Below are 120,359 nucleotides of genomic sequence, written 5' to 3' on the forward strand. Positions count from 1 at the left end.
TCCGAACTGTTCTGTCAATTTTAGTGTAGGATAACCAAAGCTTATTAGTCTACCAGAAGAATTTCTTTTATGCGTATTTGGACAAAATATTGTTATTTATTTGACTAACCAAAACTACATTTCCATGGGATAGACCCTAAATTAATGATTTGCTCCCCTAAATGAATTCACAGTCTCTTCCATTTCTTCAGTTCCAAATTAGTGCTTAATTTCTTCCTTTCAAATATTCTTCCATGGAAAATTATATCTATAGCGAATTCTGAAAAAAAGATCTGCGTATATCAGAAAGCATCGGAGGTTTCACTTCTTATGTTCCCACTTAAGGCTGCCTAAGAAGCATACAGTAATTCAGAAACTGAGATATGCCCAGTCTCCTTTAAGTGTTATCTTGTCTCTTAAAGGAACTAAGGGTTAAGTGATGACTAACTTTTTTTTGATCACCTGCTAATATTGCTGTCATCATCATACCAGTCCATTTCACATAGTTAGTAGGCCATGACAGCAACAGACAAGGGAAAAGTGAACTCTGGCACAGCAGCAGTAAAGGCACCAAAAACCAATTTTTCTGTGTTCTGTTGACAATGGGAACACATGACAATTTCGACATGCAACCCAGAAGCTTGCCATTACTGCTCTAAAGTCATATTCAAGGCACATAGTTGAATCATGTGGGGAAGATCGCAATTCTGCTGCCTGTGCTGTGTCTGTTCAAGGACACAGGAATCATTTCAAAACTCTGAGTCAGTACCTTTTAACAGCACTAAATTCATATTTTGAAAAACAAGATATAAAAAGGCAATTCAAATCTCTGATCATAATATACTAAATCAGATGCAGTACTCTGGGCAAATGATTTTTTTTTTCCTTCAGGCTGTAATTCTTTGTCACTAAGCTTTTGGTGACTCACACCACCATATTGTACCAACAATGCTCTCAAAATGCAAATTGCTAATGACTTCTTTTAGCCCAATAAAAATCTGGGAAATAAGTGCAATTTGATGCAGCATTTCCAGGAGTACCATAAGCATCTTTTCACATACGTCTAAAATAATGGCAATCAAAGTTTTATTTCATGCCTAAAGCTATTGTCATACTGAATAGATATGATGTAATATTTGGAAAACAGTAGCATTCTTGCATATGGTACACTGCTTCACAGAGTTAACATACTTTTATGTATTTGAATGGGTATCAACAGATAGAAAGCAAAAATGCTTTCCCTTTTTTGTAATATATTTTCTATTATTTTTATGACTATTGTTTTATAACTTTTGCCTTATTGTGAACAACAGCAAAAATCATATTTGAATCTTCAGGTTCAAGGTTTCAGGTATATTAAACCTATGCATGCTATTAAATCAAAATAACAGGATAACAATGAATTATACAATGTGTAAGAATTCCTGAGGTTCATAATCTCAATATATATTTCAGTGCAAGGTTTTGAAGTTTAAACTTCTCTGCTTAAAGCAAAGTTCAATTGTTTTACAGGCTATATTATGACAATAAACTATGTAATAAGATATTCTAAAGTAAGTGAGATTGTAACTTTTTTTCAATAACACTTTCAAAACCACCTCAGCAATACACAGAACAAAGACTCATTTACGGAAGAGATTCAGGCGCTTAGATCTCAATAGGGGAAGGAGAGTTATCAGCAGCTGTGTGAGAATCTGATGGGCCCCATTGATGAGCAAAAGACCTGTGCTGGTGTGAATGAAAGTGAACACAAAAGAGCTTAGGTAGGATCACCTCACGTATTTGTATGTAAGCAAGGATGTGCCTACAAGGCAACGCTATGGCAAAAACCTTCAAACCCCTTCTGAGAAATCAGCCTGTACACTAATGCCCACTGAATGGAGAATAAACATGAGGAATTAGAGATCTGTGTGCAGCTGCAGGGCTATGATTTTGTTATGATCATGCAGACATGGTACAATGGACCATATATCTGGAGTGTTGCAATGGAGGGAAACAGGCTCTTTAGGAACGACAAGCCAGGAAGATGAGGCGTGGAGTTGCCTGTTATGTGACAGAACAGCTGGAATGCATGGAGCTCCACCTAGGGGTTACTGATGAGCCAACTGAGAATTTATCAATAGCATTAAAGAGCAGATTAGTACGGGTGATATTATATTGGATGCCTGCTATAGGCTACCTGATGATGAAGAATGAGCAGATAAAGCCTTCTGCAGATGGGTAGAATTAGCCTCATTTTCACAGGCCGTCGTTCTTATGGGGAACTTGAACCATCCTGACATCCACTGGAGAAACACAGTAGGGCATATGTAGTCCAGGAGTTTCCTGAAAAGCACTGATGATAACCTCCTGACCCAAGTGAGAGAGAAACCAAAGAGGAGAGGTGCTTTGCTGGACTTCATACAAACATGGAAGAGCTTGTTGGGGATGTGAAGGTCAAAGGCAGCCTTGGCTTCAATGACTGTGAGATAGAACTCTCATTTCAGGATACTGAGAGGAGGGCAAATAGCAAGATCACAACCCTATAATTCCAGAAGGCAGACTTTGGCCTGTTCAGGGATTTGCTTGGAAGAGTTCCATGGGATAAGGCCATGGAGAGAAGGGACCCAAGCAAGCTGGTTAATATTCAAGCATCACCTCCTCCAAGCTCAGGAGCATCAATCCCAATGAGCAGGAAGTCAGGCAAAAATGCCAGGATGCCTGCATGGATGAACAAGGAGCTTCCGTCAAAACTCAAACATAAAAAGGAAATAATATAGAAGGTAGAAGCAGGGACAAGAAACCCAGAAGGAATAGAGACACTGTCTGAGCATGCTGAGATGAATTTTGGAAAGCCAAAGCCCACTTGGAACTGAATTTGGCAAGGGATGCCAAAGGCAACAAGAAGGGCTTCTGTAAGTACAGAAGTGGCAAAAAAAAGACTTGGGAAAACACAGGTCTGCCCCTGAATGGTGCAGAGGCCCTGGTGACACAGGACATGGAAAAGGCAGAGGTACTGAATGCCTTCTTTCCCTCAGTCTTTACTAGCAAAATAAGCCTTCCAGAATCCTGGGCCCTAGAGACCAGGGGCAAAGTCTGGAGCAAGAAAGATTTATCCTTCGTAGAAGAGGATCAGGTCAGGTAATATTTATGCAAGTGGGACATACATAAGTCCTTGGGCCCTCACAGGATGTACCCTAGTGCTGAGGGAGCTCGCTGACAGCATTTCAAGGCCACTCAATCTTTGAATCATGTGGCAGTTGGAAGAAGTGGTTGAGATTGTAGGAAATTAGATGTCTTTCCTGTCTTCAAAAAGGGCAGGAAGTAGGACACAGGGAGCAAAATGCTGGCCAACCTTACTTCTATCCATGGGAATGTGATGGAACAACTAATCCTGGAAACCATTTCCACACACATGAAGGACAAGTCATCAGGAATACTCAGCATGGATTCATGAAAGGGAAGGTGTGTTTGACCAACCTGATAACATTATATGATGAAATGACTGGCTTGGTAGATGAGGGGAGAGCAGCCGATATTGTCTACCTAGACTTCAGTAAGGCCTTCACCACTGTCTCCCATAAGATCCTCATAGAGAAGATGGTGAAATATGGATGGGATGAGCAGACAGTAAGTTGGATTGAAAACTGGATGAATGGCTGGGCCCAGAGGGTGGTGATCAGTGGTGCAAAGTCCAGTGAGAGGCTAGTAAACTAGCCATGCACCACAGGGTGTAAACCAGGTTCAGCACTAGGTGCAATCCTGTTCAGCATCTTCATTAATGATCTAGATGATGGGGCAGAGTATATCCTCAGCAAGTTTGTTCATGATACAAAACTGGGAGGAGTGACTGATAGACCAGAGAGTTGTGTTGCCATTCAAAGAGACGTCAACAGGCTGGAGCTGACCAGAACCTAATGCAGTTCAAGGAAGTGCAGTGCAAAGTCCTGCACCTGGGGAAGAACACACCCCATGATGAGGGTAGACTGTCTGAAAAGTAGCTTGGCAGCAAAGGACCTAGGGTTCGTGGTGGACACCAAGTTGAACACGAGCCAGCAACATGCCCTTACTGAAAAGAAAGCTAACAGTCTCCTGGGCTGCAGAATACTTAACTTACATGGAAGAAAAACAAAACAAAACACAAAAAAAAAGAGTCAGGAAAAATAGCTGTCCAGTGACACAGAATAAATCATTGGGACAGCTGTTTAAATTTCCACCTCATGCTCATTCTTCTAAGCGGTGTTGCATCAACTAGTATTCAGTTTCTACCTGAACAAGCACTTCCATGTGCATGGGAACTAATGAAGCTTAGCTTGCTTCAAACTTATGTCATTATTATGAGCTCCAGTTGAAGGTTTTCCTGTAGTTGGAACTCTCATCCACACTCATTCCCCAGAGCCTAAGAAAGTATGAACTGAGGCAGAAGCTTGTCTTTCATCTGGGAAACTTAATGGGCCTCTCTTCTTCATAGAATGGTTTGGGTTGGAAGGGACCTTTAAAGGTCATCTAGTCCAACCCCCCTGCAATGAGCAGGGACATCTTCAATAAGATCAGGTTGCTTAAAGCCCCATCCAACCTGACCTTGAAAGTTTCCAGGGATGGGGCATCTACCACCTCTCTGGGAAACCTGTTCAATTGTTTCACCACCCTCATTGTGAAAAAATTCTTCATTATATCTAGTCTAAATCTGCCCTCTTTCAGTTTAAAACCATTACCCCTTGTCCTATCGCTATAGGCCCTGCTAAAGAGTTTGTCTTCTGGCCACTTACTTTAATGAAACCAATAGGAAGTTACTTAACTGCAAGATCCCTACTTCTCCTCTACCCCCCAGACAAATTTCCTTGAAATTGGCAGAGATAGAAGCTGACAACACACTCTTACAAAAATCTATACACTCTGTGTGACTGCCTAAGTCTTATTTCCTCAAGTACTCAGGCTAAAAATCATCAGGTATTATGTCAGAAACTTCAACATTTGTTTTTAGGTTAGAAAACTTTGAATTTATTGTGGAACATCCATCTTGTGCTCAATCAACCCCAAGTTTGTTGGGGTTTGTTTGTTCATGTCACTACTATATACAATGATCTTAAGGGGAGACTAGGAAAGGATGTTCACAGGATCAGCTGTACTATTTCCCCTCAGTGAAAACTAAAAGATGTTCCATCAAAAACAGAAGGTATACAAGTTGCCTGCCCATTGGGCCATGGTATAGGAGGAGAATAGCATTTTGTGAATTTTGCCCCCTATTTGCAGATCAGACAAGATTAGGTAATACATTCAGCTTCTATTCAGATACAATGTTAAACTACAAGTACATTTCTCAGTGAATAATCTACAGGTGAATAAATTGCCTAGCTCTAGTGAGGCACATGTAAAATATGCAGTGTTATTACAAATTACAAGTTACAAATTACCTCCTATCAGTTTCTGGAGCCAGCCAGATATAAAACTAAGAACCGAATGAGATGGTGTATGTCAGAGAAGTACTTGTTCCCCAGCATTCTGCTAAAGAATAGGGTGTTTTTTCCAAATCAGTGTAGGGTTGTATTACAGTTGAATTAATCTAATGTAATGCTTTCATTTCAGGGTAAAATTAAATGCCAGTAACAAGAACTAATATTCACCATCATTGTAACTAAGTTCCCCTGATTACACATGAAATCATCAAACTGGAACTGGGTAAGAGCTGTTATGTTACTCGCAATCCTATTGTAGTATACTACCTGTCCCAGTTATGCACCAGCAGTTGATAAATGATGTTAAAAAACATTTTATGAACTTTGATGGCAATATAACAGTGTAATCATTGTAACACAGGGCAGTAACACAGAGCCAGTGCTGCAAAATGCAAGAGTTACCTGAGTTAAGTGTCTATAGTGTTGACATGCATAAGTTAGAAATGGGGTTAAGTGCTTTGTTGATATAAATTCACTTCTCTTTTTATTCTCTCAACAGGGTGAAGCAAATGTGATTATTTATCAAGTCACATCTGCAGCAGTTCTTTGTCACCCCTTCCATGAATAGTATTCCTGCTACCAGTAGTCTCTCACTTTCAGAAGCACTTAGCAGAAATATATTTCCGCAGAATAAATTATTAACAAAAAATATTTTTATGGCTATATATATATGTATTTTACATGAAAGGTCACACTTCAAGTATTCTAGTTAAAATGTGATAATTGTATACCTGTGAATGCTTCAGATAGGCCTTCTCTTGACTCTCTTATTAAGTGCTTAACTAACGCATTTCACTTCTGGAAGTGACAAATGAACCCCATGAATAAATTACACAAAATCTAGTTATCTTATTTACCTCATCAAAACCCCAAATCACCATACACATCAGGAAAGTGATGCTTAAAAGGGTGAAGTTATAGGACTTAGCTCAAAACTTGTCTTACTAGCCAACTACAGCTCCAGCTCCTCTTTTAAACCTACATCTGGATTACTACTCATTCCCTTATTATTTTAGAAGGCCAAATTCTCCATAGTGTTGCAAACTCAGAATATTTTCAAGGACTGGAAATACATTATGTAGTAAACACATGAATTAACAAAGAATAAATGCGTTCTATAATTTCCTAACTCTTTTTCTCAAAATTATCCTCCCAAATCCTTTTATCTTAATTTATCCTTATAAAATTATCTTAATGTTTGTAACCTCTGTTCCTTATGACTTATAAACAGATACAGTGTACATAGGCAACTTTAAAAAAAAAAGTTTTTCTCCTATATCTGAAATAATCTAACCCATATTTTGAGATTTTTGAAAGTGATTTTGAAATATTCTAGCTGGATGTCCCCATAATCCAGGAGGAAGCAGTTAATGAATTGCTACGCCACCTGGACACTCACAAGTCTATACAGCTGGATGGGATCCACCCAAGAATAGGGGGAGCTGGTGGAGGAGCTTGCCAAGCCACTCTCCATCATTTTTCAGCAGTCCTGGTTAACAGAGGAGGTCCCAGATGACTGGAGGCTTGCCAATGTGACACCCATCTACAAGAAGGGCCAGAAGGAGGATCCAAGGAACTACAGGCCTGTCAGCCTGACCTCGGTACCACGGAAGATTATGGAGTGGTTCATCTTGAGGGTGCTCACAGGGCACGTGCAGGACAACCAAGGGATCAGGCCCAGCCAGCACGGGCTCATGAATGCTTCCAGTGATGGTCCTGCTTGACCAACCTGGTCTCATTCTATGACCAGGTGACCCTCCTACCTAGGTGGGTACCTAGTTACCTTGTCTACCTAGACTTCAGTAAAGCCTTTGACACCATCTCCCCCAGCATTCCCCAGGAGAAGCTGGCAACTGATGGCTTAGACAGGTGTACTCTTTGCTGGGTAAAATCTGGCTGGATGGCTGAGCCTGGAGCATTGTGGTGAATAGAGTTAAATCCAGTTGGTGGCCAGTCACAAGCGGTGTTCCCCAGGGCTCACTTTTGAGGCCAGTCTTGTTTAATACCTTTATCAATGATCTGGATGAGGGTATTGAGTGCTCCCTCAGTAAGTTTGCAGATGACACCAAATTGGGCAGGAGTTTTGATCTCCTGGAGGGTAGGAGCGCTCTGCAGAGGGATCTGGGCAGGCTGGATTGATGGGTCGAGGTCAACTGTATGAGGTTTAATAAGGCCCAGTGCCGGGTGCTGCACTTCGGTCACAACAACCCCATGCAACACTACAGGCTTGGGGAGGAGTGGCTGGAGAGCTGCCCGGCAGAAAAGGACCTGGGGGTGCTGGTTGACAGCCGGCTGAACATGAGCCAGCAGTGTGCCCAGGTGGCCAAGAAAGCCAACAGCATCCAGGCCTGTATGAGAAATAGTGTGGCCAGCAGGAGCAGGGAAGTGACCATGCCCCTGTACTGGGGGGTGGGGGGGTTCACCTCAAATACTGTGGTATTCAAAGCTGGTGAGGGGTCTGGGGAACAAGTCTTATGAGGAGCAGCTGAGGGACCTGGGGTTGTTCAATGTGGAGAAGAGGAGGCTCAGGACAGACCTTATCGCTCTGTACAGCTACCTGAAAGGGGGGTGTAGTGAGGTGGGTGTTGGTCTCTTCTCCCAAGTAACAAAAGATAGCGTGAGAGGAAAAGGGCCTCAAGGCATGCCAGGGGAGGTTCAGACTGGGTATTAGGAAAAATTTCTTCACTGAGAGAGTGGTCATACAGTGGAATAGGCTGCCCAGGGAGGCGATGGAGTCACCATCACTGGAAGCATTCAAAAAAACATGTAGACGTGGCACTTCGGGACATGCTTTAGTGGGCATGGTGGTGTCAGGTTGGACTTGATGATTTTAAAGGTCTTTTCCAACCTTAATGATTCTATGAATGGCAAGTTACTAGAGCAGATACAGAAATCACTTAAGGAATTTTACAAGCTTTATTAACACATGAAAAAACCCTCCAGAAATGATCAAGAAACCTTAAAACTACAATGCTTCTTATGAACAGTGCAAGGATGTTGTACTGGAATGAGCATCCCAATTCTGTGTACAAATTATACAGAAACAGCAGAGCATGTTACACTAATAGAGGAATGATAACAGATATAAAGATTAAGATATAGAAGTTGATGAATGGTTCATAATATTTGAAAGCATACTTCACATGTTGTATGCCAGAAAAATATATGCAAAATCAAATAGAATACCCCTTGCATACCTACCTATGGCAGATGAACAACATTAAAAGTAGAGTTCTGCCTGTTACTGTTACAGCTTTAACATTTAGCTTCTATTCACTTCACTCCAAAGATTTTTGTTTATATAAAAGATCAAATACTGGGCTCCTCACCCTCAGATATGTGTGCATGAACCGAATCACTTATGCAAATACTTCTTTTGTTAACAGGATACATTTTTCAATGACGGAACGCATAGTCAGTCATGCTTAAACATGATTGTTAGGCAATTACTGTGCAGTTGCTTGTTCTTATTATAGCCTTTTGGATAGTTCACATGGAACTGCAAAGACTGAAGAGGGATGATCTCTCATTAGTTTTGTGACTATCAAGCACCATATGAAAAACTGTATGTAGCACACTTCCTGCTGACCCAAGCTTTATACAGCAAAACAGAGAAAAATATTTCTGCATGTACTTTATTTTAGGCATTACAGTTGATTTATTATTTACGGAATAAACCTCAGTCTTAATTTGAAAACTTAAAGGAACAGAAAGATCATAATTTACCATAGGTGTCTATAGAAACCTCTGATCAAACTGAGACTTACCTACCAGAAAAAGAACTCATATCTCACCTATTCCCAAAAGAAGAGCCATCTTCCATGAACTTCATGCATTTTCAACTCAATGTCAATTCAAAAAGTGCATTCCTTTCATAGGTTCTGCAAATAGAGTATCATTAAACAAGATACAGTTCCATTGATACTGAAGCTAATAAATATGTTTGATTTTAATTTACAGACTAACCATGCATATTATCATAGAATAGATTGGGTTAGAAGGGACCTTTAAAGGTCATCTAGTCTAACCCTTCCTGCAATGAGCAGGGAAATCTTCAACTAGATCAGGTTGCTCAGAGCCCCATCCAACCTGACCTGGAATGTTTCCAGGGATGGGGCATCTACCACCTCTCTGGGCAACCTGTACCAGTTTTTCACCACCCTCATTGTAACAAATTTCTTCCTTATATCTAGTCTAAATCTGCCCTCTTTTAGTTTCTTCTAATATATAATTATTTCTTCTAGATAAGAATATAAGTATTTCTTCTAATAATACCCCTTCTCCTATTGCAACAGGCCCTACCAAAAAGGCTGTCCCCATTTTCCTTACAAGCCCCATTTAATTACGGGAAGGCTGCAATAAGGTCTCCCCAGAGCCTTCTCTTCTCCAGGCTGAACAACCCCAACTCTCTCAGCCTGTCCGCATAGGAGAGGAGTTCCATCCTTCTGATCATTTTTGTGGCCCTCCTCTGGACCTGCTCCAACAGGTCCAGGTCTTTCCTATGCTGAGGGCTCCAGAGCTGGACACAGGACTCCAGGTGGGGTCTCACCAGAGCGGAGCAGAGGGGCAGAATCACCTCCCTCAACCTGCTGGCCATGCTGCTTTGGATGAAGCCCAGGATACAGTTGGCCTTCTGGACTGCGAGCACACATTGCCGGCTCATGTCCATCTTTTCATCCCCCAGTACCCCCAAGTCCTTCTCAGCAGGGCTGCTCTCAATCCCTTCATCCCCCAGCCTGTACTGATATGAGGGGTTGCCTTGACCCAGGAGCAAGAACCTGCACTTGGCCTTGTTGAACCTCATGAATTTCATACAGGCCCATTTCTCAAGTTTGTCCAGGTCCCTCTGGATGGCATTCCATCCCTCTGGCATGTCAACTGCACCACTCAGCTTGGTGTCATCTGCAAACTTGCTGAGGGTGCAATTTGATCATACTATGTCATTGATGAAGATATTAAACAGTACTGGTCCCAGTACTGACCCCTGAAGGACAGCACTCGTCACTGATCTCCATCTGGACATTGAGCTGTTGATCACTTTCTTCTGGATGGGACCATCCAACCAATTCCTTATACACCCAACAGTCCACCCGTCAAATCTATATGCCTCCAATTTAGACAGAAGGATGTTGTAGGGGACTGTGTTAAAGGTCTTATAGAAGTACAGATAGATGACAGCCGTAGCTCTTCCCTTGTCCACTGATGTGGTCACTCCATCACAGAAAGCCGCTAGGTTGGTCAACCAGGACTTGCCCTTGGTGAAGCCATACTGGCTGTATAGAATCACCTCCCTGCCCTCCATGTGCCTTAGCATAGCTTCTAGGAGGATCTGCTCCATGATCTTCCCAGGCACAGAGGTGAGGCTGATGGGTTGGTAGTTCCCAGGGGCCTCCTTGCTACCCTTTTTAAAAAGGGGCACAATGTTTCCCTTTTTCCAGTCTCCAGGGACTTCACCTGGCTGCCAGGACTTTTCAAATATGATGGAGAGCGTCTTGGCAACTACATCAGCCAATTCCCTCAGGACTCTGGGATGGATCTCATCAGGTCCCATAGACTTGTATATGTTCAGATTCCTCAGGTGGTCTTGAACCTGATCTTCTCTTACAATAGGAGGGACTTTGTTCCCTCAGTCCCCGTCTTGCGGTCCATCCCCTTGAGAGGTGTGGGAAGAGAGACTGCCAGTGAAGACTGAAGCAAAGGATTTGAGTACCTCAGCCCACTCCTCATCTGTTGTTACCAGCTGTTAGTCTTCCTCATTGGGGGGTACGCTTTCTTTGACCTTCCTTTTCTGGCTGACATATCTGTAGAAGCCCTTATTATTTTTTGCATCCCTTGCCAAGTTCAGCTCCAGCCATGCCTTGGCTCTCCTGACCCCACCCCTACATAACCGGGCAGCATCCCTGTACTCTTCCCAGGATACCTGCATCTTAGGAAAGAACACATAATTTAAAAAACAATGAAGATGATAATTTTTGTGAAGGTGAAGAAAAGAGGAGCCATGGTCCTGTTTTCAGCTGCAAAAATGATGTTAGACATGCAGGTAGATGGTACGATCGATATGTAGAGAGTGCTTCTGATTGTTCAGCATGCAGGGGTCACATCAAGAAAGGACTTAGAGCCACAAATAAACATAAAAATTTAGCAGTAATGAAAGGAACTTTCATTATTCATAATTTAATTCATAACTTAATGAAAGGAACATTTCAATGAAAGGAACTCTTACTCAAGCAACCAAAACAAATAAGCACTCTTCTCCAAATAGGACATAGCATATGATCAGCTTGAAAGGGAAAAAACTACATTTAGTTCACAACATAACATTTCCTTATCAGCAATACCTACAAACATCTCCAAATCACAAACCAGTCTTACACTCTGTTGACTTGATGCTTTCATCTTCACCAGTTGGCAATAGTGATCTTCTAGGCATTCCCTTTGGAAGCCTCCAAGGACATAGGTTTGTCTGCCCAGAGTAGCAAACATATCCCTTTTCTCTTTTGAAAACTAGGGTGTTAACAGTTAGAATTAATACTTATATACATATTTGACTCTTTTACTACTCTTTTATAAAAGTAGCCAGCTATCTCCAAGATCAGGTATTGCTAGACACTTAAAGGTCATGTAATATTATAAAAGTTGTTACAGACCTTTGACTGCATTACCTGCCTTTTGTCACCCTTTGCCAAGACTCACATGCCTAGCATTTGGGGATTCCAACAAGCTAATAACTAATACTAATAACTGCTGTTATTAGTATTATAAATAACTTGACAGAGAAACATTTACACTTCTCCACGTGAATTTTCCCCCCAAATACTTTGACTCAAGGCTGAGTTCTCTTCAGTCGTATGCCAACGTTTTTTTATAAAGCTTGTGACATTTTAACATGTAAGATCAGACATTTCATTGTTTGGCTAAGCTAGAAATGTCAAGGCAATGCAAAGCTCAATGAGATCAATTTCCCAGTCCCAGAATACTCAAAGGTAACTAACTTGACTATGTTTTTTTCTATGTATACATTTACACAGATACTTTTACTATAATGAAAAGCTATTGCTGGTCAATACCAGAAATGTTTTCCACTTATATTCATTCTGCTCTACCCATGAGCTCTTCTGGAATAATAGTAACTAAATATTCTGGCTGGCTTTGATCAAGGAATGCAAGAAAGTTGCATTCAGACTTTTTAATTCTTAAAACAATTGTTCTATAGCAGATGGTATATACAGAATGTATTCAATGACACTACTTTGATATGTCATGGATTTGACAATTGTAAGACCATAAGATCTCAACCTCCTACACATTAAATTTCTGTGTGATGGAGACCTACTATGTTTTCAAACTGTTGTAAATCTAGGTGCACACACACACAGAGTTAAGAAAACACTGCATTTTCATTTGCAGCCTTAGTTCAACGTGTATCATACTTTTCAAAATAAACAATGGAATACACCATCAACATACATTTATTATCTTTATATTTAAAACTATACTTAACAATTACTTTTGATATAAAAACAACCTTCTTTCTATTTCACCACATTTACACTATTCTAGTTCATTATCTGATGGACAAATTCTGCACTTATCCAAACCAGGTGTATGTCTAAGTCTAATTCTAAGTTTAACTTCAGTGATATCTTTTGGTTGATAAAATCCTTACTGATTTAACAAGCTTCATCTCTAAAAGATTACAATAAGTAACAAGTTACTGTTTACAATGGGAAGGAAATATTATATAAGTTTCTTCTGATAATTAAAAACATTTTTTCATTAGGCACTACAGCTCTCACAAAAAGATGTAAAGTTAATGACAATACCTAGCAAAATGTAGAGCTTGCCTATTTCTAATGAAAAAATATTTAAAGGACTGCAATTAAGTACGACATTGGAAGCACAATTTTGCACAATCATCATGTGGTAAATACTGCAGGGACAATCTTATTCAATATAAATGATGTCATATGTAACTGTTTAGCTTTTGTACCCATTTTAGTATGCTGATGATAAACAATTTCCTTACCATTCTAGAAATGTTTGCCTGTTTACGAAAGAAAATTCAACAACAGGAAAAAATACAGATGATCGCAACATAAAAACACTGGTGGTTTTTAAGATTATCTATGACTTCATCTACAAAAATATTCAAGACATTATGTAATCAGAAATGATGGTGTAAGGAGAATACCAAATAAGGACCAATATGTAAGTGCTCTTAAGCACCAATTTACTGCAAAAATATCCCAATAATGGTAAGAAACCTTTTTTTTCTCTTTCAACTTACATATGTGAGGAGGAATCAAATGAACCAGTTTGGCATCTACCCAGACATCTTCATATCTTACCACACAGTTCTTCACATATTATTCCCTGATTTCGATAACATGTATATTCAGTTTTGGGCAAACATTACATATTATGCATAAATCAGAAATTAAGGCAGATTCAGAAGTCAAGCAGGTCATATTCTTTGTACAAAACTGGCAAGAAGTGTAGAACTATACCACAGGAGTTGACTTATCTGTATTTCCTCCAACTTCTGTTTCTATTCATGCTTAACAACCATGTAATAAATACACACTTGTCACCCATTCATTAAATATGAGGAAAAAAATGGCTCTCCACCACTTTCCACCAATCAATATATGGCTATATACATGGCTTTCCATCATTTGCCACCAATAAATACAACGTTTCCATATTTAAAAGTCTTGGATTGCGTTTTCTTGAATGGTCTATGGCTTTATTAAACATATTAATGTAAAATATGTTAATGTAATCACATTTTTAAATTAAAAGTCATTATAAACGTGTACAAAGTCATCACAAATGCTGAGAAAAGTTGTTAATGATTCAATTTTTTTTTTCAAAAAGCAGTGATATTGCAAGATGTATTTTTGACTTGCAAGACAGAAGGAACAAGTTCATCACTTCAGGTTAAAAACACTTATCCTAAATGTTAAACTCAAGACATTTATTCATTAAGTAAATGAACAAGAATAATTTTCATTACAAAAGATCAGAAAGAAAACCAGTTCATTCTGATCACCTACATATTATGTTGTTATTGAACTTGTTTCCACTCACTTTTACAGACTGAAGAAAGAATTTTGTTGAATATTGCAGATTCTTTGGTAGATGAACTAATAAATCAGGCAATGTAGATTAAATGTACATCTGCTGAAGCAGGAGATATAAATTAAAAGAAAGTTAAGCTAATCATATACTAATATTTAGGAAACGTATCCACAATAATTTTGTGCACTAGGTACTTCTCTCAGAAATGCAGATTCTTACATCAAAACAGACTAATTCAAACTCTTTTTACAGAATACGAATTTAAGTGCAAAGGTGGGTATATAAAATACAATTTGTTTGATGAGGTACACTTGACTGAAGAGAAACCAAATAGTCTAAAAAGACATATACAAAGGCCAGGCATTCTGGCAGACATAGCAAAGACTTCTAAAGGCAGACTGAGGTTACTAAAACATAAAAAATTACATAAGGATTTCATCTATACTCTGAAGTCCAAAGCTATTCCTTGGGTTGTGATACCAATAAGCTTCTCTGCTTACAGATTTATCTTTAATCTTTACCTCTGTTATGTCCTGTGAACTGCTGATCAGAAGTTCTCTACATTAATAGCACAGGGAATCTACACTTTAACACTTGCTTGTTGGATTAGGGGTCGGAGGTGTTTGGAACTAAAACACTTATGTTAGGTAATTAAAACAGTCTATACAATGAGGTGCTAAGGTCACTGAAAGAACGAGTGTTCACCTTCAAGAGAAAGTTTCACGCTCTGGGTCCAAAATGAGCAAATATATAGGTAAATATAAGTGATACAACTAATACCAAGGAAGGGGTTGGGTTTTAAGATACATCTCCTAACCTCATTACTTCCTACTGACCAGCTGTAGCCAGCTTCTTGTCAAATATGCTTGCTAGATTCCATTTATATTCTTGTTTGAAGAAAAACAACTGGCTAGCCCAAAACCAGTATAGAAAATCCAGGATTCTTCTTCAAGGCTTAATACGGAACTGCCGCTCCTAGGCAAATAAATCCTTTCTGGAATTTTTTTACCTCCATTTGTATCAGTGCTAAACAAAATGCACAAATCAACAATTAATACCACCAGTCTATTATTTTTACTCTGTTCAAAATCACAAGAAAAAGGATGAGGAAAAAAAATATCAATGCCTGAGAAATTAAAACAGATTGAAGCTAAGTCTCTGACACAATGCACAATATATATTAACTCTATTGCCAAAATGGATCTCTTAATAAAATAAATGCCACAGATTTATTTTTTTCTAATACAAAAAAATCTAATATATTCAGTTATTTAGCAAGGTAAGAAAAAGCTTTGTTGTTACTCAAAACTACTCAAATGTTTTAAGTGCCCTGGATATACATGTCTCATGCACATAACTCCAAGCTTTTACATTCTCTAGGGATAAGACAGACAGTCTGCATTTCCTTCTGTGCTACTAGAGGATCACACAAATGAACAAGCACATTATGAAGTGTTTGGGTTTTGTTTTAAATCAGTCTTCCAAAGTCTCAGTATGTGTGGCTCTTGGTTCAAATGACAAACATCGTCTAACTATGCTCCAAAATAACTGAAATACAGCTGTTTATATAAAATTTACAAGATCCAAACTGAAAACAACAAACAAACAAGAAACCACTACCTTCTAAAATAAGGAGTAGTATGCTACTGGGCAAATTTACATTGACCAGGTTTTTCTGTGCTATTTTAAGATTCAATAAAATGATTTGTTAAGGTTGATTAAATACTCTGTCTTGCATTGCAAAGTGTTTCAATTCTGAAAATAGTAAAATAATAAATATTTGGCTTTATATACGATAATATCTGGTTTATTTATTGTTCAGTCAATACTAGGCATTAGGCTCAAACACTTGTACATGTAGTTACAAGACCAAATAAAACCATTACAATTGTTTCATAACCCATTCCTAGAAGGATTCAAAATGAGTATGAGACAAATTCCAGGCACATTATCACCTAGATTTTATTTACTCATATATACCACATCAGATTTCAAATGTTAAGAGTTCATATTTCATTGTAACAACACACAATGTGGAACGAAGAAGAGTTTCTCAAAATAATTGTTACTGCTCTCTAATCAGTATTAGGTTATTATTGGCTATAAAAATAAAAGGGCAATTTGATAAACAATGAAAAAACATAGAAGCTAGTATATTAAACCATTTTACATTTTTACTGAAAGTTTCAAGCTGAAAAGGAAAAAAATGCAGACATCAGAGTGTTAGGATTCCCAAAGGCAGTATGAAGAGATATACATACTGCATTGCAAACCTGCCAGTGTACAAATGTTATCTACTGCTCTAAACAGGCAGAAAAGTCAATGAATTTATAGACATATGCTATTGATTTCTTTGCAGTCTAATTAGGAGGTTCTAATTATCAGTAGAACCTCCTCAGGTCTTCAACAATCCTTAAAAATTAACAGCCATTTCAAGAAGCACTTAAGGATACTGTGGGGAGAGTACCATAACTTTGCTCTGATCTTATATTCTTCCACAGACATCAGTTTAAGAGACACAGTAGACAACTAAATACACACTATAGATGGGCTTTGCAATTGATCCAAGTAACTGTGATTTGTATTAAATGAAAGAGAAGCATTTGAAAGCAAGCCATGTGTAATATATGCTGCATACCTGTGGGTACTATAGCTTCAGATAAGCAGAAGCTCTTGCCACATACACAATTATGGGGTGAATAGCTTGTTCAAACATAGAGAGAGAACGGGTTTTCTGCCAATGGCAGGCCTCCTGTTCTGCTTAGGCTGAGCTAAGTGAGAAGCATACATTACAGAGCATACATGGCCCTTGCTTCATTAATTGAACAAAACTGTACAAATACTGAATGTGAGGGAAAAATACAAATTAGCAAAGGGAGGTTGGATGAGAAGAATAAAACCATATACAACTGACTTTCAAATTTGTCTCCTCTGTAGCCAGGCAATTAAAGTCAAAGAAAATAAACCACTTCAATTGCCCAGAGGCAAGTACAGGATTCTACAGCAAGGAAACAAAAAGAATGAGAAGCAACAATTCTTTTTGTCAGAGATGCTTTGCACAGAAAGGATTAAATGCACTTTCCTCATTTGGGGAAAAGTGGGTATACCTAAAATGTCTCTTAGTCAAAATCTGCTTAGTCCTGCAGGGCATATTTTCCCATGAAATGTCTTACCAAGAAGTTACTTTGGCAAGGCAGTCTGCTTTTCCAGGAAGTTTAGCAGTGAACAGTGATTAAAAATACCACAGTTCCAACAATGCTGGTCAGTTATTCTACATAACATCCCCAGTCTGTGGATTAGTGTTGTACCATTGCCTGTTTTCGTCAGGAATCATTATTATTCTTTCCGTACTTCCCTAAGAGTATGCAACATCTCTCAGCAGCACTCATATTTCCTCCTTGAACTTCCGGTAACAAGTATAAAGACAAAATGTATACTTGCTATCTGTGGCTACCACTGATGTGTGGCAGACTTGTCTAGACTATTAAATACCTATCTTACTTTCTTGTTCACATCCCATTAGTGGTAGGTACCAGTGAAGGACACTAGAAAAAGAGAACCACTGTTAGCAATCACTTTTGCTAATAAATTTTGTTCCTAGCGTATGACAGTACAGAGAAGCAGCAGGAAAAGCAAAATGGAGAATGAGGGAGGAGAACAGGGGGAACGGGTATTCTTTCTGCTTAGTCAGTTTCTTGGCCACTTTCCTAGTGATTTGCCTCCACTAGGAGGATGTTTGTTCCCTGCACTAACCTAAAGGTTAAAACAAACATGAATTTAACAGATGGGAACCAGCTAAGATGCACACAGCCACTGAACAGGTATTTTGTATCACAGCCATTAAGAGACTAGCTAAATTTGAGCTATCCCCATTTGCTTTCTAGATAAGGTAAGGAAAAATATGTTATGTAGAAACTCCTGCATTTCCTTCCACAGGGTAACAGGTAGACTTCAGTTTTTCATTTGAAAAGTCTTTGAAGCTTACTTTTCTTTCTAAATTCTTATCAAGTATATCTGACTATATTATATTTGTATCTGGGAAAGGTCCATTTTCAGAACAAAAATGCAGACAAATATAATTACTTAGTTATTAACAAAGATTTCTAGACATAAGCTCTGAATAATGTAACCTGACATAACGGACATCGAAATATTAATTAATGATTTCAGCTCTAACACAGTAGCAGTCTAAGTTATTGTCAAATGTCAAGCTTTTCAACTGTTTAGTGAATCAGTTTTGATAAAAAACTATGATAGATCACACAGTCCCTGCTTTCTTATGTAGATTAGTTTCTTTTCTTAGATTGCTTTAACTGGAGGTAAGGCTTTATAAACAACACAAATGGACATTAGTTTTTCTGTGAACTCCGTTATACTGATCCATCAAAAGGAACAAATATGTGCTGTTCTAAAAACATACAAAGAAATAAGTTATCCATGTTAAAGAAATGTTTAAGTAGTTCTAAACAGCAGATGGGATTAAATGGATTATACAAAAGGTTACTCCTTAATACGAGTCATTTTAAAATGAGTGAACTCATCAGCCATTGAAGTAGTTTCCATTCAATCTGTAAAGTATATAAAGTGGGCACAGATGGAGAACGTATTAATTTACAACTGAAAAAGCTTGCTCAAAATTTGACAACTGCTTAACTTCTATGCAAGTGTTAAGTAACTAAGAATGTGTATCTCATCATACATGTTAATTCTCTCTCTTTTTTCTCAAGGTTTGCTACTCTCAGTTTCAAAATCTCTGCAAAAGGTAGAAGATGACGATATGTTGCTAACCACATTAAAGATAGGAAAAACTCTTCGAAATGGAGATAGAACTGCAAACAGAGGAGCTATACCTTTGCTGAAGCATTATAAGACTGAGCACAGCAGTGTTTTGGATGAAGACGATGACAGAAACATGAAGTTTTTGGTGAGTTTTCAGTTTTACATTTTGGCTTAATTGTAAAATGGATATTCTCTTTACAGCCCTTTAGAAAACAAGTACAATAATTTAAAGCAATAACCTGGTGAATATACAAAAATATCAGTTTAGCATACCATAGTAAAGAATAAATTTTCAACTGTAACTATCTAATTCCAAGATTTTAAATCTGTAAGCTTGGACAGTTGAATAACAGAAATCCAATTTTTACAGAACTATATGTAGCTAAAACATGTGGGGGAAAAAAGCCTATATTGATGTTTGATTAAGCATGTCCTGCAGTAACAGGTTTTTAACCTCACCAAATATAAGACTAATTATCATGTTCTTTAGCATAAAACCATTTCAGCCAAAGATGTAATGCAGGTTATTACTTTTAAAATATCATCTTGAAAGATAAAATACTTGCACTGCTGAGCAAGTGAACACAACTAACTTTAAATAAAGATAAACTGCTATTCTTGTTTTCCCTTAAAACAGGACACAGGTTCCAGACATGATTTCTTAAATCATGTTATGCCAATCAACTTAGATAGAAAACAACTACTTTATCTTGCACTGAAAGGAGCAATGGCTTTTCCAGCTGGCACTGAAATTCGAAATATTGAATCAATAGAGGAAAGAGAGACTGCAGATGAAGAAAGTACAGCTAAGGTCCCTATAGGAAGACGGGATTTTGACAGTAAGTATATCTTCATTTTTACAGAAAAATTTCATTCTGGTAAAGTATAATGCAATGTGTATACAGGAATTTGATAAAGGTTCATTTAGAAACTCCATATCATGTTTGGGATTTTCCACATCATGTTTGGGATTTCCTAAGGCTGATGAAATCTTGCATTTCCAGTTTACATCTATTGTGATCTAGTGCACAGGGGAGGAAGTATTTGTTAAATTAATATTTCCAGAGGCCACAAAGAATTCTAGTTCTTTGATGATTTAAACTTTCAGATTTTTTTTTTCCTGTAGTGCTCAGGTGTATGCTTGGAAGAGTCTATCGACCTTGTTGGCAAGTCTGAAAACTAATGAACTACACCACTTTCTCTGAAGATTAAACATTTTATTATGTAATGTGATTTGAAGTAACTGTGTTATAGTGTGGCTATACATATGCATTGAAAAATACTTTCCCATCGCATTGTAAAGGGAAACATAATTCATTACCAAAAAGAACATAGCTGTAATTACTAACAATGTATTGTTATCAGAAAATAAAAGACTTCTGCATAATCCAGACTTGTATTTGTCTAATATTAGACACAAGCTACTTCCACGTATTTAAGTATGAAAGGAAGGAATTAATGAATTTAACCCTTTTCTTGACAAATTTTTACAACTTCTGAACCAGTCAATGTACCACATATGCCAAAACAAAAACTTACAGATGAAAAAAGTGAGTTAATTTTGCCTGGCCAGCAATCAACTTATTCTTGCTTGCAGTTTTGCCATGTTTTCTTTTTCCACCAGTTTTGCTGTCCAATTCCTTCTGAGGGTTGCTTAAAGTTTTAGGTCTTTTAGCATTCTTTTGCAAAGATAGTTCACTTTCCTTATCACAGACTACTTTGTCATTATTCAGATCCATCTGTTCATTCTTGGAGTTCTTATTTCTTGGCTGACAACTCAGCTTTCCCATTTCTGTGTAACTTCTAGTCTGGCGAACATTTTCAGAAATAGTTCCAAGCACTGGTACATCAAGACATGAATTCTTACCTTCTGTCATGTAAGAATATCAAAAAACATATGTGAAGAAACAAAAAGTTACCTGGGATTATTCATTCCTTTTCTATCAGAGGATGGTCATGTGATTTTTTTTTAATCAAAAGTAGTGCTTTATCAGTAAAACAAAACTATGCTGGTCATTGCCGTTACACTTGTTATGTATTCATAAGAGTACTGCCAATTTAAAATGACATTGCACAAACACATGGAATAAAGTTATAAATCCACTTCCTTAAGTTAGTTGTTAAGATATTGAAAAAGATGCTTAAAGGGACTAGAAATTATATATATGATATGGTTTATATTGGAGTAAAACAAATTTTTCCCTTTCTTGAATGGCAAAAAATGCAAGTTTCACTTAGCTTACCTTTGTAAAATAAGAAGATTACATAATATATGTAAAAAGTATTAACTTTTTAACCTCAAGATAGCATCAATACATACTTTTCAAACAGATTTATATTTCCAAAGCATTAACATTACAATTTTAATGCAAAAGACATTTAACTGATTATAGCGTACACAGAGGAATGAGACGTCTTTTTTTCTTGATAAGACATTTCTACTTGAGTTTTACTAAAGCCTTGTTTGATAATATCTGAAATATCAGCTATCACATTTATGCAATCCTACTACAGCTTACCTGTGAGATATCCAGCTTTTAAATGTTGCTTTGGTGCAGGATGTATGTAGGTTGGAATTTGGCTACTGCTGAGGAAATGTTGACCCTTTATTTCACTCAACTCATTTTTATATGTACATGCAAACTGAGATTTGATTGAAGATTGCTTTATCTGCAAATAGCAATCTGGTATTAGCTTTAATTATTTACAAAAGTTAAAGACAACACCTGCAAGACTAGTAAAATAATAAACGTCCCCATTATTCTGTCTTATAAGCTTTTAGATCACAAAATACCAGAAAAATGAGTATGCTCACATAAAAAAATATTCATGATGTAGTCATTTATGAAGTATAAAGGCTTTTACGAATACTAATAAATTATTCTATTAAAGTCCTAAAATAATTTTAAAATCTTTTTTCATCTCTTTCAGAAAGTTACACATTAACTTTTAAAACTTCAACCTAAGTTTTTCTGTAAAAGTTAGCCCCGTCCTTTGATAAACTGCAGACTCTACCGTTCTGGGTAGTATCATAGCTATTACAGTCAATTATCATACTTCTACAGGTCATCATGTCAGACACGTCAGTTCATAAATGCCAAGTATAGGACGAGTCTCACCACTGAATTTTATATATAGAGCAAAGCATAATAGCAACACTGAAAAGGAATGATAGATAATATAAACTAACCTTCAATATGCTTATACCTAAAACTGGACTATAAAGTATTATTTCAGATCTTTCTTTGGCATACCCATATAGTGTAAGTTGCCAGAAATATACAGTATTGAAGAACACTATTATATCTGGTTCTGCATGTTCATCTCCACCTCCTCGTCTTGGAAGCAGGGAACCTAGTCTCATAACACCGGTAAATAAAAATATTTGGTTCAACTACAAAAAAATTAAATAAAATTTTTCAATATATTAAATTTATACATATTTAATGGAATCAGTGGTGACAGGTCAAAGTTCCTCAGTTTACGCTTAAGTTACAGCTTCACATAAGCTTAGAATTTCAGGGTCAAACTTTGTACTTTCTGGCCAATTTATCACAGATGCTATAGACTCTGAATGACAAATTCTGCCCTTGCTTCAAAGTCTACTGGGTTATACAAAAGATGCTGAAAGGTATAGCACGGAAGAGATAAATACAATATATTAGGATTTTTAGCTAATAATTCTATTAGAACAGCACAGGTGAATTCAAATAAATATGAGCTGAACAGGTGCTACAGAACAAATATCAGGGAAAAGAAGAAGCAAGAAACATTGTCACAAAATAAATGTTGCTTTATAGAGAGATAACAGGAATGATTTGTTGAATAAGAGATTTACAGCCACTTTTCTGATTAAAAAGTTTGCATTATGCAAGTCTACCTCTCTTCCTAACACAAGCATGTTTAAATCTTATAGTTCAAGTTTGACCCTTATAAATACATTTTTCTTCCAACTCAAAATCTCAGATTTAGACAGAAAGAAAGAATACACTCCCAGAAGCCTCCTTTCACCTGGGCCTTCATCCACAAAATTCAGTCACAATTTATGCCACTGTCATCAGATACTGTTTTCATCCATATAAGCTAACAGACTCTAGCTTTTTATCACTGAGATGCAACTTAAGTTTATCTTTCACGATATTGCCGCTGGCCAGGTGAACGCACCTACAGTCCTTTTGGAAAAAAATATACTACTTCTTTAGAGAAACGTTTTTCTTTCTGACTTAGTATGTCTCTACATATATAGTTTTACTTTAAACTCAGTATTCCCTTCAAGAGTTAAAAAGACCCAATTTTTCCACTGACTCCATCACTCCCAACTGCAATTTCTCTCTATCAGATAACAGCCTGAAGAAAGAAAGGCAGATTTAACAGGGAGAACTAGCCAGCCCGACTCTCAACAATTCTAACTTTTTTTAAGTGTTAATCTACTCTGTACTTAAAACACTTACCATAAGGCAAAACTATATACACAGACTTTTACAAGGTTTTGTGTGGTTCAAGTTTATGTCTTAGCTCAGAGTCATTAAGTGTAAGTCATTAACTTTATACTCTTTTCAGAAAGTGTTCTGAAGGATAGAGAAGCTATACACAGACTAAGCTTAGGAATTTGAAATAGTTAAAAATGCAACTCCAATCTAGTTTAAACTTAATCAACATTCTATTGTACAATTACAGTATTTAGAATATAAGGGGCTTACATTTTCTTTAAGCTTCAGGCTACTGTAATATTAATTAAAAACATTTCCTGTATTTGCTATGTTTCTTAAACACTTCATCTTAATCCTTTAAAATTCCCTCAATTCTTAATTATTGCCCAGCAAATGATACACATCAAAAATTATGCAACAATAACTTGGACAGAGTTCTATCACATACTCATATTGCAAGAGGCAAATAAGATACAATTTGTACTGAGTTGATGAAGATACAATAAACACAGCATGAAGAACATCAAACTTGAGCAAGAAAGCCTGATAGTTACCATTCTATAACCAACAATAAATCCAGTTATTTTTTGGGACATCAGGGTTTCTTTTTACCACCCCCATCCAACACTTCACTAATTCAGTTTGCAGGGATTAGAATAGGTGGAGTCAAAGGACAGAATTCAAGCTCAAATATTGAAAAACTTGCAGCACAAAACCATCTGTCTGTTTCAGCTTCACTGAAGCTTGAAGTATGCCTCAAAACTTCACTCTGTATTGCATCACATACCATTTATTAATTTGCAAACAGTATACAAAGATCTACCAAATGTGACTGTTTCAGCTGATGATTTATATATACACCTTGATTACTACTAGCAAGAGTGCAAGACTAAATTTGTTGAAGAAAGTTCCCAACTAGTCTAGGAATGTATATTCACTAGTAAAAACAACTGTATTACATTGAGTGAGGTAGCAATAAGTAAATTTTAATAGCCTGAAGGCAGAACAAAAGAGCACAAGTCTAGCACTGAATTAAGAAGTAGAGCTTTACTGAAATGTTTTTAAAGAAAAAAAGAGCAACATAAAACTTGATTGAAGCGCATATAATGAAGCCTGTCAACATCTTGAAATGGCTCTTAGAAATTACAGTTTTTACATTAAATTCCCTCAAAGCCACTGCTTTGGAGGGCACGATCCCAATGACCCACAGCTCTGGGAGAGCAAAAAAATGTTGGGAGCTCAATTTCCTAATCAAGTAGTTGCACACGACATGTAATGAACTCAGACTTACTATCCTCTCATCTCTTCACAAGTAAAAGGGATGCTGCTGTCATCCCTATACAAAGAAGGAAAATCTGCTCCATTTGAGAAAAAAGGGTTTGCCGATTCCACTGTTCTGCTGGAAGAAAGTATGATAAAATTTAAGACAGTGTTTCAGCACATCTAGGTCAATTAGCAGTCCTATTGAGTAGATAAAGCACAACATTTTCCCCACCTTGATTTCTATATCTAGAGAAGTTTCAGTTGTTCAAGTTGCCAATATAAAACATTCACTTTTATATGAAATATTAATGGTGCATGCTCTATTTATTTCTAAAAGTTAGTTGATAATCTATTCCAGATCTCCTTCCAGCATCTGCATACAGACAGTACTGCCAACATCTAGTCAGTAAGAAAGTCGAGATTTGCTTTTTATACACTGGAATGGCATAATAGAATTTGAAAACCTACATCAGTAACAACAAACACATGTTTTTATTTTCTAGCCAAACAATTAGAGTACTATTTGGAAGAGGAAAAGAGATAAAAAGAAAATGTCTTTTCTCCATCCTTACCCTTTTCCTTTTAGGGGGAAAAAAAATATATTAAAGGTAAGTTGAAAGAGAAAGGGAGTGCAAAGGGAAAAGTAACAAAACAATAAATGGTAAGTATCATTGCCAAACCAAGGCATCATGTTATTCAAACATGGAAAATGTTCTGAGTATGTCAGGTAATAGCAAGCTTTTATTGTACTGAAACTATCAAATTTTTTTAGCATGACATTATACCAGCTTTTTGCTATCCCAAATCAACCCACTACTGTTTTGAGAACATTTAGCCTTAAATTACTTTATTATTGGGTTTTGAAAGTACTCAAAACTCACCGCTACAGATCCTAGAAAAGTAGTTTAGGAGTCTTGTTAAAAGAAAAATGGTATCTTCTACACAAGTGTGGTTTATCAACTGACACTAAAGTCTTTCTTCTGATTTTGTGCTGAACATAACCTTTTTCTCCCCTCCCCCCTCTTCTCTAGATGTTGATTTTTAGCATACTCCATACAGATTGAAACTACTAGTCAGCTTAATGCTCACCATAAATATATTCTACTTAGAAATAAATATTTCTTGCTAAAATAGATGAGACTACTACCGGAGGAATATTGTTTTCTCTATTACTATGAATTTTCTGCTCACAGTTATAGTGGACATACAGAAAACTCTTGATAACTTCCTGTTGATAGTTTTCCAGGTCAGTTTATTTGTACTGGAATCACAAATAGGCAAAACAGTTCTCACAAGTAACAGCATTTAGAGAACGAAGCAATGAAAAATAACAGCAGCACATGAAGCTAGATTTTTAGTCATTTCATACAGACAAGTCACATGAGAAAGGCAGACTGGGATTTTTTGCTTTGTGAAGCTTTTTCCTTGGATGGATTTCTATACACAGTAAAATTACAATGAACTTCAAGCATGCCAACATTTGTTAGAGTTCTTAAGCCACAAATTCTTTTTAAAACTAAAACTACAGTTATGTTCCCAATTGGAGGGAAATAGTGCCTCATATAGGAAAGGTTGTCTCCAGTTACATTCAGAAAAAAACATGCCAAACTACTGAAACTCCTTGCAGCTGTTTCAGGGTAAATGTGTTAACAATGCAGCAGGATTTCTAAAACAGTGTATCAAAAGGCCAAAACAATCTTAAGTTTACACAAAAAGATCTCTTACTCTCTCATATATTGCATGCTCACAGCCTAATAGCTTTGGTTCATTCCTTCTTAACTCCTGAAGTTCTCAGTTTCACCCAGTCCCACTAGTTCAGGCACAGTTTTTTCACCTACAGCTTGAAAGTCCAACTAATCTTTTCTGGTGCAGAAGAAAGATGAAAATCTTATTATGCCATATTTTTGTTGTCTTAAGTTGCTCTTTAACCTACACAAAGCAGGTGATTGTAACAGTCCTTCCATTCCCCACTCACCAATAAGCAAGGCTTGCATAACCCCATTGAAATCAACAAATTTAGTCAAACAATAGGGTATTGATCCATTTCAGACAAATGGAAGTATGATTCAAAGAAGCAGATGTAAGGTTGGATGAATCCTTTTTCGATAAAATACCTCTCTCCTGTCCAATTAAACTTTCTACATATTTTTATAAAGCAGAAAGGAGCGATAAGGACAACTGACAACAAGAGGCATAACTCAATAGATGTTCTATAGGCCTTTCTGAATTAAAGACTCCTTCCACAAAATACCATTCACCAGAAGACACTCTGCTTAAACAATAGCTAACAAACTTGAAACTCTTGTCTCTCAAAGGAAGATTGAGTTTCTTACTATTACTCTTAACTTCTTCCAGTAGAGGGAATGAAAAAATGCAACATGCTAGTTCCCTAGACTTCTTTCTCCTCAACAAATAAGAGTGACAGCTTTGCCTCCTAACAAACACCGTTATAGTTAGGTGATCTTTCCACATCTCTCCCAGTATTTAATGGGGATTGAAAGACAAAAATATTTCTTTGTCTTTCATTGTTGCCAGGAATTTGTTTCAGCACACTGCAGATGCCCACAGATTTATTTTATTTTTAAACACCAGTTCAAAGCTACCTGTTTACTTTATCCACTCTCCACATTTTTAGACACTAAACACATATGCGTGATGTTGTGCACTAAGCCTAAATATTATCAATCTGCACTCCTCCACATAATTCTGCAGAAGTTGAGAGATCAGTTCCTCTTAAGGAAGGAAAGGGCATGACACCCCCACCCACCCCACCCCCTTTTTTTTTTTTTTTTTTTAAAGAGACGTGTTTCTCCTTTCACTTACTAGATTTTTCTAAATTTCTTTATTCAACACATGCATCTTGATGGGACTCAGCAAACCACCAAATTAATCATCACTACTGTGTTTTGATTCCCCTCTCAAATATCATGGAAAAGGATACTTTTATGGGACAAGTTCAAATGAGAGATCACAAATTTGTACTGTAGACTAACTATCTAACAACTTATCAGAGGCAGCATGGTAACAAGACCCTTAGGACAATTTTATGGAATTAATGCTACCATCATACATGCTACATAAGAGGTTTCTCAGAAGAATCACTGACATTGAGGAGAAACATCATGTTGTTATTGTCTTATTCAAACAACATATGTATGGTATCTCTTCTGAGTCGATTGTTAAAATGAGTACATTATGCATAACAGTTTACAACTGTGAATTTTACAAGCAACCTGTACACATTTCAAGATGGTTGTATGAAGTAATAATGAAGACTGATATTTAGTGTAGGAAGGTGATAAATATTACTACAGCACTTGAAATCTATGGTCATGGACAAGGAATTCATTGTGCTATGTGCTGCACAGTAAAGACAGAATAAAATTTATTTCTATCAAGAGACATTACAATCCAAGACAAGAAATGTATGGATTCATAAAGAAAGGAACTGAAATTAGTCATTGTAATGGGCATCCACCTCAACACAAAACACTGCTAAGGTTTGGGGAGAGGTTGATTTAAAGGTACTGAACAAGGTTTTAAAGGAGGATGAGTTCTGCAGATACCTATAGGAAATCTCTTCAGCCATAAGAAACTGTATAAAACAGACAGCTGAAGGAGCTAGTCTGAAAAGTAACAAACGAACAATGAAGATTGGTATTGCAGGCTGAATGTAAGCAAGGATAGATATCTCAAAGCAGCAAATCAGAAATAATCAATGGGTTGGGATAGGTTAAAACAAGTAGCTTGTATCTACAACTTAAAGGAACAGACTGAGATGCAAACAGAAGAATGGCATCCAGCATATAATCACTCCAATAACTTTTTGTACAGCAATCTCAGTGAAGAAAGACAGGCCAAAGCTGCAACTATCAAGTCCAAATAAAATACACAGCAGCACATCAAAAAGCAAAATGAACCTATAATAAATTATAGTTGAGTGGACATATGGATAGAGAAGAATATAATCCACAGGTGTTATGGAGTGGAAAAAGTAATAGGTAGGGGACAGTTCTCAATGTTAAATATACAGGAAAGACAGACATACTATCTTAAGATCAACAGCTGTGTATTCACAGGATTGAATAGAAGTAATAAAAGATGTCAGTTTTGACAGAAGGAACATTTAGGTCAGATGTATATCTGAACTGTAAATATAAAGATGATAGCTGAACTTCTGTTTGTAGATGTATTCATCCACAAAGAAGGTACAGAAAGAGAAGGAAGGGAAAGACAGGGCCCTATAACATCTTCACAGAAAAAGGAAGAAAAGGAAGGAGTAGAAACATGTGAAAAACTCTTTAGAAGTTGTTAGAAAGGTAGAATGAAAACCAGAAAAAGACAAATTGAAAGATTAACATTTCAAGAAAGCAGGATTTTATGCTAGAGGATGGAGATCAAAGATGATTGCAGAGAACTGAGTTTTAGTGAGAAAAGTCATTAGCTTTTGGCAACAGCAATTTTAGTTGACTAGGAGGTGAAGCAAGACTGAAGTGAACATAGGAATACCAGAAGAGGTATAGCAGAAGAGTAATGCCAGACTTCACAAGCATATTGTGTAGTTTAGTTCACAGAACCACAGAATCATTAAGGTTGGAAAAGACCTTTATGATCAAGTCCAACCATTAACCCAACACCACCAAGCCCAGTAAACCATGTCCTGAAGTGCCACATCTATACGTTTTTTGAACGCTTCCAGTGGTGGTGACTCCACCACCTCCCTGGGCAGCCTGTTCCAATGCTTGACCACTCTCTCTGTATAGAAAATTTTCCTAAATTCTAGTCTAGTTGGCACTGTTTGGCTGATACACAGAAGAGAATTGCAAACAATGTGAAACACTCAGACATCTTATCTTGAGTAAGAGGACTCTATGCGGATACATAACTGAGGAACATTTATAATCTGAGCTGCATGATTTTTATTTTCACTTTTTTAAAGGGAAAAAACATCTTGAGATATATGGCCTCAGTTCCATGCTGTACTTTGTCTCTCGGGCACCATAGGATACTCTGGAAGAAAGCTGTAAAGAAAACTGATTCTGATTACTAGAGGCAGTTTAGCAGCCTCAATGTTGCTTTAAGATATGAGTCGTATAGCTCCAAGCAGCCATTAAGTTTATCATATTAATCACACGTTACCATCCACATCGCTAATGTAGGGGAAGAGAGTCCACCACCACAGATATAATCTACAAAAGATAACACTACAAGCAAGCTTTACAGTCTTCCAAGATGCCAAAGAAAGTTTAGAGGTGTGAACCACAGACTTCAGAACTGTTGCTTGTTCTCTTTGAATTTTGGTTTTCATAAGACAAAAGGTGATTTGTATTTCAATATAGTCATTTTGAATTATATTAGGCACCTGTTGAGCATCAAATTCAGCTCTAGAAGTTGATTGAAAAGATCTCAAAAATGATTGGCTAAAAACATTAGGTGTTTCATTCCATTTTGCTACAGGTACATTCTATTTCATCAGTCATGGTGAAGCAAGGCTAGGACAAGAGTCCTACAGAAAAAGTCAGATTCTTGTATTGTATTAACAAGAATCATAAGAGTTCACAGAATCCTTATTAGTGTCATGCACTACAAAAGCAGCACAGGACAGTGTCATGATGAACCTTTGCATACCATTCCTGCTCCTGAAAGTAAAGCTCATTCAATTATTCAGAGACCTCTAAAAGAACTACTATCTGCACAGAAATTATGGTAGCCAATCTGGTATTTTTGAATAGCAAAGAAGTATTTTTTGAAAAGTAAAAATAGTTTCATAACGTGAATCAGCCTCAAGACTAATTTCTAATAGTTTGTGTCAAAAACTTTGTAGGTTTCCAGAAAAGGTCTCAAATGTGACAGGTAGTTACTTTCAGATGATAATTTTTGTACTTTGATACTGAATATAACTGTTCATGAATCCAATTACAAAACCTCCATTTATATAAGAAAACGATCTATTTCAATGTATTATGCAAACAGCATATCACATTTTTGCTATTTAATGAGTAAAGCTGCAATTGAAATATGCTGTTTATCATAAAATTAATATAATGAAGACCTTTATCATCTTCAATATTTCATAATTTGCCTATGAGTTTTAAGCTAAATTTCATCATAATTAGTGCATGTATCCAAAAAGCCCCTCATCCACCCCACCCCAATTCCAAAAAAAAGACTCAGAATGAAGTTGGAGTATATTTAAAACACATGCTGGAAATATTGACAGTGCTTTTCATTTTACTTCCTTTAATGACTTTCTACTTCTCAGACATGTAATACGAATATGTTAATATTCCCCTCATGTCTAGTGCCAGAAAGATACTTTCCATTGTGCTATTCTAGAACTAATTCTGATGGCTTAAAATACCTCTGTTTCCTTCCTCATATACTAATTACATTTGTATTTTTACCTGTTGTCAGGACAGGAAAAATATTAAGTCACTATTTTCATTTATCACTGTTGAAATCCTATGGAAGATACAAGCTCTGTCTCTTTCCATAGTCCCAATATTTAAGTTTGACAAAGTTGAGGAAAAAAGACTATGTAAAATGCAGTACACTGGAAGACTGCAATTTTCCAAAACGTTGAAGTTGTTCCCTGAATAGCATACTCACAACACCAACATACTCGTTATGTTCCATTTCATCTACAAAATAGCAAACATTAGCATCTTAATTTTATTGTTCACAAAGCAACGTCCTCAGAATGTTACAAATAAAAAGCGTCCCAAAAATCACAGTGAAAGTGTCCTTACTACACTTTTAGAATGCCTGTATTATAAGAACTGAAATCAGGTGCCTGTGTTCAGCTTTTATCTCTGTTTTCACATAGCTTCAGTTTTATTTCTATAGTCCTGAAATATGCAGATGGTTAAATGAAGAGATACAGATTAACTCAGTATATCTCCATTAAAAAGTACTTCCTAATGAAGATCTCTAAGTTTAAAGCCTTTCTCTTCTGGAGTTTTAGATATTTCCATTCATATTGCAACACTGTTTGAGTTGCGCCAATTACCACAAGATAATACAATTACATTTCTTTAGCTATAGAATACATTTCAGCCAAGTATTTGAGAATTTTAACACTGTTATTTTCATTTTAGCATTATTATTTCAGTGCATCTGTAGTCATACAACAATTCCTACACAGTACCTTAATTTTTTTTTCATCCATAGATCTCTGAATACGTTGTCTAAGAGGTTTTGGAGAAGATCCATTGGATTGTGCTGGAGATCTATATTAAAGAGAGATAAGTATTTAGAACACGTAAGAGCAATTAGTTAAGAAAAATAGGAACTTGATATGGTAACTCAGAAACAGGAAGGCAGGTATCTTCACTCTTCAAACCTTACTTTGTTCTCTCCCTTCTTAACTAACCACATGTACTGTGACAACTTAAGACAGCCTAATGAAAACAAACCTACAGTTCCAATTTATGGTATTATTTCGCAGTTTGTTTACAATATTGTAAACAATATTGTAGCCACAGTACACAGCCACAGTATTATTATTTGTAAATCTGGTGATGAATTACCAAGTCACCATTCTACTTACACCCCCTTGAATAGCATCTGGTTGGCATCCAGAATAATTTTCCTCATATTAACACACTTTTCAATAGAAGTACTCACATTTAACTCTAAAACAAAATGCTTCCACCCTCCTATATTTCAGTATATGACTAGTTACATAAATTGATGAAAAAAATTTTATGCATATAATGCAAAAAAATTATTGATGCATATGAGAAAGAATTTTTTGGTCTTGAAATAAGAACTAATCTGCATCTGTAAATAATTACTTCTGTTTATACTTATGGCATGCCAGTGTGCATATGAGGACAGTTTTTTCAAAAATAACTCATTATTTTATTTGTTTAGCTCACTATTCAATTATTCCATAAATAAAATTTATTTTATTTAACTCATTATTTATTTCTATTTGTCTGTGGTGCAAAATTTCTGCAGGACTTTGCAATGGTTTTGCTATTTAAATTGCAGAAATATGTAGCTTCAGCATGCTCCCATCTACACTGTTTTTCTGGTTCATGAGTCTTCTTTGTAACCCATAACGACAAAATCATCAGCATCCCACTTTTCCAACAACTGATGATTCCTCAAGGATAAGCGACTGATTAAATCATCACTGCTTCTCCAGTCCATGGATAGGTTAGTTTCCTTTTCAGCACCCACAGAAATGGGTTTTCAAGAGATTCTTTGTTTTGTACACCAGTTCTACATGGGTACTCCCTAAACAGAAGGAAACTTTAAAAATCAAGAAAAGAAATGAGTAAGAAGCAACGATTGGCTTCAACATTCATAAGATAGGAAGATGACAAACAAGCAGCAAACAAAAAGTTGCCCCAAACCCTGAATATCTGTCGAACCTGCAAAAGCAAAAAAAAACCCCGTTTATTGCAGAAAGTTATGAAAATACTTGCTCTATGATGATGCAAAATTTAACTCTAAAACATAAATAATATCAATAAATAAATAGATATACATTTGTATATCAATATGTATTTATATGCCATAAATAAAACCCATCTTAAGTTAAAGAGTTACTTAAAAAAAAGAAGATTTCTAGCTCTGAATAATAGCAGGGTTTATTTCTGAATAATTCAGGTGGGCCTTGATTCTGTTCACATAGAGCATTAACTTAAATCTGATTAAGCTTCTTTTCATTCTGATAAAAATACAACCATGGTGGCATTTATTACTTTTTAAATTGTTTCATTAATTTACTGTGGATCAATTTTCCTGAATCTGAAGTAGTGGAGAAATAAAAGACAGAAATCAGGGTTTTTTAAGCTTGTATATAATGAAATATAAATGTATAGCTACAGCTATCCACAAATATTTGGGAGGTGAAAGAAATATTCCACAATATGTTGTTACAAGATGCCTTTTATATTAAAGATTATTCCAGGTTTATTTAGAATTCTTACTAGTGAAACTAATTTTTTAAAGTTTCATTAGAATATACTCATTCCTTTGGTTTCATAAAAGGTCAAATGATAAATCTAATGGAACCCTTAAATTCTTTGACTTTTAGGATACCCCATCTTCCAATTTAGGACCTATCACTGTTTTTCTTTCCTTGCTGTTATCCTCACAGCCTTGTACCTGCACACTCTAACAGTGTTGTTATGGTGGACTCTCACAGGAAACAATTGCCACCAGCATAAGAAACACCCCCTTCTTCCCCGCTTTTCCTACCCTTTTCATTGTAGCTTTTATTTTAGGGAACCCAAAAACATGCATGAACAGAGCTTAATAAGCAACTGTCCACGCAGCCTCTGCTCTGAAGAACAGAAGCTCCAGTCACCACTAAAGGCATCAAAAGCAGGGACAACCAGTAAGGGGTTTGAGCATGTCCTTATGAAGACAATAGTTACCCTAGGAAAAGCACAATTGGGAACCAACCACTGTACTACAGAGGATGCTTGCCTGGGAACCCCGGCTGCTTTACTTCCCAGCTGGCCACCAGGCAGTTTTCTCTTCCCTCTCCTCTCCCTCTTTTAATTTTATTCTTCCCCAAAAGCAACTTTCAAAATTAGAGTCAATCTACGCCATCAGCTACAGAACCTACTAATAAATCTTCAAGCATGTGAATTTGTTTCAATATACTTTGTGCAATACTATCTTGATTGGTAGATCACGTGGTACTTCAGGATATGGTTTAGTGGGCATGGTGGTGTTAGGTTGGTGGTTGGACTTGATGATCTTAAAGGTCTTTTCCAACCTTAATGATTCTGTGATTCTATTTAAACTATTTAAAACTGTCTCCACAAAATAATTAGTATGTAGGAAGAAAACAGGATATAATCCACAAATCTCTTGTGTCATAGCTAGACAAAGGAGGCATCTTCAAATTGAATAGTAATCTAATTAGCTACTGAACAGGCAGTATTTGAACCCAGGAGTTCAAACTTAAGAGGTGAGTATATGGGTGATTTGTGGCAAAGGATATTCCTTCATGGGTTTTCTGCATCCCAGAAAAGTACTACCTCAAAAAGTCCATATTACAAAAGTATCTTGAAGATACAGAAAATGCAAATGATGAGGTAGAATACTTTTGAGAACTTGAGGCTGTTTTAAGAATGCTTTGCCTTTACACCTAACCTCACAACAGACTGTACTTTGGTCATGTGCTTTGTATTAGTAATATCAATGCTTTGTTAGCCACTCAGTATATGACCTTTAAAAGTAAACACACACAACACAAACACAAAAACCCTTCTAGTACTCACCTGAAGAGTGTCAAAACAGAGGTGACTCCAAACAAGTTTAAGCTTTCATCATCATATAATAGTTCCGCTTTGTTCTGGGTAGGAGGATTGACAGCTTCCTCATCCAGAAGAGCTAGTAAGACCTTTATAGTATCTCTGCCACAATACGCAGTGCCATGATTTATGGAATGCAATTTCGGCTGAGAGTAAATAAAATTAAAAGGAACATACAATAAGAAAGGTCAGCAAGCCAGACCAATAGCTCACCTCCAAAAGCACCCATATCAGCATAAGGTGTGAGAATCCCCTCCTTCCCTTTCACAGTAAGCATTTATGGGGAACCTGCCCATGGGAAAGTTTCTTCCTCATTCCAAGATCACTGCCAGCTGGAGGTATACATTGATGAGCAAGTCACACAGATAAATATTAAATTCTGTGATGAAACCACACAGCAGAAATTAACATATTATTTTCTCACAACCAATTTGAGTGCTATGGGGTACACAAATATATTCTGGTGAATTCCAACTCCTCTGACTAACTGAATCTGCTAAAGCAGTTGGTTAAAAGTGAGATTTCCATCAAGATTTGACAACAGAGGTACTTGGCACAATCTCCTGTTGTTTGGAGCAGGATTAATTCCTCATGATTTTCCACAAGAATAAAGAATTCTTTAAAGAAAATAATAATCCACATCTGGAAGTGCTTAATGCTACAGTCAGCAGTACAGATGTAGAATTCCATAGCCACTATGGGACTGCAAGAATTGCAAGTTTGTTACATTTTTCTTTAAAAGTAGTAGGAGTTCCACAGAGAAATTTAGTGCTTAATACACAGTAGCATATTTTAAAGACTATAGGCTTTCTTATTTACCAATACACAGAAACACTGAATAGCTTGACTTTGTTCAGAAGGACCTGAATCAGGTCCTAAATCCTAAATCTGCATTTATCTAATCAGTTAACTGCTTTTAAACACAGTCTTGAAAAGATCAAATTCTATTTCTCTCTCTATTTGATTACATCAATTAGTGTATGTAGCTTTCAAGAAACCATAGCAACACGTCAGTCGGTTACTATAAGTTATAATCAATAGCTAGAAATAGCAATTACAGAAATGGTTATTACTTGGCTTTACAGAATTGGCCTATTTCTGTACCATTTAATTTCCTCAGAATTTATTCTGAACCTCTTCAGTCATTACATCACTGCATCACAGATTTTTATAAAGTGTCATGTGTGTCACAGTAAATTTGTCTCAATGATGAAAGTACAAATTTGGCATCATCTTGACTGATTATACACAAAGGAAAAAAAATAATCTTTAGAATATAACATAATCTCCTAACTGCCAAAAGACGACCTTCAGAAATCTTATGTACTACAACAACAGTGACTTGGTGTACTAACTATGGACTAAAAATCCTATTGTCCAAGGCACAGTAAGAACTGAAAGCAAGACAACAATCCTTGCCTTAAAAGTCTTGTTTATTAGTAAGCTTAAAATCAATGATTCAAATTATTTTTTTCAAGAAAATAGTTGATCAGTCTTTCAAGGGTAGTGACCATTAGCTACTCCAGACTATGCTGGTTAGTTCCAGAAATACCAGCCAGACTTCATTTACAGTAGTAATTTTTTCAGGAAGAAATTAATCATAATTCCTCTTAGTCACTCATGCAGGCTTCAACACAATGTAGTGCTTCCTGCTGCAGAAAGTAATAACTTTTCCTGGAGCTCTAGATTCTTATAAAACAGGTATTTGCAGGAAAACTGAGCAATGATGGAAGAAAACTGCCACAGCCAGGAGAAAAGCAAATATTTTTTTAAGAAAGTAACTCTTTTCAGGTACATTTTATGAGGAAGCAGCCTTCCCAGGAGCTAGTGGACACATCATTTTCAGCTCTATAATCAAGATCATGTTTTAAATTTGCACTCAAAGAAATTATTCAATACATATGGAAAAAAACACAACTTCCTAACAAAACTAGATTTTATTCTGAATATAGAACAATTTTTCTGAAAAACTATAGCATCAGGGTTTGGGGGTTTCTCCATAAAGTAAAAAAAAGAACACACATGCTATGCGTGAAAGTCAGCACAGGGCATTAATCTTTGCTGTCCTGAGATCTTAATGGAACAATACAGATGCTCTTTTATATATATAGCTCAAATTCACTTGGCAGACATATAGGGTTTCTTGGTTTGTTTGTTTTTTAATTAGTAATGGTAATGTACCCCTCTACATGCTTCATAAAATGTTCTTCCACACCAAGCTCCACTAAAATAAGCAATTTGATATCAGCCTCTTAACATTTGTCTAATCTCCCTTTTCCACTCCTTGACTCTGTGAATCACATATTTAAGAATTATCATTAAAAATATAGTATTCATCTCTCAATCTTCACAAACTTCATTTACATCAACAAAAAGAACTCCCCACACCAAAATCAAAATAGCATCACCACAACACCAAAGGCAGACAATTTACACACACTCCACTCCTTATTCCTTCACGACAGTTACAGAAACAAAAATTCCCCATACTTATTCCACTCTAGCAATGTTCAGTCCACATTTTCCCTGTTACCTGTCCCAATTACTGTCCTTATCTCTAATTCCTCAGGCCCCATATTGGGCACCACAAAAGACTGTGGTGGGTTGATCTTGGCTAGCCAGCAGGTGCCCACCAAGCTGCTCTATCACTCCCCCTCCCCAACAGGACAGGGAGAGAAAATATGATTAAAAGCCTGTGGGGTTGAGATGAGGACAGGGAGTTCACTCGCCAATTACCATCACGGGCAAAACGGAGTTGACTTTAAGGAAATTAATGTAATTCATTGCCAATTAATCAGAATAGGACCTCTCCCTTCTTCCCACACTCAGCTTTACTCCCACCTCTTCTACTTCCTTCCCCCAAGTGGCACAGGGGGATGGGGAATGTGGGTTGTGGTCAGTTCTTAATGCTTTGTCTCTGCTTCTCCTTCCTCATGCTCTTCCTCTGCTCCTGTGCGAGGTGCCTCCGATGGGATAGTATCATTCACAAGCTTTTCTAGTGCAGGTCCTTCCTACAGGCTGTAGTTCAAGAACCACTCCAGCATGGGTCCCCCATGAGGTCACAAGTCCCGCCCAGAAAACCTGCTTCTGCATGGGCTCCTCTCCATGGGCTACAGTTTTGCCTGGAACCTGCTACAGTGTGGACTCTCCATGGCGTCACAGCTTCCTTCAGGGCATATCCACCTGCTCCAGCATGGATATCTGCTCCACTGCAGAGCTCCATGGGCTGCAGAGGGACAGCCTGCAGCACCATGGTCTTCATCATGGGCTGCAAGGGAATCCCTGCTCTGGTGCCCAGTGAACCTCATCCCCTCCTTCACTAACCTTGATGTCTGCAGAGTTGTTAACTCTCATGTACTCACACTCCTCTCTCCCAACTGCTGTTGCGCAGCATTTTTTACCCTTTCTTAAATGTTAGCACAGAGGCACTACAACCATCACTGATTGGCTCAGCTTTGGCCAGCAGTGGGTCCGTCTTGGAGCTGGCTAGAACTGGCTCTGTCTGACATGGGTGCAGCTTCTAGTGTCTTTCCACTGCAGCCCTCCCCACTACGAAAACCTTGCCACATAAACCCAAATCAGCCCTTGATTTGTCAAGATAAGCAGCACATCAGTCAGTCACCTCTGATGGCTCTCAGTTACATCCATACTGTGGTGAGTATCGTGAAAAGGATTAGGTTAAAGACCATCATCCTCTGCTATGTACTCAAGTTTCCTCACGGAGAAAAATTATAGTAGAATCTGCCCATCCACAAGTAGATGGGATGTTCCAGCAATCAATTAAGTTAAACTCAAGAATTGGCAAAAACTTCAACATAGAACCACAGGCCCACAGTAATATAATTAAGTTCTTAAGCTGCCTCAGGTGCCCATTTTGAGAAAAATATTAACTTCACAGTGCTCTCAATGGGATTAAGTATTTAACCACATTTTCCAACAACATCAGGATACAACCATCTTTGCTATCTTCTGCCTCAACAAGGATACTAGTGAACACTTCTACAGAGCCATTGGATTATGAATTTGATCTATGGAGATCAGTAAGAAACACAAACCATTTTGGAAAAGCAAAGTTTTTGTGAATTTCTCTGAAGAATGGAGTTTCATAAAAATAGTTTTACATAGCTTATAATGATCTAAATTTTTACAAATTTTATTGGTAACACAAGTAGGTAAAGACAGAACTGATAACAGTGATCAATTCTTCAGATGAGGAAGAGAAAGAAACATAAGTATATGAAAGGGAAACAGGGAAATACAGTGATGAAAGATTCAGAAGAAACAGGAAAATGAGGATCAAATATGCCAACTGCTCAGTGGAAACACACATTTAAACCTGTTCAACTAGCCACTAGGGTCTGGCTGGTTTTAGGTCTCATAGAAAAGAGAAAGCATATTGAAGTCTGATTAAAATTTCTTAAACATCTTGTGTTACCATGGTATAATTCCAGTGATTTCATAAAACAAAGCATTCTAACAAATGTACACACATTCAAAGTGCCTCTAAGCTTTAAAAGTTTCCTAGACAAAGATACATGACACTAGATATTTTATATATCAACAATGTAAAATAAAATAATTAAAGCTGGTTGATGTTTTCATCACAAAAAAGATCATAATATGAACCTGAGTAGATTCAAAGTACAGAAACCACAAAAACAAAGCCTGTATTCTGGTCTCCACACCTGACTTAAAGAACTTTACATATCCTATTCCTTCCACGAAATTAAAATCTTTAGTAGTTTCATTAGTGTCTTGAAATGCTGAAAGAGAAAGACTTACACGTTGATTGTTTAGGGTTTTATTGTTATTCCCCTCCCACCCCTTATTTCCCCATGTTTTGGACTTTCATATTTAACCGTATTTTGAATGTCTTACCCTTAGAAATACTTGACCCTGAGCTAATTAAAATCTGTGTATTTTAATCAAAATTACCAATCCATAGTCCCAAATCTGAATTCCCCTCCATGATTTTTTTTGTTTGGAAATTTGTTATAGTTCTACTGCCTTGAAATTAGGGGCAAACCTGACAGTTTTAAGTATCTTCGTCTGTAACAACTGCACAAAAAAAATTAAGTTTTGAAGAGTATTTTATTACCTTATTTGAGGTAAGAAGTTTAGTTTAAGTAAATCAGCTTTTTGAAATGCACACTGTAATCCTCAAGTATAAGTCTTTCAACAAGTTTAAAAGCATAGCGTAAAAGAAATGACACTATTCTGTACTGTTAGGAAAAGATAATACTCCATATGAAGTCCTTTAAAAATAGAAATAAACAGAACAGGCAAAAGACATTTGCTTTCTTGTAAAGCTAAATACTAAAAAGAACAAAAGAAGTCCCATTACCCGTGCTGGACTGACTCCAGTAGTGCTGGCAGTCAAGACTTCATGTTGTGAATCGATAATATTTTTAATCTTCAAATCCAAATCTTGTACAACTTCCTCTACTGCCCGACAGAAAGGATCCCCATTGCTTCGGCCTTTTATCAAATGCATCTTCACTGTTGACAGAATTCGCCCCCCTGCAATTCTGAAAATAGGCACAGGGTCATCTCCACATTAATCTTGGCAGCACTTTAGTATACCTATTAGTGTTGAACATAGCTGGTCTTCACAGTTAATCAAAAATCTTCAGAGAACAGCTTTGATCTTTTAAATCCAACAGCAGTGTAGAAGTATTGTCCAACATAATAGTTTGCTAAAAAAAAGATTATAAGGAAAGGTAATGAATTCAGCATTTACTAATACTCCGAGATGCAACACAAAATTAACGTCTCCATAAAAGTTCAAAGAACAGTATTTTCTTTAAACCTACAGTTATTGTTTTGCTTATAAGCTGTTAAGTGTAAACAAAATGTTCCACTGGAACATGCATTCCAATTCAACAGCCTATTAGATTTTTGAGTCTTTTGTGCTTCATGAAAGCATTTCAAAATATCAATCTGCTTTCAATTTTATTTAAATAAATAGTAATTAGACTAGATGAACATCACTGTTTGCCATAAAGGAACACACTATTAATCTCTTCTTTCATCAACTAGAAAAAATGCCTACAGAAAAGAACTTAGTAGTTTTATTATGAAATGTCCCTGCAGTTTGACATAAAAAAATACAAATAATTGAATCTGATATAGGGGCTTTATTTCAACCCTTCTTATCGAAGGATAAGAAGGCATTTGTGAGTGCACCTAAAGTATGTTTAGAGTGTTAATTTCATTTCATGGTCCTGTACCTTGAACCATCCACGCTCCATGTATGATAGACTACTTTTGGGATCACTTTTGGATTAGAACTACCAGGTCTCTCCCCAGTGAAACTCTTGAGTGATAAGCAGTTACAGTTCTATAGATGATGCTCCAATAGGCAGTATTGAGAAAACTACACCATGTCTTGCTCCCTCAGACTTGCAAGACGCACATGTTCTATAAAAATGGAAATATAATAGGTTGCCAGGTAGACCACATTAACCTGAGGACGTAAAAAAAAAAAAAAAAATCCTTGAAGTATCACAAGAAAGCCCAAAGATCTTGTGTCCAAAAAATGGCTAGAGACTGAGGCTCTTGTGACAGTGCTGATGATTTACCCAGACCTGGTGAAATGAGAAGCAGTTACAATTCTAAGAATTCCACTGGCCATTCATAAGTGCATCTTTCCACTCAGGGGTTGAAAGTGCTGCCCTGAACAATGCTGCTCATAATTAATAAAATACCTTGAAGCTTATAATGAGAGTGAGCATAATGCCATCACAACAATGGAAAATCCAAGTGTTAGGAGTGAATTGCTCATTTTACAAGTGTAATGTGTGGTGAGTAGGTGCAAAGGCCATATGGAGGCATGAAGGTAGGAATCACTAGTCATGAGGCACTACTATGAACTATAACTATGAACCAGGTTAAGTAAATTAGCTAGGGGATCACAGATCTTATCTCAGAGATGATCAATAACTATATTGAGACAGCAAATGTGTCTTGACTACTTTAATGATTTTGTGAAAGACAATAAACCCCTTGAGTTAAAAGCTTAATAATTTTATTCAATACCTACGCAAAACATTAAGTAAAAACCTTACAAGAACTCATCTCTGCTACCTCATAATGCATCTCTTCCCAAAAGCTTTTTGAAGTTACATGCTGTTTGGAAACTTTATCATTAATTCTCCAGTCTTCTCAGAACATGAACCCATCATCTAGACTGACAAATTTGATTATAATCAAGATTTGCTTCACCCCACCAAGCAATTATTTATCTTCTGTTTAATATCATGTTATATAATGACTTCATTATTTCCCCATGACATTTTGTCTTCAATTTCATTCTCGTTGTTTATTTTCTTCAACCTTTTCAGAATGTGGTAGTCTATATTTTAATTTTAGCTCTAGTTTATAAGGGGTTTTATTTGATTTCCTCCCCTTTTACTTTTCATGTACAGAGTTATTTTCACCTTTGAATACCAGATAACATGTGTAAGAATAAAGGAAGAAATAAAATACTAACAAGAGGCACAAAGGACCCATTTTTTAAAAAAAACTGATGCTCAGGAAAAATGGGTAGAACCCTGTGTTCAGAAAATATCCTGAACTGAAGTTAGAGATTGAGACGGATCTCAAGAAGTATTATAAACATTTTCTCTGCTCTTAAAAGGCGTGTATTTATTGCCAGTGTTGGAGACAAGATCCAGTGCTTGTAGACCCTTATTTTTAAGTTGTACAATCACATTTCATATTCTTAAAATAACATAGATTCTCTGCAGTGACAGTAGTGTCTCAAAAAAATTAAATGAAAACAAGAAAAAACCCCTAGCCTTCGAGTCACCATGTTTTTGACAAAAAATTTCCAATGAAGTTAGATATGCTTGCGATGCTAAGTTCAGTTATGAGATTGATTTTCTGTCTTCATTTTTAATAGAGCTTAAGTATAACGCCAGGCAAAAGGAACAAAAGAAATTCTGTTCATTCTGAGCAACCTGGTCTAGTGGAAGGTGTCCCTGCCCACAGCAGAGGAGTTGGAACTAGATGATCTTTAAGGTCTATTCCAACCCAAACCATTCTATGAACTCCTGCTCTAAGAATTTTTTCCTTTACAATCAATCTGCTTCACCATCTATTGTAACAATCCATCTTTCCTTTCCAATTAACCTGGAGTTTCTTTTTTCCAGACTAAAAGAAACACTAGCCACTTTTCTGAAACATCTAATAATTGGATAGGATGGCCAACATCAGAAAAGGGTAGCCTTGTTAAGTCTTGCCTTTAACAGCAGAATTACTGCAGTTTTAACTCCCCCCCCCCCAATAGTCAGGTTTATAGTCCAAATCAAAGCAGAAATGCAGCATGTTGAGTGTAACCTAACATCAGTCTATCTAGCTCAGACACCAATAGTTTTGATTTGTCTATAGTATGCACTGCACAAAACGACTCCATGTTTATTCACACACCCTGAACTCTTGAGCTGCTATTGGCATCTACAGTAGAATTTTTAGACACATCTATGATGTTGTAAATCACAGCTCTGCCAAAAAAAAAAATCCAAAGCAATAGCAATGGCTTTATTACTCCAGGTGACATAGCCAAGAGTGAGATGATGACTAAATTTTCCACTTCTTCCATGCTCCTGACAACTTACCCTAAAATGGTATCTTGCAAATTGAAAGAAAGGTATATTTTGTATACATTAAATTCTAAAGATTAATTTTAGAATTTTAGTTGGGAGAACCTCCATCAAATGAAACTCTGGGTATCTACATTCATGTAAAATATAAAATAAGCGGGCAGAGCTAGGTAAGAATAGGAATTGAGTCAGAGGAAAACTAGTTTGCTTATATTGTTTACTGTTAAAATACATGGAAGGAACTGGGCCAGAGGCCTTGCTGTTTTGGCTTATTCTGGCTGAACAAGACTCCTGTAAATAACTTCAGGTTTTCTAAGTTAACTTGAAACAGCGTTGGGGGGGGGGGGGGGGGGGTGTTTGGCTTTTTTCCGGGTCAAAACCAAATGTTTCCACACAATTCTCAGCTTTAACTTTTAGAGATTAAAGATTATTCAATTCACATTAGATTTGCAGGCTTGGTTAAACAGAAAAACTTGTACTCTGCAGAAATTTAAGCACAGTGTATACACTTAGCCAAAAGAAAAGTCACCATATGAAGTATCTCTGCACACAGGTCAAGATCATGCAGATCTTAGAAGAGATAGTCTAAAAAAACAAACAAAAAAAGATGCTGGTGTACCTCTGCTTAAAAAAAAAAAGCAAACACAAAACAAAAAAAACCCCACACAATTCAGTCTAGCCACGAGAGAATGAAAATTCAAGGAGAAAAAAAAATCATCCAGTGCACGTTGTCAAGAGGTAAGAAGAAAGCACTGCTGAAGAAAAGTTCTGTTTCAGAGATGCATATAGGAACTGTAGCCAAGTCTCCTGATGCTTCTTGCCAGACTGCTTTATTTCCCTCAGCCCTAAACAGACACGTTCCAAAATAATACCCTCAAATGAAAAAAGCATTGCATTAAATGAGTAGTATCTGTTCCTTAAATACTGCGCTGAATCTAGAACTCCAAGACAAACAAGCAGGTGAAGGGACTGACTGAAGTTGCCTTTGAAGTCCCTTCTGTCTACAGATATCTTGAACTTATCTACATCATTATAATTTCCACATATTTTACATACATATACATATATGTCTGCTGGAAGAAAAGGTATTATTATACATATAGCACTGGGCATCAGTTAATGAAGATAATCATGCCCTTAATTTAAGTGCCATACTCTGTGACTGTATTACCTTGTAGCTTTTCACTGAGAAAAAACCAACAACTGTAATAAAAACATTTTCTATGTTTATTTTTTTGCCTCTACTACCCAACGCCAACTAATGATATTTGCTATAAGAAGTAAAATTCATTTAATCTCTTTTTCTGCCCATATTCCTCCTTCTATTCCAAGGAAGAGTTCCAGCTCCCCCTCAGATATACATAGGACTAACAGGAACAAAGAACAGGAAAAGTTTATTCATACTTAAACTAGAATTTATATTAACAGGCCACGACATAAAATGCTGTTCTAATGTGCATGGATTAATACTGAAACACTGTAACATAGCTTATGCCATTTTACACCAAGATATGATATAACAAAATAAGTTATGTTGTGAGGTTTGTTTTTAAAAATATATTCAAGACTATTAAGTGTTGAATCCACCTCATTTGTGCTATTTCATGAATATTTCAAAGGTTACTACAAAAAGCCCAAACTAAGCATGTCTAGCAGTTTCAAAAAGTATGGTCAATTCAGTCTCAGCAGGAGAGACATTCTTTTAATCTCTTTATATATGCTGTCTAGAGCACAAATGGAAATGGCTAGGGCTCTGCCCACATTTATGAAGTCCCCTCTGTGGTAAAAAGAGTATCATCCTTTTCCCAGAAAAGACAATTCACTGGATCAAAAATCAACTTAAGAAATGACCATCTTGAAGATGACACTATAAATTAATTCAACAATAAACATAATAGTTCTATTTAAAGCTATCAAATAAGCTACCTGAAGAACTTCAGATCCATGACTTCAGTGTTAGTGAGGTTCAAAAAGATTAACTAAAAGCATGGCAATAAAAGGAAAATGTGGTAAAAATGTAACTTGGGTTTTTGGGGGATTGTGGTTTGGCTTTTTTTGTTTGGTTGGGGTTTTTTATTTTGGTTTTGGTTGGGGTTTGGGCGGGGGGGCGGTGTTTGGTTTTTTTACCTATGCCAGATTGCTCTGATATTACTCTTACAGCTTTATATTATGTAGAAAAACCAGTTGAACTTAAATGAACTTCAAGATATCTGGCATTGTACTAGAAAAAATTTATATGAACAGAATAAGGTTGAAAACTATTATCTTCTTTGCAGTTCTTAACAGCTAGAAGGGCAGCAAAGGTTTGTTCTGAATATGGAATTACATGGGCAAAGTTATCTGTCTTCAGATAATTTTTACATCAGCCAAAGTTAATTTTAGTTTTTAATTCTGAAAGAGGAGCAAGAAACCTAATTGAATTTCAAGAATGAGCTTGATACATTAAACAAAGCAATGCCATTTGTCTAAGGAGAACTGGAAAGACCTTGTCCTTTTCCAGTCAGGGTGCCTGCTAACAAGCTTTCTCTGATGTTTGATTCAGATCATAGGCTGTTGACATGTAATATTCTAGGATAAAGTGCTTCAGTCTCACATCCATAGTCTTTTAAATCATATTGAGGACTCTTATCAAACCTAGTTAGCAGTAAACATCTGTCTTACAACTATGACAGATGTTGTAAAATAGCAAAATTTTTTAAGTGTTAATAATATGCTCTTCTGTTCAGAGCCATGTGCACCTATTCCCTTGTTCAAAAGCTATGAACTGAAAGAAACCTTAACTAGAAACCCCACCACTATCTTTATCTACGATTGAAATAACCAAAGAAATTCCATCAGAGTAATTATAAATGCTAAAAGAACCCTTTGGAAACTACCTTCCACTGTCCAGCAGGGAAGGTTCAGACACAAAAGCCTGGACCCAACAGTACAGTAGTGATCCTCCACTGAGTGATTGGACTCAAAGTCAAAATGTGACCATCAGCGTGCCTGTCCAGTACTTCATACTAAGTCCGTAGCAGAAGAGACATAGAACCAAGCATGCTTTCCCTTCTTTGAGGACCTGCACTATTCTTCATTTGCTTCAGCAGCTGGAAAGGGCCCAAACATTACAATCTTCCATTACACAGTCTCATTTTACACTCTTATTTCATATACACAATAGCCAGGACTGCCGGGTGGGTCAGTGAGGGGAAGTATGTGATTGCACAATTAAAGACTATGTTAATGCATGCATTTCAGGCAACTGAACTAAGACTTCACTGGCAGCCTCTAAGTGTTCAGTTTTACAGACAATGACCAGTTAATTTTTTTTTTTTAGTTAAGAAGTTCCCAAGCATTTTAAATCAACTGACAGAAAGAATGGTTTACTATCTTCAGCATGAACCAGCACTAAAAGAAGAGCAGACAGTTTCAGGTGGGATTGATTTCACCTGTCTGGTAGCCAGAAGGAAAAAAACAAATGAAGATTTTCTTCTGTATCATCTTTACATGAAGATAAAATGAATCACATGCTAAAAATGCCTTATTTGCATTGGTGCTTCTAAAGGGATTTTAAAACAAAAAAAACAGTACAACGTAAAACTCTACCAGTTAACTAGACATTGTATACATCATATCTTCTGTCACTGGTTGCTTCTAATAAAAATTTTCTCAGATTTTGTGCCCTCTTGAACCCTTTTGCCTTACATCATCTGTGTCCCTGTCCTATCTATCTCATTTTCCTTATCAAACCATCTTTTCTTATGTTGAGGTAACTAATTTATAAAAAGCTAAGGGCAGGCCTTGTCTATTTTGTTCCTACTGAAATGATCACATAAACAAGGTCCCTCTGCTTACCTAAAATCTAAACTACATCGTCAAGAGCTCTTCTTACAGAACTGGGGCCTTCGTGTGCAAAGTTAATATGATGCAGAAGCACTTTCATTTATTTTCTGGAAATACATCTTTTGTGGAAAAGACTAAAGTAGCATACAGAAGAAAAAAAAAAAAGTTGAGAATATGGACAACTTTCAAAACCTGATAAAAAGCAGAACAGACTCCTAAAGCCTATTCCAAGAACAGAAAAGGATATATCAAAATTCTGTTATAACAAGGTCAACATTTTTATTCACTCATTTCAACTTCTCCAACAGAGGTGAAACAGATAACTATATATTTGTCACCCAACATACACAGATGGGAACAAATGTCTTAAAACAGATTACAAACACCTAGTGACCATAGGGTGGGTGGGGATCATAGCCTTTTTCTTTGTTACAGATTTAGGAAGCTGTTTTAGAACTTGATAAGAACTGAACAGTTATCCAATTTTTTAATTTAGAACTATATGAAGAAAGTAGCAATCTAATTCTATTCTCAAACACAAAGCAGCAGGATGCCAACTAGGATGTCAATCTACTTGGGTAGAAGAGCAGGACAAAATTTATCTAAAACAATACAAAATACAAATGCTCTTAACAGAACAGTAACTATGCCTTTAAAGCAAACCAAATGTTTTTTCTAATTATTTTATATGCATGAATTTAAAAAATTAGTAGTTCCTATTAATTTAGATTTCAAAATTTCAACAATAAAATTGTATCAGTGAACTTACCTAGATTTTAAATATATCTGTAAAAGAAAAAAGTAACTGTATTGAAACACCCAGAGCACTCAAATTCTACCTCAAACAATGGATGTACACATTATTATTCTGATTTTTTTAACCATACAGGACTAAATATTAGGTGAACACCCTACGTTAGGCCCTTTGGAGTTTTGCAGTTATTAGACCCACAATAAAAGCACAGCAAAAAAGAATCCTGTTGCTAAGTATTTTTCCATGTTACTGCTGCGGCTTTTGCTGTATTGCCAAAAATTTCTATCTTTTAGCTTAGTCGAAGAAACCAGAGTGACTATTCCTCAAGAAGTGCCACCATCTAAAAGATCTGATACTTTCCCAAGAACTTACTGTAAAAAACAAAGTTGGTGTTCGGTGTCTGCTCTCACCAAGATTAATTCTGGATAGTCTCCATACCAAGCAATGCTCCTCAAGTCTGGTGACAAAGCTACTATAAAACTACACCAGTATTCTTCTCAGAATAACATTCCTAATAAGCAGCCACACATGTTAACATGGTCAAATGCTAAAATAGTCTTAATTTGGGTCATTCTACACAATTCTACACAATCAGTAACTTCCACTGTAAATATTTAAACACCAAACTATTCTTCATTTCAATAATGCTGTGAGTTGAGAAACTAAGCTTAAAGTGTTTAAATTATCAGTATTTTATCAAGAAACAGCACCTTGCAAATACTTTACAACACTGTAAAGAGATTTATCCACTAAAACACAATAAAACCAGTTAGGAATATAAGCTCCTCATGGTTACAGAACTACAGTTTCATTGGAATAACCAAAATATGGTGGGACTGCCTGACAGCCACTGCAAAGGATAAATACAACTAGCTTTTCAGGAAAGAGGTGGGGAAGTGCCCTCTATATGCAGGAGAAGCTCAGAGGTATGGACAGACAAGAGGCTTGTTGAGAGCTTATGAATCAGGGTCAGAGTTTGTTATAGACAACCCAACACACATGAGGGAACAGGCAAAGTATTCTTAAAGCAATTCTCAGCAGGCTCTCTATCACTGACCCTCGTTCTTACAGGGCACTTTACCACCACCAGCACATCTGCTGGAAGAGCATTGCAATGGGAAGCAAGCACAGTCAAGATTTCTAGGGGGTGACAGGGATACTGGATGGGTGACATATGGGGTTACACACAGCTGGGTCTGCTACTCACTAACAGGAAGAATTTGTCAGGGATGTGGAGAAAAAAATAAATAAAATCAATGGCAGCCTTGTCTGTACCAATCACGAAGTAGTGGAGTTCAAGATCCTAGGGGAGTGAGGAAAGCAAGTAGCAGAGTATAGACTGACTCTAGGAGAGCAGATTTCAGCTTACTCGGTGTACTGGTACCTGGACTCCCATGTGAGAAAGCTCTAAAATGCAAAGGAGCTCAGGAAAGCTGACATGTTATTGATGACAGCATATTACAAGCACAAGAACAGTCCATCACAATACTCAGGAAAATGTGTAGAAATATCAGTAGACCAGCTTGGCTAAACAGTGAACTGATGACAGAGCTTCAATGCAAAAAGGCTTACACACAATGGTGAAGGGACAGGTTACAAAGAAATAATCTAGAAACATTGCCCAGGCATTTAGGGATGTTGTCAGGAAAACCAAAGCTCAGCTGGAGTCGAGACTTGCAAGGAATGTTAAAGTGCCTTCAACTTGCTGCTTTTGTATTAAAAGGCTGATCAAAGAAAACGAAGTACCTTTGCTGAAAGGCAGGAGATTTTGCAACAGTGGACACAGATAAAACTGAGGTACTCAATGCCACCTTCCCCTCAGTCTTCACCAACATGGCCTCCCAGGCTTCTGATTAGAGAAAGTTTTCCAAGGAGAACTGTCAACAGTGGATAAGGATCAAGCCAGGGTATACTTGACAGGACTGAGCCCGCATAAGTCCGTAGAGCCAAATGGGCTGCATCCAAGAGCACTAATAGAACTGGCTGATGTCCTTGGAAGGCCACTCTATACCATCTTTGAAAAGTCATAGTGATAAGGGGAGGTTCCTGACAAGTGGAGAAAAGCAAATGTTTGCAAAAAAGACCAAAAGGGCAGTTTGGGCAACAATAGGTTCATCAGCCTCACTTTACATTATTTTCTCGGGGAACAAAAAGTCCTATGAGAAAACATTTCTGGGCATAGGAAGATTTACGTGGTGGCTAGTAACTATAAGCATGGATTTATCAAGTGTAAACTACGTCTGACCAATCTGTTTGCCTCCTATAATAAAATGACTGTCTTTGCAGAGTAGGGGAGAATGGTGGCTGCCATTTGCCTTGATTTTAGCAAGGCTTTCAACCCTGTCAGAAAATACTCTGAACATACAAGGTTGGATGTTACAGTCTGGATGTATGGACAGCTAAACTCTTTGGATGGTCAGGCTCAGAAGGTAGTAAACATATTCTACTGTATCTGGAGGCCAGTAACAAATGGACTACCATAGGCACCTATTCTGGAACCTGTTTCGGTTTTTTGTTTGGGGTTTTTTTTGTTGTTGTTTTGGTTTTGGGTTGGGTTTTTTTTTCTTTTCAATATCTTTGGCAGTGACTCACCAATAAAAATACAAGCTCATCAAGTTCGCAGATGACACACAATTGGATGGAACTGTCAATATGCTTAAGGGCAGAGCTACCTAAACAGACAGAAGGCTGTCAGGAACCATATGAAATTCAACAGGAGATGCAAAGTCTTGGAAAGGGATAACCCCTTGCAATGATACAGGCTGGGGAGCAGCTCTATGTAAAAGAACCTGGGAGGCTTGGTGCACGTTCAGCAAGCTAACCGTGAGCCAGGAGTGTGCCTTGGCAGCAAAGAAGGCCAACAGTATCCTTGGCTGCATCAACAGTAGCACAGCCAGTAGTCTGAGGAATGTGATTATCCCTCTCTAATCAGCATTTGTTGGACCAAATTTAGAATACTGTGTCCAGTTTTGGGCCCCCCAGTCCAGGAAAGACACTGATAAACTGGAGCAAGTTCAGCAGAGGGCTGCCAAGATGGTCAGGGAAACATGCCCTGTGAGAAGCAGCTAAGGGAACGGCTTGTTCAGGCTGGAAAAGAGAAGGCTTCAGGGGGATCTACTAAGAAGGTAATGAAGAAGATAGAGCCAAGCTTCTCATGTTGGCAGTTACTGGAAGGAAATGAGACAACAGGCATAAAATGAAACAAGAGAAGTTGCAACTCGATATAAGAAGGAAAAAAATCCACAAAACATTTCACTGTGAGGACAGTCAAGCAGTAGAACAAGTTGCCAAGAGGGAGACTCGAAACCTCCAAGGATGGAGACTGCACAAAGCTTGTCTGGATAAAGCCCTGATTAACCTAGGCTGACCTCATAATTGACCCTCCTTTGAACAAGATGTTGGAGCAAAAACTTCCTGATGTTCCTTCCAACATGAATTATTTTATGATCCCAAGTTTAAGGAGTCCTATAGACAATGTTTTGCACTCACTTGCACAACTTTCCAGCAACTTTAGAACACAAAACTCCAGAACTGTGTGAACACTATCCAATTAACTCAAACATTCAGCACAAGACCAGGTAAAGTCTCATATGCTTTCTCTCCCAAAATACTACTGCATGTTCAGATGCAATCACAGCTTCACAAATGCAACACATAAGAAATAGCACTTTCCATGTCAAGGGAAAGCTCAATGCACTAATCCACGTGCATGATCAAGTCAATCTGTCCAACTTCTACAATTGACTGTAGAAGACTGCTCACAGACCCGAAATGAAGACCCACTCCAAAGCATCACACTGGCTCAGACGTGTTGAATGAAACACCACAGCTAACTTTAAACAGCTACTAATGTGAGCTGTGCAATAGTGTCACCTAGCGGTCAGTGCTTACAGCGAAGTCAGGGCCCAATTCGAGAAGTGTAGTGTGGTGCCCATCTACCAACTTTGCTACTCTACAAAGTCAGTGGGGACTTCTGAAGCATGTACATGTATATATAAACACACATCTCAATATGAACCCACTAGCGCAGTTAGCAATAAGACAAATGCCTTTCCATCATTCAGTTTTAAGTCACACACATCATTTACGAACCAGAAAAAAATCATACCAGAAATAAAATAAGTTCTTTCCAGATGCAAGGAGCATTGTCTGGCCTGAAAGAGAAGGATTTGCAGAATGATGGATTAGTACTGCACTTTTTCATTTATACCAACAGAAGAAGAGTTTCCAGATCCTCAGGTGTATAACAATCATCTACTTTCACTGACAAATTGATATGTTGAAAAAAGAACATTGAGACATTTCTTATCAAGAAATGGGCACAAAAAGTAGAACATCCAAGCTCTCTATTTACTGCATAAACATTGTCCAAGTCTTATATGTACATGATCTGTAAATAATTTTAGGGTTACAAGTTTTGCAGCATCCCCAAACTTTAAGGAATGTTCATGTTACTGATTCTTGAAATATTTCTTCTTCTAACCTTAGACATCTGGACAATGAGAGGCAAACTTGAACTACTTCAAAATTGCAGAGATTTTTAAGAATGTTCGTTCTGCTCAGTGAATACACCTTGAACTACCAAGGTTCATTTTAACTTTCCATTTTTCCTGTTATCAGATCTGCTTACACTTTGTGCCGTATTTGAATCAAATCATCATAGTTTCATTAAATTTCCACTCTGACAGCTTTCCCTTCCCTCATCTCAGCTACTGTTCACTTTCTTAGCCGAATGACTTGGGGATGAGAAACTTGTTTTTGTTATTCTCCATAGGTTAGTAGATACTTGGTTGCACCATGTCTCCTACTATGTTCAAAATATTCTTAAGCACATCCCATCACTGTCCAACATCTTCAATTTGGTTTCCAAAGCACAGGAACTTGACTCAGGCAGATGAAGGCCTGTTTTTCAACACATGTTCCACAATGACCCAGCATTTGACTACTTTGTATTTTATGGAAATTCAAGTTTCACGGGATCTCCACTGTAATAAGATGAAACTGAAATAACAAACTTCTAATCATTAAGTAAATAACCAAAAATACTGCATTTTTCTTGTGGCATAGCAAATACTGAGACCTGGCTTTCACAGCTTGGCTAATCTCTACATCAGAGAAACAGCAATAGTGCAGATAGGTTGTCCAGTTTGCTCTTAGATTTCTCAGCAGGCTTCTAAAGACTAAGCAACTGAAAATTTTGCTGCATTGTTGCTTTTTTTCCTCTGCTCTTTAGGTTGCAGTATGAACAGAACTAGAGAAATTTCTTGGGTAAAACCACATCTTCTGGAATTCATAACTGCCACATCACAGGCAGGGCATACAGACAGTCCTTGCTCATATGGCTTACCAAATACTTAAGAGAGATATCTATCTTTTTGTTTACCAATGTTGTGACCCTTACAGTTTATAAGCTGTATAGTAGTCCCATAATATTCGAGAACTTCAGCATACTAATGAAGATTCTTTCAAAGACAGCCAACTGATTGATATATTCCTATAAGCACTGAGCTACTATATAGATACATATATAAAAACAATAGTAATGTTTTACACCATGAGGTTATAAGGCCCACATAGAGCATAAGAGATACTAGAAATACCACAGTACAGGTAGCTTCCATCCTTGGTCTGTGATAACAACCAATGGCACCTACATGTACACATGGAACCTAATGAACATGCCAGAATCTGACGCTAACAAGATTTATATCCCAGAATAAATGGGACAGCAGGTACAGCAGAGAACACAACAGAATAAATAGCTGAATGCTGAAAAGAACTTCCAAGCTCTAGACAAGTTTCCCAATCTGAAACTGGTAATTCCCAGCAACTATCCCACTCTTTTCTCACATGCCTCAAGCAGAAGGGTAATTAACAAGATGTAGCATTTTATGCTATACTTTGCTGAACTGCATAACTGAAAAAGTGGTCTTTCCACCCTAAAAAGTAATTTCATGTACATAAACATTTTCCCATTTCTCATTTTTATCCATATACAGTGCCAGATACAATTTAAATAAAGAAAAAAGCATACATTAGATGTTGAGTCAAAAGTTTTCTTTAATCACCAGCACAAACAGCAAGTCTCTGGCATCCAGGGTGTTGAAATGAAAGAGCAAAGAAGCAGAATTAAGAAGTAAAACAAAAACTGCAAAACAACTTCAGAAATACTTCCCACTTCCAGCTTCAGTGCAATCTGAACAGTAATTTAAATAATGCTTACAGTTTTCTTCTAACATTTTGTTTTCAACTGTGTGGATTAGACTAAAAAAAAAAAATTCTTTAGTATCAAGGACTAATACTGATTTAGCTGATTTGTTAAAGTTTTGTATAGAAAAATTACCAATTAGAAATGAAAAAGATTTACTAACTTCTATAATGCTTTAGAAAATTGCTCTTCTCTCTATACTAATGCCAGCACTTACCAAGTCAAATTCTTACACTTACACTCCTCGTTAATTAATCTCACATTTGTAAGCCTGCACAGAAGACTAACTTCAGGTTTTCAAAAAACATTCAAAAATCAATGAATTCACCAGAGTCTTTCTGAGGAATAATTCTTATGTTTTGTTTATGTAGTTAAAAAAAAGAAGAGAAAGGAAAGGCTAAATAACCAATGTTGTCATTTGTCAGCAGCAAGAAAGACTCCTTTATATAAGGGTATATACAATGAAATGACAAAAAGGAAGTAATTAACAAGCAAGAAGTAAAGCACATATCAATTTATGTACTAACCAGACCCAAAAGAATTAAATATTTGGAAGTTCATTTACAACTAGCCAAATAGCCATATATATATTGATTTGATAAAAGTTTAATACAAAAAATAACCTCAAAAATCTATAAGCTTACCCCAACTGTTTTTCAAATATTTATATTTTCTAATAAGGTTTAAGTTGTAAACATTTACTCTGAATTATTTAACAAGTAAATGATTATATTTTCTTTTTTCTTAGACATATGCACAAGAAAAAAAAAGGTGCTCAACAAGACAAAAATATAACAGAAATTCAATTACCTTGGATTTAAGATTTCACCAACAATTTCTTGCAGCTTGTCAATAAAATTAACAAAGTTTGAAAGACCCTTTACATGGGCTCTTAAAGGATCAAACAATGAGGATGCACAGCCTCTTCCTCCAAGTTCTACGGTTCGGATAAAAGATGTTGCCATCTATTAGGAGAAATATTCAGAAATATGAAACTGCAGTCATACGTAAAATGTACGCATGTTGAAGTGAGCCTGTCCTACAGATTTCCAAACAGTGTATAACAGCTGGTTGATAGCAGAAATAACTTAACTGAAATCAATGTAATATCTCTTAATGGTAAGCTTTGTAAATCTCACCATAAATATTTGCAATATCAATACTTAAATAGTGCATCAGTATAAAAAACCCACAAGCCAAAGCAAAAATGACCCAGCTAATTTGGTATCTACATTGGCCTTTTGACAGCTTAGAAAAAACTTCATTACCACAGGGTAGAGAATTTTATTGTTGTTGCTGCTGTTTAAATGCTCATGCTGACCTTAGAAAGACTATTCCATTATTCAGAGGGCTGCCTAGGACCCAAGAACAATTTTAACATAAGCATGTAAAAGTTAACTTCAGTAATATATTTATTTTTATTGCACCTATGAAAATAATGTATACTTAAAGCTTCTGAAAAATTATGACAGTTAAGGCTTCTATCATCACAGGTACACAATTCCAAAAGTTACAGCATATAAAAATATATGTAAAAGACACTGAAAATAACATGTCCCAAAAGCAGTACGTCTTAGAGAACCCCTCAAATTTTAAGGCAACAGTCAGAATAAAATGCTTAGCAGTTCTCCAGAAAAGGGAAAGTAAAGGTAACAATCCAAGACGCTTGACACAAATAGGGTAATATTAATTCTACATATAAATTTTAATTACAGACTATACAGCTAAATCATAAAGCTCTTAGGACTGGGGAGAGTACAACTGGAATTACTCTAGCAAAGAAAGTAAACCTGCCCGTATTCCTGCCTTTGTGCTAAAGATTTCCTGTGGATCAAGTACAGTTCATAGGACCTTGCCTTCCCAATGGAAAATATTCTGGCTTTACAAGATTTCTACAAGACACAGATGCCAGAAAGTAAGACTTCTTTACACGGTAGAGAAATTTCCCCTTCTGGCAGCTGTGAGGAAGAGGTAATAAATTCAGTCCAAACACATACTTTTTTCTGTATACAATGTTAACAGAGTATTAGGAGCTAAAATAATTAATCCTGGAAGTGAAATTTCACATATTTTCCATATTTATTCAACCATAAAAATCTGAGAATGCAGCTGCTTCAGTGACTGTTACATATCCATACTGTTTTTTCTTGGTCTGCTGTTGTCTGCACTGAGGCCCCTGTGCATGCAAACTGATTATTTTGAATATGAGGGACTACAGTGGTTCTCTGGAGAAAGAATTCTTACTCATCTTATTCCAATTATTTTTGAGATGGCTCTGTGCTGACTGTAACTACTGTAAGCATAAATGCACCTTGCATACCAAACTAGATTCTTTAGCCAACAAGCCTCTGTGAGCCCTAAATATTGACACTGTAGCTTTTTATATTCCCATACAAGGGCATTGGGGAAAGAGTATACCACTGTCTCAAGGTCTTTTTTCCAGCTCCTGTGCCCTTGAGAATAAAATGAGCAGGAATGTACCATACAATCACATCTTGAAGAGTATTTCAAGAGTCATCAAATTGCAAATGACTGGAAAGCATTACCCTCCCCAAATTCTGAGTCAAAGCTGAAAAAACTGCAATACTGCCCTTTCAAATTTTGGACTCTGTTCTAGTGCACATGTCAAAGGCAGGGTTTTGTCACCAGGTTGCTCTAAGAAAAGCAATTTGTACACAGAAATAATTTAGGTTCCAGGAGTCTCAAGTTTTAACAAATGCACTGAAAAATGCTGGTTTACTATTTAACCAAAATACATACTTACAGCACTTTAAAACTGAAGTGCATTGAATGCATTGTTAGTGGCTTGGCTTTGTTAACGTTAATACCACTTTATATTTGTTTAACCCAACCTCATTGCTTTTAGAGGTATTTGGTAGGCAGCAACATCGAGTCTAATGCCATCTTTTCTTCCCTTGTCTTTTTTCTTTGATATGCATACTCATGACCTCACTTCACACTACTTACAAAGATTTCAAAATTTTCAAAGCAATAATAAAAAGCATATCATATATTCATGTTTAAACTTCTTCAGGATTTCAGTCACTGCTTGGGATGAACAGTCTCAATTCCTGTTTTTATGATACCACATTTTAGAGCTCTAGAGGTACACATGCACACAATTATTTTTCTGTACATCTTTAGATCTCATGACCAAGCAAGCACCCATTTCTTCACATAGAATCTATCGTACCTTTTTAACCTGGAAACTATGTTTACGGTGGTATTTGACTTGGCTTGCAAATGTCAGTCTTGCATATAAGATTAAATCAACATTTTATGTTTATAGAACTATTTCATTGCCTCTGATCTACAGCAAGTTTCATTTGATACACATACCAGGAAAACGGACATTTTTCTCTCCTGTGAGACATGTTTTAGGTTAGTGAAGGCTTCTCTACCAAGTTCTCTGTCAGGAACATTTAGAATATGAGCCAATGCCAGATCATCCTTAGAGTTCACCAACAAGCTTAAATATGAACACACACACTTCTTTGCCAGGGTTGTCACCTGTATAAGAAAGCATCACACAAATTGGTCATCCCATTGCTAAGTTACTTTTTTTTTTTTTTAAAGCTAATCAGAGATGTACTGATATGATTTGTGGAAGAGTAAGAATTTCACATTGCCTAATTTCAAAATGCTACTTTATGCGTGGGGATCTGGAACTATTGACAAAAACAAGCATGACTGATATGTTGAAATTACATATACTGTATTTGAATATTCACAACATATTTGAGGGTTGGATCTCTAGCTATTAAAATTGGCTATCAATTTCTACTTGGAAACGTCTTCAAGATACTCCTTTTCTATCCCAAGGCAAAATACTAGCACTATGAAACCACATAAGGATTTGTCCTTAACTTCCAATAGGCTAAGATTTCAAACAACTCTCCAGCTCTGTGCCAGATTCAGTAATTTTTCCCTTGGCTCCCAGGGGATTTCAGTCACAGAAACTCCACTGATTGAGTTTGGACATAAATTGTGACCCAGCTCCACCCACATACCCAAAACATAACATTGTGATTGCTTGTATTTCCAGCACTGTTCTGGACCCTGAAAGAACTGAAGAATTTACAGTGTTGTCACAAGCAAAGAAAACAAAGACCAAAAAGAGGCCATTAACAAAAGGAAAGATAATGAGAAAACCTGTATGTGCTATAGAATTTCTTCTTATTTAATGGGACGCATACAACAAAAACGTAGGCAGTAAAAAAACCAAACATGTATGTGTGACAGTGTCTTGGTTTAGCCCACCTCCAGGCTGAACTCTGGCAATTGCTCTATCCCCCGAAAACTGGCTCTCAGACGAGAAAGGGAAATCGGGGAAAGAAAGGAAACTCATGGATTGAAATAGGTTGAAAGAGAAACAGATTTAATAAAACAATAAAACTAATATTATCACTAAAGTAATATAAAGTTCACAGAGCTATAGTCAGCCCAGACAGCGGTTGGGAGCTGGACACTCCCAGCAGCAAACGCTGGTTGGCAAACCCTGCGAGCAGCACAGCTCCGGCGCAGGGAGAGCCGGCCTCAGGAGCCGAGCCTTGGGCAAGGCCCTCCAGGGATGGAAGCCATGGAGAGGGTGAGCTGTTCCCAGCAGACTCCACAGCTTAGGGTGAGTGTGGTGTTTATGGTATGGAATACTTCCGGCCAGCCTGGGTCAGTTGTCTTGGCTTCCATTCCTCCTAGCTTTAGCACCTGGCTGTCTTGAGACTGACAGAGGCCTTGATCCCTACAGAAACCTGCATACCATGGCTGGCCATGAACAAAGTGTCTCAGCAACTCTGTTCTCACAGTAAGGGGTGCTACAGTCTTCCCAGAAATGCAGCTTTCCTGAACAGAAAACTGATTTTATGATTCTGTCCCAGCAAAACCAGGACAGACAGTCTGAAAAGATAGATTTGAGAGAAGGAAAAAGAGAGCAAGGCATATTTTTACTACACAAGTCAGAGCAGAAAAAAAGCCATTATGTTAGTGGTAGAAGTGCCATCTAGGGGGGAACCTTAGCTGAGAAAACATTTTCTTGTTCTGAAATAGTTTGAGTTGTACCCAAATATTAAATTGAAATTGCCACTTATCACAAGAAAAGCAAGTTTGGAAATGACTGAAATTCCAGCATTTCAAGCATTCCTATATAGTATTCTGAGATTCTTATTTCAGGGGTTGAAAGGGTAAAAGGAAAGAATCCGGTATTCCCAGAAAGTCCTTAAGTCTCTACTGGGACAGACAAACCTGGTTTGCTTTGCTACAGCTATCACTGCAGTGGCTATTCAGATTTCTTCTGTAGGTAAGGGAATACGAGCTAATAAAATGAAATAAAGTTTACTTCACCTTCCACTTCACTTTGCAGCTTTGGCAAATCATTTAACTCCTAGTCAAGAAAATATCTGAGTGATGGTATACTTGTAGAAAAATTTAATATACCTTGAAACACCAGGGATTAAGTCTACATCAAGTGCCTGCCATAAGAGGACTGTCTTCCAGAATATAAATTTCTGCACTTAGCTCCATACACACACCTACAATATACTCAACTGATATGGAGTGTGACTACAAATGTTCTGTTCTTTTAAACCAGCAACATTTTAATACCAAAAATGGAAAAGAAAACTATGTTATATTTCATCTTCTCAATATATACAGAACATTACAAAAAAAGAGATAATTTTTACCTTCACAGTCTCCTGGCACTGTTTGTTGACTGGTGTAGAAGGAGTAGAAAGAACAGAACCGTTATTTTCTTGACCGTTCATTATGCCAGAAATAAATTCCAACAGTTGAACCTTTAATAAAAAGGTTAGAATAAATTTAAATATGAAGTTGACTATAAAGCAAAAGTAGTATTAAAACCTGATGAAACTATGTCTCTGTCAGTTTACTAGTGTTTTGAGGTTAGTGTAGCCCTTACATTCCACTTTTGGTTTTAGTCTTTAAATGTACAACTGTCTTAGTAAATAATGAGGTGTAAGATTCAAATTAACTTAGAAAAGATATCTCAAACAGTTCTGTAATACACTTGCAGTAAAAGCAGCTGCTTATGTTTTGGAGAACATTTAGTATGTTATACCATGTTTAAGAAGAGCTCATTAACCCACCCAAGTTCTCCATCTTCCCCATGAAAACAGGAAGGGGAAAAAAAAGGTAAATAAAAAAAAAATCAGTTTGCATGCCCTTCCTGACCTTCAGTTCCCCTTACAATCTCTTTTGTGCCTTATAATCACAGGAGTGTTTGAATGTAGGTTCTCTGAACCTTTAAGGAGGTATGCAAGCTGGTTACAAGCATACTTGTCACAGAATCATACAATAATTTTGGTTAAAAAGGGACCTATAGAGATCATCTAGTACAAACCCATGCTTGAAGCAAGACCAGTTTGACTAGGTTGGTCAGTCACATGCTGAGCCAAGCTTTCCACATCCTCTTTGGGCAACCTGCTCCAGTATTTGACCACTTTTTCATGGAGAAAGCTTTTCATTCTTACTAGGGCTGGAAGATAAACAGTTTTAATCGTGCTGTAACTAGTAATTCATGGTATGTTCATAATCTGCCTCAGTTCAATTAACATTCAGTTACTGATATAGCTTCCCTCATATTAAAATGACCATTTAATTAAGCATACATCAAATTCAGAAGATGAAATAAACAGTAATTTGTTTAAGTCCACAATGCTGAGAGTGGGCAGTAAAAGCAGACAATTAACTCCTTTCTAATTTTCACTACAAGCTAAAGTATGTGCATCTAAATCCAACTTCATTAATTTTTTCAGTATCAATATCCTTTGTCTTTTGAACTTTCCATGCTCTAGAGAGCATAGAATCAAATAAAATCATGTGGAATGCTTGTTTCAAACTTATCTTAATTGCTACATATATTTTTATCCAATAACACAGAGATCAAATTCATTTTTCTTAGACTTTCATAGTTTAAGAGTAGAATACTCACTAGAACTTCTCTAGCTTAGAGTGTAGCCTCACATGCAGTGTGATAACAACATCTGAACTGCAATAAACTGCAACAGAGCTACTGACTGAGTGGCTGAAGTGGATTTCTGGAAAAATCTAACATGGAACTACATGTAGTATAGGGAAGTTTTTGCTTTGGAGAGTGGCATTTTCAAAATAACTGTTAAAAATATTTTTACTGCGTATGAACATACAGCGAAAACTCCATGACACGTGTTAATCAAGTCTTATCAAATCTCTACAGTTAATTTTTCAGCTCCATTTCTGGCAACGAGGAATATACTCACAGATGAGCTATGGGACCCACTCATCCAGCAGGACAGAAGGAAATAATTTTTGATTGAATTTAAGATCTCTAACAGATTTATTTTAATTAAAACTCACCTGCTCCCCCAATAGAAGAACAAATTAACTTGTGAATAATTCAGAGCTTCTGTGTATATTTATAAGTGTCATAAAACCATAACTGGAAACAAAAAAATATGTCAAAACAGTATCAGAGATCAAATGAACAAAATACTTACAGGGGCTATGCCTTCATCTTCAGATAAAAGTCCAAGACCATAGCACTTCTGACATACATCTATCAGATCTAACATATTGCTTCTTGCTAAGAAGGCATGATAGGCTTTTTTTAGATCAGCATAATTTTCAGGGTCTTTCATGTTTTCATATGATAATCCCAGTTTGTCATGTAACAAGTATTTCCAAGCTTCCAACACATCACTAAGTGATACTGTGAAATCTCCATGGTGCTAATAGAATAGTAAAAAAGCAAAAATACTAAGTTTTGTATTCAGCATAGCTTTAAAATAATTTCAAACCAAGCTGCATATATATATTTAAAACTATTATTATACAGTTATTTAAGTTTATAATTAAAAAATCTTAAAGTTCTTCCAGTGCTTTGCCTTTGTAGTTGAGTTATGTGCAGTATTTGTTCCTGATCTTTAAAATACCAGGTATGTATATTGGACTTTACTCACAAGAAAAGACATATTGACTTTTGCAGGACTACTGCTTACATAACATTATTTACTTGCAGAAATAGTTTTCAGCATGGCAGGCATTTACATCTCAAAGGCAGTAAATACAGCTTTATTATCTTGCTTCAAGCAGTAATCTGGGAAAATATATGCCATGTCCAAAAAGAAAAGCTTTTTTCCTGTGTTAGTACACTAATACTTTAGCATAAACATTGATAGTGTTGCTACATAGATCTAACAAGTACACTAAAGCAACGCACACCTATCCATTACTAGTACCATAACTATCATTAACTATAAACTATAGACTACAATCTTATACCCAGCTTTTGGCCCACTCTCCTTGTCAAAATTATTAGATCACATTGCATGTGCCCTTCTGCCTTCTCCCCAACCTCCAAAAAGGAAAAAAGAATTTCATCTTATCAAAAGATTAGCAGAACTAATAGAGATTAACAGAGTTAATTTAAAAGACAAGATAAAGTGGGTAAATGACAACAAATCCATGGGTAGCAAAAACTAACAGCATTTTATTAGCAAGTGAAGAACCTTTTCATATTCTAGGCAAAACAGAAAATTCAAATTTATCACAAAGTAACTTAAGAGGTTTGTATCACAGTTAGAAGTCCCTTTCTTCATTCCAGCTGTTGACCTTTGGTGGACAGAAGCAGAAAACATACCAATACAAATGACTAAAATCATACTTATTTTACATATTAGTTTATCATATTTTTTCCAAAGCATTTACAACAAAGTGGGGACATCTGCTATTACTACATTTATATGTAGGGGTGTATTAAGTGATCATGCCTAAGAACTTCTTAGAAGAGCAAACACTTAATTGTAAAGCAATAAGCTTGCAGTACTTCAGCAATATCATGTTCTCTCCTGCTTCACCCAAAAAGATGGTCACTAACTATTTTTGGAATATGTGTGTTCAAGACTGCTGTGCTTAACCACCACCCGGGTGTTGCCTCCTCTTCTACTATTTTCAGTAGACTGCTTCAGTAGACAGTAGTGTAAGAACAAAGTAAAAAATTGTACTCATGCAAGCAACAAACTATTACTTTCTAAAGTCAACACTGTGAACTACCATGATAATAAAAACAAGATAGAAAATTTAGCACTGCAGTATTGTTGTCTGGCATTGCCCTCAAGTTGTGCAATTCTGCAGTCTTGTCACCTCTGTTCCTACTGAGTCTTTGCTGCTTGTGTATGCTCTCAAACAAGAGAGAAGCTTCCAAATTGTGGCACATAAAGCATACTAAAGTAATATAAAGCAGCATTTTGAATACGTTTCCCATTCCAGTGAATGCTGATAGTGCCATGCACAAAATTAGAACCTGGTTCATATAAACACAAGCATACAGACATAAGCATCTGATAGTTGTTATATTGCAATCTACCAGAAGCAAAGCCAGTGAAGTTACAGGCCGATATCCCAAGCTTAGAGAAATGCCACTATACCTTGCATAGGTAATTGTTTGGGACCGAACACCTTGGGTTTGGGCATTTTGTTTTGGTTTGGGATTGGGGTTTTTCGTTTGTTTTCGTTTTGTGGGGTTTTTTTTTTTCTTTTTTTCTTTTTTTTTTTTTTCTTGGGGGGTGGGTGTTGATGTCAAGGGGAAAAACTACCAGGGTCAAAGAGAGTAGAGGTATGCTCTGTTCAACGAGGACTGGAGAGCTACAGTATGTATGGGTCAGTAGCACAGTTGTTAGTTGCAACAACAGGACATGAAACAGACAAAGTAAAAATTGTACTCATCCAAGCAACAAACTATTACTTTCTGAAGTCAACACTGTCAACTATACTGCTAATAAAAACAAGATAGAAAATTTAGCACACTCTTGGTTAAAAAAACAAAACCCAACCCATCCCCCCACACACATTCTTGCTTCCCCTTCTACCCCTCAAAACAGAAACCTGCAATATTATAGAAAATAGGGGGTGGGAGGCAGAAGAGAAAGTCCTATTGATAAGCTAGGGAGGATGCCTCAAGATTTAAGTAGCAAGAGTTTTAAACACAGTTAAAACAACTCCAGCTGTTAAGCAACACAAAAAATACAAAAAACAGTAACTTAACTACTTATGATTTGGTTACACAGGGTATGGGAAAGAGTATATAATTTGCTTTTAAAAAATCCAATGAAATATTCATTACTTCAACTCTTTTTTTCTACAAAACTTCAACTCTTTTTTTCCAAAAAGCAGCCTGTCCCTTGTAGAGGAGATTACTCAGCACTTGTGAGACCACATCTGCGTACTGCGTCCAGTTCTGGGCTCCTCAGTATGAGGGAGAACCACCAACATACTGGAGAGAGTCCAACGAAGTCCAGTGAATCATCCACAAAGATGATTAAGGGACAGGAGCATCTCACATATGAGGAAAGGCTAGGAAAGCTGGGCTGTTTAGGCTGGAGAACAGAATGCTCAGGGAGGATCTCACCATGAATATCTGAAGGGAGAGTGCAAAGAGGATGGAGGCAGGCTCTTTTTTTAAGGTGCCCAGTAGCAGGACCAGAGGCAATGGGCACAAACAAAAAGAAACACAGGAGGTTCCCTCTGAACATCAAGAAACACTTATTTACTGTGAGGGTGATTGACCACTGGCACAGGTTGCACAGGAAGGTTATGGAGTCTCCATCCTTGAAGACATTGGCATGCCATCTATCTGGACATGGCCCCAGGCAACTGGCACTGGGTGGCCCTGTTTGAGGAAGGGGGGGACAGGACAATGTGACTTCCAGAGATCCCTTCCAACCTCAACCATCCTGTGAAAAATTAATCATACTGAAGAACAGACAAGACCATGTCTCTTAGTAGCATCACTACAATATGTTACAAGCAACATATCATAAGATTGCTACAAAACTGGTAGGAGTCTCATTACCAAAAGGGAGACAGACACAACAGTTTAAGGGAGTAATGGTGTTAAATAACTTAGCATTTTTATTTATTTGCCAGCATGGAAACAAGATTATTTGGGAAAACATTTCAAGAAATATAGGATACTGAACAGAACATAATATTCTTCAGACAGTGTAAAAAATACACTCATGGAAGCAGAGGGTAGAATTAAATCACACACCAAAACTGATTTCATCCAGAATCAGAAAGAGACAAACACAAATTCTACAGGGAAAATATATTTCTAAAATCAACAATGAAGCACTTTTTCTTTCAGTCCTAGTGCTAGAATAGAGATTTACAAAATGTTTAGAACAAGTCTGAGACTCAGGAAAAACAATTTTTTTATATGATGTCTCAGTTTCCCCCACTACTAGCTAAAACAGCCATGGTCCAAAAATTACAAGTGATTATTTGTCCTAATAACCTACTTCTACCTCTCCTGATCCACAAGTGCAAATATAGTCAACTTAAAACAACTACCCTCAGCTGAACTTCAGCTCGAAAATTGTTATTTCCATGTCAAAACTTAAGGTTCTTCTTGAAAGTTTTCCTAGATTTTAGATCTATACTAATCAGCCTAGGTAAGAGGTATTGACTTTCACCACAGACCATATGCCACTTGTCTTTATACCATACGGCTACAACACAAAGTATTTTCAGAGGAACTCAAAAGTGTCTGTTTGTTTCTTTCATCCCTGCTATTTAATCAACGTTTATCGCACTGTTTGCTACCCTTATTCCTGGTGAAATTTAAGACTAATAAATTATGAAGCTTTTAAACTCTCCTGGAGTGCTCCAAAGAGCTTTGTTATTTTTCATTTCTCCTGCCAATACAGATAACAGTTAAAACACCAAATCCATTGAAATTGTCCAGGCTCCTAAAGAGAGAGAATAGGTTTTTTTATTTTTGTGGTAGTTTTTTTCAATCCAGCCAGTCAATAGCCTGTTTGTACGGTTATTTTTCTTGCAGCAATTGACTTTATCATAATAAACTTCTATTCTACAGGTGTTAGGCTAACAATACAAAATTCTTGTACTTAAATCAGAGACCTAACAAGGGACATGCCTACAACTGTAATAATCTGCATCTTAGTTCGAAGATTCAGTGCTAAACAAAAGATGTATTTTACTCTAACACTATAAACACCAAAATGGAGATCCCGCTGAAGAAATTGAACTTGAGGCAGTATATACAAATGCTAAAATACTTTTAATCTATATATGCAAGACAAGGTTTACACATACTGCTAATTTCTCTTATTAGACTAACTAGTATAACCATGACAAACAAACTGAAAAGTTTGAAAACTTGGTCTTTCTTCACATTTAAGTAAAAGCAATATATTTAAAAATTAAATTGGTTTAAAATAATTGCTTTCATTTTTGTTAGATCCTCTCTGAAAGACAAGATACTTTTAGCGGGGAGGAATCTTTGCTGGAGAAGAAAAAAGCAGAAAGTGGAATAAACTAGTTACCTCTAGGGGAAGGAAAAAACTTATTGTAAGCTGTTAGGAAAGACATAGCAATGAACCATAAAAATACCATCTTTATCATGTCCGTAATTTTTGGCATCCAGCAGAGTAACACATTTTAGTTCCCAAAGTTGGCTTTGGAAAAATGTTTTTAGTTCTCCCTTGAGAATCACCACAAACATGACAAACAGTGATTGTCTCCGCAGGTAGTTTTGCATTATTGCCCTCTATCAGTTCTCTGAGAGTTCATTTTGATGCACAATAATTTTCTAGTTTTACCTACAAGGTTATTGTGAGGACACTGGGATTCTGGTTGGAATACCTTACAGTCTATGAAGTACAAATGTAGAATCTTAAGATTCTAATATTTCTGCTGTAATGTTTATTACAGTGGGGATTAACTGATCAGTCTTACATTTAATGTTTAGACAAGAGATACACCTATTCTGCACATTTTAGACTACAAAGCTTTTTCTGGTGATGAATTCAGGTAGGTTAAAGAGTGATTCTGGAAATATTTCTTCCAAGATATAAGCTTCTTCCAGTACAAGTGGTAATTATTTTACTAATATGTTGCAACTAGGAATGCACAAACTGAAGCAGGTTTTCCATTGGTTTGGTTTTGGTGTGGTTTTGTTGTTTGCAGTATGTTCAGTGTTGGTTGGTTTGTGGTTGTGGGGTTTTTTAACCTACAGATTTGTACTATGTGTTTAATTTATATGCAACATTTGGGTAAGTCTTCCAATAATGGTAATTTGTTTCCACCAATAATTAAGCTTATTGACCTAGAAATTATTAGATTATCGAAGTGACTACTGCAATTGTTCTCATTAGATGAGACATGTGCAAAGGCCTGACTGTATGCTGCAACAGTTTTTGACACGTTTCAGATGATTGCTAATGCCCAACCTTCCAGCTGTGACAAGCCACAGTGCTTCTTATGGAGGCACTTAAGGGTTATATCTCCTATTCATCATTTGACAGGCACTTCTTGTACACATGCAAAGGCGGACATATATATTTCCTATTGGTACAGAGTGCACACTCACAACTTACATGTATATGTCTTCAGCTGATGAGCCTCAGGAAAAACAACAGCCAAGAACAGACTGCTGCCAGCACAACTCATGCAGCCTATACCAAATCCATTTTTATATTCGTATTCTTTTCATGTCATTCCAAAGCATTTTTGGAGCACTCAGAAAAAAGATGCATCTCAAATGCCATAGTTCCCCTACCCTGATCTACAGCACAGAAGAAACATTTGATGGAAATAAACAGAAGTTACATGATCAGGAAAAATACACTAGTATTTAGTATTGAAGTTCAAAACTCAGATATATGCTTAAAACACTTCCATCCTTCCATCTGTTCTTTTTCTAAGCCCTGATTCAACAGTATTCTTAATCATATTAACTTTAGTGCCTCGCTGCATCTGACCCTCAGTTAAAACAATGAAGTGACCAAAACAGCTATTTTAAGTAGGTGCCTAAGCAAAAAGTCCAGTAAATGAACCAAATTTGAGATGTACTAAATGCCAAGAACAAACTGACAGAACGCTAACCTGTTTATTGACTTCAGCCATTGACAGTTGTAACACCATTAGCATGCAGTCTGCTCCACATACAGTAGTCCTTTCAGAGTTTGAACATAAAGGCCATTGTCTTCTGAAACACTTGATCAAGTTTAAAATTTTTTGTTGGAAAGCAATCATTGTCTAGAGTAGGAGATAGACGTAGTTAAGAGAAATAAAAATTAATATAACTATGTAAGAGGTCTACGTGCATTTTCAGCTTCCAATAAGCTGTGCAAATCCTGTTGCACCTTCTGGCAGATCAAGTTCCTAGAATAAACACTTCCCGTTAAACCAAAAGTCTAGCAAGACTTGCCTCACAATAACAGAGAAACTATGAAGATAAGGGGTTAAAAGCGCTTATATATGACGTATTCATGAAGACCCCTTACATGTACATTATGCCAACACAAAAGAACAAACGTTATCACAAATGTGACAGTCTTTTGTCTCTGAAAGCAGCCAGTCTGAATGCCCCAGAGAGTGTCTTCTGTAATTTCTGCATTCACTATCCATTCAGACCAGTGTCTATCAGAATGCTTTAAACCAGGAAACAGATTTAATATTTCTAAGATATATGAACAAAGACATCTCTAAATGCTTTTGTTACCTATATAGGCTTTTTTTTTCCCCCATCCCATAAGTCATTATCTCCCCTATTTCCTTTGGCAACGAGTATCAGTGTTGAATTTGACTACTTCATGCTTTGGTCTTTTTCACCTTCTTGCATTTGTCAAGACACAAATACATGAGACTCTTCAAAAAATCTCCCTCATTTAAACTTGTTCTGTCCTGAAACACAGTTCCCTAACACCAGAGTGACAGTACAGGTGCAATACCCATACCGTTTACTTTCAGAACATAAAACCAACCTTACCCCTTACTCCATCTAGCTAAGGCACAGCCTACAGCAGGGCGGGGTTTTTTTGGTGTTTGGTACAATAAGTAAAAATGATGAAGCATGGGAGAGGGGCAGGGAAAACAGGAGACAACAGGTAACAAGACTGTAACAGCAACTGCAGTTAACTCTCCAAAACGTCTGAAGGGGATAACCTACTTTAGTATTTTACGTTGACATGAACGAAACATGCGGGCCACAGAGGATGAAACAGGAAGGCAAGTGCAAGTCAGTGTGGGGCAGACAAAAACCTCTCCGGAAGCGTTTCTCCCTCCCCCACCCGAGAGGTTTCCAAGGCACAGGACCTGTCACTCGGAGCGAGCGCCCAGCGAAACAGCCCGAACAAGCCCCAGATCCTAAACCCTAAGAGCCGACGTTACCATTACCGCCACCGCAGCCCCCGTCCCACTCCCCTAGCTGAAAAATCCCGGCTATGGCCGCCTCAGGGTCCCCCCCCTCACCACGGTCCAGCCTTTCGCAGCTCCCCCGCCTCTGGTGCAAGGCGAAGCCGCGGCACCCCCACGTTTGCCGAGGAGGACCACGGCCTTTGCAGGCTGGCTGAGGCACTCCTGCTTTTCTAGCGGCGCTACCGGTATGACCGGGAGGCTAGAGCCACTCGCGCGGCCTGCGTGTGACACGGTGTGAATATCTAACTGCCCTCACCGGCGGTTTAAATTTAAACCCTGCGCAGCGACCCAATTAGAGAGCCGGAGACGTTGACCCGGAAGCACAGGGTGGCTGGTCCTGGGGTGGGAGGTGCTGCTAGCTGTTGGCGGGAGAGTCGGTGCCGGTGGATGATTTGGGGCCGCAAGAGGTTCGTGTGAGGCGGGGGTAGGGGGGGTGTCTCATCCCGGGGTGAGGGGGAACTCGGAGCTTCTCCCGGTCAAACCCGGGAGCCGGGCCGGCCTAGCCGCTGTGCGGACGAGCCCGGGTCCTTGCCCTTGCCTGAGGACCGGGTAGCGCTGTGGGGCCGACACAGTCTCTGGCAGCTTCGTTCAGGAGTTGCAGCTGGGCCCTGAAGGGAGAGGGGGGCGTGGGGGTTAACAGGCACCCACACGGCTTAGTTGCCCGGGTTGTATTTCCTAAAGGAATGAAGCTAACAGCATTCCTGGTATTTTACCTTAAAGCTGGTCTGGTGGCCTGTGTTTGTGGAAGGCTTTAAAGGCGGAGAACTCTGGGTAGGGTTAAAATTGGCGTTTGGCCTTAGGAACATAGCTGTACAAGTTATATGGCTAAAGTATTTATGTTAATGTGGTGGTTTGTCGCATTAATTAGTGAATAAACATTGCAACCATGGAGACCTGCTTTGCATCTCAGTGATTCTCGTGTCAAACCTGGGTGGCTCCCAAGCAAAACATTCAGTCTTGGATGCTGAGACCTTCAAATCGTTAACACAGCAAAATCTGTCAAAGGTTTGAGATTTAAAGCTGTTTTTCCACGTGGTGTGTAATTAAAGGTCTGATTTCCCCAAAAGGCTTAAACTACTGCCAACTCTGTACTGGGACTAAAAGGAGTGATTCTGAAGTCACTTGTGCATCTCAGCCTCTTGTATTCTAGCACAGGAACCTGCTTTTCTTGGAAAATTGGTTGAATACAGTAAAGTATAAGTTCTCTGGCACACAGAGGTGTAGGTGCTCCATCTGCAGTTGGGGTGGCTTAAGTCATGAAACCTTGTTTAAATTATCATGCATGATAGTGTTCTCATTTACAGTTTTGCAGCCTTGATTAACTCTGCTTTTAGTTAGACACATATAGTCTTCAAAGACATACACAAGTAAAGCAAATTTGAAGGTAGTAATGTATCATTTTTTGTCACTAGGTTGAAAATTTAAAAGTTCTGTATGTGACTTTTATCATGTGTACACTTGTGCAGTGCACAAAATCTATACTTAATGCTGGTCTGTAGAGACAGCTTTGCTTGTATGTTTGTTACATTAGTTAATCTTTTGATTGATGAGACTAAATGCTACATCTAAAAAGAATGAGCTTAAGTGCAGCTTTTGTGTTCTTAAATATGATGTTACAGGAAGTTTTGATTTGTTGTGCCACAAATACCTTTTACATTATTTATGCAAATGAGTAATGCGTGCTTTTTAATACTTTCTGTGTAGGAATGTAGATTTTCATCCTGGAGAAGACATCACTTTCACGATACCTTAACTTAGTTCACTGAAAATGAAGCAAGATTCTACTAGAAACACTGCTTACACTGTGAATTGTGAAGACTATGTGCACGTGGTAAAATTCAGTCCATTTGATAGTGGAGATGCATGTTCCCTCATTGCATATGGTGGCAATAATTATGTAGTTGTTGGGACATGCAGATTTCAGGTTAGTTTGTGTTATTGTTGATTTTATTAGTTGTTTCTTGAAACTTACTTGGCCAACACCTCTACTACACAAAGACCCTAGCTGCTTTCCTGTTTCCTCCCCTCCTTCTGTAATCAGGGGAGGATTTTACTTGTTTATTACATTAACAAGTCTGGGATATTTGTTTTTAAAGAAAATATAAAAGTATATAAGTAAAATACACATTGCTATAAATTACCATCCTGCTGGCATAAAGTTCCTTTTGAATAGAATCATAGAATGGTTTGGGTTTGAAGGGACCTTAAAGATCATCTAGTCTGACCCCCCTGCCATGGGCAAGGGACACCTTCCACTAGACAAGGTTGCCCAAAGCTGCATCCAACCTGGCCTTGAACACTTCCAGGGAGGGGACATCCACAACTTCTCTGGGCAACCTGTTCCAGTGCCTCACCACCCTCACAGTAAAGAATTTCTTCCTAATATCTATTCTAAACCTCCTCTCTTTCAGTTTAAAACCGTTACCTCTCGTCCTGTCACTGCACTCCCTGCAAAGAAAACAGGAGTGCTCTAGTGGAAGAGTGATCCCATTTTAGTATCTCTTGCTAATGTTGGTGACAGCTGAGAACTTAAGTGTGCAACTTTGGAAATACGTGACTGAATATTTTCTGTACATTTTTCTTTATCATCACCGGGTAATTGGCTCTTTTTTTGCAGTTACATTTGTTCTATGTACATTTGCTATTTAGAATAAATTATCTTCTAAGGCTTTCAGCTAGCCTGCAAAGCACCAAAGGTTACAGGTACTTTCAACTTTACAACTAAAATTTCTATGTTAATTTTATAGATATTTCTTTTAAGGAAAGATGGTAGAAATAATTACCTAATATTTTTTTTTTCTTTTCTCAATTGTTTTTGTTAGAGATCACTCTCAGACTGTTAGAAACAGTAAAATATGTTTTCTTATTTTGAAATTTTTTAGAGTTGTCATATTATGAAAGTTTTTAAAATGTAAACCATTGTGTACTGCATATTTTTATACTGTATAAGACTTTTTTAATTAGGGTTTTGTTTTTTTTTTTTTTGCCTAGATGCTTGAAAATCAATAGGAGACAACTGGAATTATTTTTGGAGTCTGTTTTTAAGCTTTTTTTCTTCAACTCACCTCTATTTTACAGTGTTAATTTTGTACTTTATCTAATATGAATAACAGCGTAACTGATCTTTTTATTATTATTATTCCCGTAAGTCTTATTGTTGGAAATTTTCTGAAAAGCACCTAGTGCTAACTGAAACTATTGTCATCTGTATTACCCTCTTATCTTGTGTCTGGTGTAGGTCTTAATAATGTACTAATTAAAATTTTGACAACCAGTGGTACAAGGTAGTTTTTCTATAATTTTCATATCCTCCCTTCCCTTCCACTGAGTATCTCAATGACTCCAGTAGGAGAAGTAGGGGGAAGTAAAGTAAAGAAAGTAGGGGAAGAAAATGGTGTTCTTGCTCCTTGCTTCAAGAAGCATTGAAAAACTCTGGATAATTTCATGCTTCCTCAGCTAGGTTCTTCCTAGCCTCTACATTATGCAGAGGGCATACAGAGAGGTTCCTTACCTCAAAGCAGAATCACGACATAGAGAAAATTTTGTAGAAATAACCTTTGAGGTGCACTATTAGATGTTTTGAAAACTTTTAAAGAGGTCAAGTGATTGACTAAATCCACAACCCCAACTCTTGTTTCATCTTTCCCATCATCCAGTGTGCTTACCAGTGGGAAGAATAGACAAATTAGTAATTTATGTCATGCTAGATGAGGGTACCTTTCTAGCTCCTGCTGTTTGAAGAATATTGTTCTGGAAGTGCTAGTATTTTTCCATAGTATGAAAACAGCTTCAAAAGAGGATAGCTTTAATGATGTGCTTGCTTTTGTTCTCGTTTCTTCGCACTGCAGTGTGTTCTTACTTACCATGCTGTTATAAGTGTCTTTAGTTGTATCTGTGAGGATATTGCTTATACAAAGAACGGGCTCAGCATCTTTGTATGTAAAAATCTGATTTTTGCGCTCTGCATTGGCCTCTGCCTTGAGACAGCAATAATTTTATTTATTTTTAAGTACTTACATATTTCAGGTTAATACTTTATGTTCCAGGTTTTTACTTTGAGCATGTTACAAGCTAAAAAGATCCCAGGAACATGTAATTTTGAAAGCCTTTGAAATTCGTATCAGTCTGAATTGTTAGAGTCATTAAGACATTGTTCTGAATTAGCTAACTACAATATTTCTATAGGAGGAGGATGCGGAAGTGGAAGGCATGCAATATAAGACACTAAGAACCTTTCATCATGGAATCAGAGTTGATGCCATAGCATGGAGTCCAGAAACTAGACTTGATGCTTTACCTCCCCAGATAAGGTACTTCTAATAAATGAGTACAATGAATCCCTGTCTCTTATCTGTTTTTCCTAATGCCCTAATATTGGACTAAATTTAAAGCTTATGGGTGAAATGTAACCCTTTAGAAGTCACCGACGAAGTCTCTGAACACTTCAGTAGAACATTTTCATTCTTAGAGTCATTCTTTTGTTGGTTTTTTTGGTTCTGTTTCTTGTGCCTCTTGCCCCTCCCCCCAGTGAACTAGCAGTAAATAATTGTTTTCCTTATTCATTATTTTAATGGACCTAAAATGTAGTTAGTTCTTTCTTTCTACATCAGTGAAGAAGGAATTCCTTTAAGAACTTTACTAAGGATGAGACTATTGTAATGGCCTGCTTTATAAAGCTATTTGTAATGGTCTGCATTGTATAGGCTGTGTTTAGGAGCAAGTCAGAGGCTATTTGTGAGACCTGTTGAGGTATAAATCTAGAAAGGTAGTTAACTATTAAATATGCACTTAAGAATCAAAATGTTCTCAAAAGAAGCTTGTAAGCCTCTTCAAAATTATGATGGTTGCTTACTGCTGCATTTTTATACAGTCTTTTGTTTAAAATATGCTACAAATTGGTTTATGTGTTTATGTTTTGGTATTTTAAAATGCTGATAATGGGGTTCTTTTTTGTGTGCTGTGGCTTAACTGCCACTGAAACTTCCCTTGGAAGAAGTTATGAGAGGTATTTCAGATGATTCAGATTTAGTTTTGTAAAATGTTTTGTGTTTCTTTCCATGAAAAAGTATTCTTGGCACTTGACACATGCTATTTTGTAGATAAGTTTCAACTGTAACTCTGCTTGTTGCAAAAGCAGAAAAATTAAGATAGAAGCTTATGTGGGTTTTTTTTTTTTAATCTGAATTTTCCTTTGCATGTCACTTTGCAGGTTTAAACTGAAGGGAAACTGATAAAAAGTCAACTATTGCAGTGTTAATTGACTGAAGGGCTTTTCTTTGTCTGTTGAGTGTAGGTTTTGTACTGCGGCTTCTGATAGGAAGTTAAGGCTATTTACTTCAGACTTGCAGGACAAGAATGAATTTAAGGTAAGGGCAACTAAGCTTATTTTTAAAAAATTATTTAGTCTTTAGTGAAGCCTAATCTTTAACTGCCCCTCTGGCCTATTTTGCTTAATGTACTGTATGAGAGAGAGCACTGAACTGTGCCAGATCCTATATCCATCATCTCTAGGGAAAATCGTTGTATTGTATATACCTTTCTGTCTCTAATGTGGGAATAACTGTAACTATCAGCTACGTGATCTTTTGATTTAAAAGTATTTATGTAGCAATTTAACCAAATTGAAGAAAAGCAAGTAGAAGTGTATGGATCATCTAAAATATACTCAGAGTGTTCTACAGGTGAATTTCAACTTGGATACAGTTCCTTTATGTAGAAACCTGTAACATTTTATGTGGTGTTGGTTATTGGACTCCTCTATGAGAAAAACAAATTTAGTAATTTATCTTTCATGGGGAACTGGAGGTAGCAACTCTTTCAAACAGTAGAAAATTTAAAGAAAGAATACTGAATTTAGTACATAACTGCAGGCAGGTACACTAAACATGCCCGTAGGCTGTCACTGGCTTATTTCTAAGACAGAAACAAAGGAACTGTCTACTTCAAATACAATTTCATTTCCCTTTCTTTCAGTATAGATGGTAGTGTTCTTAAACAAGCAATATAAAAAAAGCCAGGTCTAAATACTGTATTCTCTTTATAAGCTGAAGATTGGTTTTCTGGAGATCTCTTTTTTTTGCAAGACATGTCAACTCTTATGTCACTTGGATGTGTATGTATTCTTCAAAATTTTGCCTTTGAAACAATGTCCCAGTCCAGGTACTCATATTAATTAGATGTTTGTGCTAACCAGTTTGAATTTGTTTTGTTGAGGTCTCAGCCAAGAATAAACAAGGCTAATTAATACTAAAAAATAGGGGGAGAGTGTTCCTTCTTTTTTATATAATGCCTCTTTTGGTGAGAGTTGTGTTTTTAGTATAAAGGAGAAAAGGAGTGAAAAGGAAACGAAGTGAATTGTAGATGTCACTTACGTGGCCATACTGATAATGGAATGAAAAAAGGCATGGTATAAGAAGTAAAGTTGGATGTTACTAAAACACAAAACATCTTTTATTTAAAGAAAATACTTTTTATGTTACTTCACACATGCTCATACCCTTAATTTCCTTCTTTCACGTTTGGCCATCTTACATGGCTTTGTCACCCAGGCAGTGGGATAACTGACATAGTTACAATCAGCTTGGGTGGCCCTTCTAACAAAACATTTCTAAAAGTTCTTAATGCTGTTTATTTGTGAGTTAATGTCTGTCATTCCTTATTAAAGTTATATATTTATATGATATGTTCCAGTATTGTGATATTGCAGACAACAGGCTTTAATTTTAAGTTGTGAATTAAATCTTTTAACTTCTTAGCAGAGTGTAAAGTTACTTATTAATTATGTATGTCTATTGCAATGTTAGAAATTTATAGAACTGTTTGTAAGCACACAGAAGAGAGAAAGGATGAAATCACTAATAACTGTGCAGATGATGGATGGTTAGTAAGTGGAAATAATAAAATGTGGGGATGAATCTGGTACTACAGGCTCTATTCAGCTCAGTTCAGCATCTAAATTCTAATGGTTTTATTTATTTTGGATTAATAAAGGACCTGATGGACTGTCTGCTAAAATCAATGAGAAGTCTCTTGACTTCAATGGACACTGATTCAAGCCATGGATGAGCGTGTTTTTTCCACATGTTTAGTAAATATGAAAGCTGTTAATTATTTTCATTGCGGGTTAATTAATGATGAACAGTTCTATGTGTTTTTGCCAAAAACTGAATGTGACAGCTGTGATAGTTCATAACTTTCATACCACTTCCTGTCCCTATGTCATCTGGTCCTCAGCAAAAGGTATTCTGCTATACCTTCCAGAGTAGACTTCATGTCTACACCAGCTTTCAGACTCTACACATTGATGTGGGATACAGCCCAGATTTGACAGTAGGAATTACCAATGGGATCTGCCATTTTGTTCATTAGGAACTAATTGCTTCCAGAGGAATAATCAGTATTATAACTTCACACAGACACATCTTTGACAAGTCATTAGCTTAAACTTTTAACATACAAGTTCAAATAAGCACGTTTATTCTAATGAAGAATTCTAGTAAGCTGTTTATTACTGAATCAGAATGAGATTACAAACAACACACTTCTAAAATAACAGTAATTTTGAATATACCCAATGAGATGATTCTTTTCTAGCTTATTATCAATGCATTATCTGTATTACAACCAGAGAAGCACAGGGGGCAACTCAGTAGCACAGTCTGCTGAGTGCTATTTTTACAGAATAGAATTCTCTTCATGGGTTATTGTTTTCCCAGTTCTGACAAGATTTTTTTCTGGTATCTGACCAATACAAATGACACTTTAAAACATGCACTTCTAATTTAGGGGAATTTATTACATAGCAGTTTTGACTGGATGCCTAGAAATAAATTTGAAATGCCACATTTACATTTCCATTAAGATAGCAATTATTTTTCATACAAAAAGTTTGTTGGAGAACTAATTCATCTACCCTTAGGACTTCTTTCTACACAAAATGCTCTTGACTAGCAGTTATAAACTTCTACTGCAAAAGTATGTTCATTGAATAACACATCAGAATAATTTTTATGAGAGATAGTGAGTATAGAGATCAGAGAGCATTAATACAACAGGTCCTGGACATTACAATGTGGTATTTAGGCTGAACAGCCACACCTGTAAGTACTGGAGGTATAGAAGTTATTTTGCCCAAGAAGGAAACAAGCAGTTACAATATCTTGATTATTTGATTCCAGTTGATATGAATAAGCTCCTCCAGTGTCTAATGTAGACAGAAGGACCATAGAATTTAATTTTTGTCAGCTGAAGATGCCATGGATGCTGCTTCATTTTTGACACTACAGAAGCCTAAACATCGTTTGATGCTTATGCAATACAAATTAGAATTGTTGGTTTGAATTTAACAGTAAAGCCATTACCTCTGTTTATGCCAGCTCCATCACTGGAATTAACAGTCTAAGTAAACTTCATTAAGGATGTACTGAGACTGAGGAAAAAGTAAAAATCTATATTGTTACTGGGTCAGACTTGGTCTAACGTTGAAAATAATCAGAAAACAGCTAAAAATACACATTTTTACCTGAGAGTGAGGAACTAATTAGTGAAAAGGAAGAATGACGACTAGTGTGTTTATATTGGTGGTAATGTTGTCTTTGACACTATCTTCTGGGGTTTTTTTGGACAAAAAGTGTGGAAAATACTTTCTGTGGGTAACCATCTTAATTCCTTATATAGGAATACCTTATACCTACATACTTCTTATCAAGAAAAAAGTAACACCTAATTCTATTCACAAAATCTCTGATGTTCACAAATACTTAGTGACCTGTGCTGAACTGGCTTTCAATAAAGTTTGATACAGTGGTTTCTTAGTAATAGTCAATTGATACCTCAGAAAGGCTATTTCATAAACTTGAGGTTGAGCTCACGATGAACACATGGAAGTCTTTGATCCATTGTACGGTACACACTTTACACATGGGATTTTCAGGAGAGGTACAAAATGTGCAAACAAAGCTGAAGGAAGTATGTGATTACAGTCAAAATGTAATCTCTGAACATTTTGTCTTTTGTAGTAAACAGTTAGTATGTGTTGCTTCAGGAGGGATAGACAGAGTAATCTTACTCTGTTTTCCCAGTGGAAAAACTGTCTTGATGTAATTATCAACAAGAAACTTGAAGCATACTGAGTTTTCCATTACTTTGTCAACACAACTAATCCGATATTTATGGGTTGGATCAAGCCCAGAACAACAAACAAAAGGTAAAATATGACTGATGGATCTTCGTGAAATCTTTTTCTTCTTTTGAGGTTTTCACTTGGAAATGAATTGTGGCTTCCTTCTCCTGCTTCAAATTCTGTTTAATAAAAAGCATATTTCATCAGAACAGTAGAAGTAAAATGAGGCAGGATGTTTGAATTCAGAATGCTGAAAATTTTCAAAAGACTTGGCATTTCTGTCTAAATAGTTTAGCATCATCTTAGGATGTATTAGTTCTAGTATAATCCACTAGGTTTTAATAAAATTATGAGCTATTAGAAAAAATTAAGTTGGCTGCTGAAAATGTTTCTGTATTGAATTGATGAAGCATTCATAAATTTTTTTAGAGAGGGGTATTTAGTTATTGTGCATACTTGAGAGATATTTTTTTTAATCAGTTCTGCATTTGTTCCTCAGAATAGCTACATTTAGAGAACAGATAGTGTGTTTTCCTTTCAGAAAACTGCGGAACTGGTTGTTTTCATTTGACCATGTTTTCCTCTGCAATCTCTCCATGACATGCTATTATCCAGAGGATATTTTTGTCTCCTTTTCATGACACCTTGCTGGGCAAAACAAGAGCAGCTATGCCATGAGACTTAATCAGTGGGACTGAAGAGGATGGAACAGTAACAGACACATCTACACAAGGATGTGTGCCTGGCATAAAAGTTTAAGTGAGATTTCTGTCAAACAGACCATAGATGTAGTTAATGAGAGAAAATATGGTGTAAATCCTCAGATGGAGCAAACCAGTATCTTAACTGGCTACTGATTTTCTAATGAGACCAGAGATGATTTATTCATACCTAGCCCCCATGTGAATGAATTTGAATGTACTTTAAACTTTGACTGGACTCTGAATTAGATGAGTTTTACATGCTTGCTTAATGCTAAATGTGTATAAGTTTTTTCACTTAAGTGTTTGAGGATACCATAAACCTCAATAGATTACTTATGTCTGTAGATATGTACAAAACACTTAATAGAATTGAGTAAAAAAGGTGTTTTGGTATTATTGCCAAGATAGCTGAAAAAGCCTTAAAAATACGTAAAAATAATCTAACTTTTAATTTTTACTAAAACCGGGTTTTTGCTTTTATTCAGAAAAGCTATGCTGCTACATTGGTTTTTGTTATAGATTAAGTTATTGTCAGTAGTTTGAAATAAAAATGTCATGATTAAGAAGCTTCAGGCAAGAACAATTACACAGTAATGAGGTTCCCTTTGAAATTACTTTGTGCTGACTGATAAAACTGTAAATGTTTCCTTTTGAGTGACGGTTCACATGTACATTCACACCATGAGTGCTCCTATCCTGTTATTTGAGAATGGATCATCTATTTATTCACAGTACAAGAAGAGTGTGCACTATACCCCATTTTTTCCTCTTCAGCACAACAACATATAAAGCAGGGAGCACAAAGCACTGTGTTCTTCTCAAATGTTTAATAGAAATTGTGCTTAATTGCTAAGGTGTTGTATGGCTTGCTTGGTTTTGCTTGTACTGTTGTTCCTCATTTTTGGTTTTCTTAAAGTCTTCAGTGTGCATTGTCTTCTGTTTCATCTTCTTTCACTGAGAGTTTTTTCACTGTTTGTTTTTCTAAAGGTAGCCTTTTGGCCTGCCATCTTTAGTGGACATATCCTCTTCGGCAATTTGTGCTGACTGCTTAGAAAAGGGCATATACTAGACAAGTGGCTGGTTTATTGCTCTTTCAGGAAAAACCTCTCTTGCTGCTTGCAGGAACCTCTAGTAAAAACTACTGTTCAAAGCTAGGAGTTACTTACCCGTAATGAGAGTTCTTTAAGATATGTAGATCATGCATACATTCACTTCCTGCTCATTCTTCTCTTTCTTTCTGGATTTATTATCTTCTACCTTCAAAATTCAGTGGTTGAAAGGAGGATAAAAAGTTCTGGTGCGATTCACTGATCTCTGTTAAACAAGAGCATCAAGCTGACCTCTGTGGTAACTGCAAGAAATAGTGGGGGGTCCTTTCACTTAACAGTATGAATCTACACATGAATTAGATATTTTAAAGAACTCCAGTTACTGATAAGTACTTTTTTTACCTTCCATGTAAAATGATAGCTTTATCTTAACACTGGTACATCTTTCCTGTAGTGGATCTATTAAATACATTGTAGACTGATGGAACAGTCAGCTCTAAGGTAAAAGTATTTCTTTTTTCTGGTTGGCAGACATTTGATGGCCACTCAGATTACATTAATGATCTGGTGTTTGCTCCCAAAGAAGGTCAAGAAGTTGCAAGTGTAAGTGATGATCACACCTGCAGGTATGCATTTTGTTAAATCCATTAATGAAACAGTAGTATTTGGCTTTTTCTCAGTGTGTATGCTTTATGCGCTTGCTTAAATAAATAAGCATTTATTTCTTTATATATTTTTAATGGGCTTTCATAGCCCACTAACAAGACTAGTCCACTAACAAAACAGCAAGTGGACTAGTCTTGTTAACCAAGTTGTGGACTGGCTTTTTGTTGTGTCTTGCAGGTTGTCTTTTTTCAAAGCAACATTTTGAACTAACTAGATACAATGTGAAGAAAACTGTTCTGTCTTGGCATTATGTACACTGTAATTCTTCCTGCTGAGGCAGGAATAAAAGGCATGAGAATAGGAGAAAGAAGACCTGCGTAGCTCAGCATTGAACTGTACAGACCCTCTCTATCCATTCTGTCATGACATGAGTCAAGTTTAAAACCAATATATGTATGTGAACCTGTCCACTTACCCAAATATATAAGCCTTACTAGGAGGTAGCATTACATAGCTGAAGGACAGTACCATACTAACAACACTGGTACTGGCAGCTTATAGTACCATTATTATAGCTGCTTCAAACCAATGTATTTAGTTATTTGTAACTGGAAGCAAAAGGGAAACATGGTTAAATACTTCGAAAAACACTGGTTAAGGTTTTGTAGTACAGGAGTTTTTCCTTATCAAAAGGTCCGCCATCCCCCTCTTCTAGTAGTGGACACAAACTTTAAAGCTGCTCTTCTTATCCCTCCAATGCAGCTCACAGTCGGAGAGATCAGTAGGGCAGCTATGCAGGCTTTGCAAGTCATTGCAGTAGCAGCAAGAGACTTGAGGAAGCATAATCTTTGACTTTTCTTTGTAATGGCTGTGATAATTCAAAACTTGTCTCGGTTAAGGAACTGTTTTAGTTTTTTCTCTAATTATATGAATTATATATTTGCTCTTTGAAGTTACCACCATATCAATTCCTATATAAATGACCAGGTAGTACTCAAGTGAAAAATTGCTTTTACCCCCAAGCCGTCTTCTACCTGCAAAGAAAATAATAGCTCTTAAAATGATTACTCTGTGTTTGAGATTTTGTAGAGAGTAGATCATCAACGGGTATAAATCACAGCTTTAACTGAGCTATTCTGTTGTACATAAATTGAAAATCTAAAAGGTCTGTGATTTTAACACCCCTGAGGAACTCAGAAATACTACTTTGACCTGTAGTCAGATTTTCCATAGACTATCTGTCCATATTCCCAACAAAATCATTAGGAATGAATAGTAGAAATGTATGACTTATTCATAGCTTGTTCCGATTTATTTCCTATCCTTGATTTCTTCATTAAATCTAAACTAGTACTGGGCTTATTCAGCAAAGAGCTGTTGGAACGTGTGGCCTTTTTTTGTTTATTTTATGAAATGCTCAGTGTTCCTGAGATGAAAGAGAAGTCTTTTAAAACCAGTAGTCTAATTAATACTAAATTAAAAGGAAATTAAAATGATATCATTAATGTATACTATCAAGATTTCAACTTAGTAACTCTGAAAGACATTTTATGCAGTAAAGCATAAAGTCTTTGGTTAAAAGCCATGGGAAGTAAGTAGGATTTTTTTTGGCTACTTGAGTTCTTATTTTTTTCCATTCATGCATGTTGAGCATGAAGACTTTTTATTGAATTTAAAGGTTACGCTTTCAAAACTAATGGAAAATGCATTCCCTGGGACTTACCAAAATCATTCCTTACTTACTGTGTAATTTGCTTCAACAGTAATGTAAGAAGAGGAATAATTCTTCTCTCTCTACTGAATTTCTATCCTGAAATTGTTCTCGGGATACACCATCTGTTAATACCTTTGGAATAAAGTTCTAGAACAATTAGTACACAAACATGAAGTTTTGAGCATTTGACTATTGTTCTGTTAGAGTCCCACTTTTTATCTTAATAATGTCTTAATACAATCTTAATAATGTCTTAATACAATGTGTCCGTATGTAAAAATTTATACAAACATGTAAGGAATGATTTTGGTAAGTCCCAGGGAATGCATTTTCCATTAGTTTTGAAAGCGTAACCTTTAAATTCAATTTTAGAAGTCTTCATGCTCCACATGCATGAATGGAAAAAGTAAGAACATGTCAGATACTGGTTGAAGAGGCTGTGGTGATGTATTCAATGTTCTTACCTTTAAATTTCGCTATGTCATTCAGGAATTCTTGGTTTTTGCACATAGTCTTTGTTGGCCTTGTTCATCTCACAACACAAGACTATTTCCCAGCTGTGAGGTACAACTGAATTAAAAATACTGTTGCATAAAAATAATTGCAGTAGCCATCTACGTTAAGTAGTTGTGAATAAAAGTGTTGTGTGCATTCATAGGCAAGTGAAGAGGTATTGGTATGTAAATATGCTGTATGCTTATGTATGCTTTGCACTGAGAATCTCAAAACTAACATAACCTTAAAAAGAATTGCTTTTCTGAAAGAAGAGACCTTTGGAAGACGCTTAAAACCCACCGTGTTAGAGTTACTCACAACTGTATTTCTATTAAAGATAAAAATCTCTGTAGCTAAAATTACATCTGCAAAGTTGATTCAAAAATTCAAATCCTGGGTCCTAAATACAGTATATTACTTCCTTCATTTTGTCCCAAGGATGGCTATGTTACAAGACAGATAAAGCTGTTCACAAGCTTATAGTTAATTTCTATCTTTGGCAGGATATTGTAATTTTCAAATTTTGCTTATTTTATACAATATATATAGTAAACTAATATTGATGAACTCGCAGGATAGTTTCTTGTGTTTCACTTTTTTACTCATTTCATAATTGCTTTACTCTTTCTTAAAAAATAGAAAATAAAATTATTTTTAAAGTTTGATTGTGAAATTTAAAGAAAATGGTAGAAGATTGGCAGAGGAAATAGCTAAAATAACTACTGTTATATTAAACTAAAATTTGAATCAGTTTTATTGATGTCATACATGTTAATACTGAGTACAACTGAAGTAAAAATAAATAAAAGTAAATATCTTGTGTATACATTAAAAAACCCCAACAACTTAGGGTATTTGTACATTCTGCTGAAAGCCAAACTTGGTCATGATAGGAAAAAAAAAAGTAAATTACCTCTTGGATTTAATCTAATTGTTTCTTTTCAAATCTAGGGTTTTTTCTTCATGATCTACCTTTCATATGTCAGTTTCAAAACTATATAATATTTATGTGTAATTAAAGTAATTTGCTTGTCCATTTCTTGGTATCATAAGAGCATGTTTAATGAATAAGAAAAAATCTTTTAGGATAGCTTTAAAGAATATTTAATTTCATTCCGTAAAATTATAAAGCATTATACACTTTGAACATTTGCATTATGTGTAGGAACATGCGCATCCGACTTCGCTAATGAGAACTGTGTGCAACTCCCTGTGCACTACTCATAAGGAATAAAAATATTGCTGGCTTTTTTGTTATGATTTTGAAAGACAATATAGGAGGCTGCAGGGATTCAGATCTACAAATGATTTTGTTCTGATACATAACGAAGCCTCTGCAAAAAGAATATAGGAAATGTTTGGAAAACAGCACAAGCATAACAGACACCCCTCCACTGTTGGTAGTTTTTGACACCATCTGATGTTTCTTGAAGTATTTCATGCAAAATACCATCCTGGTAAAACCCACTAGTCTCATATGCATGCTAAAAAATAACCTCTGACTGTTAAAAGGTTAATTCAGTCTGACTGATAACCACCTCGTACTGCATCCTCATATTGAATTGAAAGATTACTGACAGTATCAGGCCCTTAATAATAGCAGCATGGCAATTTCTTATGATCATCAAATGCTGGATTGGCTTGTATTTTAAAAAGCTGAAAAGGACTTGCCCATGCCTCTTTCTCGCTCCCTTTCTTTTTTTCTTTTTTTCATTAGTCCTTAAGCTACATCATCTTCCTCTCTTTTTGTGTGTGTAATAGAAAAGAATATGCAGTTGACTTATCTCCCACTTTATCTGTGAACGTACTTGCCCTTTGATTCCTTGCTGAGTTCTCTTCAGTGACTTATGCCATGGCTCAATGTTGCTTCATAGAGAAAGACTGTGAATTTATTTATCAGTCACTGCCTCCTCTGTTGCACATAGCGCAAATGCCGCTCCATCAGGCAGCCAGTTTTGGTCCCTGGACGGGGATTTGGGAGAAAGGTTTGATATCACTGGAAACTAGCTTAACTAAAGTCTCAAAATTTATTGTAGCATTTCACGTGTTTTTAAGGTTTTTTAATCTGTAATGTATTTGTTTACGTGGTACTCATGTCTCAATTATTTTTGTGTAGGTCTTTCTCTAGACAATATGAAGGAAAGCCAATGGTAACTTGTTTGCTTTTCTTTGTCTCTTTAATGTGTTGCCAGCACTTGTTGCACTTGAGCCTTACCTTGTTAATTCAATTTCAGGTTTTGGCTATATTGAAAAGTTGTCATTCTCACAAATAAAATATAATTTTGGAGGCAGGAATAAGTATCTTCCCATTCCTAGTGCACTAAATTATGGGGTTTTGCCAAAATTTTTTTAAAAGGTATCTTATTTCATGTTGTTCTGTCTTTATCTGTTTGTTGTGATAGAATTTCCCAGTGTCTAGTCTTTGACATTCCACATTTTTTGAATGCATCTCTGTTTGTCCTCCAAATGTAGTTTTACGCAATTTCTGTTATACTTTACAGCTATGATGCAAGTATTAACCAACAGCTTCTGTTGTCCTTCACAGTCACTATGCAAGTATTAACTGGTCTCCTGTTACAGGATCCAGTCAGCTTAAAAAAAAAAAAAAAAAAAAATCACTTTCCAAATCAAATATTTGGAATGTTATTTCAGTCTGGTCTTAAGTATGGATGAATAAGACATTAGTTGGGGAGTCTTCAAAATATGCAGATGAAATGGTAGCTATTTCCCATGTGACGCATTATGACTTACGTTAAGGGTCACACAGTCCTAGCATTTAGTCTAGCCTATAAATTGTTCTAAATAGAAGTTGTTGCATTAGATTTGTGTAGCAGTTACCTTGTATTTTAGAAATTCATTGGCAGAATTGTAATTGAGTTTCTCAGTAACAGTCAGCCCACAGAAGCATATAGTTTTATGTCTTCATGGGAAACAATAAGCTGATAACGCTTAACAGCTAATTTTTCTTTGGTTGAAAGGATACAGCTGAAGCTTCACATTTTTGCAAATACACTGCTTAGTCTCTGGCTTTGCTTTAGATAACTTCAGGGGGTTTTCAGTAGTAAGTAGCACTGTGTATTTCTTAGACCTCTTTCTGAGTGTGCATGTTCTGAAATGCTTATTAGAAAAGTACAGTCAGCTGAGATGCTTCCATAGTAGTGAACATACATGTGCAGTTCCCCTGCTTCTCCTACTTCTACCACCGTTGCAGGGGATAATCAGAATTACATCCCACAGTTACCAGTGAAAAATAAATCAATGCTTGCGTATCCAAGTAGATATTAGAAGAAGCTAGAGGGTAACATGGATTTTAAGCCAAAATCTAAAAGACACTAATTACTAATTCTTTAGTAATAGTTAGTAACATTGACATTTCCTTTGACCACCAAAACAAAATGGTGAATATGGGTCAGCTTTCTGAAAGAGTATTTACACATTACTCTATGAAAAGGCTTTTATTTCATGGATCAAAAATAAGTGAAGGAAATGCTCTACAGGCACAGATTTAGGAAACTCTATGCTGAGTCAGGAGATAGTTCAAGTGCTAGGCACCCCAGATGAATTTCCCCTTTCTCTCACTGCAACCACTTTTGTGGCTTGTTTCACAGTGTGCTGATTAGGGAGTTCTGCTACCTAGTTCTGCAGCGGTGAACTGTTAGTTGGGCAGTACATTATATTACCTGATTTATAAAAACTTAAATTCTTTATTTTGTCAGCAAAACAAAATCAATTACTAGAAATTATCCTTAATATTACACCTTTCTCTTCTTCTGAATAGCTACAGGGGATTTCGGTAATCCACTTCAGCCTTCTGTTCTTTCATGTCCTACGTAGTATTCTCTTCGGATCTTTGATAACCACCTCCATATGGAGTTGGCAGAAGACCTGAGACAAGGCCAGTGTTGGTTGTATTCTCCACAGTGTTAATTGATCTGTTGTCCTGGTTTCAGCCAGGATAGAGCTGGTTTTCTTCACAGAAGCTAGTGTGAGACTGTGTTTTGGATTTGGGATGAGAAACTGTTGATAATGTGCTGATGTTTTGGGTTGTTGCTGAGCAGTCAAGGACAGTCCAGCTTCTTGTGCTGGCCTGCTAGCAAGGAGGCTGGGGATGCACGGGGAGCTGGGAGGGGACACAGCTGGGACAGCTGACCCAGCCTGGCCAAACTGATATTCCATACCATATGACGTCATGCCCAGTACATAAACTGGAGTTGGCTGGGGAGCGGAAATCACTGCTCGGGGATGGGCTATCGATCACTGGGTGGTGAGCAATCGCTGTATTGGGCATCACTTGTTCTTGTACATTCCTTTGTTGGTATTATTATTGTTGTTTCCTTCTTTCTTTCTGTCCTATTAAACTGTGTTTATCTCAACCCATGAGGTTTTTTTCCTAATTCTCTCCCCCGTCCCTGTGTGGGAGGCGGAGTGAGTGAGCGGCTGCGTGGTGCTTAGTTGCCGGCTGGGGCTAAACCACGACATCTGTGCACTTCCATTTTCTTTTTCTGAGATCTTCCTCTCCTCACTTGTTGTGGTCAGTGAGGAACAACTTTGTTGTGTGATCTCTGTAACAGGAATCTCTTCCTTCTCCATAGTCCTCTAAGCTTTTCCAGGGTGATAGTATTTTCCTCACACGTGGAAGATGTCAGATGGAGATATAAAGAAACATCAGTGAGGTGTATTAAAGTTAGATATTATTAAAAAAAACCAAAAACATGCTGGACATTTTTAAGAGTAGGTCAGACAGTAATCTGTGAGTAATGGTTCAGGTATAGCTGATCATGCTTTGTGGTTGGGAATGGTATCAGATGTCAAGGTTTGTTCTAGCCCCCACCCCACTCACTAAAATTGTTGGAAATCCTATGTTAAAAGAATACTTTTTTTTACTTTCATCTTCTGGGGATTTGAAAAACACCTGAAGGTTGCAATAGAGTTTTTTTCTTTTACTATTGTAAATGATGGGCTTTGTTCAGTTAGGATTTGGTTTTGCTCTCTAGTTAGAATTATTCAGAATTCAGAAGGTTAGAATATAAAATAAGGATCATCTCCACTGCCATAAGACAGGTTTTCAGATGTTCTAATGAATGCTTTGCCAACTTTAATAAAAGTCCATTATGTGATAAAATTACTGCACATATGCAGCATGTCATCATCCATATTTGTGCATATGACATACAATATAGTTGTTCCCACACAGTCTGAGTATCTTTGCACTTTGAGATAACTGCCGTTGTCATCTGTTTGTTTAATCACAGGATGTGAGTGACAAGAGAAATGTACTAATATCTGAAGAATTTTCTTTAACAGTATTTGCAACTATCTGTATTTTGTGTTAGTTTAAATTTTGTGAGCACTGCAGCATATTATTTCTCAGTTCTTAGTTACTTTAAAAATAATAAATTTCTGAGCAGATTACATATTATTTTTGAGGCTTTATATTATTCAAACTTTGGCCCTTATTTCAACTGTGGTTATTCAAACCTGTCTCCTTTAAATTTATTGTGTAAGCTTTTTTAAATATCAAAAAAATACCACAAGCCCAATAACAAGTCTATACAACAGTGGTTGATTGGGGGGAAGGAGGGAGAAGAGGGTGACACATAGCAGGGTTACAAAAAATAAGGATGTTTGGAGAAAAGTAGACACTAGTTTGCTTTGGTATAAAATCATGGTAATATTAGAAAAGTTTCAAGGACTTTGAACGGGAGGCAAAATGCTCAGTCTTTTTGGATTGATTTACATGATAGGAATGTGGACAAAACTAGAGGGGTTGTTTTAGCATCTGTAGCTGATTTGGTTACAATTACTGAGTAACTGAAATTCAGTTTGGCTAATTTTTGGTCTTTGCACATTTTTTACTTGGGTTAGTCACAAAGAAATATTGAAAAGAGTTAATTGAACACATATGTAATTGTAAACTTCCATACCAGCATGGACTTGATGCAGTCCGACAAGGATCTATTTTGATAGTCTTGCCTGGTTTGTTGTTGGGGTTGTTTTTTCAAAACTAAATGATACCATCTTTGTTATCAATAAAGAAAGAAGAAAGAGGGGCATTTATCCTTTTTTCTTTCCTCCTATACTGTTTGTTACTAACAATCTTACCATTCTTACAAAGTAACAGATACAGTTTTGTCATTTTATAAATAACAAAGTTAGGGAGGTAGAAAGCATAAATTTCTGTCTCAACACCTAATAACCTCACTCACTTCAGGGAAGGAAACATGATGGCATGCTCCTTTGGCCAAAATGATTCACCGTCTTCTGTTATATCATAATTTTCTCCCTGCACAGTAAATACACATGGAAAGTGTTGATTTGACTTGGACAAATCTACAAGGCAAAATTTTTGGCAGTAGAAGAAAGTATTGTATGTTTCTAAATTACCTAATCAAGTAGATATTTCATTTTTTAAACTGTTGTCAGGTTTTTGTTTTGACTTTTTTTAATAAGGACACTGATCCTTCAAGATTAGAGACGCTGCGTTTTCTACAGGGAAAACAAATATTTGATCTGTTGTGGTTTGGCATAAGAAAACAACATTGTTCATTAAATATATTTACTTTATTCCCATATATTTTGTCTAGACTTATGATGTATTATTTAAGAGTTTTTTGAAATCTCTTAAATATAAGGCTCTAAGCACCCTGGTGAGATATAAACTAAAAACAGTCTGGAGGAAGTCAGCAAAAATCCTCTAGAATAAACAATAATAGTACATAGCCACTCTAACTCAAAAGACTGGGCAGAACACTGCTTAAAAAATTGGCTGTTTCTATGGTTTTATGTGTCAGGGAGGAAGGATATATGTGTGTTTGGGTGTGAAAATGCATATAAATAGTATGCAGCCTTGTGGTTCAGACTGATGTTCAAAACTGTGATGTCTTTGTCCTACAACTGAGCTACTGATTTTGTAGGAAAAGAGGCAGTTGAGCAGTGGCTGTGAGGTAAAATAGTCTCGTTTGGTTTTGTTGCATCTTATAAATTAAGTAGCTTCATGGCTTATTAACACTCCTATCGAGTGCATCCAAAGAAAACTCGCTCATCACCTAACCTAGTTTTGGTGTTCAGTATACACTTCCCTATCAATCCATATTGCCCAAATATTGTCAATTTTTAAATTTTTTTTTAAACTGCTTGATATGTACTGTAAGTGCTTCTAAAGGAAAAGATTAAACTAGCACATGTGATTTGTTTGTTGAAAGCTTGCCACGATCCTTTGTGGGCTAGTGTTACCTCTGCCATAGACCCTTTTGTTTGCCTTAGCTTCATTTTATTTTCTTTTATTTCCATTATGCAATCTTGTCTTACCAGGGAAAAAATGGAAATGCATTTGTTAGACAAGCAAAATACTTTAGTGCATGGTCTTATCCTTTACATGGTAATGTGGATGATTTTAAGTTGCTTGGTACTTCACGCTAGGTTGCTTGTATTAGACCAACACTGACCTTCCTGCTTTGTATTGTCTCTGTTATTTATGGTATAGTACAAAGGCTGTAGTGTTGACTTATGAATAAAGTGGGAACGAATCACCTACATACCATGTCTAGACAGATAAACTTGTCAAATTATTTGGATATTGCCCTTTTAAATGGGGGCTCAGCCTAGTTTATCAATGTTAAAATACATTATCTTCAGCACTGATTCTTACTGACTATTTGAAGTGATAAAGCACAAACACTATTTCATGTGGTCACTTCCTTTGTGAATGTATAGAGGCACTGAAAGTTAATGTATATAAATGGCAATAAATAGTTTAATACATTGGGTTTTTTTTTTCTGTTGCTTTAGGGTCTGGGATTTGGAAGGAAATGAGAAGGCCCATTTTGTTTTACGTTCTCCTGGAATGAGTGTTTGCTGGCATCCTGAGGAGGCTTTTAAGGTTGTGTGTTCCAGCTCTTCACCCTCATCACCTTTAAAATAACAGGAGGGTGGACTTACCTGAACTATGAATCTTTGATGCTGTAGTAGGATTGACGTTTGGGGAGATACTGTACATTGTTAACTGGGTATTCGTTGGATCTGCTAACGTGAAGTCACTGTAAATGAATTCTCATTCTTATCGTTTTACCCTCAGTCCCTCACTCCTCCCATCAGAAATATTCCTTCTTGATTATATACATCATTACAATGTTGGTAACTATTCTGCTGATGGCATATTAACTTATATTACCAGAGAAAAATTCATGTTTTTCTCAGTCATGGTAACATGGTTCACCAATAACAGAGACTCTTATAAAGTATGCCAAATTTTGAAAAGAATCTCTTTGAAGTTAGCAAGGGATTTTTTTTGTTGTTGTTGTTCTTGCATGGACTATTATGAAATATGTGCTGAAGAATCAAAACAAATCAATAAACTGTGATTTTATACTTATCTGTTTATTGTACTGGGGAGGATTAATCAGCTGATATATACCAAAATGTTCAGCTTCATTAATGTTCTAGTCCTTGCAATCTTGGATTTATTATTCCTGTTGTGCCAATCAATAACTGCCTTAAGCAGCTCCAAATAGTTGTTCAGATTGCCACAAAAACACACACTTTAAACAGAGAAAAGCAGTCAAATAAGGTATCAAAATATTTACATAGCAATAGGGAAGAAGGATCTCTATTCTCACCATACTTTCCACCAATATCAATATCCGGTCCTTCCTAAGAAAACTAGGAAAACTGTTGATTCAGGTGGTATCACAACTGAATGTGTTTGCTACTCTTTGCTACTGGGCAACTTTGTAAGCAAACAAAATTACTAGATTAGCCCAAAAGCATTGCAATGCGACACCAATCTTACATCATATTATCTTGTCTTTTCTTTGACCCTTATCAAAGAGTAGGCACAGGATTTTATTTTTTTTTAAAGAAAACCCCCTTCAAAAAGCTAGTAAAACTTCAGAGGCCAATGGTTATTAAAAAGCTTATTGTAGGTCAAAGTGCTTATTGCGCCTTTAGTTTGCAGTAGAGCATGTTTTAGTGACAGCTTTCTTTTTCCAAACAAACTTTTTTTTGGAAGGCAAAGTTTTTGCCTTCCTTAATTATTTTTCATTACTATCTGAGAACCATTGTCTCCTCATGGAGAAAAGCTCTTTCATCGTTTAATCAGAAAGCTTTTTGTACAGTACTTAATAAACAACTACTTGAAGATATTACTTTAATCAAAAAAGTTCAGATAAAATCTGTTGCAAACTGTTACAGGATGAAGCAAGAGATAGCATATAAATTCAGTAAGTGTGAATCCAGATTCTACAATTACACTGATCAATATTGTTATTTCCTTGTACAGCACTATGTCTGTCAGTCAGTTTTTTGTAGTCAGAACAGGAACTTGAAATTTCATTCTAGAAGAGTAACTTTTTGATTTACAATTCTAAAAGCACAGTGCATCTGTGGTTAAGAACTGGTGCTTCTAAGCACCAAAATTATATACATAGATATCTAAAGAAAAATAATGTAATCACTATGTATAACAATGTGACAGTAGTATAGATTAAAGTGCTTTTTATTTATTGGTGGAAGAGTGTTCAGGAGAATGTTTTAGGGTACAAAATGAAAAATTGTACCTATTTTAATATTATTAAGATTTCTTGAAAGTATGCTAGGTTTGCTATAGAGTAGAATCATAGAATGGTTTGGGTTGGAAGGGACCTTTAAAGGTCATCTAGTCCAAACCCCCTGCAGTGAGCCCCATTTAAGTACTGGAAGGCTTCAATAAGGTCTCCCCAGAGCCTTCTCTTCCCCAGGCTGAACAACCCCAACTCCCTCACTCTGTTCTCACAGGAGAGGTGTTCCATCCCTCTGATCATTTTTGTGGCCCCCCTCTGAACCTGCTCCAACAGGTCCATGTCTTTCCTGTGCTGAGGGCTCTACAGCTGGACGCGGTACTCCAGGTGAGGTCTCACCAGAGCGGAGTAGAGGGGCAGAATCACCTCCCTCGACCTGCTGGCCACGCTGCTTTGGATGCAGCCCAGGATACAATTGGCCTTCTGGGCTGCAAGAGCACATTGCCGGCTCATATCCAGCTTTTTGTCTGCCAGTACCCCCAAGTCCTTCTCAGCAGGGCTGCTCTCAATCCCTTCACCGCCCAGCCTGTATTGATACCAGGGGTTGCCCCAACCCAGCTGTAGCACCCTGCATTTGGCAGTGTTGAACCTCATGAGGTTTACACGAGCCTATTTCTCAGGCTTGTCCAGGTCCCTCTGGATGGCATCCCATCCCTCAGGCATGTCAACCGCACCACTCAGCTTGGTGACTTCTACAGACTCGCTGAGGGTGCACTCGACCCCACTGTGTATGACATTGATGAAGATATTAAACAGTACTGACAAAATTATTAAGACTCATTACGTGCTAAGTTTACAATGTTTATTAATTTCTCTTTAACAGCTGATGGTAGCAGAGAAGAATGGAACAATACGATTCTATGATCTAATTACACAGCAAGCCATTCTGTCGCTAGAGTGTGAACAAACACCCCTGATGTCAGCAGACTGGTGTTTAAAAAATACTCTTAAAATTGGAGCAGTTGCTGGAAGTGATTGGCTAATCTGGGATATCACTTGCTCCAGGTATTTTTATACACATGACATAGGTTTTGTTATTCTCTTAAACAGTACATGATGAGATGTGGCTGCTTTGCTTGAATGCACTGTGTATTATATCACCTATTCAGTAAATGAAATTGAAAGTGAAATTTCAGGAATTATGAAATCAATACAGAACATCCCCTGGCATTCTTTTTTTTTTATCTGATAAAGAGAACATTGTCTTTTTGTCCATTTGATACAGCACCTCACTACTGTTTACCTCTCACTGTAAATTCTACATGTTTGTTAAAATTTCATTCTAAGTCATAGATACCTAATTATTGAACCATAATAAACTGGATAACTATTTCAGTTTTCCTACTCCAAATTGAGACATAAGCTGCAGGAGTGCTCTGTTTTGCCTCAGCTTCTTCACAGAGAGTAGACAATGTGTCCCCTTCACTGTTAAATGGTACATGCTTTTGATACTTATTGCATGAGCTGTAGTTGTTTGCAGAACAGTTCTTTACCCTGAATGTCTGTTTTAGTTATCCACAGGATAAGAGACCTGTCCATGTTGATCGAGCCAGATTATTCAGGTATAACTGTTGTCTCTATTCTGTGGTTTTAGTCTATATAAATCGGTGTACATGCAAAGAGTAGTTTGTTTAAGGACCTGGCTGTGTCTCACTTAAATAATTTTTAGGGTGATCTGGTCTATAAACTTTAAAATTTGTGAATTACCTACATTTAGTATATATGTGTAACATTCCCATGATTTTTTTCTGTTTTATAATAACATGCATATAGGGTTGTGGGTGGTGAATAATTTACAAGCCAATTCTCTGAATTTATTGTTCTGGTGTTAGTGGAATATTTGACAGCATCACACAGTCACAAGGGAGAGAACTCCACTTTGTGTGCACTTCTGATAGTCTGCTAAGGGTTATTTGAAAAGTATGTTCATTTTATTCATAGGTGGTCCCAAGTGAGTGAAAATCTGTTTGCAACCACTGGATATCCAGGAAAGACAACTACTCAACTGCTTGTTCATCATTTAGGACATCCTCAGGTAAACTTTTGAGTTCAGCTTTTGACTGGAATTACATCTGTTCTCTTCAAATTAGCCTTATAAATAGTTAAAAGCCACAGTTAAAAACTAGCCCAAACCCTCCAGAAATGCTGCTTGGTCTACCTATTTTGTTTTGTTTCATCATGCTAAGGGAAAAAAAAAAAATCACACCAGACTTAACCTGCTATTTTAAAAGCTGCATCATCTGTATGTTTTATTTTGCTTTGCCTTATCAGTGCTAAGGGGAATAAAAACACATTTAACCTGTTACTTAATAAATTTTTCAGTATTTCTAGTTCTAAAGAGGCTAAAAACAGCTTTTTTTGTAATTTACAGATTTAAACTAATTCTATTTTAAATAATGAATAAAAATGTATCTAGAGACAATGAACACAAAGCATAGGAAATATTTTGGTTTTGTTGGAGTTAGTATACATTTGTAATGCTTACAGTAAAAATACTACCTCCAAACATAGTAGTTGTGAGTATGCTTAAATTACAGGAACTAATTTCATTAGAAAAGGTTTCTAAGTTTGAAAGCATGCCTTTAAAATAGTAATAGTGAAAATAGCTGAAACAATTTGTTATCATGGAATATTGTGCTGTATCTTACTTAAATGTAGTAAGTAGATACTGGAACTAATCAGATTTTTCATTTGGATTTCTGTTGTATTTAAACTGTATTTGACTATACAACTTGGTATATGTGGTATAGAAATCACTTATATGGTACGTTGTATTGATATTTCTTTCTCTCCCTTTTTTTTTTTTGAAAGCCCATTCTTACTGGCACTGCAGCTGTAGGATCTGGTTTGACATGGCATAGAACTCTTCCATTATGTGCAGTTGGAGGAGACCATAAAATTTTCTTCTGGGTAACTGAAATGTAAAATAACCATTTGCCTTCAACATGAAACTTTACAGCATAATGTCTCTTTTCTAGTAAAACGAAGGAATGTACTCTCTGTACTGGTATTTATTCACTTGGCGAACATAAGAAAAGAATAAGTAAAATACGAAACATTTGTGTTTTATTTTCAGCTTGCAAATACAAGAGCTTTTGTAAAATCAGTTATCATACGTCTGATACTTGGTTACTTCCCTTAAATAAAATGTACACTTTTTTAACATGGTATTTGGTGTGAAATGAATTTTTTTAAGGTTGTTTTTTTTTTTTAAGAGATCTTGTATGCAGTAATCTCAGTCTGGCAGTCTTGCTTAGGTAACACAGCTCAAATACTTTGAAATTGTCCAGAATACCTACAGAAAGAATATCTGTCTCTGTATTCGCTTTCCTGATCATCACTATCTTATAAGAAAGAAATGCAATAATGCACTGTCATAAAATGTTGTCTGTGAATGTATTTGCTGAATAAACTAGTTACCAATAACACTGAAGAAGCTAATGGTATAATCGAAATGATAATTTTAAGAAGTATTATTTCTCTTAAGATGACAGAGGGATTTACTTCAAGTATGCCAAACAGCATGTGGGTTTTTTCTGTTTACAGCCTTTTACAGGAAAATCAAAGACATCCTGCTTTCTAGAAGCGTATTTTTCTTGTCCCTCCCATACAAGACCCAGAAATGAAATAAAAGAGGAAAGAGTAAAAGACAGAGGCAGCTCCTGTCTTCAGTATCCTTTTTGCATGCTTTTGCAAGTGAAGTGAGATCAAAAAATTCAGCTAGTGTAACAGCTGTTTACAGCATAGTAGCCATCCTTATTAGCAGTAGATAGATTTTTAAATGCTCTTTTGTTGTCCCTATTTATGCTGGACACATACAACCAATTCAGAATTAAGACAGCAAAAAGTGAGATTAGAGTCACCCCTGTTTTTTATTTCTTACAATTTCTTTTCCTTCAGAGATTTTGCTTTCCAACTGCCACCAAAATCTGCCTAAAGGTGAATGTAAAGTTCCTCATAGATAAACCTATATTCAGTATTGTCTATTGAATCTCATTCTTTGTATGAGAAAGGACTTAATTTCCTAAAGGTTTTAAAGTTCTGTTTATTTTACTCACAAAGGTGTTCTACTGACTGCCCACTTTAAAAAGTCAAATGTGTAAAGCAGTCCTCTAAGGCTTGTTTTGGAAAAGTTACTTTCCTTTTTTTCTGTTAAGTACTATTATACTTCTAAAGCATGTTCATCTAATGGCGATACCTGTTAAGGTTTGTAAGTAACCATGGGTTGTTGACTATTTAAAAAAAAAAACATCATTCTAATGCAAAAAAATGTTAATATCTGCAGGTAAGTGAATGAAGATGAACTCTTACTGTGTGCATTTGTAGATTTACGTAAGTTACCAACAAACGAAAGCTGCTTACCATCTGTTTCAAGATACTATAATCATTGGATTGTATTTATCAATGTAAAAGACTTTTAATTGAATTACTAGAGAATTTTTCTAATACTGTTATAACCCTGGAAGGTCTTTTTAACGTCTTAGGACTGTCATATGTACTTTAAATTGAATTTGTTTGCCCTTTTCTCAACAAGAAAGACTTTTCATGTGTAATCACCATTTTCTTCCATGTTAACATTCTCACTACTCTTCTTTAATATGCCACAAAACAAACAAACAAACAAAACAGCAATAATTAGCATAGATGATGTGTTTTCTTTTGTGTAGCTGATAATATCCCTGTCTTCATGAAGTGTAATATAATTGGACAATTTCAAACTATTTGTAAGACCTTTTTTACTTTGTCCATTGGGGTTAGTTACCATCTGCTGCAGCTTGATCTCCAGTTATCCTTACTAAGGAAACAAAACCTGAAATTATCACAGAATTTATTTGTGCTAATTTTGGAGGAAAGTAATGCCAAATCTCAAATTAAAACAAGTTCTATAGATAAAAATTAGAGGAGTCCAAAATACTGAAATCTTAAAGACCGCTCACTTTCCTAGGCTTTCAGTGAAAGAGGTAATTATTAAAGCGATATTTGAGATGCTTGTACAGAAAGCAAGGAAATTATTAAATCCAACAGCTGGATGCCACAAAGACAGGGTAAGTAGAGTTGGTGTAAGGGTATCCAACAGACTTAAATGAAGATAAATATTTTGGTATTACAGTAGTGTCCAGTCAAATCAATTGCATGCAACCTTTTGACCTTTTTTTCCAAATCTCATTCACCCACCCACATACAGTGCAACCAAAACAGATTAAATAATAAAAAGGAGATAACCTTATAAAACCCTTCTGGGTATCCCAGCTGGCTGTAAGAAAACATCAAAAGTGCAGAACAAGCAAAGTAAAGTAGCACAGAAAAGTTGATAAAAGTGCAAATGGGTCTCACAAGTTAGTAACTATTTATCATGCAACCACGTTCCAGTGTCTTTGCTGTAGTGGTTTCTGTGGACAGTGTTTGGTCATACAGGATTGGACTGAATGGTTTGCATTTGACTATGCCACTTCACTGAGCATCTCATTGCTTGTCTTAATGTTGGAGTTTTCCAGTGCCTGTTGGCTTTATCCTGTAATAGTTTGTGGGGGGCTGTACTTACAGGCAGTGGTCCTGCAGCAAGAGCTAGGAGCTGTATCTTCCCAAATAGCATCATCATGCCTTTGGTATCATCTTCTCGATTCATTTTTGATCATGTTCCAACATACCCTTTTTTCTCTGTCCAGTTAGTCACTAATTTTGAGACAAAATACCACACTGCATTGCATCTGAGCTTTTCCCTTACCTGTGTATGTCTTTTCCCTGAGACTCATTGGCAGATGTCTTCCTCCCTCAGAACTGGAAGGACTTCTGAAGTAAAAGAAACAACATGTTATTTTTCTGATCATGGAATGAAACATAAAAATAGGCCTCCTTTGATTTTCATGACAAAGCTGCATGTGAATACTATAAAAATTGTTTTATTTAATCTTTATGGGTCTCTCTCAGATGTTTCTGATGATTTTCTTGGCCAAAACTGATGCAAAGATTGCATCCTGAAACCATCTCAAAATACTACACTGTAAAGTGGAAGTGGTGGTAATCCCAGTAAAACTCTTATTTTGATATTTTTAAATTACTTTAAGACAGAATGCCCTGGTCTGATATCTGCTGAAAATTTCAGACTGCTTCTTCCTATGATACTGATGGAATTTGTACTATGTTCAGCTTTCAGTAACAGATATAAATTAACCAGGCCATACCTTCCTCTAGCTGCTGTGCGGTAGCTTGTGCAACAGAAAATTCCTTGCATGGGAGGCCTCCAGCTGCTCGTTGCTGTTTGAATTTGCTCTATGTTCTGTGGAAACCTCTATATTCATTACAGGTGAGTGCAATGAATACAGACAGATTATTTCTAGGTGAAATGTATTATTTGTGCTTTAAATAATTATTACTCTCCAGAAGGCTGGCTATTTGATGCAGAACACACATAAGCGATGCACTAGCATACAGGTGAAATTTTCGGAGTGCGGATAAGCACCCAGATAAACAGGAGGTTTAATTGGCTTGTAGACACAGCTAAAAGTCTTTGTGGTTCTGAGAGGAAGGATGGGACTGGGGCACTGCTGTCCTTCTGGATGCGTAGTGAAACTGATTTTTTTTTCCTGTCCATTCTCAGAGCAAAGCTTTACATAGCACCTAGCTATGCAGGATATCATATGCTATACTCAGTACCTATACTGACGAAGGTAATTTGCATTAGGTATGTGCAGGTGCATTTTGACTATGACTTTTTTTATTTAGAATTGCTCAAAACCCAAGGGGGCAGAGGGCGAAAATTCTTTCATTCTGTAGTTAGTTCAGATGCCAGGATGCTTGATTTTAATACTCTGTTTTTAAGGACTACTTAAAACTCTTTACCAAGGATTGGAATGATCTTGCCAAGTTCAAGGCTCTTTGTATCACTTCTTTCCAGAATAAAATGGGTATTGGGGGGGGGGGGGGGAAGAAAGAGCAGCTAATGTTTTTAGCATGTTCCCCATATTCTTCCATACAGAAAAAAATGATGAGTTAATCCTCTGATGTTGCCTTAGCACAGTACCTGGAAAATTTAAACTCAGAGCCATTTTCAGAGAACTGCACACCATTTATCATTAATTTTGGTTTTATTTTTTTAAAAAAGAACCTACATAACACCTGACATTTGTATTTCTCAGTCTATTTAACTGTCAAGGGTTGATAATTCCCTGAACCTTCTGTTTGCTAAATTTGTACATATTCAGACATACCTAAATTATTGAGATAGACCTTTTTTTAATTCGGTTGAGGGAAAAAATCATTGAGGCAATATCAGTTTCATATAGAAAGCTTTGCCAGAATACCCTCTGCAAGCATGGATTTAGAAGACCCCCAAGGGAAATAAAAAAAATGTTAATCCACACTCTGACCTTTTCAGCTGTTCATTGGACCACCTTAGTAAAAATAACTATTGCCCCTATGGAGGATCAGGTGACACCATGTCTGGAAATTTTTTTGGATCAGCTTTTTGTTGCTGTTTAACTTGCCTCTCAATTGTATAGCTATTTGAGTTCTGTGCTGATTCTAACAGAATATTGTGTCTTGGGACCTGTAACAGTATATAAGCACACAAAATGCATACGAACATTGGAAGTTACAGTAGCACTTGCCAGTTTTTTACAGCTTGTGCTGTTTTGTTTTGCAATTGACAAGAGGCTCTGTTTTTGCACAATATAAAAATATATGTAGCAGATCAGTTTCAGTGCTTTGAAACCCATGCTGTTGCCTTTACTTTTTAGTCTACGTTAATCACAAGACAAAAGATTTTTTACTAATGATTAAGACAAGGCTTTGATGAGTTTTCTGTACGCACAGCTTTTGCACTCCAAGTTAGCCTCAGCATCTCTGAGGTTAACATCTTCAAAATACTAATGTGCAGCTGAACTGCATTTCAGTAACTCTTAAACAGTCTTTAATCTTTCCTTCACTGAAAGGTGGAGCTACATGACTGTGTCTTTATATGCCTGCATATATATGTACATATAGGGTATAAACTGCCAGCAGTTATGTACTGTACAGTATTTGTTCCTTAATTTGACATTTATCATCCAGTATGGGTGCTGGTACAAAATACATTTTCAAAGAGTACACACTGCAAATCTGGATATTATCACTCAATTATTTTTTCTAAGTCCTCCCATTGGGCGTTCAGTCATTAATAGTTCCAGTTTAACAAACTAGTTCAATTAAAACATTTTTAAGTGGTTTTGGAAAAATTTGTATCATTTTCACTTACTCTTGTTTTTCATGTTTCATACACTGCATTTCCTAATTCCAGCTGGGAGAAAAAGTGCTGTGCTGCACTTTTGTATTCAGTATTTTTGGCCAAATTAAAAGCAGGAAGTACCAGAAAGTTCACAGAAGAGCATATTCTTGTGAGATTTCTTGTCGAGCTTTACAGACCAAGAGATTCAGATCAGATTTGACTAAACATTTACATTATTAAATTTCTGTGGCATTGCTTGGAAAATTTTTATTATGGACATTTTATGGTAAACAAGATTAATTCTTCTTCAATACAACTTAGGGAGGTTTTTTGAGGTAATTAAGGTGGCAAGATAATTCACTTAAATAATTTAAACAGCTCCGTTGCCCATCAGAAATTTGCACAATTCCTATAAACTAGATTAAACCTACTGAACTTTTTAGGCTCACTCCCTGCCATTCCTTTGGGAGATGTGAGAAATTGCCAGGTACCTGTCATTGCTCCAAAACATAGTATGAAATACAGGTTGTCCAATAATTCAAACAGCATGGGCAAATAGACTTTGCTATAATGTTTTAGTAAGAGTAATAAGGACATGTGTGTGACAGCAGCTTAGTATGTAAACTTGAGTAACAGAGCTAAGTGCTCTGTGTACAGCTACTATGGATTCCATATGTGTATTTGTAAAATGCTTAGCAAACTGAAATAATTTGGAAGTAAATTGAGAATTTTGTTAACTTTTAAACCAAAATTAGCATAGCACATTTGGCTTCTAATCTTCAAGGTATTAAAGTAATTAGTGTGGTTTTGTTCATCTCATCACATGAGAAGCTTCCTACTGATGGCCTCAGACTATGGTAGATTCTACATTTAGATAGTTTTTTTATTAAAGGTAGCAGTATTTATATGTAGCCATGAAGAATTTTCACCAAATATTTTCTCTACACTCTGTTTGCATTCACTGCTGTAAACAAGGACCCCAAATCACCCTCACTTGTCTTGCCTTTCAGTAGTACGCAACCTTTGCATTTAAATTAAGTAAAGTTTTACTTAACAGGTTGAGCTGTTGGTAATCTTTTGTTCCAGTGCTATAACAACCATAACACATCATCATTCTAGGATTTTTCATTGTTTAGCCTAGATTCTCCAAAACTTAGCCCAGACATCAGGACTGGGAATTCAGTGTTGTTTGACATCCCATCCTTTTTCCAAAGGATAGATTCTTTTCTGAATTGATTATTCCTGGCTAACACCAGAATAAATTCTGAGAGTCAACGATAGTTTTCATGGAATAACCCAATAGATGCAATTTCCATATACTGTTCGAGTTCGGGTTTAGTTACAAATGCAAGTGTGCATAATGGTCTGTCTGGAGCCATGTCTTTGGGGATTTAACAGTCACTTGTCATCTTTCATTTATAGTTAATGAACCTGGGGGTTAGATGCATGATCTATACACAGCTGCCATTCCTGACTCTCCATAAGGGCAACATGTCCTCAAATGTTTAATATGGCTTTGATCCCAATCAGTTGTCTGGCCAATCAGTCCCAGAGAATAGAAGTCTTACCTCAAGACCTGCTGAAGATGCAGAAACCAGATTATTTAATATTATTCAAGATGGGGCCAAACATACTTTCTATTTGGCTCACAATCTCCTGTACATAACTATATGTAACTGTAGATATCACGTTCAAAATTTTATTAGCTCAGATGGTAGACAAATTGGCAGTACCAGAAGATCAGGTCCCTTTCCTAAGCCTTCTACAGGCTTTCACTATGCCTAGCAGTTTCAGCCAGTACAGTGCAATCAAGCACAACATAAAAGATCAGATATGTGTCCAACAAAGAAGTATTTATGTTGCTGATCTCCTGAAATGTAATGGGTGAAGTTCCCTGAGGTAGCAGAGTTATCTGTATTTTTGCTACCAAAGCCACTAAGGTCTTACTCCGTAACCCTGCTCACCAGACTCTGGTGTTCAACACACACTGTGGCTGATTTGATTCAATGAATGAACCAACCAGAAAACAGACCCTCCTCTAGCACTAGTTCTCTGCCAAGATGGTAGTTTGAACTGCCTTAAGGAAGGGATCACCATGTGCTGTAACTGACGAATGGTAAAATGAGGGCACGTAGCCATCAGTGGGAAGTGAGAGAGAAATGGGAAACCCTTTCTGATGATGCAGCCTGTTAAGAGTGGTTCGACCCATATTCGTATTGGGATTCAACTTCTAAATGGTCTGATCAGTCTTTTGAATCTGTCAGAGAGAAAAACAATACAAGCAACCACTTAAAGATAAAAAAACAGGTTGGTTATTTTCCAGTTAGGGAATTCTTCCAGAGGAACATTGGCAAACTGACAGACTATTTCCCCTTTTTCTGGAGCCTGGTACCTTGGCTGAAAAGGAATAGACCTACTTAGACCCAAAGCTTGAGAATCAAATGAAAGCAGCGATAGGTATTGCCGAACAAAACAAATACGCTGGGCCACAGCTACGTTTACCACACCCCCTTTTTCCTTTTGCATAAGCATTGAGGTACAGGGATCTTTCCTGACGTGGTTACAGTGACACTTTTGTCATCTTCTGAAGATCCCGGGGTCATACAGTGCTTGTTATTTTCATTCTCCATATTCTAAGTGTGGCCCTTCACCACCCAAACAATGTGTTAAGAGCACAGAAAGTTTCATCGCTGGCTTTTCTCATTATTGCTTTGATGTCTGACTGAAGGCACTTTACCTTCAGAACCTGTGTTACACCCAGGACTTGCCCTAAGGCTGTGGAGTGATGTCCATACCGGCGTATATCAATGTGATCTGAAGCAGGACTGCGCTCGGGGCCTCCCTCGGCTCGCCGGGGCCGGCCGGGCCGGGGCCCCTCTGCGGCAGGGACGATTTGCAGCACAAACCACACAAGTTTCGGGAAAAGCAGTGCATTTATACTTCAGGAGCATCTGGCCACGATGGCTTAGTCTGCACGTTGCCCTGCCGCAGAGACGGCTTACAAACAGACGGGCAGAGGCCGGAGCAGGAAGCGAGGACGCAAAGGCTTCGCAGAGCCACGAGCTCCCGCCCGCGCCGGCCCTGCAGCCCTCACCGCCGCGCTTCCTCCCGGTTTACGCCCTTCCTCGGACTACGCTTCCCATGATGCATTGCCCGGCAGAGGAGACCGCGCATGCGCAACTCTCTGGGCGGTGCGGCCCGCGCGGTTTTCGGAGTGGAGTTTTTGTTTCCGGGCCGAGGTGAAGAGGTCGCGTGCGGAGCGCCAGGGGCTTCCGGGGTGCGGCGGGCGGTGGCCGGCGGCCGCGGGGCTGCTCATCATCCCCGCGGGGATGGACGAGGACGGGCTGCCTATTGTGGGCTCCGGCATTGACCTCACCAAGGTACGGGCTGCGGTCGCCCGGGGGTCCGGAGCTGTCCCGCTTCCTCCCCCGACGGCGGCTGCGCTGGCCCCGGTGCTGGGCGAGCCTCGTCCCCCCACCCCTCACTCCGCTTTCCGGCCCGGCCCGGCCCGGCGTGGCGGTCGGGCGAGCCCGTGAGCGCGGCCTCGGCCTCGCCGAAGCCCCCAGGCGCGTTCGGCCAGTGGGGTGCGCCGCTGCCGCGGGCGAGGGAAGCTGCTTGTGGGGTGATGTGCGGGGGCCTACCGAGAGGGTGCGGTCAGCACCTGCTGCCTTTGTACCGGCGGCCGAGTTCCCGCAGCGGGGTCGCAGGCGGACAAGGTGCTTCGTCTTCTCTTAAGCTATGTCTCCAGGAGTGTGGTATTAATGTTCTCCAAAGGCGTTTTTCTGGAAGTTCTGTGATTATATTTAAAGGTTAAGCCATTTCAGTCGTAGAATTGTGAGGCAAATCCCCTGCAAAACTGCTTGTTCATGTCTTTTAATGATGCAAAACTATTTTTTTAGCTTTGTTTCTCAAATACAGAGCATAAAGGTAGGGCAGTTCCAGTTGCCTTGGTGATCCTTCCATTCTCAGTGCTACCCCATAAGGTCATCATCACTATTTGACAGTTTTGGAACTACACGACTTTAGCAAACCCCACCGTACAGGTGCACGGACTGAAAACTTGAGATCGCAGCACCAAAAGTCTCACAAATAATCAGGGCGTCTTAAGGTTGGCAAAGTGTAGTGAATGGCTACGCTGACAAACGGAAGACCAAAGAAGAGGTGAAGACCAGAAAGTCACTAGATTCACAGACTGTTGTTCAGTGCAGCTGAAGCTTAGCTGCAAATATTTTCCCTGTAAATCCTTCACTTTAACCAATTATAATTCCATAGAGTAATTTCCTGTGTCAAGTTTAAGACTTAAACAATTGTCCAAGGTAATTAACCATGGGGCACTATGATTTTACACATAAATATTTGTGTGAAATGTTCCTGATTCCAGTCTTGTATAGTGGTTTAAATAAAAATGCCAACTGTCTGTTACATTATGAGCACCAGATTTTTTTTTGACAAACATAACGTTCTACTTTTTAGTCTGAGAGTTGACATCTATGTATAATCTAATTTTCTTACATTATTTAATGCAGGTTCCTGCTATTCAGCAGAAAAGAACTGTAGCATTTCTAAACCAGTTTGTGGTTCACACCGTGCAGTTTCTCAACCGCTTTTCTACTGTTTGTGAAGAGGTATGTTTACTATTTTCCCAGCTGTCAACTTACACAATTAAAAAAATCCTAGAAATGAGAACCATTCACTTAAATATTTTTGATGCAATAATACTGGTAGCTTAAACCAAAAAATGTAGTCTGCTTTCTGCTCAAGGTTTCTCTTGAGAAAGTGCTTAAGACAGGTTTTTTCCCCCAAGATATCCACATGAATTGCTGATTATACCTGATTAATCCTGTTTCCTTAAACTTCTGCATTTGGCAGCCTTTGAAGTTTTTGATACATGGAATGTGTTCTGACCAGCTCCATCTGTGGATATCATCTTGTTTTGGAATAAGGATGCCATATTGCTACAGTGCTGAATCCATTTTGACAGTCAGTATCCCTCTCATCTGTGTCCTAGGATATTGCATCAAAACTTGTTTTCAGATTTCATTACCTTTAACTTAAAAGGGTGATACACTAAGCTCTGAATGTAAATAATTTTCAGGGGAAAAAGAGACAGTTTTGGCAAGTGATTAGCATCAAACACGAATCAGTTAGTTTTAGTGTCTCATAAAAAACAGAAAAATAAAAATATTTTGTGTTAATAAGTTTTTGTGGTGACTTTAATGTCAATAGAAATACAGCAGGCTGACAGGAATGGAATTGTCTGCTGAACAGGACAAGAGTGCTTCCTCCCTTGTAGAAAGGGTGTTTTCTAATGTGGCTTTGAGCTTAACCTTTCTGTCATTAGTGGTTTTTTTGTAACTGTTCACTAGTTTATTCAACAAAGACTACTATACAGCCCCAGCCAGCAGGGCTAGGGCAGCAGTCAAATCCAATTAGACTAAGCCATGTAATCTGAGAAATTCTGTTATTTGTTAGTAAGGTTTAGAGCCAGACCCATGACAAGTATAAAATTTGTCTACCACATCAGCATATGGAGCTTCAGAGGAAAAAAAGGTTGTTTTTTTCTAGATTTGTAAACTTACTGTAACTTGATTACGCGGGACAGTGTAACTGCCTGGCGATGCTGTTGTCAGTTGTCCAAAACTCAGTTGTCACATGGTCTCAATATTACTTTCTACATAGGCACCATGGAAATCAGAACACATATATTTAAGGCCATCTTGAACACACAGCAATGCTATGAAGTCTACAAACAGTTGTCAGTTAACCTAAACATCTTGTTACTAAAGAGACTACATAGTTGCTTTATAAACTCCTTGAAAAGTGTTTTGTATTTATGAAGTACAGAAGTGGTTTTAATGTGAAAGGTCTCAGTGTAAATCAACAGAAGCCAAGAAATTCAAAATTAGGGCTGACACCATCCTTAACACTAAATTTCTTGGCTCTTGTCTAGTCAAACTGACCTGTAAAGTTACATAACTCACTTTTGTACATCTTTACTCCCCTTTCTCCAGCTACATGTAGGGCACATAGTTCCTTTCAATAGGAGCTAACTCCTCTTCATGAACAAAGAACCATCTGTAAACAAGTCAGTGCACTATCCAAAAAGACTAACTCCTGTCAGTCTCTTTTTACTTTTTCTAGCATATTGGCAGAACTGCCATTTTCTTAGGGTGTTAAAGTTCTGCTTCAGAGCCAGGCAGAATCTTGCCAATGTGCCAGAAAGCTGTCAGAGTGGTACATATCTGCCAGCCAGTGTGCTAGCCAACTTCACTTGGACAGGTCTGGTGGAGTATGGTAGTGATTAGTTAAAAGAGTTACAATTCTTGTAGAGTAACTTAGAAAAACTTAAGTTGTATTTTTAAAAAAAAGGTGTCAAAATTTGATTGAGGTGCACCTGGAGCATATGAAGCTTCTGGTTAGTTCTGGTTCACTGTGCGTTTTGACTATATAGGACTTTCAGTCACCTGCTGTATTCTTTATCAGATTTTTCTACTTTGTATTTGCTCATATATCAAAACACACATATCACATCTTTTTATCTTCCACATTTGGAAAAAGCTTTGAAGAAAGATGTGTTGGTAACTGCAAGGGTACAGTATGTCTACCATTATTCTCCAGTTGCCCAAAGTAATACCCTGTTTACTTTGGCATAGTCTGTACATAGTCTTTTTGTGTATGGTCTGTTTTCATTTCTGTCAGTCATTATTTCGGAAAGCTAACTGCCCAGTAAAATTATTTAAAATTTGAACCACTATAGCTACTGTACTAAAAAGGAATGTCATTGTTTCATTTATTTCATAATATTATCATCTCATTTACACTCTAGTCTGCCTTCAGCAGGTAGAAGACAAAAGTGATTTTGCTTGGCTAGATGTGAACTGTTTTATATGTAGAAATGGCTTAGGGGAGTGTTTTCACATCCTAATTGTTTTCTGTTATAGAAATTGTCAGCGCTCTCTCTTCGTATCCAACAAATTGAAACAACACTCAATATTTTGGATGCAAAGGTTTGTACGTGTACAGACTTTGTCTTCTAACAGTGACAGCCTCCTAGATTACATGAACTAGCTTCCTTTTCAGAGACTGAATTGAGCAAGTAAGTTTTCATAATGGTTTGAAGGAGCTTACATGAAATGCTCACATGGCAGATTCTCACTTTGTATGCCTTGCCTCTTACATTGTGTAACATTTTAACATGTAGTTTACATGGAAGAAAGGAACTGACAGCACATAATGGAAATGTTGGTTTTGTCTCTGTTAAGCACATTGAACAGGAAAAGAGCACTTGGATCTTGAAAGGGCAACTGAACTACATGGCAGTTTACTTGTGTTGATTTTATTGCAGAAAAATCGTAGAATCATAGAATATCTCAAGTTGGAAGGGACCCGTAAGGATCATCAAGTCCAACTCCCCAAATGGAGGGGATTTTTCTGATATTGAAATATGCAACTTGTGTTGCAGGCTTGCAGTACGAAACTGCACTTGCCATGCAAACACTAGTAAGAAATTTGTGCCCCCTTTGTAAAGCAAAATCATCTTCGTAAAAGTTACAAGGCTGTAAGGATTTCAACTGGTGTAACTAAATAGATAGATGCCTTATAAACCTTTTGATACTGAAATGTGCCCTGAATTGGATCTAAACTAACACAAATGTGTCTGATGTATCTTCTCTAGCTAAAATGACAAAAGGATATAATCGATAGTTGTGTATTATCATTTAATTTGCTAAAAGAAAAAAAAAACAAAAACCAAACTCCCAAACCAAAAAAACACCCACCGTACAGTTTTAACCAATCCTCCTTTCAATAATGATGAGGGCAATTTCAGTTGTTTTTTCTGGGAGCAGGGATAAGGCATTTTGAAACTGTTCATCAAGATCTTTGTGGAAAAAATACTGTAGTAGTACAAACAGTGCTTACTAACTTATTTATTTCAAAATATTTAGGAATACTGATTGTATTGATAATTTTTGCAGAATTCTTCATAATCATGTTAAATAGAATTTCCTTCAAATATACAGCACATTTAATATCCACTCTTAGCATTTCCTTAAAAAAGAGTGAAAGATGTCGAAAATTGCAAAATCTGTAACTAATCCCCAATCTGTTAGGTAACAGAGCGCTTCTTGTCATGATCTCTTTCACTGTAGAGGAAGTAGCAGGGAAGATGGCACGGCTCTTGTGTAGCTGATAAGTGCAGTAGAAAAATGCTGGGAAGGTGTTGAAACCTTTCCTGCACTGCAATCCTGTGTTAACTGTGAAAGCTCCAATGGAGTCTTTTGGGGGTTTTGTTGTAGAAGTCACGTGAGTAGAAAAATCTTTTTTGTTTGCCAATCAAAATACCACAACTAGTGATAAAAAGTTACGATTTTACTAATGTGAAACCTGTCTGGAGAACATGTGATAGTCAGCACCATGCAGATTTTATTGTACATGTAGAGTTATGATACGCTCATTGCTTATTTTATGATGTTCTGTACATTCAGTTATCCTCTATTCCTGGCTTAGAAGATGTCAAATTTGAAGTGTCCAGTGCAAATATGAATAGCGTTACAAATGGTCCTGTGGCACAAGCTACTACAGATCAACAGACAGCTGTATCACTTCAGTCTGGAGTAAGTAATGAATAATAACTATTACATTGAAGGAATGTACCCCTCTGTGTCAACTTTCTAGTCTCATTTGAAATAGATGGAAAAAGCAAGTCTATTGGAAGAGAGTAATCAGCTGTAAAGATTTAAAACATATTTTTCACTAACTAAACTGTTTTAACGAGTGACTTAAAAAAAAGAAGTACACCCTTTCTTGAATATGTGGCTTAAATAATAAGAACTAACTCCAGTCTAATGGTAAATGCCTCCTTTCTGTTCACACTAAAATATGAATGTGAATTCCATGAGGGGACTGGGAAGGTCATGAACAAGAATAACAGTTCGAATCACGTAATTCAAACACTTTTCTCCTTCCTTTAGAATGTGAGCTTTCAGCTCAAATTGGAGTTTCTATCATTCTTTATTTTAAAGAGGTTATTACAGTGAATGTTTTCTATATATTATCATCTATGTACAGAAAATACCAGTGATCAACATTAAGATCCTGTCCCTGCAATTAATTTTTTGTTGGGGTTTTTTGTGTATGTGTGTGTTTACTTGTTTTTTTAACCTAGACTTAAATCCTGTGATCATCACTTCACTAAGCGAGGCTTTCTGGCTCATTCGTAGATGGAGTTCTTTCCCCAGTGTCCTATTACAGTTTCTTTTCTTCGAATCTCCAATTCCAGTCTCTGCTCATTCTGTTATTTGGTGGAAGTTCCTGTGGAGCAGCAATAGCTGGAGTACTCTGCTGCCTTTCCCTTCCTCTTAAAGATTGTAACTCTAATTTGCAGCCTGGAATATGGGAGACAGAATGGACAGATAGCATTGCATGTTTCAGTCATGTTAAAGAATGACTCCCGGTTACATTGTTTTCTGTAAAATGTACCTCCTCTCCCATACTACAGTAAGGAAAGATATTTCTGAAAAGAGGTGTCCAATGCTACTTTCAAATGGTTAGTTTAATAGCAAATACACAGTTTTCTGTTGTCCTTTAAATAGTACTGTAACTTCTTGTAATTTTTCATTTTTAAAAAATTAATTGCTATCAAGGATTCTTTTGATTTCATTATGTTATCCTTTAGGTTAATGCTTTATAGTAAACAGTAAAGTTTAAAAGCTATATGATCTCTGTAAAACATTTGTCGGGCAATCAAAGAAATATTTTGAGGAAAAAGTTGTTGGACCCCTAGGGGAAATATGTAGATCTAGTCCTTAAAAAAAAAATTTTTTTATAAAGTGAGCATTTAAATTTAGTTCTGTTTTATTCATTAAATACAACAACGTTAACAGGGCTACTATGGGCTAATTTTTTGTTTTCACATATTGTGCAGTTAACTTGTGACTAAAAGTAGAAAGTCACGCTTGTAACAGTCAACAATGGAAGAGCTGTTTTTTGTGTATTCATACATCTTGGAAATCTCTAATACTATGAGCATAGATCAGAATAATCTTGATGTAGGAAGAGTTGCACTTTACACTTAAATTACAAATTTTGTGGATTGAAATCTGTCCATGGTTCTGGTCTGCCTACCTAACCATTAAACTGTTATCTTCTTTGTATACAGCAGAACAATATACATGAAGAAGGGTTACAGAAAACAGAGGTAGTAACAGAAAATGTCAGAACTGTTTCCAAGGATCCAAGATATGCCAGATATCTCAAAATGGTACAAGTGGTAAGTCAGTTCTCTTAACGTTCTTTGGGTACTCCATTGTTTTTAGGTGGAACGTCATACACAGCTGTAAGTGAACAATAAATGTCTGAAGACATATATTACATCAGTAACCTTTAAGCTAGGATAACATCACAATATTTCTAGCACATCTTCTCTAATAAATGAGTTGATGTAATATATTCCCTCAGACAGCTCAGGCAAGATCTTTCTGCGAAATTCTGCCAATACACTTGTGAACTGAAGGTGTGAAGATGTGGATGTGTAAATGTGGAATGATATTAGCTGGAGTCACAGAAGATACCACTGAAAACTGTAATTATTCTGGCAGAATCGGTGTCATTCCCTACACACAGACATGAATACAGTTTGGTTTTGCTGTGGGGTACAAAATGCATCTCTGCTAGTATAGTCCAGAGCAGGAGTATTTGATATTTCTGTAGGGTTCGAAATAGAGATACAAGAATTGTTTCACTACTTGGTTCTACTTCAGTTTCCTGTTATTCATGATGCAGGTTTTGTTTACCTCTTTATCTGTGTGCTGTTATACAGATAATGGGAAATAAATGAATGTATTCTCAATATTTTCATGAGTGAAAACTAATGAAGAGGTGAAAAGGTGAATGGGAGACTCTTGGTGATGTTTTTTAAGAGCTTTTTTTCATGGTCTTAAAATTAAAAATAAGATTGGAAACGAAAAAAAATCTGTCTTTATTTTCAAGCTGTCAGTGGAAATTTTCCTCTGAAATATATATTGTAATTCTGGAAAATATGACTATGTCATAGCACTAGTAAAATGGTGCTTATGTTAAAACTAACTTCACTCCCTTTTCAGAGCAATTATTACAATTGGTGTCCTTGGTACTTTGGATGATGTTCCAGACCTTATTTTTCATTTGAATCACAAATTGGAACTTCATGAGTAGCTTATTACAAACCATTTGGAAAACCTAGCAGTGGGGTAGTAGCAGAAAGTAGAACACTATGTTAGAGTATTGATTTAATGCCAGACTTCAAAGTGGATGTGAAAGTGCTGGATGGTCTAATTACATTAACTTTTTTTTTGGTGACTGCTAAAGGAGTGAGATCTCACTTTCCACATTTATCCTTTGTACTGGCAGTTCCTGGTGAGTCCTCTGCCAGTTGTAAATAGTGTGGTAGGAAAGTCAAACTAACATACTACAAATTAATGTGTGTTTTTGTATTTGCCAAACTTGTCTTCTCGTTCAGTCAAATATTTGTTAGTGTCATTTATTTGCCTAAATTAATTTTCTAGCTGAAGATTTGTTTGCACTGATCGTTTGTTTATTGCTCACAATATTTGTAGTGTTTAAGAATTAGTACCATGAAGAGATACTTCCCTTTCACTAAAGGTAGCTGTTCTATGTAATAGTAACAAACTCATTTCGATGGAGTGCAGTTGAGCATACTAAATTAATATTCTTAAAATATACAACAATAATATTAAACACATTACAAAAGCAGTGTCATATTTGCTACAGTAAATGTTCAGAACACTTCTATTGACAGTGTGAGAAGAGCAGTCTATAATATCAAATAAACTTCATGTTTAAAGTACAAGTACTCTTACTTGATTCTAGACACCAAACATGACTGCATAGACGCCAAGCTACTGACTGGCCTGATATAGATTGATCCTTGCTTTAAAAGACTGAAATAAAAACCAAACACGGAGAGTTCACTGATACTCAGGAATTGCCAGCACTGGTGATATGTGGCTTGTCTATGCACTATGGTGAACCAAAACCTGTTTTGCAACAGGATTCCTACTTGCACTGTGGCTTCTCCAGGACCTGCATGCTTGGGAATAGGGCTGGGGTACACTGTGTTGAATGTGTAGTGATTTGGATTATTGCAAATCTTAACTGGGCAGAGACAAATGTGATGGAAACGTAGTATTGTCTCCTATGCTAGAAACGTACACCTGTGATATATCAGTGGATCTGTTTGCTCAGTGTACTTACTGTTTAGATTTAAAATAGTTGTCTGTTTTATTTTAGTAAGATTTAGGGTCGCAGCAGTATTAAACTCTGATTTTCCAGATTAAAATTTATGAAAGTGTGAAAGATAAAGTAATTTTATAATACAGTGAGTGCATTACACAGATACAGGTACAATCTTACTTGTTTTCCTTCAGGAAAAAAGTGCATTATTAAAGGGTATTTTGATTAAACCTGAGATTACTTTTGTAAATCTATGATGTATGAAGGTACGGAGAGGTTTTTTTCTTACATATTTTGGTGCGTAAAATTTTGGAATAAAGTGCTTCTCCAAGTGTGAGCATAAAAACATGACAGTTTCCAATCCATTCTTAGAAGTTCATATACCAAGCTCCCTTTCAGTGAGAGTAAATACAAATTCTGCTTTGATCAATCTGACTCAATCTGGTTTTCACGTGGCTTGAATTGATGCATAAACACTTCATTAGTGACTTCTAAGTTGGGGAAAGGAACCTTAAGAGCAGTCAAGCGAGGGAAAAAAACGTAGATGGTACAAGATGGTGTATAAACACACAATACCTGGTGTCCAAATCTATAGAATTCACTAGAATAAGTGAATATTTTAAACTGTCATTAAATACTCAAATGCTTTCCCCTTTGTAATGTACATTAATTTTGAATTACTGAGAAATTCTTTATTACAAGCTAATACCTCTGTCGTGGTTTAGCTCCAGCCAGCAACTAAGCACCACACAGGTGCTCACTCGCTCCCCTCCTCCCAGGTGGGGTGGGGCAGAGAATGAGAAAAAAACTCATGGATTGAGATAAAAACAGTTTAATAGGACAGCAAAAGAAGAGGAAACAACAATTATAACAACAATAATACTACTAATATTACTGATAAAGCAATCTACAAAAACAAGCAATGCACAATGCAACAATTGCTCACCAGCTGGTGATCAATAGTCTGTCCCCGAGCAGTGACTCCCGCCCTGTGGCCAGCTCCAGTTTAAACCCTGGGCATGCCGTTACATGGTAGGGAGTGTGTCTTTGGCCAGCCTGGGTCAGCTGTGCCGGCTGTGCTCCCTCCCAGCTTCTTGTGCCCCCCGTCCCGTCCGCTGGCAGAGTGTGGGGAGCTGAAAAGTCCTTGACTTAGTATAAGCACTACAGCTACTTAGCAGCAACGAAAACCATCAGTGTGTTATCAACATTATTCTCATACCAAATTCAGAACACAGCACTATACCAGCCATCAGGAAGAAAAACCAGCTCTATCCCAGATGAAACCAGGACAACCTCATAACCTGAGTCACATTTTTGCCAATATGCCTAATAGATTGTTAAAACTATGTACCTGTCTGTGCTATTCCAGAATCTTCAAGCAAAAGTCTTGATTGTGATTCTTACTGTGAAACTGGAAAAGGAAAACACAATAAGACAGCTAGCTTAAGCTCTCACTTTGCCAGGTTAGCTACAACTGTCACTAGTACCACATGCTTCTCTGGAACATTAGTCACGGCTGCCTTTTATTTTATCAATATTTTACTTACTTTGGACAAAAGATATTTGTCTGTGCCAAAAGAATCCTTCAATATTTGTTGTGAGGCTTCCCCGACTTTCCTAGGCCACCAGTAGCTTTGTCCCTTGGAAATCAGAAATTGTATCCGCTTTTTTTTTTTTTCCCCTTCCCTCTTGGCATGCAGTGGCCCAGGTGGTGTTTCTGATGATTTGCAACAGGGGATGGCAAAGCAACAAGTTGTCTTTGACCAACTCTAGTGGAAACATAGGAGCAGTTTTTTGGAATGTGTCTTGTAAGACGACGTGGGTCAAAGTGTTCTTGGATATGCGATCCAAGATGAGGGGATGTTTAGGTGTTGCTGAATAAAATAAAGTGCAGAAGCTGTGGAAGGACTTGCAGTGAAAGGAAGGAATTTTTTTTAACACGTATATTGTTGGCTAAAATTTGCCCACAAGTCATAGAAGATTCAAGCCTGACTGTACGAGCACTTGTATTCAGAGGAATCACTTTTAAATTGTGCTTCTGTTGTCATGTCCTGCTTGCCTTTTTCTGCATGCTTTTTAAAGACTACTCCAATTTTTAGCACTCCCTTAAGGTATCCCTCCAGAGCTGTAGCAGATGCACTTTCCTCGTTTTCCTCCCTCTTTGGCTACAACTTCAGCATGTCTGCATCTTCTTCATCTTTCTAGCACAGCTATTCGCTGCTGTCTTTGTGCTGCTTTATGCTTTCTTCACATTCTCATCCATACACATAACTTCAGCTTCTTAGTTTTGTCTGCATGAATTGTAAATATATCTGTCAATTCCTGATTCTCTCACTGCAACTTCCTCTAGAGGTTTTGCCATAAATATAAGAGGGAGTAAGAGGGCATTTGTTCTCAGTCATTTGTTCTTTCTTGGTTCATACTGACAGCAACTGAGATTATCATTCCATGCTCTTGTTCAACAAGCGACATGCATAAATTTGTACGAAAGTGTAGCCTAAAAGAACCTGTGGAATTTAATTCACCCGTTTGTGTCCAGTAGTTTCATATTATTCTTCCTCCTGCACAGGGTGTTCCTGTAATGGCAATACGAAACAAAATGATTTCCGAAGGGCTAAATCCAGATCTTCTTGAGTAAGTATTTTGTAACTTTCAGTAGGGCTGAAATGCAACCATGTGTTTAAAAAACTTGGAAAAAAGTGTGCTTAGAAAAGCTTTTTTATGGTATTGTGAATTTAAATTATCAGCATTAAAACAGGTTTTGAAGTCTTCCACGAAAGGCATTTTTAGCATTTTATAGGTCTGAAGCGGGCCATCAGTACCAAAGGAGGAGGGATGCAATCGCAAGTATGAGCTGTCTTTTTAGTATTGTCTAGTCCAAGGCAAGGCCCAGGAAATACAGAGACTGGGGTATCAATGAGTATTTACTGCACCCTCCCAAACAGAAAGTTGCAGGAATTTACTGTTCAGATTTGAGAGGAAATTGAAGGGCTTCTTCCAAGCCAAGCAGAGGTGGTGCAGTTCAAGGAGAAGGATATAGCGGTGATGAGGTAACATTTGACAAAGTGCATTTAGCAATGAGGAATCAAATAATACATTGGCAGCCATTTTTACTGGACTGTTTAGAACATGCAGTTTTTCCCAGATATTTTCTTCCAATACTTCAATAACAAAATGTCATCACTGCAGAGTAATAAGAACAAACTCTATTTTATTTTGCTGGATGCATGAGAGACAGTGCAGTTGTTTCCAGATTCCCTCAGTAGATGGAGTGTACAACTTGACTTCAACGTTGACAGTGTAAAATGAAGTCAGCAGTTCTGACTGTTGATTGAGCTAACCTGATGTGAAGACTACTAAGACTAGATACTCATTTTAAAAGATACTTCTATAGCTTTAAGCATTAATTTTAAGCTTATTTTACATTTGACATGTAATTCAGTTCTGCTCTACCATTTCACGGAATTCGTTAAACTGATGAAAATATAGACTTTCATTATTACATTATAGCCACTAAACTGTTTGAAACACTTTTGCATCCTCTTCAGAAACTCTCAATGTATCAGAAAGCCTGCTTCTTTTCAGTGAAGTCTTTTTACGTTTTGGAAAGGCTTATTCCAAAACTAGCAACTTGTTTAATAAAATAAATAAAAATACAGGGAAACAGAAATTTGAGATATCGTCATATGTTGAGTCACTGTATCTCCCAGCTACTTCCTGGTGTCTAACTAAGCCTAAAGTAGTTACTCCTCATTTGACATTTTTACTGATCAAATGGGAAATACGAAAAAGAACAGAAGTAAGAACCTGTGCAAGTCTGAGACAGGGTTATCAAACATGGTTTTACTCTATGTGTGTTAAAGATGTTGTACTTCTTAATCTGCGTTTCAGGTCCATACCTTTCTGTAAATGCTGCTTTGAGTTTGGATGGATTTTTACAGTAGATAAAAATAAGATAATAGGTTAAAATTTCAAAAATTTTTTTTAAAAACTACCTGCTTTTGGATTGTCTGTTTTGAGGAAAGACAGAAACGTTATTACTGGGGATTGGGGCTGATGGAATATGTTTGAGGTTTGGTCTCAAACTTCAAAGATTCTGTGCAGCACTAATGCTTAGACAGATTTTTCTTTAAAATGTTAGTGATTTGAAAACTGTATAGCAAATCTACCTGGTTAAAGAAAGCAAATTATTTGGGAAGGTGCATAATGCTTCTTTCAAGAATTGGTATTACGTTAAATAATTTTGTAATATTTTAAAATAAAATACTACAAAATTAAATGTCAGGGGTGACCTTTCTTTTAATCTTCTTGCTTTCTTGTCTCAATATTGTAGACTTTTTTTAATATGTATCTTGCCATTCATACCACATTTCTCGGGTCTTCAGGTTCATGAGGCCTGCTCACTCAGTCACAGTGAAAATTAGGAAAATGTACATATTGCTGTATGCTCAGTTGCTTACTGCAGACTCTCACAGCTACTTGCCAGTGACAGTGTGGTTTTTCTGTGGCTGCAGGGATGCTAATTCTAATAATACAGAGTTGTTTACACTCCCTTCGGCTGTTCTACTTCTGTTATTGCTCCTTTCTCAACTTTTTACAGAGTTTGAAAACTGTCTATTCTATCACGCTCCCAATTTATCTATTTTTAACTTTTGTTAAAAAGTTTTGTTATCCTTCCTCTCTTGCCTGTCCAGAATTCCAGGAGAGTTTGTCCTGCCCTCACGAACTAGAGGAATTCATTGCCATCTTCCTCTCCTTACTAGAGGAGAGTTTTTGCACTGGTCTCTCCAGATCACATGTCTTTGCACAGCTCTTCTGTTTTGTCATTACCACAGCAACAAGGAATAATATTGTGAAGTGGTATTTGCATGAGAAAGCAAACGCTTTCTTAATTTATTTTGGAGGTGTGCAGCGGGGAGGTAGAAGGCTTTCTTGCAGTTCTTTAATGCACTTCTCATTTTTGCACCCAAAATGTTTAGAAACACTTTAAAGATACCTTAGGGATTTCCAACTGAGAAGTTACAATAAATAGAAGTGAAGTTGGAAAAGAAATTCTGTGGCATGGCACACAGGGGTAGCCCCAAGATAAATAGCAACAGGACGAATAATACGATTGTCAGCTTAAAGTGTAATATTTTACCAAAGAGAACAGTTAAATATCATACAGAAAGCTAGTTTCTGTGAAGATCATTCTTCCCCTGCCCCAAGTATAATTGCATGTGTATTTCCTACCTTGGTTTCAGAATTTACCAGGCTCAGTCATGCTTGTATTGTCAAACTCATTACATACTTAGAAGGGAGACTCCAGGGAGAATCAGCATCTTCAGTCAGTAGTCTTTAGATGGCTTGCTTCTCTCCCCTTTGTTCCCAGTAGATTCCCTGAGCAAATGTTTTGACACAATGTTAAGATCCATCTTAAATATTCTCTTCAAAACTAAATACAAGAGATCTGATCATTTATAGTCAATAAAAATCCCATGGCTGCCCTTGCATGTCAAATTTAACCCAGTGTTCTAGCCAAATTCCACTCTGAGTAATTCTTTTTTGCTTCTCTAAATTATCCCTGCAGTTTTAGTTGGATACAATATTGTTCATTTCCTGTCTTATTTTTTTCATGTACTATTTACACTGCTTAATGGTGTACAGCATGTTCCTTTCAGCCCTAGAGCCTCTGAAGGTTGAAAAGAATGAATTAATCAGTATTGCCTGCTTTCAACTCTTTCTACAAGTGTTTGCCACTTCTTAGTAATTTGTCGTTATTTCCGATAACCTCAAAGGTGTGCATTCAAACTGATGTCCACAGAGTTTTGATGTCCAGTGAGTTACCATTTTTAGGGTTTATCTTTCAGTTGTAAGTGAAGCAATACCAATAAGCCATGAGTTTGTAAACCATAAACAATGTGTTAAATGTTGTGGATATAAAGTGCATGCAACTATAGTGAAAGGACATGAGCATTACATGCTAAGTTGCTTGAGTTCTCAGCCACCTTCTAGGATTTATGACATAAAACATTCTTGTTGCCTGCAGGACCCCAGATGCTCCTGTGCCTGCCTGGGGAGATGATGGGAATGCAGAAGACAGTTCTGATAGCGAATCTTCATTTAGTGACTAAAGAGACTGATTTCAGCCTTTGGAAGCCTCTGTTAAGTGGTAATGTGTTTGGAGCTTTAGCAGAAAATGGTTTTGCGTGAGTCACATGGGTGATGTGGTTCGTCTGACAGCATTTTTAAGAAGTAAGATCCTGCATATTCTGTCCCAGAAAGTTTGAACAGGCAGCATGTTTCAACCTGTACCTTTCCACTATGAAAATTAGTTGTGAGATTTTTGCAATTTTTGTGCTGCATAATTTCAGATTCCTTTCTCATTCTTCTGAAATTGCTTTGTAAAACTCAAAATTCCACACCTCTAAACCTCCAGTTAGCTAAGAGTGCATTCTGGTCTTTATTAGATTTTCTATGTAACAGTTGCCTAAGTTGCCTTCTTTCTGCCCGGTAACATATGGGTAAAGCAACTTTTTGAAATGAAATTGTTTAATTGTAATCTGATTAACTGTATTTTTTTCTAATATAATATATTCTGAAGTGATGCAACAAGAATTACATTTCTTGTAAAAAAAAGAAAGTAAAGCTATCTTGTGGTCATTGCAAATGAGTGACACTCTTTTGATGGAAACTAAAATACAAATTAAAAATATATTAAAAACCAATCTGAATCTGTTTTCAAAGTATATACTTCTGTTCAATTTCATGTTAGAGTCTATATAAAGCTGTTAAAGAAATTCCTGCTCTGTAGAAGAGTTGATTTATCAAATTCAGGTTACAGTGGTGTAGG

The 120,359-nt window shown here is 36.9% G+C and overlaps 4 protein-coding genes across 4 annotated transcripts; 3 read left to right on the forward strand and 1 right to left on the reverse strand.

The window, feature by feature from the left end:
- Positions 1-19,176: 19,176 nt before the first annotated feature.
- PMCH (pro-melanin concentrating hormone) lies at positions 19,177-20,450 on the forward strand (the record flags this gene model as incomplete). The annotated part of the gene is made up of 3 exons (XM_082014492.1): positions 19,177-19,419; positions 19,912-20,113; positions 20,401-20,450. 3 exons carry the CDS (start codon positions 19,177-19,179, stop codon positions 20,448-20,450), a joined length of 495 nt encoding a protein of 164 aa, XP_081870618.1.
- A 359-nt stretch (positions 20,451-20,809) lies between these two features.
- On the reverse strand, positions 20,810-68,686 carry PARPBP (PARP1 binding protein; the record flags this gene model as incomplete). Its single annotated transcript, XM_082011542.1, has 10 exons — positions 20,810-21,144; positions 21,794-21,944; positions 32,115-32,196; positions 35,215-35,393; positions 40,592-40,775; positions 55,448-55,602; positions 57,977-58,147; positions 60,316-60,426; positions 62,128-62,358; positions 68,537-68,686. 10 exons carry the CDS (start codon positions 68,684-68,686, stop codon positions 20,810-20,812), a joined length of 1,749 nt encoding a protein of 582 aa, XP_081867668.1.
- A 2,932-nt stretch (positions 68,687-71,618) lies between these two features.
- NUP37 (nucleoporin 37) lies at positions 71,619-96,685 on the forward strand (the record flags this gene model as incomplete). The annotated part of the gene is made up of 9 exons (XM_082010072.1): positions 71,619-71,774; positions 74,036-74,160; positions 75,144-75,216; positions 81,256-81,350; positions 91,328-91,418; positions 93,917-94,098; positions 94,605-94,655; positions 95,035-95,128; positions 95,905-96,685. 9 exons carry the CDS (start codon positions 71,619-71,621, stop codon positions 96,016-96,018), a joined length of 981 nt encoding a protein of 326 aa, XP_081866198.1. The 3' UTR covers positions 96,019-96,685.
- A 7,940-nt stretch (positions 96,686-104,625) lies between these two features.
- On the forward strand, positions 104,626-119,640 carry WASHC3 (WASH complex subunit 3; the record flags this gene model as incomplete). The annotated part of the gene is made up of 7 exons (XM_082013042.1): positions 104,626-104,676; positions 105,823-105,921; positions 108,238-108,303; positions 109,783-109,893; positions 111,456-111,566; positions 116,097-116,161; positions 119,556-119,640. The coding sequence occupies 7 exons, from the start codon at positions 104,626-104,628 to the stop codon at positions 119,638-119,640; spliced, it is 588 nt and encodes a 195-aa protein (XP_081869168.1).
- Between the last annotated feature and the right edge of the window lie 719 nt (positions 119,641-120,359).

The sequence above is a fragment of the Phaethon aethereus genome, assembly GCF_964289735.1.
Source record: "Phaethon aethereus genome assembly, chromosome: 1".
Lineage (NCBI taxonomy): Eukaryota > Metazoa > Chordata > Aves > Phaethontiformes > Phaethontidae > Phaethon > Phaethon aethereus.